Source organism: Tauraco erythrolophus, chromosome 5 (assembly GCF_009769465.1).
Source record: "Tauraco erythrolophus isolate bTauEry1 chromosome 5, bTauEry1.pri, whole genome shotgun sequence".
NCBI lineage: Eukaryota > Metazoa > Chordata > Aves > Musophagiformes > Musophagidae > Tauraco > Tauraco erythrolophus.
This window is the reverse complement of record NC_141469.1, coordinates 28,788,909-28,933,087: the sequence shown is the minus strand read 5'-3', so window position 1 is coordinate 28,933,087 and position 144,179 is coordinate 28,788,909.

Sequence of the window (144,179 nt, the reverse complement as noted above, 5' to 3'; positions counted from 1 at the left end):
CTGTGCCAGTTTCCCCTGTCAGGATGGGCTTGGGTGCTGGCCGACTTTCCTGTTACACTCATGTCTGCAAAGCTTTGTGGGGTTGAGTTTTGGTTTCTGAAACCCATTAGGCACAACTGAAACTCAGAAGTGTCATCGCTTGGTTTTGCAGGACTCTATACCGGTCCTTTACTATTCTGTAAAATGCTGAAGTCAAAGTACTACTGCCAAGAAGCTCCAACCTGTGACTTACATGTTGGTTGTTCCAGGAGGAGAAGTCCAAATCCGTTTGGATGATGCTCATCATACCAAGAGCTCAAAGGTCTCTACATAGTGTCTGCAAATCTGGGCTTGAGTATGGGTGGGCTACTAACTTGACTATTTTGGCATCCTAACTTTTAATGTTCTACATCATAAATCTCACACCGTATTTAGCACTTTGTACGAAAGTCTTTCTAGAAAGGACCGTCCACCAAATATGAATTTGTTCAGCTGTCACTAAAGTGTCTAGCAGTTCAGGTCCCTGCCTCTTACAGCAACGTGTGGCTGACACCTGCAGAAAGCTCTTTTTGACCCAAGGGGCAGATTGCTTTTCTCTCACCGGACTCGTTTCCTGGGAACTGTAACAGGCGAGTCAGATTTTGTGCACCAGCCCCAATTTGGCACATGCAATATAGTGACCTGTCCACAGCTCTTGGTGCCCAGACCTTGTCCTCCAGGATGTTGAACCTATTATGTTCCCTGACACTGATTTTTCTGAGGAAAGCAGAGACTCCTAAAATGATTTTTTCCCTTACAATACTCAGAATAGGAGTTTCCACTCACTGATACCATTTATAAGTAAATAGTAATGGCATTAAACTGGAATCTTGCTGTTCCTGACACCACTCAAAGACTACATGGTTGTTACAGTCTCATCATGGAACCTGCGGATGTGAAAGATGCAGCTTGTTTTGAACCATTTCTCATTTATCCTTATCACACCCCAGCACCTGTGAGTCAGAGGTCTGCCTCCTGCTTTCTTTCCTTCTCTCTGTCTACCTCTGCAGACTGAAATGGAGAATTTCTGGTAGACCTTGTCACATATATGTAATTTGACCATCTCAGAAGGAAACACCTACAGGACCTCAGACTGCTAATTTCCCCGTCCTCTACACGTTACAGGTGGCATCTAAGTGCACTGGTATAAATTGTGAATAGTCATGATTTTTGCGAGGAACCTATGTCAGGGCTGAGGGAAATTCAGCCTACAGATGGAGCAGCCTGTCTCTGGTGCCATTGCATCTGGGGATCCATCCCTTCATCAGCTCTTTTCAAGCTGAAGAGTTGATGCAATCACTTGGTGTATAGATGCCACTCCAGGTCTCTGATCAGCGTTGCCCTCCACGTTACATTTTGTAGTTTTGCTATTGGGAAATATTGACCAAGGTTGTCTAAAATTTCCAAAATTTGAGGTTGTGTAATGGAGTTTTTATTTTGTTCTCTGCCCTTTTCTGATAATTCCTATCACTTTCTTTTTCAAAGCTACTGAGATGGAATTTTCAGACAGTTATTCACAGTTAATTCAGTCCTTTTCCTGTGTATGGCTAGAATGATTTCTCCAACATACATTAGTCTGAGCTTATTGTCACTGAATTTTAACTGTGGTTTCATTGCCTGGTTACTCAGTGTCATGTGATCCTCCCACAATTACTCACATTCAGGCTTAGATCTGAAAATCCTGGATAAATTTTCGCACTTGATCATTGGTCCTTTCATCACTCGTCCCTTTTCCAGATCACTATGATCGCACTAAGCAGCTGAAATTCCAGCACAAGTTACAAGGTATTGGGGGACTTTCCAGAAACTGTTCTTCTATTACATGTGTCAGAATGTGCATATGTGCAAAAATATACACACATATGTGAGCACAAATATGTATATGTGCATGCATATGATTATTTTACACCTACTTTTAGCTTCCTATGTTTTATTCTGATAGGATTTTATGATAATCCATGACAATAGTTTCTTTAGAGCCTTTACCAGCTGTCAATGCTTTTCTAAACCTGAGTGCAGTCAACAAACCAAACTGCTCTGGCCCTCGTGTCTGGCAATCCTTCAAAAATATCTAATAGATTTTTAGATTTTTGGGGTATGACTTACCTTTACAAAAGCTATGTTGACTTCTGTTGATTGATTGATCCATTGATCTATCTATTTACAGAATCATAGACACTGGTTGAAAGGGACCTCTGGAAGTTTCTAGTCCAACCTCCCACGCAAAGAAGGGCTGTTGATAACAGCAAGTCAGGCCAGCTCAGCCTTTGTCTGGCCAAGCCTCGAAAACCTCCAAGGGTGGAGTTTCTACTCCCTCTCCAGTCACAGGTCTCAGAGCTGCCTGTTTGAGCCTCTTGAGCTGCAACTTGGCAACCTTTTCTGCTACCCTTCATTATTGTCCCTTCCTCTACCCTCTTCCACTGCTAAAAAGAGTTTGGTACCATTACTTATTGCTCTTCTTCCAGTAGTCTGAGTTTGGATACTCAAAGATACTCAAAACTGGAACAGACAGCTCTGAAACTGACCCTCTTTTGAGCAGAGGTTGGAGTAGGGGTCTCCAGAGGTCCCTTCCAAGCTAAATTATGCCAAGACTTTGCAATCAGGCTGGACTCTAATAGTAGGTTTATCCTCAAGGGACATCAGTCCAAGGTGACATATTAAGGAGATGTCATCTACTAAAGCACAATTCTGGCATCCCAGATATTGTTTGGAAATTTTCCAGGCAGGTGTACTTGAGAATCCTTGACATACTGGAGCAATGTGAACAAAAACAGCACAGGAAGTGTTTTTCAAGCATTTCCTCCATGTGTTCGTTTGGTGATTCTGGCGTATGCCTGTCTTGAGAAAGAGGCTGTAAACTGATATTCTGCCACTCTCTTATCTTGGGTTGTCAGTCCATTTTTTGGATCCAGTGCTTGTTAAAATAAAATGGTGACTGGAAGACAAATGTCATGTCAGCTCTTACCAGCAGGACCTTCTCTTGAAGATAAAGAGCTGGAAGGCAGTGTGGTAGGAGCAGTGAAACCTATCAGAGCCAGCAGAAAAAACGCTTAAATGCTGAAATAATTCAGCATCTGCTCAGAGCGAGAACTATCCATATGAAGGACACTAATCGGTCATAGTCTTTAAGGTTGGAAGGGTTTATGATGATCTTTCAGCCTGACCTCCTACATGATTCAGATGGTAAGATATCATTTTGCATCAAGCTCATAGCTTCCAATTGAGCTTGAAAAAGGCATCCACTCTTGATTGAAGGACCCCATTTTGGGGAGATCATGGTAAGGTTATCTTCACAGCTGGGAAAAATACTGTCTATTACAGTGCTTTGTTTCAGCTTTCACCCACCGGAATTTGTGATGGTGGGTTTGTTTTTTTTTTCTGGATCAAGCATTCTTCCGCTCAGGGGCAGTTTAGGTTCCAAGAGCAATTTTGATCACCTCTCTTACCTTTTTCAGTACCTGCAGTAGGACTCAGAAGAACTATTTCTGGCTGGGTTGTAGACATTTCAGATAACCTTGACCTCAGCTTGTTTCTGCTAACAGTGATCCTCTGTGAAACAGAGATAATAGTACTTCCCTCCCTCTCACAGGTGTTGGCTGAAAAAAAAAAGTCCATTAACATTTCTCAAATGGACAGTGGGAGGCAAATAGTAAGTCAGTCAGAGATCAGAGGCATTCCAAAATATGGTTTAGTGCAGCAATCTTATCTACTGGAAACCAAGTCCTCTGATATTGCTAGATGATATGGGATGTGTTTTCCTATATGGATATTGGTGTTCTGAATCAAAAGACATCATCTGAAACATTTGTTTACAGTGATAATTGGATACACATGAAAGAGAGAAGGTATTTGGGAACAGCAGGTTAATTGTTTTCCTTGTAAGGGACCTTGAGATAAGGCAATGTAGACCTTGTTAAGAGTAGGAAAAAACTTATAAAGATGTGAAAACAGAAGCTGGTCTATTTGAGTGAGTTCATCTATTTACTCTAGATGGGGCTTTTACTTGTAATGGAGCCAGTGGTCTCAGCTATCAGCCACACCATTTACAGTCAAAGGCTAGACCAAAATAGCTCCCAGGTCCTTCTGATTTTCTATTTTTGCCAATGATCTACTTAAATGCTGACTACATCCCATTTAGGACACTCAGATCAATCTAATTGGCTAAGCATCAGTTAGCTGCACAGTGATGGAGGAGTGGATCATCTCTCTATATTTAAAATGAACGTATACGTGATGTCCTTGTGGTGGACAGCTACGGGCAGGCCTGGCACGGCCAACTGCAGAGTCATGACTGAGGACTGAGGAAGATGCTCCACCTCAGTACGAGGCTGATGTGTCCCAAACTGTTGCTCTGTGGTGCTCAAGATGCAAATTGCTACATAAGGATGAGTAAAGAAAGTGGACGAACTCCCCCAGGTGCCTCTCATGCTGAGGTCAGCTTGTCTGTTGAGAGGTCACCAGAGATGAATTCAGCTTTCCTGGTGATGGAGAATGACTCAGTGATGTGGGAGTGCTCTCAGCCATGTGTCAGGGAACAGATCTCTGCTTTTAACTCAGTTATGACCCTCTCCTGAAGGCCTGAGGAGATTCTCCCTGTTCTCCAGCATTTTCTGTCATTCATAAGTGATGTAGTTGGCTTTATTTGTCCAGTGCCTCAAACACATGTGGTACTGAGCTGGTATTTGGGCTTGAGCAACTGCCTAGAAATCCATCTACATTTTCATACACGGAGACTAAAAGGCTAATGCGTTTTCCTCTCTCTGTTACCATGTTGACAAGTTATCAGAAGCAGAACTGCCTCCAAGTCTGTATGACAAATAATTTCCCTTCCATGACAAAACCAGATTATTTTGGAGTGCAGGTTTCAGTCTTGTGCCTTGTGTAGCTGCTCTAGATAATTAGCAGGTTCACAAAGAGTGGTTCAGCATTAACCTGCTAAGCAGAAATGCAGAAGAGGTTGGGTCCAGCTATCAGAGCGATTACTCTGCACACTTGCCTGTGTAGTGCCAAAGAGTCTCACCTTCTGATTTTCCAATCGTGGACATCATGCAGGAGGAGATTTTTGAAAATTTCCTTCACTGTTGTTTATGAGGCTACCTAGACTCTAAAGAAAACAGGTGAAAAAGCAAATTTCCTCTGTATCTATTTTTAAATCTGAGCAGCTAAAAGAGACATGTCCTGAGATGGCGTCATCAGTGGGGAAAAGATTGGGCCAGATGCGTGTTTGGGAGCTGTTGGGCACATCAGGAGGATTGTGCTCAGTGGCATTGGGTGCTCAGAGCCTCGGCTTTATTTAAAGAGCATGTGCAGTCCATACAGAGCTGCTAAAAAAACCACCCAAAAAACCCCAACATCACAGGACCAGACACAAGAAAGTCCTGGTAATTTGGCCACAACTTCCAGATCAGGCCATAACTGACCAGGGCAAAACCAAGAAATTCTTTAATGTTGTTATGTAGTACTTTAATTAATTAAACACCAGGAAACTCAAGTCATAGCCCAGGTCTCTCCTGGGGTAGTAATTATAAAAACTACTTTGGCAGGGTCACATGTAACTAGAATTGCTGGTGGTTTTTCTTTTTCTTGTTTTCTTTTTTATCTTTTTTTTTCCCAGTGAGAAAGGTTTTGTAAATTATTATTTCCTTTCAGAAGTTTTTGAAGAAAAAGTAAAAGGGCCTGGCATTTTCCCACCCACTCATCTTGGATTTCATTCAGAAATGCTGTGATCATTACAATCTTTTGGCTTTAACAAATGGGAAACTTTTGGATGCCAGTGTGGAATATAGGTGTGTTTTGTCTCTTCCTTCTGCTGAGGATATGTTCTATGGTTTTTTGCTAATGATGGTATTCCTGTTTTGGACTTTTCTGATATCCTATTAGCAATATACCACAGAATGTTTCAACTAATGGTGTTAGTTACAGTCAGTATGCAAACATATTGTTTCTCAGACTCCTAAAAGCTCTGCTTCTAATACATGACAAAAGAAATGTATTAAATGCTTAATAACCCCCAGTTCATGCAGTGTGCAAACTAAACCCCAGGTGCTCACTTTACAGCAGTAACTTTCCCGGTGTTACTGTATGTGTCATTCCAATGGCATTAGTGCAGTTGAAAAGGAATGGAAATTTCAATTTTATTTGATTATATGATACAGGGAAAACTCATGTGGCATTGCCGGTTTGAATTTAATAGCACGGGCTCAACTGATGGGATGTTTGACTGCTCGTTACTGACCTGTTGTGCAGCTGAGGACACAGGAGCTCTGGGCAGGCGTTTCCTCCATCTCTCCTCTTTCAGAGAAAAAAAGAGTGTTTGCCAAAGTGACCTGCTCTCAGAAAAAAAATTGCTTTAGCCTCTCTTTGGGAACAGCTCTGGTTCAAATGCAACCCTTATTTTCAGTGGAGAAGGTACGTTGTTGCCTCATGTTGCATGAGAACTGGACAACACGCACATCCTTACGCTTCCCGGGGACTCTGGGTGCACCGCATCAGAAACTCTATTGCATTTTTCCATCCTTTCCCATGCAGTGGTGGCTGGGTGCCCCTGGCACCCCAGCTGCCCCTGAGGTCATGGGATGTTCTGGAGAGATGGATGGTCACTGGGCGAACAGGCTTCAAATAAATAAATAAATAAATGCCTGGAGTGTGTATCAGGTTCAGGTCGCCTCGTGTGACAGGGAAGAGCACGGCATGCAAAATGGACGGGAACAGATTTTGTTTAAATTTAGCAGCAGTGTTGTGGTTGGAAAAGGCTGATGAGAACTTGGCACCTAACTCCTCGCCTCGTACTGCTCCCCCAGCAGGGTTGTTGGCCTCCAAACAGAGCATTGCTGGCACGTAGCTTGGGCAAGCACCCTTTAAATAACCCATTCCCTTCTGTGGACTATTTTGCTGAGCCACTCCGGTTTCTTAGCTTCCACAACAGCCTTTATGTGCCCATGCTCCAGTGCGTGGAGGAGTCTCAGTCCCACACCAGAAGCAAGTAGACATGAACTGGTGTGAACCTCCCCATCAGGCTACCATCACCTGCATTTTTGGGTCTGAGCTGTGACCCCTCTCCCACCATGTGGTGCTGGTAGCAAATGCATCTAGTCAGGCTGATTTGCCACCTCTTGAAACCAATACCTCCAGGTACCACGAGGTTGCTCTGCAAATCACAGGAGCCCGGTCCCACCTTCCTCTACTCCTCGCTCACTCCCAGCCCTCTACCTGCACGGGGCGGATGGGATCTGGGCTTGTTGTCTGCAGCTGTTCATCATCTCAACACCACTTCTAGGTTCATCCCTCCCATGCCAAGACCCACCGTTCGTCTTCTGGGTTATGATGCCTCCAGGCTGCCCTAGAGCAACCATAGATCAGAGCTGCTGGAGCATCCTCATGCTGTGTGTCTGGAGAGGAGCAGCAACACGGTGCAGTGCCTTGGCACAGCAGGGAACGGCACTGAGAACTGTTGGCCACCGGGAAGGGACAAAAAAAAGGTGACCGTCTTTCTGAAACGGAGTGTGTTGCAGCTGCCCACAGAGATGCCTTGAAAAGTGATGGGGTATGTGTATGCGGGGGCAAAAAGAAAAATATTGAAAATAATAGCATAATTGGCTGTCTGCCAGGCTAAAACTTTAGCAGAGGCTGCGATTATACTTGTCACTATCCGTTAACCTTCAAAACAGGTGTTGTGCGTTCAAAGTGCCAAAGTGGTGCTCAGGCTGCGATGTGTGTGTGTGCAGCCCCCGGTGGCAGGAGCGCGGGCTGGGGGGCTGGCCAAGTGGGCACAGGTGCAGAAGAGGGACGGTCCCGGGCAGGCAGTGCGTGTGACGCCAACGGACTTGGCTGGCTTTGAAAGAGCCGGGGTTACCTCCCAATGTTGCTGGGACCGAGCAGGACATGTCCTCGGCTGATGGCAGACGGTGCTCCAGTGAGGAGCCCAGGGAAGGGCTCCTCTTTTGTAGGCTGATTTAACTGTTAAAGGGTTTGGCCAGGTTTATTAAAGTTCTCAGGTTACTGAAATTCAGCTGGTGGAACCTTGACTCCTGCCAAGATCCTGAATTTTCACTTGGTTTTAGGAATTAGGACTATAATGCTTTGTTGCACTCTTGGTCCAGCTCAATGCTTTCTTTAATATATTTGGGTTTTGTTTCCTTTTTATAAAAGCCATAAAAACTGTTGAGCTTTTGGTTTTGATATTTTTTTGGGGAAAAAATCAGAATGCAATATTTCAGTGAAAAAAAAAATAAAAGCAGTATTTTCTTTTTTCTTCCAGGGGGTATTTACATTATCAAACTTTGTGACGACAAGCCAAGCGTCTTGGGATCTTGCAAGGCTGTATTGTTAAGTCAACAAGCAATGTACCTCTTGGCATGTGTGGAAGGTGAGTGGATGACATTCAAATGGGAAGATTAGGTAGGGCTCTGAAGAATACCTAAAGAATCTGAAATCAAAGGCTTTGAAGAAAAATACCAAGGGTGAAGATCAGAAGATTGTCAGGTGCTAATAATTGGCAATTGGCATGGCTTGTAAAGCAAAAAGATTGTCAATGCACTGAAAAATCTCCTCATCTTGACTAACTAAATGTAATTAGTTTTAAAATCCAAACTCAGACTGGGATGAAAACATGCTTATATCATATGCATGAACAAGATAATCTTTTGTCTGAGTTCCACCATGAGATCCCTTTCAATGCAATCTGTAAGTCAGGCTATCTGATTGCATTTTAAAATTAGTATATACCTGTATCGTACCCTTGCCTCAGATAAGAACAGATGAGAAACTCATCTGTTCTGGACGTGCGTGGCAATCATCAAGCAGAAATAGCTGATTGTTAACACACTAACAGGTTTTCTCTAATTGTTGTTGAAACTCCAGAGTAGGTATTTTTTTCTTCCCCTAATGTTTATTAAACAGACCTTGGTTTGGGTGTGAAGCCCACAGGTGTGGAAAGTATGTTTTTATCATCAGAGGTGGTGCTGCAGGGTATTGTCTTGGTTTAGGGTCTCTTTTTTTACATATATTCTGGAATATTGCAAATCATGCTGTGATAACCGTGTACCTATAAACAGTCTCTTGGCAACACATCTTGATTATCAGAAATGGGATGCAAATGTGTCTTCATACCTTAGGCGTTCTCATACTGTGCACCTCCCACCCTGTTCCTGCAAGCGGGGGAGTTCACACCAAAGGGTAAGGCTTGCGGTGACCTGAGCAAAATCACTGGTCATTTCTCAGCTCTCTGCTGCAAGACAGAGATGGCTCTAGTTCGTCCGACTGGGGAGGCCAGTCTTGGTACAAGGGATTTGCATCCCCTCCAAGCCTGGCTGGGATGCGGTGTTATTTCCCAGCTGGAGCTGGAAGGGCACACAGAGCATTTGGGAGAATGCTGTCATTTTCCTTCCTTTGAAAGAGTCAAGAGACGCATCCAAATCGAGGAAGAATAAATTCTCAAAGAGAACAAAAAGCAGAGAGAAACCAATGCAAAGCCTTGGTGTGTACTTATTCTTGGAAACAGGCATGGTGTCTGCAAATATCTGGGAGTAGATGCACCCTTCAGACGTCATGCATTAAGTGGACAGAGCTGAGAAGCAGAGAAGTTTCCATAAAGTTGAGGAACAATGAGGTCTTTGAAAGAACATTCGCTTTAAAGCAGTAAGCAATGCCTTCCCTGTGGTCCTGAGGATAAATTTTTTTTACAGAGAGAAACGTATACTGAAAAACTTCCTTGGAAAAGAGCACTCTGTTTTCCTGCTGCAAAGCATTGGATCATTTTCTCTGAAAAATCAGATGTTAAAGGGGTTTGTGTGGGATTTAACCTGCTGATCCAAGTGAGTGTCTTCTTCAGGCAAATAGATCTCCAGATCTCACTGACCATGCTGGCGTTTCCACTGACCGCAGCAGGAATTTGGACATCTTGCTATCTTCCTATGTCCTAATCTGTGATTTCAATCCCGACCCTCCAGTCATGGACAATTTTAAAGCAGGTGTGATGGTTTGGAGATTGAAAGTGAGTATCATCTCCATATGGTAAAAGGGCTGTTGGAAAGCGCAGAAATAATTGCGCAAAGCAACCGGCAACGTGAACCCCAGTCGTTCCTTGAACTCGGTAACCTGCCGTTGCATGCTCCATCTGGAACTGGTGAGCATGTGCTGGGATTATTTCAGAAAGTTCAGGACAAAAAGGGAATTTGTCTCTTCATCCCAAGGAATTTGATGTGCCTTATTTCAGCAAAAAATTGGCAGATTATTTTTTTTTAAAAAAAGTTTCAGTTGTTTACAGAGACCTGTTTCTAACTTGGGTAGAAATCGAATGACGTTGGCTGTTTCTCTTCTACTTCTTTCACAAAAACTTTATTTCTTATATTGGAGGTTAATTACTGAAGTGTGTGTAAAAATAGAGGGGAGAAGAGTATCTCGTATCAGCTATGGTTTTCTGCAGCTGTTCTGGATCGCACTGCTTCAACGCTTTGTCACATTGCTAAAATATGATACTAACAAAAAACTATTACTGCATCACCGCAAGTAACCAAAAATTTACAGATTACAGCTGGTAATTTTCAATTAAAAATTATATCAAATGGTGCTAATCCTGATTAGGACCTCCTCTGTCCTTCTAAGTTTGATAACAAGTGTTTTTTCAAGGAACATAAGTCTGAATTTTGTCTCACGTTTTCCTAACCCTCAGATATTTCTTACCTGGGAGATAAAGTGAATATTTTGCATCTTTTCTGGAGATGAGAACAAGTGAGAGAAATGGGTCTTATCTGTCTCCATCTTTGCAGTGATAATATTAGCAACTTTTGAAAGCTCTGTTTTCCATAAATTCTTGCAAAATGTTGTTATTTAGAGTACCTGCTTGAACACTTTAACAGTTAAATCTTGTATCAAATTTTCTGTTATTACTACCCTTAGTAAGTGTCAGGCTGACAGATTTATACTTATTTGATCATTTCCTTTACTATGTCCAAACTCTACTATAATATTTGCTTTCTCTCAAGTTTCTGTCACTTCTGGACTTGAGTTACTAAAATCAACATCCAGAGGAGCTTCCTAACCTGCTTTTTTTAGTAACCCTGGTACAAGGTACCTGGTTGTACCGATACTAAAAATTTACTATAATAGTGACTGGTTTACATCAGTGTTGATTATGGCTAGAGTGGAAAATATTCGTCCTTTCCTTATGACATGAACACAACACCTGGTTTTCTCCTGGGAAAGGAATGGATGTATCTGTTAAACACTTCTGACTTTCTGCATTGTCACTGACTATCCTGATGCTCTTACTGTTCATGGGCTTATGGTATCGGTAGGGTTACTCTTGGTCCCAATGGACTCAAACATCTGCTTCTTACTGCCTTTTTCTTTGGTCCTGTGTATTTCCTTGTGTCCCTTTGCTTCCTTATTAATTTTTTACAGCTTCAGGATATATTCTCAGTGTTTACAACATCTATCTTCTAAACATCCGTCCACTCATCTTTATTGTTGCTCATTTTACATATTTCCATTCTAGATTATTTTTGGAACCATGCTTTTTTAACTACAGTTTTAGTTCATTTTTGTTGTTGTTATTTGGTTCTTTTTAGATCTAGGCAAAGAATTTTAAACTATTCATTACAGGCATCACATCTAGTCTTCCTTGTACTTTATTCAGCTTCGTGAAACTGTCTTGAAATAACATGTGTTTTTAACTGGCACAGACAGGCATCAAACATAATCACTTCCACCTTAGTTACTGTTAACTTTTACTTCTTGTTTAGAAAATTGTCATACATGATTTGCAGACATTCCAGAGAAGATAGCACTGCCAGCAGATTTTGATATATATCATCCAGAGTGAAGTTTCCTGTGACATTACGGCACCCATGGTAGATAAATGGCTTTGGAGCTGCCCTGCTTAATTTTGAGGGTGGCAGGCAGCTATTATAGCCTCATTTTGTACTTTATCCATCTGGACATGATCCATACGCAGTCAAAATCATTCGCTCCTGAGGCATCACTGCTACAGAAGAAATTAATGCCAGGCTTGGTCTCCTTTGCACACCTGATCCTTCTCTGGAAGGTTACGGTCTCTGCCCTCACCCCATTCATGGAAGTAAATGTTCTCTCTTTTCTCTTTCATTAGCACAAATCAATGAAAAATAGATATTTGACAATGAATTTTGAGAAATATTTCACAAATGTTGAGCTTTTTAAATTGTTCTTCGAAGGTTATAGTTTTGAACCTAAACCTTGTGTTTCTCCGTTCCAAAATATAATTTTGCTCTCTCAACAGCTTTATTTATAACACCTATAAAATGCCTTATCTTTTAATTTAAGTTTTCTTTTAAAAGTTGTGAATGAGGGAAATAAAAGTCCATTGCTTTCAGAAGGCTACTTTCGAAACTGTGCTCTTGTAGACCTCAAAGAAAACACATGGTAAAGAGGGAAGCAGTGACAAGAACTTCAGAGGCTAAGTCATAGTTGATGTGCCTTCTGTGCTCATCAGCAAAGGCAAGAAAAAACTCTCTCTTTAATCAGAAAAATTGCATTAAGAAATTCAAGTGATTCAGAACACAACACATCCTTTTGCATTCTGCTTCTAGTTATTCATAAACCCAGGCTCTCACCATCTTTTTGCACCCAGCAGACCTCACATGGAAGAATTCCCAGTATTTCAGTGTCAGTTTTCAGCATTCAAAACTGCTGGTCCAGAAGGGGCAGAGATATCCTTGGGGGTAGGAGGCCCCATGGAGACATTGATGTCCTCAAGGTAGTATGTCCCAAGCAGCATGTCCAACACAGGGGCTAAATGTGCCTGAAAGACAAATATTGACCTCTGACAGAGTTTGAAGAGATTCATGTGGGTTTTTCCAAGAGTTTATGAAATAACCAGAAATGGAGATAAGTCCTAGGCTATCTGTTTCATCAGCTAAAGAACTGTTGACTGAAGCCTAGCGTGAGCCAAGTACCTACATGCACAGTGTTTCAAGAATTAATCATGTCTTCAGATGTGGAGCCTGCTAGTTAGTTTAATTACTGTCCTTTTTCTTTTTCTTTCAGGGGCTAAATGGATCCAGTGACAATGAATCTTATTTCATTTTTTAATAGATGAAAGAGAAAGCAGGCTTCAAAACAGATAATGAATTTCTTCTAACTTGTCTGGAGACTGAAGAGCCATAATTCTGATTGATCAGATATGGTTTGCTTCAGAGAGGCACCAGATGTGATCCAGATTTTAAATAGATGCTGCTACTGTCAAAATGCATTCGCTCCCTCCTGATATAACAAAGTGAAGTCCATCTGTCTGGAGTTGTGCACTTTTTTTAGTGGTAATAACAGTTAACATCAACAATAAGCTTTGTCTCATTAGTATCACATAATCCCTACTACCAAGTCCCCAGTTTCTGGTCCCCATATTATCTGCCATTGAAAAAATAAAGACCACAGCAGGAGCTAAGAAGGTCAGTGCATTCTCAGGGTAATCAGCTGTAGTAAATTCAATTCTGACAAGACAAGGCTTGCAAATGTCTGGGGAATTAAGGGATCATCTATAATTTCATATGTTGAGTGGGAAAGTGTCGTTCCAAACATTTATTAATTACAGATGAGGATGCGTATGGTGGTCATCCTTGGAGAGATTTCTTCTGAGCAAAGTAGGAAAAAATAGATTTAACTGTTTGCTGCTTCCTCTGAAGAAAAACTACTGACCTTAGCAACTGGCCTTGCAATAGTTTCAGTCAGTATTCTTTCTATCCTACTTTTTATTGCTTTGTCTTAGCAACTGATGCCTGTTACCCTTTATGAAATTTCTTGCATGAAAGTTTCCCACTGTAATCAATGGGGAAGCCTTTCCTTGGCTTTAGTCTGGCTCACACCATCTCTCCAGGGTTTGCAGTCCTTAAGAAGTACCAAGTAAAGAACAACAGACAAAAGAGCTTGGAATTTAGGGTTGAACCTTTCACTTGAAGATCTCCAGCACTTTGGGAACCTTAATTACTCCCCTGTGAGGTCTGTATTGTCCTTTCTCTTTTACAGATGAAGGAATTAAAGCACAGGAAGTTTAGAAGCTAATGTTTTCCAACTTGAGCAACTGAAGGTAAGTGCTTACATCCACACTTTTCTTCTTCAAGAGGAAATCCTCAACAATTTCAAACTCATTTTTGCACCCGTTTTTTTAAAGTATGGGCTATAAGCTTACCTAAAAGCTCACCAAAAGTACTAGAATTGCTGACAATGCCATTAAATTTTCTTAAAAAGAAGAGATTCAAAGTGTGTGGCTTACTTATTTCCCTTAGCGAAACCAAGGCTGAGGAGGAGAAAAGAACACTAAATCCATCAAGGAGCTAAATTTCCAGGGAGGAAAAGAGTTATTTAAGTAAAAGGATAAACCTGCCATGAGAACAGATTGATCTCAATTGGTCACAAATAAGCATGGACTGGAAATTAAGCAGAGGTTTGTAACCTTCAGAGGAGGGAGATCTGAAGAGAAATGGGGAACTTGAGAGCAAATAATGTCACTTGGGTTGAGATGAGTTGGATCAGAGTACAGGAGGGATGAAGGGATGCTGTATCGGTACCTCCAAGGGATTTGGTTTGGTGCTCCTCCGTGTCCTTCCCTATGTTGTGTTGACAGGATTGCAAACCAGTTTCCTAACCCCTGAACACACAAAAATGCAGAGACAAACTGGTCTTCCTCCCTGCAGGGACTCCTGGGTAGTTCTTCTTTAGGATTTATATCATTTGGGTAGGAAAATGCTATTGCTGCCACAGGAAGAAAATGAATACCTGGTGATATCAAATACCACTCTCCTTTTCAGACCTGCAGTGCCTCGTATGCCAGATTGCAGCTATTGTATGAAGAAGTTTCAGTTCCTTTTTGTGCTTGGCGGCTGATTGAAAGTTCATATTATTTATGGCAGAAAACAGCAGTGTACTTTTGAGCCTGAGGAAGCTGGGAAAGTGCAGTGGGTGTCAATCAATTAAGCCATTCAACTTATTTATGAAACAAGACAAAACAATGTCTACGATATGAATTCCCATCTCAATAGGATCCTCCCTGATATAAAATGTCAGAGCTGAAAAAGGGTCAGCCCATGACCCTTGAATATTCTTTTAAACTATTTGCAAATCAATACCTCTTCTCTGGGTTTGTTCAGGGACCATCGTTCCCTTTTATTATAAGTCACGGGGCATAGACTGCTTATCAGCGAGGATGGAGACAGATCACTGCACTAAAGGAGCAGCTGGCTTTGAAGACTGGGCCTGACTCTCATCTATAGGGGGGCTCAGTTCACGCTACTCTGGCAGCGCAAAGCGTTTTAGAGTTAGTGTAATTATGGTTTTTGCTGACTCTTGGGCACCTTTGTACCTCTGAAAGCGCAAAGAAGTCCTTCGACGTGCGTGCAATTGGGATTGTCTTCCTCTTACTAACGTCTATGTCAGCTATGAACATCATCTCCCATTTTCTCTTCCACGTGTTTAGTGTCAGGAGGTCCTTCTGCGTCCCTGTGTAGCTGTGTTTTGAATTTGTAGTCCTGAATTGTTTCCCTCTCTCTCTTAACAGTTCTGCTAGCAATAACCTGTTTGGTACAGGTAGGGCTTGAGTGGACAGATGGCCTGATCCTCAGCTGAGCATCTTGCCTATTAAGCTGTCTAAAAAGGCATCATCTTTACAAATCCTGGTCTTAATCTCATTGCCCACTGTGTGACCCATAGGGGTTTCAGATCAGTGCCAAAGAGGGGAAGAAGAGGAGGGCAGCTGGAGGATCCACAAACTCAGGGGGAGGGAAGTGCCTGCAGGGCAAGTCAGCTGGGCTGAGCACTGGGGATGTGCCTGTTTCTCACAACGAGGAGTTGGAGAAGGTCAATAGTCCTGGCTAGCTCTCCTGCAAGGAGAACGTACACAAAATAAATCCTTGAAATAGTTGGTCCAGGCCTTTGGGCAGGTTTGTCTAAGGGACTTCCCATTGCGTGCCCTTGTGATATCTTCTTTCTCCATGTGAAAACGTGGCATCATCTTAATGCCTTTCAGCAGCTCTTGGGCAAGCTCAAGTCCAGGCAAGTGAACAAACAAGAAGAAATGCCCAGTTGTCTACTGAGTTTCATCAATCAGAAGAGATCTTTTTGCAAAAGGGGGACAAGGAAGACAATGGTTTACAAGGGAGTGAGTCAATCATGTCAGTGATCCCAGCTACTAGCAGCATGTCATTCCTCATAGGAAATCATATACACTATTTTTTTGCTGGGAGACCAACAACGTGATATATCTGTAAGACCCCTGTGAAAAAGGAACTCTTCCTCTTATTTTCCCTCTTATAGAATGAACCTTGAGGTAGATATCTGATAGTGGTAAAAACCTGACAAAAAGTGAAGAATTTCCAAAAAGGTGAACTTGCATAGTGCTGAGTGACCTGGAAATGGCATTGAATTCAGCCCTGATCCCTCCAACTATGGACTGGTTTTGAGGTAGATCTGAATTTTACAGATTTGTAGTGGACTAACCCAAAACCTCAGGTCCAAATATAAAATAATTTGGAGCAGGCTTGGATCAGATTCTTTTAGAATTAAAAATAATAAATTGACTACTTGTGTTCCCTGAGATTCTCCCTTGCAAAATTCAGAGAAATTCTTTAAAAATTAATAAACACAGCTACACTAAGTTCTGTATGGTAACTAAGTATAGAGATGATTCCCTTCTGTTTTTCAAATCTAAAATATTTTTTTTAAATGTATTTTTAAAAGGTCAAGATGGTAATCTTTTTTACTTCGACCCACTTTAATACCTGAAAAAGTGAATAGTTCTGATATGTAGAATTTGTGCTGCTGGAAAAAAAATTAATCAGTGAAAGTCTCTCCCATGCCTGTAAAAGAAAACTTGGACACTGCTTCATGTGCAAGTTTGTTTGCACTCAGTAATTCCGGTGCAGGCCTGTGCTGATGTCTGCTCAGGAAGAAAACATGAAATAGAAGCCCTCAAAGAGTCTCTCAGTGTTGCTTGGGCTTTTTTATAAGGCTTTCCTTATAATTAGGGGATCTTGGAGAAATTGCTGTTTGCTCGGATCTAAGATGTGCAATGAATTCCTACATCAACCCAAAAGGGTCAAAAGGAAAATGAACCCCTATCCATGAGCTGGACTGTAACACAAGCTTTCTGTGTTTATTTTAGAGAGCCACTTTTCAACTTCAGGGCAAACGTTCCAAATTTTTGGTTCAGGCTTCCATCTAGCAAAGTTATGTAGAGGTATTCTTAACTTCAAGTGCATTTAGAGTTTTGTAACATACTGTTCAAAAGGACTATTCACAGATACAGCTTAACTGGTATGCATAGGGAGGTGCTACAAGTGTAATGTTTGCCCCAAAATAATCAATCAAAAATGTTTAAGATAAAAGTAAAAACCAAGCAGCTTGTCAGCTATCAATTTGCAATTAAGGTGTAAAGAAAGAAAGTCCAAAAATAAGAAAGAAATATCTCAATTCTAATTATAGGCATAAAAGCAATATATTTAATATGCTATTAACCAGAAAACTTTTGAGACAGCTCCGTCATTGATAAGTGAAACAAAATTGGGTGAAAACATATCAAAGAAGGCAATATGAATGTTGAAAAAGGAAATTTCCAGTCAGGCCAAGGTTTGTTTTTAATAGACATTTGCCACACAATACTTCTTAGAAATAGATTTGGAGTTGAGAGTTCACCATGATGTAGCTAGCAAAAAAAAAAAAAAAAAAGAAAAAGCTGACGAATCGCAGTTGCTTCCCTCTAAATAAAGAGTAACTAACCAAGGAACCATCTGTCGGTGTATGATTACCAACTTTCTTTTTTGTCTTTCAAAACAGCCTGAGAAATGGAGGGCACTGGGAGTAAAGCGTAGAGCACACACACACTGCGGACTCGCCAGCAGCCAGCCCCAGAGGATCGGATCCGATCCTTGCCTTTTTATCTTAGTGCACTATTTTCATACCGCTGGTTTTCATCTGGCTTGCCTGTGTATTTCAAATACATGCTAAGCACTAAAGGGGTTATTCTGAAGCAAATGTGGATAATTTTGGTACAGTTGAGACCTGCAAAGTAAAACTTTCTAAGAGAGGAAAATCCTTAAGTCCTCTCTCTCAGTTTGTGAAATCAACAGGATAATATTAATTCATTTTTTTCCCCTGCTATTGAATAGTAAAAAGCCTGAGATACCCTGAGAAAACATGTTCTTAATGGTTTTCTTAAGGCTGAATGCCCTACTAGCAGTAAGAAGGACAAAGCAGTAAGATCTAAGGCCTCTTAGTCTCTAGAAAACTGCATAGGTTTTTATGCTGGAAAAATGAGGGATTGATTCCTTTTTTCAGTCAGATGAGTTCAGGGTCAATGTACAATTTCTCTTTTTGTTTCTATTCCAATGACCACCTATTTTGGGGTGTTTCATTCCCTCAAACTCCTTCTGACTCTGATCAGATGCACTGCATCTGGCTCTTTGTTGCCGAAGGCACTTTGCAGTGTCTGGAGCCACGTAGCCACAGCTCACACGAAACCCAGCATCCCACAAACCCCTTTCTGAAGGAAGAGCCATGGACACCAATAGATTTGCTAGCGCAATCCTGCTCACATCTTAGTCAACATTATATTTTCTATGTTCTATTTTCACAAATCCCCCACCTCTGTCCATGACTCCATCCCTTGCCCTCCCACATCTCCTCCAGCCGTTCTCATGCCTCAGGTACCCTTACCCCAGGCTCCCCTCTCCACTTCTTTCCCTGCTGCATTTCCCCTTGTCCCCAGCCCTTAATCCATGCTTCCCACCTCTGGCCCACTGGCTGAGAGCAGGTGGAAAGGCAAGTGGTAGTATAAATATTTATGTTAGGAAGACTGTGTCTGGAAGTGTTTCCTGATGGAGTTGTCACTCTAAAAAATCAAAAAAATCCAATCCCAAAATGCATGTGCAAATCCACAAAGAGACATCTTTCCTTTGCATGGCCACCAAAACAGAGCCTCCCTCTATATAATCGATAGTAAACCCCAGGTGCATGAAATTAAACAGACATGAAGTTGCCAGGATGAGATCCTTGATGTATTTCTAAAGGAGGTTTAGAATAGGAAGCCAGACAGCAAAAGCTATCCTACAGCTACACAAGTAAAGTAACTGCTTATATGTACACCTTACCAGTTTGATACGTTGGTTTCTGACTTTCGTCAAGTGTAAACGGAAATACTCCCACTGAAGTTTCTATTTTTTTACCTAATATACTGATTTACATGTTAGTGTTGGACCAGCCAGTGCAGCGTCTAGGTGCCAGTGGGCACAGAATTAAGCAAATAAAACAATTTGCAAGCAGCACTAACAAGCACCATCCCACTGCATGCCTGGAAATTCTTTAAGACTCATTAAGCAGTCGGCAAATGAGACACGTTTGTCTCCTGTTAAAGAGTAAATTGGAAATACTGAAATGAAACCTCTGCATGGCTGTGATTTGTCAGAGAGCGTATTAGCAGGAACAGCCACAGTCTGTTTAGCAGTTGGGTATGAGTTAAAGCAGGAACCGGAGTGAGAGCAACTATTTTAAGTCAGCTCTATTAATACTCTGAAAGTACATTTAAAAGCATCAGCAGTTACAGCCATCTTTGACTCTTCCAGGAGGAAGTTGCCATTTGTCGCAGAGCTGCTGTTGCTTTAATTTGACACTTAATATGTGTTTTCCCCACAGTATTAGATATCTTGGGCTCTGTCCAGGACACATTTGGAAATGAACTGATCCCTGAAGTTCCTATGCAACGCTGAGATTTACTACTTAGGTCAACACGTATCTTCGGTGAGTCAGATAAACATAAGGCGCATTAATTAGGGCTACTTGCTGAATTTAGATTGCATTCACACAACCTGATACGGTAGCTGGTGGGACCAGGCTGGTTCACCAGAGGTCGTGCGGGGTGAGATAGGCAGCAACGAGGGCTGAAAAATAAACCAGCCCTGCTCATCTCCTACCCAGGCTCTGGGCTGACTTTGGGAATCTCCTTGGATGTTTACCTGGATTTAAGGAATTAAGACATTAAAAAAACGACCAGACAACCTTTCCTGGATAAAGAGAGGTTTGAGATCACTTAGGGACATGTCAGCAGGAGAGCACTTCTGTGATATTATAAATCATGCTTTGGCACATCAAGTAGTCAGACATATATGTGAGTAAGTGAGTGTTACAGATGTTAAAAATGCATCTTTAAAATATTTTAAAAACAGGTTTTCATCTAGGAAGCTTGGAAAAGGAGTCCACCAGTGTTGTTGATTTCTGTTCTCAGCCCGTCATTAACAGTGACCTCTAACAACAGAGACAACATTCTCTGGAGCTGTTTGCCTCCAGGTCCACTGAAATAAAACACCCTGGGCTGCTGGTTCAGCAATCACAATAGCTTTCCCTTCCCTTGGCTTCTGAGTGCCAAGTCCTTGCAATCTCAGAGAAGAAAGATTTTGAGAAGGCACATGCTGGGATTAGGGTACTTCCCAAAAAACACACTTGGCCAGTAAAGCCAGCCTGTATCAATCCAATTGCAAGCATTTTGCAAATTATTCAACATCTTTGCTGAGGAAGAAAGCTACCTGGTGAGACTGAGTCGAGTTTTAGCAGAACCAGTCTATTTTTCACCAAGCCCAAACAGGACAGAGGAAGTCTTTGGTGTCCCATCTGGAGGGTTGCGATCAGCTCTCTTGGGTGTCCTACCTGGACTGGGGCTGTCATCAGTTCTTTGTCTGCATTTTTTAAATTTTTTTAATGGTTTCCTTACCACTTGTTTCCAGTGAGGTCTGGTGAGGTCACATGAAGCAGGGCCGGAGGCTACTGTCACTCAGGAGGCATTTCAGCCCGTTGCTGGGTACAGCAGAGTGCTGCAGGGACTTCTGCATGGGAGCGATGTTGTTGAGCATCGTGGAGGGAACAGGTAAGGCTGCAACCCCCTCGTATTTTTGGGAAGTCAAACACGGGTGAACCTCTCTTGCTCAGACACCCTACCTCTGCAGCATGCACAGGGATAGTAGGACAGACTGAACACAGACAAAGCTCCCAGTACTTCTGTTTGAGTTATCCTTGCTGTGGGGCAGGGATTGCTTTTGGTTTTTACGTCAGATGTTTTTGCCAAAGGAGATCTGCGTTTCAAAGATATAAAAATTTTTTAAGAGCTTTACTTTTGCCAGCATCACATTAATTCACTGCTGCTTACAGAGATGGCTTTGGGAGGTGTTGGTTCCTGTGTGCAGCAGGGAGGAGGAGTGGAGCAAGGCAGGACCTGCATCCTTCTAACTTTGCCACAGTGGATCTGCACAGGCAAATGCTCATCCCTAATGCAGAAGAAAACCAAATAAGTCTCTAGATGACACAGAGGTCTCCAGCAGACTTGAAAACTGGAGGCAGATTACTGTGTCTTTCCCTTGCTAATGGAGGGCAGAGACATTTTTGTAGGGCCCTGTTCCCCTCTCTCTGGATGCTCCCTTGTCCCTTGTTGGTGGAAATGGGGCATGAGATCGAGGCCCACCATTTCCCACCCACTGCTGTCACAGCATGTCAGTGACAGGGGATGTAGATAAGAGGATTTCATCTGGTGCATCCCTGATATTGGGCACACCCCCTGTCTGCGGGTGCTGGAAGGACTGGCAGTAACTTAAATGCTGTGTGGTTGACAAAGACTTGCCCGAATGGGGTCCTGCATCTTGGTAGGTTTGCTCAGCATGGCCAGAGGTGAGGAGGAGCTGCAGATCCCATCGTGGGCAGTGAGTACCTGAGCTGGACTGCATCACTCACGGTAGAAGATCTACCTCTACTCACTGAGGACAGCCAGAGGGTAGGATAAGGATAGGAGAGTCCCAGAAGAATCATTTTAAAAACGAGAATGAGGTCACATTACTGAGGATGAGATCAAGGAATAAAATAAGCGTGTAGGGCAGAAAGGTTGCTGTGCTAAATGAATTACAACCACTGAGGAGTGTTAGGAAACAAGGAGAAAGGTGCTATAAATACAGTAAAGTAAGAGAAAGACAGCAGCAGGCAGGAGCCCATTACCTAATGAGGAACAGGAGTGGTACAGATGACCTAGAGAAGGCCAACGTATTTAATGCCTTTTTGCTTCATTTTTTTCCAACATCAAAAAAAAAAAAGCTTCACTGTGATATAAAGATGGCAAGTCACAAGGCAGAGGAGAAAAAGAACAGACAAGAGAGAACACGGTAAACTGAATATGTTCACCAGAGGGTGCAAAGGAAATCAGGCAGCTTTGGGGTGCAGATACAATCTCTGTCCTCAAAGAAGAGAGAAATGTGGGCCTGGGGTAATATACAGCAGTCAGCCCCAACACTTACCAGGAAAGCCATTGGAAGAGAAAACAACCAAACTGTACGTACTTACAGATCAATGTGATGGTAAGAAACAGCCAGTTGGATTTGCTGAGGAGCAAATATTGTCCAACTGGTCTTGCGTTTTTCTGTAAGAGAGTGGGTGGCTCAGAGAGGCAGGCAACGCAGCCGCACATCTCAGCGTGTGTGGGTCTGGGTGTAGTAAGGCTTTAGGTGCAATGCCATCCCTGAGAAATGTTTGTCTGAAGTAAGTCTGGATGGGAACTGATGGCACCTGAACTTATCCGGTGGCTCTGTCACAGCTTCTCACATGGCTTTGGGTAAATACCACAACCGTACTGCTCTTTGTTGAAAGAGCGGAATAATTAGCATCCGATATTACACCAGGGAACAGTGAGATTTTTGTCTGCTTTGACTGTAAACTGTTTGGGTCTGTTATGTCTCTGCAAACAGGATCATCACTGGATTTTTAAATGCCCCCAGTGCAATTAATAGGGACGGATGTCTCCATGTGCAAGTTGCTGAATGCACTCACATGAAGGACCTTCTTATGGGGCGCTTCCAGTCTGCTGCTGTGAGCTGTATGAGGGAGCAGAGGAGGATGAGTCGGTTGCATTTATCTTGCTTTTATGCATGGTAGGTGTTTCAAAACACTGAAAAGGTGAAAGGAGGCTGAAAGATATGGGTGACTTGATGGGAGGATTTTTGCTGGTAAGTTTGGGTGAGAAGAAGCAAGGGAGAGAGAGACCTGCCAGGGCCCTTGAAGACAAAGGAAAAGGAGATGTTTTTTTAGGATTCCCACTTCCTAGTACTTCTTCCATCAGTACCTACTAATCCTACCACCAGCCTTCTATTTGCAGGTTATAAAGAGTTCAAAACATTCTCAGATTTTCATTCCAAGGGCAGAGTGTTGTTTGGGGATTATGCAACAGGAGATACACACCACAGAAAGACAAGAATCTGCACATTCAATCCTGGATAGGATTAACATGCACATGACACACTGTGCACATGACCTCATATATGAGTTTCATGTGTTGCAAAAGCTTTGGTGTACTGATCAGAACCTGATGTATTCAGCTTATGAGCTGGTGTTACTCTTCTATTTATGTGGTCTCAGAAAAGGAAAAGAGAGAGGCAAGCCTTCAGGGGCAGTGACCCTTTCTTTATTCAAACCTCAACAGAAAGAGGGTCTTTACTTCCAAGAACTCGTTTTTTCTTTCTTCTGGCCACACAATGAGGGCTCCGAAAGAATAGATCCTTGGAGCTAACAAGGTTGATCGTCAAGGAAAACCTCTGTGCCTTCTGAATCCTAGGGCTGTGGAAAAGATTTTGTGCTTTACGGAACCAACTTTTGGAAAGACAAGTTATGAAAACCCAGTTTAAAGGCTGATTTTAAAACTAGCTCTGCACAGACACTTTCTACTCTTTCCCAAAACAGCACAACACAGCATGGATGTCTCTATGCATTCATCTCCTGAAGAGCCAAATAATACCCAATATTTCCGATAAGATTGCAGCACATGCCTTCAACAGTTGCTAGTGGGCCCAGGGTTAATATTTAACATTGAGGCGAGGGAAGAAATACAATGGCACTAAATTATGGTCATTATAATGGTAGGTTAAAACCATTGTTGCTGCAGAGAGGTCCTGATGGGAATTCTCCTTTTGAGGGGTGTTAAGTAGAATAGCCTCCCGGAAAGGACAACATAAAGAAATATATATAACAGCACACAGGAGGACAGGATGTGCTTCAGAGGAAAAAGCAGTGCAAGGGTAGGGCTGAGCTTTGAATAATGTTAATGTGATGGTTTTATGCCCACATTTTTACACATGTAACATGGTGGCAAGAGCAAGGAAAAAGTCTATTGGGAGATCTGCTGGTCCCTGCTTTCAAATCTCTGAGTCAAGGTAGCTATGCTATGGTACTTAGTTCATCCTGTCCTGAAAAATACATAAAGGTGCTCAAAAATAGATAAGAGTCTCACATGACACTATGTTTTAGCCATCAGATTCAAGTCTTCCTGTAGGCCTTTCTTAACACGGTGACTGCCTTCATGATGCTCTTGAACGTGTCTACCAAAAGGGTGGCTCCAGCATTGCAGAGTTATCTGCTTGAACAGTGGTGGAAATGTTACCTACCAGGAGCCAAAATAAACTAGCTTAAGAAGAGTGTAGTCAAGAATGGGTTTATATAAGTTTTCTAGATTCTTATGTTTCTGTTCCCAGCTTAATATCTTGCTGCCCAGGTGTACACTGCTGTTTGAACTGCATAGCTGGGCACTTTGTGCATCTGAAAATAGCAACTGGATAATCTACTGCCTTGTGCTTAGCTATGGGTGTGGAAATCACAAAGGAAACAGGCCCATGGCCTCTGTCTCGAGCAACAGTGCTGGCAAATGAAAGACAGTGAGTGCAAAATGCATCATGTAGTTGCTGATGTTGTTGCAAACCCAGGAAATACGTCACTGACATCCCTGGAGAGTCAACAGCATAGAATTGGTATGTAAAGAGAGTAAAATCTGTCAGGCTTGCGTGTTGTATTTATTTATTTATTTTAATTTTTGAGTTTGCCCTCTGCTAAGACCGTGACTCCTGTTGGTCCCACTGGAAGAAACAACGTGAAGTTGGTTGACATCAGACTACTGCAGCGTGCGTCCTCACTGGCAATGAGCAATACACAGCCACCACCACAGCTACACTGGGATGCCAAGTATGTGCCAAGCATGTGCCAAGCTGTACTAAAATGATGTAGTATTGGGATTAGCACATCAGGGAGGTGTCCAGGACACTAGGCACTCTCTGGTGTGAGCCATGCTTGGTGGTGGTCCACTGTCCCAGGGTTGGTGTAACCCAGATACTCTCTTCCTCTTCTGCTGGGCCTTATTTCACAAGCCTCATCTTTCTCCTTCCAGGCAGCGTCTCTAACTCTGTCCTACAGAGAGAAAGGATGGAGCTGACCTCAGGTAGGAGCCATCTTCACACTGATGGCCAGTGACCATCGACCTCAAAAGCCAAGAGCAGGAGCTGAGTTTCACGTCCTTTTGAGTGAAAAGCTCCTCCACTGCTGCTCCTCCACTGCTGCTCACATAGAGATGGAGAACAGCAGGGGGTCTGCAGGGGTCGTCAGTGCTGTGTGTAGATAGATACTAATGACATTAGATGAGCACTGAGCGGCAGCTTTGGTGAAGGCTGCAATAACACACACTTCCACAGAAAGATCAGTGGTACATGGGGCTTGACCTCACATTCCTTGTGTTTCCCCGACCCCTACTGAAGCTGATCAGACCTATTCTGTGGCACTATTGACTTAGAAGATTTATGTGCTTCAGGCAGTGGGAGGAGAACCTGATTTCATTTCCAGCATAGTTTTTTTGCTTTCCTACCCTCACTCATGTTAATGATAACAGACCTGAATTCAGCTCAAGTAGCCAAGGGAACAGCTCAAGCTTGACTCTGTTCCCGAGTAGATGTGAACTGCTGGCTTATTATTTAACCAAGTTGTTGACAACTAGTGGTCTAATTGGGAGAGCAATTGATTATGGATGACATTTTAAAACTGCAAACTCAGCTCAACAATTTATAACCCCAGCAGTGGTTTATTGCTTTGGCACAGTTAAGTGGATTGATTGGTCATAAACTTCCATTGGCTTTTTGTTACCATGAACCATGTTTAATGCTTTGTATTGATCTATCATTTTCTGAAAATACAAGTTTTCTTTAAAAAAGAAAGGCCCTACAGCCCTGGATGTTATAAAGAAAGGTGTTCTGTAGCATGGGAATGCAGTTTAGCTTCAGGAAATGCTGGTTCTCATCACACCTGGACTATTTTTGGATAATGCTATGTTATGTGGTTTATTGAGCTGATCACGCTTCATTCCTCCTGCGGCAGTAACAGGAGGTGTTTAGCACTGGATGAGCGTGAGCTTGCACTTTTAATGCAGGAATTGTTTGGAGACATTTGAATCTGCCTGAGAGACATGAAACAAGGGTGTGTGCGTGAGAACTGCCTGTCATGCAAGAGGTGCAGTGAGAGGCATCCCAGGGCAGCCTGCAGTCTAAATTCCCCCTTCCTGAACCTAGTCTGATCCAAAGGCAACCTGTCTTTCAGTTGACTTCCCATTAAGCCTGTTATTTTAGAAAAAGTGGGATCTTTGGCACCACTAAGAAGAGCTAAAAGAGAAATCTTCTCTCTGGCGAAAGACAAGTCACCCAACTTTGCTGCCTGAGCTCTTCCTTTCCGTAGAATAAGGACAATAAAACCTGGCTGCTTCAACATGTTGTGAGGATTAATGGATTAAGCAGGTCTGATCCTGCATGAAATGAAGGTTACCAGTTGCCAACTTTGTTGAACATGTCAACTCTATGTGTTGGTAAATATCCATTCATTAATTCTTCATTATTATTCTGAATAGTGAGGTCCCTCTAAGTATCTCCCAGGGTTCACCCTACAGTCTCTGGCACTGGACACATAAAAGGAACCAGGACAAATGTAGTCAATCCTTTTTGTCATGCAAAAACACTTAGCACTTCAAACTTTTGGTTGTGTGAATCATCTTCACCACTTTATACCAGCTTTAAGGTCTCTGGCAAAGGACTTTGTTGTGCCCACTGTTTGGGAACATATCCTGGTGAAGTGACTGAGTCCTTCCTCAAGGCCTCCCAACACAACTGCAAAATAGATGTCTACCCAGAATGAGCTGCGTGACTCCCAGCGGGATGCAGGCAGGGAGGAAAGGTAGGTGGATTGGTATGAGGCAACAAGGGTGTGGGTCACACACACACCATGAGACTGTACACCCTGAAAACCAAAGAAACAATATGAGGAGAAACAAGGTGGATTATGAATAAACTAACTCAGAACCAACATGATCTTTTTTTTGTTGTGAATGAAGTGGAATAAATGCTGTGAAATCTGTGCAATATATTTCCTGGCTAATCCTGCTCCAGCAGTGACTCCAGAAAGCTGATTTCCTAGGAGCTTTAGCTTGTGTTGCAATCAGCTCTAGTGCCTGGTGAAGAGCCCAAGATAAGACCATGCACACCTACCAGAACAAGGGATCATTCAGAGACACGTCAAATTTCACTGCAACACTAAATTGTATCTGGCAGAAAATGGCAGGCCAACAATTTTTGGGGTGACATATAACTTTTCCAAGCTTTAGTGAATTTTAATTTTAAAGTGCTTGGCATCATTGAGGCAAGATGTTTTGGATTAACAATTATACAACTCAAGTGCAAAAGTAAAAGTGCTAAAGTAAGTGAGGGTTTTGCTTTGAAGTTTATTGGAAAAAGGGCTCAGTCTATAGGATCTAAGGATATAGCCCTGCAAAACTGGTTTAGTGTGGACAGCTCATGAGAAGAACCAATAAAATCAATGAGGCTTTACAGAGATCTTGGCAAATCTTGTATTATCTTGTTATTAAATGTACTTTTCTGGGGAAAAGAAAGAACACACGCATAATGCTGAGTCCTTCTTCTATTTTGGATGTGAAGTGTCATTCTTATGTTCAGAAAGATATAGGACAACTGGCACAAAGAAAGGTAAAAAGGACAGAGAAGAATGGAGCAACTTTCCTGCACACTCTGAGACCCTTCAGCTTAGAAATGAGGTGGCTGAAGGCAGTGCACTGAAGACAGGTAAAATGCTGAGCAGTGTGGAGAAGGTGAATACAACCCAAAAAGTCAAGGTTGCCCAGTCAAACTATCAGAATTAGAAATAAATTATACCAAAGTACTAATTTCTCACCCAGTAGAATTGTGGAAATCATTGCTAGGGATGACATGAAGGCCAAAATTATAAATGAGTTCAAAAAGTAATTTTCAAAGTGGAAGAGTCCATGAACTGTTATTAAATGCAATGTTCCTCCAGCTTGGTAAATCCCTGGATGACTGCACTTTGGGAGGGTATATCATGGTGCATACTTGACCTGTATGTGCCATGTTTCCTTTCCCTAAGGCACAGATACTGGTAAGGATAGGACTAGGTGAGGCATTGAACTGACTTGGGGTGGTCTCTTTTGGTCTTATTCCACATTTTTGCCCAGAAATATCTGTGTCGAATGAGAAAATAATGATTGTATGTATTTTAATCTAGAAATATAATGTCCCGATACTAAGCTTCAACTACCTTAGACCAACTTCTACTTCACCCAGACATTCAGCACTGATTTCACACCTTAAGCAGAAGCAGGGCTCCTGTATCTCATTAGCAGTTGCTGCCTTTACCTCCTGAAATGTGAAATTAAGATCCCTTTTCCAGTATACCCTCTGGAAATATAAGCAATTCCTTCTTTGAAAGAACTAAATGTGACTGTCAGTGCATCTCTGAGCTATGACCTATAGTTATCTGGGGAATTTTCAGATGTGCTGCTCCCTTCCGCCACTCTCTCCTTGGGTTTTTAGGTTGGGGAGCCCAACTCTGAACACATGCCTACCTCTTTTCCCAAAGATCTGAAATGTTTAATGAGTGAGCCAGATCTTCATCTTGTGCAACTGGCAGAGATCCACTGCCTGCAGGAAAGCTATAGTGCTTCATAAAGTATTTTGAAGTACCTACATTCACAAATCTTTGCATCCACCTCAACCATTTCCTGGAGATCCTGTGTGCAAATGTAGCCAACATCTGTTGCAAAAGTGATATTAAACAGCTTCGGGTTAGCATATTTACCAATGAAAACCTGCTTTTGCACAGCAGAAGCAAGTATCCTTCAAAATTATTTTCTTCTTCTGCCAGTTATCTTAAAACTCTGGGGTGAGAGATGGCTTTTCTTCAGCTGTTCCATACATTTGCTCTCTGACCTCTTGAAGTTATACTTCTTTATCTTTCTCAGTGTTATATTCTCCTGGAGCTGGTTCTGATATCTGAGGCACTTTGCAAAGCTTTTTATTTCTCCTTACCTTTGCTGAAGAAGTCTAGAGAGACTGTTGAAACCAAGCCTCTTTGAAGCTAAGGATTTAGCAGGGTTCAAGTAGGAATTGGACATTTTATATTGATAGCAAGTGCAGAGAGAGCTATAACTCTAAAGCTAACAAAACCAGAGACTTGGAAATATTATCAGACCTCATTCTTCAGGGTTTAAGTGTTTAAGTATAAAGATTTAGGATGAAATTGTCCTGGCAGGCAGATTATCCCACAGCTGCATGAATTTTCTCTAAAGCATCTGATGCTGGCTTACATGTTAAAAAATGTCTTCCATGGATGTACACCAGGTCTGATCCAGGGTGTCGCTGTTGACTACTGCCCCATTCACTATTTTAAGCCTCTCTACAGGAGCTTGTGGCAAATCACAGTGGGACTTTCTTATAATCTGAGACAGACCTCGCTTTTTAAGGAATTGCTTCAAGATTTTGTAGTTGGGATTTTATCTTTTTTTCATCTTTTAAGGTTTCTAAAACCCTGCTAGAACAGACACTGGGCAATTTATTATGGCGTGATCTCAGGAAAAACCCTTTCCTACCTGGAGCCAAAATAGACCTTGCTCATCTTTTGTAAAAGCTACAATGAACTAGTCTGAAATAGTTAAAACTGAGATCCGAACATTAGATACTGCTAGTCTGAATGTATAGAATAAGTGACAATGTGAAAGAAAGATCAAACAATATTTTTTCAAGTTAGGAAACCTCCTTTGTATACAGTTCTGCCTTAAAGAGGCTTACCCTTATTTTCTCACATTTCAGATGATATTAAGATTAATGAGGAGTATTGCAGAGTCTTCATCACTGCAGATTTGGCAGAACAGCTCAGACAGACGGACAGCCATCAGGAATGGTCTAGGCAGACAGATTATCTAATTTCTGCCCGTAAGACTTTCAGTCCTTGGAAAAACCAAGACCATTGCTTCCATGGAAAACCAATGTCAAATAGAGATGCGGTCCTTAAAGATCTTTATTTATACATATCATAAAAAGTTTAATAAAGAAAGAGGTGTCATGGTGAAGGCAATGGGTGTGGATGACTTATATTTCTGATATTTTCATAAATTGGCTCTGTAATCCTCAGGGAGATCAGTCTAAATTTCTGTGCTGTACCTCCCCATTTGTCAAGTGAGTGACCCCATTGAAGTTTCAGTCTTTCTGGCTCTGTAATGGAGATATTTGTTGTGTTAAGGACTCACTGCGAAGGCATCTAGCACAGCCTAAAACAGTTGTCTGGGACTTTTATCATAGTAATATATTCCCTGGTTCTTTGCTAAAGGAGTGAAATTGCTAAGAGTAATACCATCCCAGTATAAGCAGAATTTACTGGGCAGGAAAGGAAAGGGAGGAAGATAGAGACAAACACACATCTAAAAGCTCATAAAATAAACTATATCTTTACTGGGTTTTGCTTGAAAATCCCATTTCACTGTACTGTGCCTACTTTCCTGCTGTAGGAGCATTAAGGTTTTGTTTCCCATTTGAAAAAGTCTCCCTAATGGCTTGATTTCACAACAAGCTTCTCTCAGTTTTCACTTGTCCTTTTCCTCCACTAGTAATAGAAGTTGCTGTAAGTTTTATCTGATTGTAGTTACTTGTTTAAGGGCAGATCCTAAACTGCCAAAACCTTGGTACCCATCAGGCAGCTCCAGCAATGCCCGCGATTGGCCTCTGAGCACCATTGTGACTCCATCCCATGCCGGGAGTGTGCCGGTGAGGCAGCAGCTCTACCTTGTACAGGTGCAGCAGTGGTCATTTGATGTTGACATGAAATGGCAGTGAAAAAGTGTACCTACAGCAACAGGTTTCAGCAGGTCGTGGGTGTCCCAGGTGAAAACACGTTTCTGCCACCATGGAGCAGCCCACAAGCTTCGTCCTGAATGCAGAGGTGTCTTTTCTGATACTCTTCAGCTTCCACAAAGAGCTTCCTTTTCCAGGAATGTGCGTTTTGCTAATGAAAAGGATTTCTGAGAAATTTCTAAAGGGCAAACGTTTCTCCCACTACTTTCTTTAAAAATTTGGGGAGATTTATTTTTTTTCTTTAAACGGAGGTAAGATTTCGTATTTATATGGCTGTCATCACCAGGTCATTTGCATTTTGGGCTATGTAAAGGTCTCATTCATCTTCAACTTGAAAAGTTGCTCTGCTTTCATTAACTGAATTTTGCCCGGGAAGAGATTTTTGGTCCTGCAAGACTTGACCTACCAGCTCATATACTCTTCACTAGTCTTTACCTTTATAACAATTGTACATTTTTGCCGCAGGGTCTTTGCACGGAATTCTTGCCAGGCCTCTCTCCTCAGCATTAACAGCTTCCTTCTGCAGACTGCTAAAAATTTTCCTGCTCAGGGCTGATGTAAAGTAAAGCCACTACAAACTTGTGCCCAAGGCCACTGCTCCGGCTCTTATGCGACTGCATAGTTTTTCAGCTCTCGTTGATTAGGAAAAACAAGTGTCTAGTTCTTATGTTTGTAAAGAAAGGCTTAAAATTTATTCTGAATGAATTTACTGTCATTATATCTTGATCTGTTCTTTCATTGTTAGGGATCTACTTCGTCAGAGATTGTCTCTTCTGGGACATTGCAGGGTACGAGGACCAAAGCCGTCTCACTCCTTGTCAAGTCTGACCGCTGCCTCCCTTCTCCTGTGCCACTCTCTCCCCTTCAGGCATAACCCCCTCTTTCCTGAGCTTTATTTTTAAATCTCCACCCACTTGCTTTTATCTGAAATGTGGACCCTTATGAGGCTTCTTAGGACAGTTTCCATGGGAAATATTTATCTCACAATAGAGTCTTTTCCCATAGTTTTGGGAGCAGAGGGGCATTTTTTTCTCATAAACTGGACTATGCACCATTGTGCATACTGTAAACCTCTGTCAGAGGCATGAAGAAGGACCGGTTGCCTCCAGCTAACAATACCACTGGGCTAATTGGTAGAAATAATTATCCCAAACGCTGGAAAAACTCAATTAGAAGCAAAACACATTAAAATATTGTTCCCAGATACTCTATCTTCATTATAAGAGACCACCCATGTGAGTCCAGTACTCCCACTGTTATGTAGAGGTGTTATTATTTTTAAAAAGTAGGAAATTTCAGACTGGGTAGGGAAGAAGGCTGGGGGAGTCTTTGGGAGAGACACAAATCACTCTGTCATTCTGCACTGAGGAGACAGTGTCAGAGGAGTAACAAGCCATTAGTGAAAGCCAAGTGCCCAGACTTCATTTTGTTTAATAATGTGTGGTCCAAAGCCATTGTATTAAATGTAAATGGAGAGGGAAATTATATTCCATATACTCCACACTGTATTGTAGTCGCACAGACAGTCGGTTGCAGCACACACAGCCTGAACCACCTCTCTGGCGGTACATGCCATCCTCGCTGAGGTCAGTATTATTTCTTGTCCTGACAAGGATTCTCTGCTCAAAAGACTTCAATTTTTTTTTTTTTTTGTCTGCTTCGAGCAGCAACGGGGGGTATGAGCAGGGCATTTTTCTCAAGTGATGAAGTCTGTTCCCACGGCTGCGGGAAGGAAGATGGAGGGAGCGGGAGCAGGAGGCAGGAGCGGGCAGAGGAGTGGGATATGCAGAGAGATCTGAACTTCGACCGGAAGATTTGGGCAAAGGCACTGAAAGTAGGTTTAAACCAGATATGTTTTTTGAGAGCCAGGAAGTAACTTCCTCTGCAGTCAGCAGAGAGTTCGCTCTGGCCTGTGCTTGAGATGCAGCCAAGGAATTATTTCTCCAATATTTCTAAACTTTCATGCCCACGTGGAAGCAAGAAGGCACGATGAAAACCCGCCTCATCTTCCTTTTGTTGAGTCAGCAGCATCCAGGGCTCTACCTGCTCAGTAAATATCAGCAGGAGAGATATTTAGGAGCCCTGATGTACATGGTGTGAGCCGGGCAAGGGGCAGAGCTACCGCCTGCCCTGACCGCTCACTGCTGCTGATCATTCGTATTATTGTTGTGGCTGGAGGCCCCGGCTGGGATCAGGGCTCCTGCTGTGAGCTCTTATCTGCAAAGCTGCAGCCAGATGAAATCCCCATCCAAACGGTTAACTAGCCCGGACAGTCCAGGCATGGGATAAAGGAAATGTTATTCCCTGTTTATAGAGGGAGTGTTTGTTGCACAGAGGTTTTCCTGATGTCGGGAGGGACGTTGTGGCACAGCTCGGAGGAACATCCAGGTCACCGAGTGCTCATTTTTGGTCAGTAAGGCACCCTGGCTTTGTACGCTGGGCTGGACTCAGGGGGATGGCTGCACCTCTTCATCACATGTAGTTATGCTAAGCAGGAGAAACACCTGGAGACCTTACCGGTTCTCCCGTTGCAGGGGCTGTGGGGATGCTCGGCTCCCAGGAGCTCGCTTGCTGCAATGAAACGGATTCTGGCCTCCAGAAGCAGCAGCCATGTGTGGTTGTGTCCTCTGCTCTGATCAAACTGAGCCAGGAATAGGCAAAAGGATTTTCCTGATCAATGCCTCTTCTCCTGATCTCAGACTCCAGGTTAACTTTCAATTGCCATCTTTGAGTGCAGTTTCCCCTTCCTTTCCCGTACCTCCCTCAATTTGACAACCAAGGCTGCAAACAGCACTGTCCTTGGGTACTGGATAACATGATTGCTCCTTCTTACTCTCAAGGGTTGGTAAAGTTCTTTGTTAGTGAAACTCTCCTCTTTTTCTTCTCTCCATGCAACTTGCAGCCTCAAAAGGCATCTTGCCTGTGGGAGCACCAGTCAAACCCTTGGTCAAAAACCCCATAAGATAAGGTTGTGGTCGTATATTCAGGAATTTGCACATAGCCGGAAGTAAAAGAGGCAGCAAAAGAAGGGCTTTTTTGACATACAAGTGGGAATTTAAGAAGAAAACATTAATTCCTTCTACTTAAATTTGAGCTGGATCCACATTTTGGATCTCCATGTTTGCAGATAGAGTGGCTGTAGTCGTGTAATTGTTTCGCTCTGTGAACAATAATGATATATTGCTATTGCAGTAAAGAACAGAGGTGTTGAAAGACATTTTACAGCTTAGAAATGGGGAAATTCTTCTCCTCTTCCTCTGCACATATATGCCATAATGTGAGCAAATATGGCAAAGTGCAACTATGTGGCACATCCTGAAACTGAAATCTGCCTGGTCTTCTCTCCTGAGACCGAATTTAACAAGGCCTTACTATTTCAGGAGTGCTAAAATGAAACAGTAATTTACGACTGAGTTTCATCCAAACCCAGTTTTATTATATGAACTACTTTCATCTACTGCCTATGCCTCTTCCCATCCAAATATGGACAGAACAAACAAAGCAAACCCACAAACTTCATGGTTCTGCTCAGAGCACGCAGCAGCTCTCCAGTACACTCAGGAGAAAAATAAGATATTTTACCTCTGTATAGGAATTTTTATCTATAGTTCTCAGCCTGCTTTATAAAGGAGAGAAGAGCTTCGTGTCTGTTTTACTGATGAGGAAGTAGAATGAATGATAAATAAACCCAAAGTCTTTGGAAATTTGAATCTTGAGACCAAGATGGGAAGATGTAAGTGTCTGTAGGGAGAATATAAAGACATTCACGTATATTCAAGTATGCTCAGTGCTGGGAATCTTTAGTAGATATGGCCCAGCCTCTCACTGTGTGGAGACACTGCGATTTCACCTTTCCCAGCCCTGGGGACAAAAGTGCCTGTTCATCCAGAAACTGAGAATTTTGTTTTAGTAAGGCTGGTAGGAATGCCAATGGGGTTCAACAATGTCCCCAACCCTGCTGAATTCAGTGAGAGTCCTTCTAATGGTTCAGGCCTTACTGTAAAACAATTTCTAGGTTACTTCGAAGAGAATCATCAAAAAGCTCTCAGTTTAGGGATTTCTAGATCTCCTCCTTCTTTCATGACCCTTCTGTAGGACAGCCTCTTGAGACCCGGGTGGAGAGCAGCCAGCTGAGCTGATGGCTTGACAGCAAAGGACAAATATGCTCACAAACAAGTTCTGATAGTGGCTGAGGAGTAGTATAAATAAATAGGATGCAACTAACAGCAATATTATGCAGACATGCATTGTAGTCGTTTTAGCTGTATGAGCTCATTCAGTACCATGAAACAAAGTTCTATAATTGCCTGGGGGACATAGTGGGTGCCTTTAAGGGGAAAACGATATTAACGATGTTATTCAAAAAGATTAATGCCATCATATCACAGAGTCCCCTGTGACTCCAAAGAGCACATCTATTAATGAACTTACTTATGATTAAAACATGCTGAGCGAAACAATAGTTAATTGAGAAATAGAAAAAAAAACCACAAGGGAAGATTTTATCTTTTATGAAAGCAGATTTATACAATTTAGTCTGTGACTAAAATTGTCTTTGAGGTGCGTAGGTTCGTGTTTGCAATCAGAGAATGTCATCGCCTGTTGGACAGGACACAGGAACTGGACAGTGTGGGCTTCTTGCCATCCCAGGTTAACCACTGCACATCTGATGTGGAAGAGCTTCACCACTTTCCTCCGTTTTACTGTTGCAATATATACACCATCCCATCTGCTTGGACAGGTCCACGGAGGGCTACTGAAGCAAAAAGTTTGAGACAAAGCATACGAATATCGAATGTCTGTGGTTTTGGATAACGCCCACAGTGAGAAATCCAGGGAGTGGTTAACTGGAGGCAAGTCAGGGTGTTGCAGGGCATTTGCTGAGCATGGTAATTGCTTGTGCGCCTGCTCCTGCTCCGTGGGGGGAGGCAGGGAGCATCAGCCATGCCAAAGAGGGTCTCTGCAGACTCCAGAAGGAGAGACTGGTCCCAGGAGGAGCTCAGGGCGGTGGACCTTGGTCTTGCAGAGAGACCTGCTGCAGAGTTGCTAGGAGGTATCTGAGGTGAGGAGAGGCACCTTGCAGACAAGGTCCTTGCCAGCGGCCCCTTGCCAGCAGACAGAGGAGGAGCCCATCATAAGGGGGACACATTTCCATCTGCACTTGCAATCTTGAATCAAAGGGCTTGAGAAGTCCCAGGGCCTATTTGGGTCTGGGTCCATTATGCATCTTTCTTGCACACATATGGTGTTATTGGTGTAAAGGGTACTACTGGGAGTTAGTCATAGACTCCCCCTCCATCAGGCAGTTGAAGCTGTGAAAATGTTGGACAATCTGAGTTTATGGAACTGCTTTTCTGGGCAAGACCCTTTTCTGAGATCTTTCAACTCTTTTTATGAGTAACAGCCTGGCAAGATCTCCACTTCAACAAGCCACCTCAAGAAGCAGTTGAAGATTTTACTGAAACCTTCTGAAATCTCCAGACCTGTCCTAACCTGCAGCTTCTCAAGTGGTTTCTATTATTTCAAGAATCATGTGGCTGTACTGAAAGTTTTCTTTCACCTCCTCAGGCTTAATTCCCAAAAGTCATCAGAGACACCGTGATCAAAGCATGACTCTGGCCCTCTGGTCTCTGGGAATCTGCTGCCAGAGTACGCTGCCCTCTGCCTTGCCCAGCCCCAGGGCCAGAGGTGTGATGTCCGTATCTTGGGGTGTCTGTCCCTGCAAGAGGAACAGGGTTTCTTGGGAGTGGAGCAGGCTTGCTGGTCCCTAAGCCTCTTGCTGACTGTCCCCAGCCATCTGCCGTTTTCTCAGCTGGAGGTCACCCTTCTCCATGCCCTCAGCAGGGTGAAACCTCTGCCCACATCTCAGCTGCTTTGGTGCAAACTCCTTCGTCTTCACTTGAGCACTCGGGGCTCCTGGGTCAGCAGAATGCACCCTGTTCTCCCTTATAAGCAAACAGCTGCAGTTCATTTTCTATCTCACGTCCTCTTTTCCCTTACGGGCCACACTGTACATGGGTTTTCCTTTAAAAAACTCCCCCCACAGGCACATATCTCCCCCTCTGTCCTCTGTGTGTGCCAAACTCCGCATGCGCTCCATGTGCTTGCCGAGCCCTGCCTTGGCACCACAGCGGGGCTCCTCGTTCTGGGGCAGCCGGTGTGATCTCACCCTGGACACAGACATTTTCCTCCTGCTGGAAAAAGAACATTTGGGCTATTAGCAGAGAGGAAGCCCACAGTGTCATGCAAGTTTATATCAAACAATTGTTGTACCAAAGGAGCTGGAAAAAAACAATTTTTTTAAGCACCGCTGTATCATTTCCCATTTTTTTAAAACAAAAACTCAAGTATTTCAGCTACAAAAAAGTGGACAGTGTATTAACTCTTTATGTTGCTTACATACAAACAAAAAATAACTGGAAGTTTAAGCCCAGAATGCTGTATCTCTAATCTTTCATGCTGGATCCTTATCTTAAAGCTGTGATTCAAAATAAACTCTAATAAAAATTAAGCACCAGCCAAGGCAGGAAGTAGAATACTTGCCCTACCCTTTCCATCTTGTTCCCCATGATTACAGACCTATTGAGTGTGCCATAAGGAAACACACAATAGAATGAGATCAAATAATAAATGGAAGCAATACATCAGCCATATACTCCTTTAGCCCAAAACAACTTTCACCTCCAATTTCAGCCCATAAGGCCATGAACAGAACAGCACGTATTACCCTTTATGGGTAATAGGTGAATTACAAGTAAAGGAAAAAACGTCGGTTGGTTTTGCTGGTGATCATGTAACAGAGTTTCCCAAAGGAAACCTTAAGCTGAAAAGAAGTGTGGATTCACATTACGTATCACAATGTTGACTTTTATTTAGGAATTTATTTCAAAATATTGGCATTCTATCGATCTCTGTGAACTTTTTTTCATTCTTTTTAATTTTAATGGAGATATGAAAAGTGGTGGCACCCTGAACTGAGTGTGTTTTCTCATCTCTGGAGATGCTTAAGTCTCTACCAAGTATTTGCCCAGAATTCCCTCAGAATTGGAGAGAAGCAAAACATCCTCCCATATTTTTCATCTTTGATGAACATAGTTTGCAGAAGCCTGTGCTGTGTACCAGTCCCCAAACTACAAGAATTGTTCTACCTTACTACACAAAGCCTGGGCTAACCCAAAATTATGAAATGAAAGACCAGCGATTTTATCATTCATTTATTTGCTGTAATATAGCGACATGTTACCTGTTCATAAAACTTAACAGAGAACTGAATTATCTGGTGTAAGCAAAATTACCCTAAATGCTGATGCTAAACAAGTTATATCTAACACTGAAATTCTATGACAAACAACTCAAAACCAAAAGTTACAGAAGGCTGTCTCTATGAAGTTATTTATCTATTTGTAAAACTGCAGTATAGTAATGCAACTTTAGCATTCATAACATAGTTTTACTGCTAATACCTTATTAGATTTTTCAATCTAAAAGTTGATATTATAGACAGAGTGAAACACCACTTTGTCTGTAAAAGGTTTAGCAAAGGCTAAACATTCTTAAATTACACTCATGGCAGTATAAATGTTTTGAGTTCTTTTGCAATCACAGTTTTGTTAAGCAGCAGAATTACTTTTGTTGAACTTGTAAACTTTCCAGTACAAACTTGCTTTTGTTGACAGTGTGTTTTTTTGTAGCGTTTTCAAGATAAAAAACTATTTTGATGATCAGAAGAACCTGGCACTTATAAGAAAAATAGGAACAAATGTTGACATTACTTTTTGTTCTATTGCAGAAGCAGACACTTGCAGAGGACAAAATCCATTAATGCATGGGAGCTGATGAGACATAGTGTTAATAAGAATGATGTAAATACCTAAGTAGATCATTATCTGGACAGTTGCATGGAGTTAAGAGTTTTAAGCTATTATCTGTTTATTGACTGGTTCATAAGCATCTGGGTCTACTCCATGATGAGTGTTACCAGCTAGGAGAGATGAAATGCTGCTGAGAAACTGTGATGCTGGGGACTGCTGAAAGCTGTGAACTGGGCTGAAAAAGGGGTGTTTCAGTGAGCTCTGACTTTAAACTAGAGCTGGGTTAACCCTGCCAGGTTGCAGGGGGAGGACCTGGTTGACCTGATTTCCAGTTATGTCCTTACTCTGAAACTTCACGAACCAAAACTATTGCTGTCACCCTCCTTAGCAAAAGCCATCTCAGTATGGATTCTTGTTTGCAAAGGGGATGCGGAGGCAGTTGCTGGGGCACATAACTCTTGGTAGCCCTTTTGTTGGAGAGGATGAACTAAATGCTCGCAGCCTGTGTGCAGGAGGAGAAAAACGACACTAAGGCATGTGGAAAAACAAAAGGAAGCAAGCAGGAAATAAATGAAGAATTCCATGAGAAAATGGATTTTGTGGTGTATCTAAACACGGCTGGGAGGGAGGTGCCTATGAAATGAGAAAGTTTGCTTGCTTGCCTGTAAGGTTTATTTGTTTTCTAAAGTTTCCTTTAAAATAGCAGGAAAAATGAAGCAAAAAGTCAAGTTTCTCATCAGTTGGTGACTCAGACATCTCAAGCTGCGAGCAGCTCTGCAATTTCTCACTAAGCAGCATGTGGTTCTCTCAGCCTTGGTGCAGAGACCCCCTCAAAAGACCCGTTTGGAGGAGCTACAATTTATGTTGGTGTCTGCTAGGCAAGCAGATGCATTTTTATTGGAAGAAGAATGCCCTGAATGAAAGCAGGATTAGCTTTGTGGAAAATCACCTGTGCTAAATACTAGTTTGGGCCAGTGACTGATTTAGTAGCGGATGGAAGAAGCCAAACATCTGTTTCCCTCAATCCTTTTTAAATATTTCCCTCATCTTTTCATAGCGCCAAGCCTACAAGTATTTCAAGATCAAAGGGTTCAGCTTCCTGAGTGTTTCCTATATTTAGCGAATACCTGAATGAAGCAATGACCTTTCTCAATAAGAGATGAGCTGGCAACTGAGCTGTGATTCCTGCATGTGTGCACAGTTTTCTTCCCTGTACCCAGCCTGGTCATGAGTGACACAGCTACACGTCCCTGTAGTGTTGAGCTCATCTGGCATGAAGCTTTGCATCAGTCGATCGATGATGGGCAGCACTAGGATCTGCTTTACCAAAGGTGCCATTGATCTGGGATGTGTAAGATTACAGCAGGGCAAGACCTGGATTTCCATTCCGTGTAAATTGCCAAAATTTTGACATTTTTGAACTTGCATCCCTCCTTTAGCATTTAATGCACACTACTTGAAATCTTTCACTTTGATAATTTCTAAGCATTTTATTTATAAGGCAAGTTACTATGTGTTTGCTGTACATTTTATAGATACATATTGTAGAATACATATGCATGTATCACTATGTGCTGATTTTTTTCTTTCATTGAAAAGGTTTAAATGGGGCATTTGGACAATCCTGAATCTGAAATACTTTCCAAAACATATTTTTTCCAGTCTTTTGGAGAATTTCCCACCAGTTCTATAATGAAGCCATTCAAAATAGACTAAACAGGCAAAATATTTAAATGACAATATTCCAAATGGCAGACACTTCAGAGAGAGGCATTGGTACATGCTCTGTGTTTTTCAACACATCTTGGTTCTTCGGTACAGTATGTATTAAAAAACATTTCTCTTTTTTCCACCATACTCTTTGAGGAACATGCGCTCCTTAGAACAAACTTGTTATCCAAATGCACACAGAATGAGGGCTATTACAGTTGAACAAGCTATATAATTGACCTTTTGTTAATTAATGGCAGTATACCATGTGTTTGTTAATAATTATGTTATGGGTTGTGGATGTTTTTGTCTAACTTTTTTTGTTTGTTTGTTTTTATCAAAGCTAAGGCTTTGATAATTTTTTAAAGAACAAGAAAGTTGAAGGTGTCTGTACCCATGTGCAGCTTCTAGGAGAGCTTAGATAGATGGAAAAAGCATCACCAATAGCTGACTGAATTGGATAATTTTTGGTTTCCAGATTTTTTTCTCTTTTCCCTGTCTCATCTATACTGGTATGACTGTAATTTTAATTACATAATATTGCACTTGTTCGAATTGCATTTCCCTGTTGCTGATGGAATAGCAGTTCTCCCATTAAGATTCATGAAAGTCTATACAGTAGTGGGCGTGGAAGGAATTTAATACATTTTTATGCAGAACTCATCTATACTCCAAAAAAGAGCCAATTTCCATGTTGAAACAGATTTGGCCTCCTTTAAAAACTGGCTGACTTCCCTGGAAAATGTATCCATTTTGGCCAACAACTCTCTAAACTAACAGAACCTTCTTTGCGAACATTTTGAACCCAAAATGCAGTACAGAAAACTTTTCAGGATGAGTTTATTTGCTGTTTTTTACTTCTTCAGTTGTCACCTGGCTATAAAATTGGCTTGGCCTCATGGTGAGCAGCCTCAGTCTTTCCAGAAGTGCAAAACAGCAACTACAGCCACAAGCAATAGAAAACCTGAGCTTATCCTCTCATCTGGAGCGTGGTATTGGCCACAGCATAGAGCTCTCTGGTGCCATGCTGGGATGTTCATTCTGCATTTATGGAGAGCAAAGGCCAGACCAAACCAATCTCAAAAAACAACCTAGATCCAATGCTACCTCAAGGTCTGAAACATCATGATAAACTATCCAGGCACACTAAAAATAGAGAAAAATGTATCCTTTTGCTGTTGTCGTGAAGCTGTGTGAGTAAATTCCTGGACATCACACTAATTCTTTGCTGCAGAGTTTGACTTGTGTCAAAGGTGGATTTTGATGTGTGACTGTAGGCTTGCCAAGCACCTTGCCTTTGCCTCTAGAAATGCCCGGACTGTTGGGGGACAAATACAGCTTTGTACAATGTCCTCAGGGCTCATACAAACAAATGAGGTAGGAGCGGCAGTAAGAAAAAGGGCATTTTTTCACTTTGAAAAAAGCTGTTCTGTTAGTGGGGGAATGTGCAACCTAATAGCCTGATGTTTGTCTTATTTTTTAAGTAATGAGCTATCCTTCTTGCCTCTCTATCATCTGAGTCCTGGTAAATTTCCCTCTCTGAGGAATTGGCTTTTGGTGGCTGGCATCTATTTTGCACATCTCGACTGACACAAACTAGGCTCTGCTGTCAGAGTATGATGGGATGTCTACAAGGTATCAAGCTGGAGGATTCTCTCTTAGGAGCCCCATGCTCTAGTTCCAGTGTCCCGGCCCTGTCAGCTGGCCTACCACAGCCATCCCTGGTGTGAGCCACTGCTCCAAGTGTGTCACCTGCCACCAAACAGGACACAATGAGGTCCCCTGGCTCCCAGACCAAGCTGAAGTCTGCACCTTTCCTCCCCGTTGAGCTGCTCTTGGATTGATGGTGAAAGCAATGAGGTTAGAGTGGTTTGCTGTGGGTCACACAGCAATTGAATGGGAGAACCTGTTTTACAACAGGTTCCTCTAAGCTTCAAATCACACAGTTCAAAGCCCACTCACTAGCTGCTTAAACAGATAAAGAAAATGTTCTTTGAGGATTTCTACGTCTGTAGTGGGGTTTAACTAACCTGCGATCTTATCTTTCCCTTCTGAAAATGTATATTAAAAACTCCAACACTATTTCTTTTCTTGCCAATGTCAATGTAATAAGAGGAAGAATATTGTCATTCGGGTTGCTAATGTGCTATTCTGAGTTGTCATAGCAATAACATATGATTATTCTGTTCAATTTTTGTTTAGGAACTGCCTTTAAGCTTCTGATTTAAACTGAATTAAGCAATTCTCTCAAGTGATTGGTGTCTTACTTTCTACAAGAAGATACTTAAATGGAAAAGAATGGCCAGTTCAGGTTACTCTTTCATCTTTCTGAAAATTTCATGTCTCTTTTTGACTTTGGTGTCCTTAATAGAGACATCCTGAAGCCAGTTCAGCTAATCAATATATTTATGCAACAGTGAGGAGCTGCCATATGGTGACATTCTCCTGTGAGCCTGTTCCCGACTCCTGGCTACGTCTATTCCTGGATTTACTGAGAATCCTCTGAGAATAACAGCTGGGTGTAAAACGATAGCCCGAGGGTGCTGTCCAACACACACTTCAGATTTTGGATTATTTATATATTTAGGCAGAGAGTGATAAAGTAGAGCTCGCTTTCCTTATGGCTTCTGATTATAGGGAGCAGGTTTCTGCACAGGCCCACCAAATGCTCTGTGACTGAGGGAATGCGACAGCTTCCTAGAGGAACGTGGTCTTGGTATAGGCATGTCTACAAAATGAACCCACTGAAACATTCAGTTGTGGAATAAGCAGATGCTTGTCTTTGGTGCTGGTCGCTATTGTAAATACTGAGGCTGCTGGATAGCCTTTGAAGTCTTTCATGGTGGATTAAACTTTTTGACTTATCCAAGGCGAGTTCCTGGAGGAGGTGGTGGAAGTGAGCTCCCTGACCTCAGTGACACCTACTTGGACTTCTCAGGGTTATTGATACCTACTTTTGGTCTATTGTATGGGTTCTATAGCCATTTCTGCATGTGCACAGAGCCATAAAGTATAAACTAATTCACTCTGTGTTTGGCTGCACCTGGAAACCACTTATTTCCAGACCTTCTCAGAGATGCTTGTGTCACTTCCCTTCAGCACACACTGTTCAGGACTATGGCTGAAGGCAGTTGAAGTCTTCCTCAGCACAGATTTTCAACTCTCAGTCTAAGTTTCATGGGAAGTGAACTGATTTGCAGTTCCTTCTAGATGCAATTCAGGCTGTGGAATTTGTTCCCAAACTGTGCATTTCCTCAGCATGTCCAGCCTCAGCGCTGAAGGTCCACAGCACATATGAACTCATAGTTCCAAATGTTTGTCTTTGGTCTGAGAAAGAGTTATCTGAGTGGGAGGAACTGCCCGCAACTTAATCTACAAAAGGCTTCAAATAACCCCAAATTGCTCACTTTTGAAAAACTTATAAAGGACCCTTGATTTTAGGACAAACTTTTTTAAGTGGATGGGCAGTATGGGGTGTGAGGGTACGAAGTGATGAGGAAGAGGAGGAATCAGGTTTCACAAATTAAGCAGTTTAGCTGATAGGTCACCACAAATTGCCTATTGCTCAACAGTTGAACAGCTCACACCTCTTCTGTGAAGATGCAAACTGCTATGGGGCACTTGCGATGAACAAGGTGGTGCTGGCAAGGCTGGGTTTGTGGCCCCTGATGAATGTGTGCCTGGCATGGTGACCGTCACTCAATGTGCTTCATTTTAGTTATACACTAGCCCCATTTCAGTCTAGGACCTTCTCACACTTGTAATTGTTTTCAAGACTGAAGCTGTAGCCACCACCCATAAATGATTCACGTTTCTAGAGGTAATTGTTCCCATAAAAGAATGAGTTTTATTTTGTACATAGGAGTGAATGACCCTATGGAGAGTAAAATATTTTCCTAGCCAACTTATTTCTATGCCGGAAAATACTACCCTAAGATTAACTCATCCAAGGATTTCCAGATACAACTTCCAATTTACTTTAAAAGTAAGATGCATTTTCCAGGCAGACAGAGGCCAAAGGACATTTTTACCTGACTTGTCATTAGTAACAGAGAGATGTGCATGAACTGATTAGAAAATAGCCTTTGGTATGTCACGATAGGACCTCATAGTTGAGTTTTGTGCTCTATCGTTAGTGGAAATAAATTCCTGAAGTAACTACTGCTATTTCCTTTTCTTAGTGCAGAAGGCAAAAAGAGAGAAGAGCCAGTTTTAAACACAGTTTCATGCAGACCTTTGAAGATTTATGCTGGAAAGTGTTTTGACATTTATAAGGCACATTTAATCACCACAGGTGGTGTTGGGTAGATAGATACTTTACTGCTGACGCTGAGAAATTTCAGGAAGTATTTCAATGTGGTCATGGTATAATGGGAGGTGTTGGTATCTCTTGAGGCTACGCAGTGCAGTTAGAAGTTCATGGGTGTATTCCTGGTATTCATAGAACGGAGACACAGGATTTGAGCTGTGTATTTGATTTTAGCCATCTGTCCCCATCGCCTCCTGGAATCCATTTACTGCCTTGACTTGGATGTTGTTTCCTGTCCCTGAAAATAACACAGCCATAAAGGACCAGACTGAGCACCTGAATGATATGGGGATCACTGTTCCCAGAGAATGTTACACTCTATACCTTATTCCCCTATATGATCCAGAAATGACGCTTCCTACACGTGTAAATGAGCTAAAAGAACAAAATCCAGCAGCATGAAGCTGGTTCAGATAAAATTAATGGGATTGGTCATAAGGTCAACCCAATTCCTAACTTTCAGAAAAGGACTGAGCACAGCTCCTGTCTGTCTTCCCGCCAGCCACTGAATTATCCCTCTTCAAGGTGATTTCTGAATAGAGATTCCTTGCTGTTCTGTCCTTCAGTAACAGTGGCCAGAGAACAGAAACAACTCAAAATGTAGTTTAAAAAATTTGTTTCGTATTTTGGGTAGCCTGATATAAACCCAGAAAATGTTTAACATCTTGATCGGCCAGTGCCTGCCCATGCTTGGAATGAAATAGACACCTTCTCCATAGGGGTAGAGGGGGCCCAAGGGGTCAAAGTCCAAGGTCTACCCAAGGGCCCAGTCAGGAGCAAAAGGGGACAAGGCTGGAGACAGAACTACCTACTGCATAACTGAGGCTTGTACTGATAGCCCGAGGCTGACCTGAAACGGGGCCCTGGGCCATGGGCAAGGGTGTTTGTGGGGTACTCAGGGGAAGCTGGTCAGGGACATTAACACCTACTGATGTCCTCAGGGCCTGGACGCTCTCTGCTATTTCCTTTACATTTCTTGAATTATCTTCACAGGAGCAAAGGTAGGGAGCAGTAGCTTGGCAGGATAAGCAGGAATGTGCATTCAGAGGTGTCAGCTTGTTAAAGCCGTCTTTGAGCTTAGCAACCCTTGGGGGAGGTGAACCAAGGAAGAGAAATTACTGAACCGAGACAGTGTCCGAGGACCTCTGCTATGCACGGAAGTTTATGGGCCTCTAGTAGCTTCGAAGAAAGTAACCTGTAAGTTGTGTAATTGATTTCAGAAAGAGTAAGGTTCAGGCTGTATGTTTAGAGACTTCTGTTAGGAAAAAGGTTTTGCAATTCCCTTTGAAAACAGCAACTTGGTGTGATGAGGACTTTCATCATCACTGGATGTTTATTCAGAATAAGAACAACAGTTACATACTATATGAGCATGGCTGACCACATAAGAGGGTCTGTCCCTAGCTGTTTTATGGCTAAAATCCAAATATAGCTTCATCCTGTATATATGCCCATATAAACACAGGCATCTTGCTAACATGTGTGATTTAGGAATGAATTTGCCTTTTTATAATAAAAATGGAGGTAGAGATGAATCAATGATCCAGATTCGGTGAGCTGAACTAATATCTGGAAGGAGAAGAAGGCTTTGCTTTCCTCGGACTGCTGCTTTTTATGGGGACAGGCAGACTAACGTCTGTGTATTCCCTACACCTAAACCAAGGTCAGATGAAACCAGGCTAGAGGGTTGGCTTTTCTTGTCCTTCTCCTTCACCTATTAACCTATACATACTGTGATCTTCTCCATGCAACCAGCTCCTATCCTGGGAGGGAGGTTTGGTTAATGCCCAAATACCTGTACTGTTCCTCTGTTCTGCCTTTGGGCCAGCACGTGGCACCTATGGTTTTAAGTTAGTTTGCTGTCTTAAAATGGAATCCTAAACCCATATTTCTCTAGCCTGGGTGGTGAGGAAAGTGTGTCTTAAGTGTAACTAAACCAGTTCATCCCCTTCCTAGGACACTTACTGGGGCAGCCACTCTTTGCAGAGAGACACTCTTTGCAGAGTAACATGTGCCTTGGAAATATTAACTGGATATATTAAAAGACATCATGTGACAGAGGCTTTTTAAAAGCTGGTTTAACTTCCCATTAGTGCATACTAGTTCTTAATATACCAAACAAAAGGTGATCTTAAAGCCAGGAGAATCAACATAGCATTAATTGCTTTTCTGTTTGCTCATTCACAGCACATTTCCAAGAAATCCCTTAAGGTCTAACTATTTTATTGCCTAAGGGCTTTAATTTGGGGATGGTTAAGGGCCCTCCAGGCCACAAAGCAGAACTGCAGCGACTGGGTCTCCTGATGCGACTGCATTAATAGCGCTGATGAGAGAACACTAATTTGGGAGAAATGTGAGCCGTGGGTGGGAGATACAAGCCAGAGCCCTACAGCTGGTATAAGTGTAGGTGTGCAGCCTGGACAAAAATGTACAAGTGTGTCTGTGCTGCCTTTGGATATAGGGCCCTCGTGGGGAGTCCTAAGTGGAACACCACGTACCTTTGCTCTGTGCCCAACTAGGTCCGTTACTGCACTTCGACAGTAATGAGACGAAAATATTCTTCCCCTTCCAAAGGCGTGTTTTGTTTTCTGACAGTTAACGTAGTGAAACAAATTTCCCAATTGGCAACAAAATGAGATGCTGTAATTTCCGAACTGTTCGGGCAGTTTAAAGGGCTTGGCAGACAGCGGAAACTTTTTTAAGAGCTGGAGGCCAGAAAGTTGCTTGGCTGCACAAAAATCTTCCCCTGCATCCCCATGTACCTCTTAAAACTGACCTTGCGCCCAGGGAAGCTGGTGGAGGTCTGGCCCTTGTCCTCTTGGGGAAAAATAGCAGCCAGAAGTGGAAAAACACCTGCACTGAGCCCAGCCAGCCAGAGCTGCCAGTCTGAATGAGTCCAGTCAGAAATGAAAAGCCCCAGCTGACACCCTGTGCTGCCAGTAATGTCTCTTTTTAGTCAGACTCTTCATACAAACTGCATTGGGTCTACGAATTTTCATCAACATGCTGTGTGGGTAGTTACTTTGTTATGCATTTCTGTGAATGAAAAAAACTGCATTGGGTCTACCAATTTCCATCAGTGTGCTGTTTGGGTACTTACTTTGATACACACTTCTGTGAATGAGATCCCAGCAGAACGCTGATTCTCGCATCCCTGAACATTGGCACTGCTTACAACTTGTATCTGAATTTAGTCCCAGTCTAGACCTGAGACGTCACCTTTGCCTTGAACAAACACACAGATCCAAGCACTTTTTGTTCTCGCAGTGTTGGATTTCTTGACCCAGGTTTCTCAGCTCAAGAGTTTCTTTTTCTTTTACTCTTTCTCTTCTTCCTTTCTTTTTCCTTCTCTCTCTGAGTTACATGGGGTTTATTTCTCACTTATTAACTTACACATGAGAGGCGAAGGCAATCTCTGCGGATTAATCACATGCCCTCCTCACTATGTACTTGATTTTCGATCTCTTCAGCTTTGCCATAGTATCCTTGATATTGTTCAGAAAAGATAATTAAATAAATCAAGTCACATAGCTGAAGACGTCCTAATACATTTACTAACACATATTTTCCCACTGTTATGACTGGTACGAGTAATGTTAGTATTACTGGTTTTTCTTGGTTGTCTGAGATCAGCGCTGATTTTACAAAGGGTGTTACCGACAGATTATCTGTGAACCCGAAAGCAGCCTTCATATGTCTGATCTTCTTCACCACCAATAGGTTGTTTAGGCTATCTCTGGGCTGATGTGTAGTTGGAAAGTGAATAATTATTTAATCACTGTTGGTCCATCTTTGGTCAGAGAAGCATCTTGTGCTGTAGACAAAGCCAGACTTGAAAGTGGACGAATTTGTGGTCTACTGAACTGCCACTGAGAAACAGTTACGTGCAAAACCTAGAAGCAAAAATGGGTCTCAGTGGCCTATATTTCACTAGGAAGGGGTCTGCTGGGTCATTTCTGCCACTGTTGTCTTCTGAGTGCCACTGGGAGCTATGGTGCGCTTCACCACACAGTAGTTGCTGGCAAAGGTTTGGCATGGGGTGGCATGCAGATGTGTGATCAGTTTTTACTTCTCATTGTAAGAGATCACATCACCTGGATCAACATAGTTCATTGGAAGTCAACTGGTTGGAAGTCCATGAAGCTGCACAGATTTCTGTCAATTGAAGATATGGCAAGTAGTTTCTTTTGCCAGTTGGAAGCAAATGCAATTCTCACACTCATGCTGGGCTTCCCAGTGTGGAAGTTGTTGAGAACCTCACTGCTCCCTCCAGTTCAGCATGATATTTCTGTTCCCTTGTGCATAGTGTGCTACAAGACTATCTGCTGCCTGAGCAAATGTGAGTAACTCAGGTTTCATGTAGAAGCCTTGGGGAGATTCAGACTAGATTATGGCTTGCAAATGTAAAAAAAAAAAAAAAATAAAAAAATCACTAAATAGCCCAGCCTTTATTTGCTAATTCATCAGCAGATGAAGTGCCTCAAGGGAAAAAATCAACCAGACTATGTGTGTACATGTATATACATATATCTTTCTCTCTCTCTCATTATACATATGTGCAGTTATTTCAGTCACATAAGCCACATATACAGCTAAATTTATTCTTCATAGGTCTGATTTGCTCCCTGAGCAGACAGAGGGACTCAGATTGTGGAGGACTGTGGAACATCTGCAACCTCCTTTCCTCAGTGCTTTGCCAGGTGGCCTAGGGTAAATAGACGCAGCCCAGAGGCTGCTTTTGGTGCCCAAGGAAAAGTGGGTCCCAGACACTTAAAATCTGCAGTGAAGCAGAACATTTCCAGAACTGCTTCTTCAGTAAGGCTTTTTTGGAACTCTGTAAGAGGATGACAGCATTGGTGCTAATGTTGTCAGCCTCACCCAGAGGAGAACCCCCATACAGTGAGTGAAACAGCAACTGTGGGCTGTCCAAAGGAACACAGTGGTGCAGCAAACCTTGGGTTACTTTAATATAACCCAGTTAATGTAATGTTTACAGAAAAGAAGGACTCTATGGAACATATTTGTTAGTGCAATGGCACTGGTCCCACTGTTAAGGCATGCACCATGACATTTTGCAAGGATTTTAAAAATATATGAAATGGGTATTGATAAAGAAACAAAAATTACTAGGAAAAGGACATCAAAAATCCTGACAGCCTTAATTCATGCTTAGCCAATCAGTCTTTACGATCAGATCACAGAGTTGGGCAATGTGTTTTTAATATCTAACAGAATTGTTAATGTATTTCTTTGACATTGTCCTGAGGACCAGGCTGAGGATCTCAGTTTCCACTGGGATCAGTAAGACTTCTGGGCACGCAGTAGACAGTGCACTTTATAGAGTATAAGAACCGTCTCATGGTGACAGCTCCCCAAAAGCTGTTGTCCATGGAGGATTATTGAACAGGGGCGTTTCTGGAAGTGAGACCTAGCAATAGGAACCATGTGAATATCTGTCGACATTTTTATTTTCATGGGCAAAATACTGGGGACTTAAAGTGTTCTCTGTGTTCAGCCACCCCAAACAAAGTGAAATAGTTAGAAACGAAGTGAAATAGATGGTTACTACATCTACATACCTACACATGGAGAAAGTACCAGCTTTTAAAGTGTTCTTTCAGCTTTTGGAGAACATTGTAAGGAGGATCTAAGTGCTGAAGCCAGACAGTTTCAAGCTGATAATGAAACATGAGTTTTAACAGTGATGATCGTTAACCTTTGAAACAAAAACTGGCAAGAGAAACAGACATTTCTCCATCTCATATTGTCTTCAGACCAAGATTGGTGGCCTTTCTAGAGAGAATAATATACTTCAGTATTGCACAAGTGAAAATTCTTATCCCAGTATCAGATAATTGGGAGAAATGTAGTGCCCTGTGAGAAAATAAAAGTTACGCAAATTGATTCAAAAGCCCTTTTTTTTTCTCCCCTTAAAAACCTATGAGCAAAATTGCACATTGGACTATTTCAGGATGAACTATTTAAACTCTCTGAATATTTTGGGCTAACAAGTTTTCCCAAATTGCATCAACTAGGTAGCAACAAAGACTCTGAAGGAATCCAAGGGCACATTTACATCTTTGGGTACGAACAGATGTCTATGAAATGTTGATTTGGTGTCTGGCTTTCCAGAGCACACCAAGTGAAATGGAACTAGAAACTCTGTATCCACCTATCGGATGCATTATTGGTATCCCAGTTCCACACATTCCTGGAGTAACTACTAGCAATACCCAGTGTAAACTGTGAATCAAGCCACTATTAATCAAATGTAATTAGGGTAACCCATTAATGAAGCTCTGGGTTTCACAGAACTTGGAAGAGATGTGAGAGGTTAGAGAGCAGCCTTCATGGGGGCTGTGGAGAGGAGTACAATGGAAAATTAATGCACATTTATCCATTTTCTATCTATCTGGTTTCTAATTGGACTATATCAGTCTAGTTTTCCATTTTGGTTTCAAAAGAGATTATTTGAATGTGATGTTTTAGGCGCTGTATTTTACAAACTTATAAGAAGACAGCCTCCCTATTGAGAAGAGCATTCTGTGTCGTCAGTGAAGAGTTCAGACAACTTATTTATTTTAGATGTCTGGTTCGAGTCAAAGGTGACCTCTCACTGCTTTCAAGCAGGATCCATCTTCTGGCCCACCAGTTGTCCTGGGATGGCCAGCAAAGCAGCATGTGCTTCTCCTGGCTCAACAACAAGTAAAACAGTACTGGGATGTGGCAGAAGGTGAATGGATACAGGAGATCAGAGATGGGGTGGTGGTGCCAGAGGCATCCTGGGGTAGGGAGTGTGTGGTCTACAGTGAGAGGAGGTGGGAGTGAGATAAGGGACATGGTGGAGCTGCTGGTTTTGGAGTGGCACAGTCGTAAGGGACCAGGTAGACATGACCGTAATATCTACCGTTCAGCTGAGGCTGCAAGATAACGCTTCAAACGAGGGCAGGGGGTATTTAGCACCTTCCCTTGCCGAGGTCCTCACTGCTGATCCTTGAATATCTTTTCTACCCAGCCAAGTCAGCTTGTGCTTGGGAGAGATTTAATATCAAAAGCAGCCTGAAATTCAATCTCTCTTGTTACACGAGCTCTGACAATGGAGCTGCCATGTGCTTGGTGGGTCATGTCAGCGTTGATTTACTGCTCCTGGGTGCTGTGGAAATGTCTCAAGACTGTCACACTCTCACAGTGCTGAGCTCTTGGCTTGTACACGGTGACCAGGCAGAAGGTAATCACAGAGATGGGGCCTTTTAGAGGGGGAAAAAAGCATTCAAAAGCAGCCACAGACACCCTCCAATAATATTAGACCTATTTAAATTTATGTGAACTGGAACATTACTGACAACACAGAAAGCCATCAAATAACAAAAATCAGAGTTGATGAAAGAGGAATGCATGGGACATTCAAGGAAAAGAGGGGAGAGAAAAGAAGCATGATCTTTAATTTATAATCAGAGAAGATTGAGAGTTAAAAATGTGTCAGATGACCCCTCGCCAAGTGTCAAATCCACTTAGATTGCAACAGAGGAGGTTAACTGATTTTGCTGTACATAAAGCATACACAAAACTCCAATGTTTTGGGGTGAGAATAATAACAAAAAAGGGAAATAATCAATAACTTCTTAGAGCTAAGCCAGCTTCAATGTCTTTCTCAGGCCCTAACCCAGGCATTATTGCTGCTGTTTGATTCCGGCTGCTCTTCCCACAGTGTACAAAGTTGCAGTATATATGAGGTTAATTCTGCAATTTTAGTTCCATTTCCCACTGAACATTTTTTCATGTATTTCAAAAGGTGCCAGCAAAGATGTTGTTTTACTTACAGAAACTGAGCATAAAGAACAGACATAGCAGGACACCCTCATTAAAGATGAAATATAGATACTGCATGGTGCAGTTCAGTAGGCAGACTGTGCAGACTTAAACTCTCTTAGACTGTGTCAGCTCAAAGGCCCAAGTGACTTTGCCTGTCCCCACACTGCCCCTCTTTCCAATTCAGAGATACCTTACTTTGTGCTCAGTTCTCTGGCATTGCCTGAAAGTCCGTGTACTCCTTTATCTCAGGTTAGTGGTCTGAATGGGAAGTCAGGTTTAAACAGTTTAAAGACAGAGGAAATATTTTTTTCTAAATAAATACCACAGAGGCCAAATACTCATTAAAATACTGTTTGTGTAGGAAAGTAGCCAGCAAAATCCTGCATAAACGTGATGAGCCACACTGTAAGCTCATTCAGTTGTCTGACCTAGACCCCCCTGACATAGCTTGTGGAGGCTTCCTCAGGTACAGCCAGCAGGACCTTCTTTGGCAACATTCGTTTGGGGAACCAAACTATGTTTTTTGTGATGGATGTCCCAGATAGGTCTGCCAGAAATCCAGCTTTCGTACTCTGCTGTTAATCAAGATAGTGAGGTTTAGCTCGAAGGGGATCTGGTTGGTGCACTGTGAGGATCCTTCTCACCCTTGCTCTCAGGACTTGAATGCAAAATATGTAGGTGGCCCCTTGGACATGGGTTCTTCGTCTTCTCCCCCAGAGCAATTCCACTGCTACAGGATCTCTCTGGTCACATGAATTTTGTGGTCCCTTGCTAGACATTAGCATAAGGTCAGTGGAAGACATAGTGGGTCTGAAAAGCAGCCATGCCTATGACTCTCCAACAATGTGAGATCTGAATCACCTCAAGCAGAGGTGGGAATTGATCCCAGGACTCCCACAATATGTTTCTCTGCTGTTTTCCAAGTAAAAACATAATGTCACTCCCTCTGGAAATGACAGAGGCGGGTCCTGTAAAGAATGGAGGAGTCACTACACCCTGAAGGAGCATGTGCTGCTGTGTCTCGGAGGAGTAGCAGTACTCTTCAACTCACTGATGGTAACTCTGCACTGTAAGGTGGCTGAAGTTGAGCCTATCTGATTGTAAGCCTATCTGATGCCTTCCTAAAAATCACAATAAAGTGACTTTCCCAAGGTATGAGGAAAACCTGTGCCCCTATGGGCTCTGTTTTGGGGTGGAGTCTTACGTCAGCATCTAGTTTGCTTGAAACCTCATAAAAAATCATGCAGTGCCCTGATCGGTCCTGACATGAAGTTATACTGGTACAACCTCAGGTTGCGAATTATCTCACTGGCCTTTATCCATCACGTTTGTCCTTCAACCTAATCTAGTCATGAACAGTCCTGGTACGGCCACTAAAGACAGACACCTCCAGAAACGTCTAAGCCACTATTGGCCTTTCCCCATGGACTACAGACAGACTGGATGACTGGTTCAGGCTAGATGGCTAAGGATGAATGAATTGACTCCGAGTTTAAGCCACAGAGTCTTAGTCTTCATAGAAAAGCTGCTTTATCTGGGTGAAAACAGCATTTTCTCTAATGCATGCACTCACCATGCTCTCTGGGTAGACCTGAGACATGCTTCTGGTTTCTTTGAGCTGGAGCAACCTTTAGATGTAAAGGTTATATACAGAGCTGCATTCAGACTTTCCATTTCTGCCACGAACAGGGCTGTAGAGTGGTGAGAGGCTGTACTTCTTGTTACGAGATGGAATTATTCTTTTTTTATGGGCTCTATTACTGGGGCAAAGGTTTATGGAAGAGGTGTGCCCATTGCTCATTTGGCACCTGATGCTGTCAGACTTGGGAACAGTTTGATCTTTATTATCAAAGTGTTCTCTGGCCTCACAAATTACCAGGTAAAATCCTACAGCTCATGAAGAAAGTCATACTAAACAGTCATAATGGTCCCTCTGGCTGTTCAAGAACTTTGTGCTCCTTACATTAGCTTTACACCTGTTTGATCCCTCTAACTTCATGTAGTTTTGAAGGAGAATTGGACCTTCTGAAATCATGCCTTTAAAGCTGTCTCTGTGCAGAAACTAGAAGTCACTTCTGCTGCAGGTTTACTCAGAGGATCAAGGTGCAATGCATACAGGTTCTTCCTGTTATAGCAAAAAAAGTTATAGAAAAATTGACGTAAATCCTAAATCTATCAGGGATTGTCATGCATTGTGTATAAAACCACTTCCTCATGCAAGTGCCACAGCCCTCTAGTTTTCTAACAATCTTATACAGGCAGTATTTTTCCCCTATTTTTGTTGTTACTGCCATTCAAATTCCACCACCCCTATGTGGCACTTTCTAAATGTGCAATTCACAGTTAAATGAGAGGTGAAGTTGCAAACCAGACCGTGGCGAGCTGACTGACAAACGTCTCTGCATCTCTCCAAACACCTTCTCCCTCTTCCTCTCCCCTCCTGGCTTGCAGCGCATGGAAAGGTTTTGTCATGGAGGACATTCATGGGCAGGAAGGAAGCGAGGACCGTGGGTCAGGAGTCATTGCAGCCATCTGCTTGGACGTTCCCCTCAAAGGGCAACTAACCAACAACCCCAACACACAGCTAACCAAGCTGAGCATATCTGCACGCAGAGTTCGTCCACTCTTTGGGGTTGAGGGGTACAAGACCTTTGCCTGGGCTGCATCTGACCCAGAGCCTCAAACAAGAGCAGCAGTAGGATGGTGCCAGCAAGAGCTGAGCCAACATTGTGCTGAATGTACTCTGTGCCGCATTACGTCTGAGGCATGCCATTCTTCCCACATACATTGCCATATCCACCCAATTATGAAAGAGGCCTTGGCTGCCTGCCTTGCTGCTCCAACATTTACATCTTTATCCTGAATTAAACTTCAGTCCAAACTCTGCTAATATTCCTTTCCATTATTGCTGTTTGGAAGAAGAGGGCTCTGATGGTTTAACACCCTAGAAAGACTCCTAGGAAAGTGTCAGCACAGCAAGAGGGAGGTGGTCTTGTTGTTCCTGGTTTAGTTAGTAGCAATGAAAAGTCTACTAGAGAGACACAAACTGATGATAACGATCACATTATTAAGCCAGGCTCTCTTGAAGAATTTTTCTGGCTATGTCCACATGCTGATGTCTAGGCAATCCATTTCATGGTGCAAAATCATATTTTCTGAAGAGAAGAATCACTCACAAGGGGAGGGAGGAAAGGCTGCTTGTGGGTGAGTGCAATAGCAAAGATAGAGGATCCTGGGTCCTCCCAGGGAAACAGTAAAGGCATCCTGGTCTCTTCTGGGGAAAGTCAGGATGACTTGACCTCCTAAGGCAGGTGCTTGCGTGTGCTGGTCACATCTTCCTTTTACCATGCAGGTATTTTTCCTTCACAGCTGATTTCTTTGCAGTTACCCTTATTGTCTTTGCATGCAGAGCGTAACCAAACTCTGGGACCTGCCTCAACATCCTTTCTGTCTGGTGGTCTTTACCATATGAGAATACCAGAAAAATGGCCGAAGTGAATGGACCATTGTACCCAGTGCCTTTATGGACTTGACTTCACATGGATCTGCACTGGATCGGTATTATTAGATGAAAGCAGTAAGGAAATGAGAAATGGAAAACAAAAAACTCTCTGTAAATGTTAACTCCTGCGCATGCTCAAAAAACAAGAGAAAGATGGCTGTTATCAGCTCTCTGTATGCATTTATTCTAAACAAGGCCAAAAATCGCTGAAAATGTCAGTTCTTTGTGTTTTTAACCAGAGGGACTTGTTCTAACACCAAAGTTAGATAGTACATTTCTGGGACACTCTCTCCTGGGATGTGCTGAATTATGTTATTCATTACAGTAACTGTTGCTCATGATGGTCTAGAGTGCCAGAAGCAGGTGACAGAGATATGTAAAGCAGACATGACCTTTTCTCAATATATTTGGAAACAAAATTTATTTAAAACTGAAGTAAGGGGTTGAGGAGGACCCGTATGCTACACCAAAGGCTGGTGAATGCCACATGAACAGAGGGTGAAGGGCCCTGCATGTCAAATGAGAGCATCAGGAATTTGAGAGAGCTTGTTTGTATTAGCTGGGTGCGTTTGAGTTACAAGATGAAGCATTTGGCTCTGGATCTGAAGGTAATTGTTTATTGTATATTTTATGACTGTTTACAAAAGTGGTTTGAAGAAAATAATGGAATATGTAACACATTGTCTTTCCCCAGGTCTTTAGTCCATTAACTTCGCATTATTTTAAGTGGCTAGACTAGAAATTTATGTTATTGTTATTTATATTAGAGGTGCAAATAAGGATTCAGCTGAGCTCCGGGCTGCATTGTGAAAGTTGCTGTGTCAGGGTTTGAGAATGAGACAGGTGTTGTCTTGATCTGAAAGACAAAAGGATGAGAACAGGTTGTTTAAGCCTGCTATTAGAGCTTCTCAGAAGCCTTGTACCAATGGGCTTCCACTCATGGTCCTTCTGCAAATTCCTTGTGTGGCCACGGTAAGTCTTTTAGGGTTAATGTTTTGAAAGTGTTTATGAAAAAAATAAAAGTAAAGCCATTTAAGGTCTTGGCATCTAGGGAGACGTAGATCTCCTAGGAGATTTAAGTGCCATAATGTTGAGCTCAATTTTTAGATATTTTCTACCATTTATAGTGAACCACTATGAAAAGACACTCAGGAGTTCAGCTAGCTCAGCCTGTGCCTCCATCTCATGTTAGTTCAGGTAGTCCTATACAGCACTGCCTTTTTGGGGTAAACTTCAGCAATTCTCACCTGCTGAGATCTGCAGTCTTCACTTAGTCTTTCTATTTCACTGTGAGAGATTCAGCACTGATCTGTAATGACTGAAGGATGTTGTTTGATTGATGTTCAATGGCTTATTTGATAACCATTGCTACTTAAACATCATTCATGTTAGCAAAAACAGAAAGGAGAGATGTTTGTGTTTAAGAAACAAGTGAGAGAGATAGAAATTGTGGATGTTGCTCCCAGCTGTCCTGCAGACTTGTTGCGTCATTGAGAGAGAGTCTGCTAATCTCTTGGTATGTCAGTTCACCACTTAATAATAATGTTTCCTTCTTCCTACTCTTCGTGTTGTCTATTTAGCTTGTCAAGTCTCCAAAGCAGGAAATATCCTTGTGATGTACCTTGGCTGGTATCACAAGGCCACTGTCAGATGAGGAACTTTTGGGGGTGAGTGTGCTGGAATAGCTCACATATGTGATAACCAGAACCTTTGTGGAGCTGAGAGAAGAGAGGTGCCAAAGCTGGAATGGGCAGGAAGACAAAACTCATCATGTTGAGAAGTGCTGCCCTAGGGCAAGATGGGGGAATTGTAGAGGAGCTTGCCTTGCCAATGCTCACACTCTACCTGTTCATAGAAGATTGTACACCGTGCTCTAGGGCTGGCAAGCCAGGACTTACCTGCTTAAGAACAAATTATGATAGAGACTGGATGCCATTTCTATACCTCAGGCTGCTGTAGCTATTCTCCTTCGGCAGAAATTCTCATAGGATCCAAATCCAAGGTTGGGTTCTAGCTATCCTGAAATGTAGGATCCATTGCAAAATCTGCAGGCAACAGTGCTGGCAACTTAGGGGCTGCCTCTGGGCCTGGCATGTGCTTAAACTACTCGTGAGTAATCTGGGCTCCTCAGCTTGATTTCCATCCTAGTTTGACTCATATTTTATTTCACGGATTGTTTGCATTTTTATGCCTCTGAGACTAGGTCCCGTGGGAATCCTTCCCAAACTCTCTACATTGACCTCCTGTACTTCCAGCACATAACCCCTTCTCAGAAGAGGTCATTTGATCCTCCACCATAAATACATAAATCAACACCTTATGTTTTTATGGGACTTTTCTTGAGTTTTCTAGTTTCCCAGCACCTTTGAAGAGTTTATTTTGACCATGAAAGGCTCCCAAGGCAACCTTACTTTGTTTGCAGGACTATATCACAGCACAAAATGATTTGCCTGTGTCCAGGAGACTGACTGTGACCAAGTTGAGCTCAGTAACCAGTCAATTGGCTTCTCCTGGTACTGCAAGATTCCTCCAGGCTGCCTGGTTAACATTGAGAGATATGTTATGTATCAGATCACTGTGCAATAGTGGGGTTAGAGGGAAGAGATCAGAGCAGCGTTTTAAGAAACCTTAACCAACTCTTCAGATAAATAATCAGGCAGTTAGTTACAGGTGTTAGCTTAGCCTCAGCCAGTTAATTAGCTCAACACCCATTACCTAAAAGACATCTCATCTAACCAAATAGTCTACAGAGATGGATACCTCATAGATAGGTGACAGGGTGGGATGAAGGTAATGCTATAGCTTTCTTCTGACCCTGTGGGTAGGCCGAACATCTCTCTCAGGTGTTTGCACGTGACTGAAAGGAGTTCAGTGCTGCCCTAACTATGGTAGGGCACCCTGTGAAAACTGTGCCTATGTATTAGAAGAGTGCCGATGAATCAAAAAATTCATAAATGCATATGAATTCATAACTAGTACCCACCAAAGCTCGTTTGACTTATCTGAGGTTTCAGAGTAAACAATACATCTGCATGTATGTACTCGCACTAGTAATCAGACCTAATTTTTCAATAGGAACCCATAATGTCACAGACTGTTCAGTGGAAAAGTCAGTGCAAGTTGCTGACAAGTCTTAATTCGTTACGCTTTCCAGGTAGATGTTACTTCCTATGGCTAGAGACCAGGGTAGAGTTAACAACACCCATAGATGCATAACTGATTACAGACATTAAAGACCTTTGTGCTTGTATGTGGTCCACTAGCTGTCTCTGAGATGAAATGTCTGGGCACGTACCTGATATTACCTGGTTAATTATCAAAGAATGTGTGTGCCCCTGAAAATAGTCCAAAGAAATTACACTTCCACTAAAATGCAATGAATGTACTGGCCAAAGTCAGAGCACTCCTCCTATGCCTCTGATCCATGCAACAAGTCCCTTCATCCATGAAATATATAAAAGAATACACACTTACAGTGCTGAGATAATGAGCAGGTAAATTAACAAAAGATATATGCAAAAACCTCCAGGGTAGTGAAAGACGATTTGAGGGGAGGTCTGGAGCCAAATGTCTGTGATGGGCATTCCTGAGCCCTTCCCTCTCCATGAGCGCCTGGGTGTGTACATCTACCTCACACCAGGGAGAAAAAGGAGGCTTGGGAAGGACTCTCGGGCACCAGCCCCAGCATTTCACATATTTCGGTGCTCTGTGGCTTCAGCAGGAGAGTGGCTGTGGTGGGAAAGGATGGCTGCTCTGTGCTTCTTGCTGGAAAATGAATGGACAGGGCAACACCTCTCAGCTCCTTGGCTAAAAATGTGGTGTCTCATGCTCCTCTCTGATGTGGTTTGCATTTTACCAGAAATGTTGCAGCTGCCGGACCCAAAGAACAGAGAGCTCTAGACATTAGGGCAGAAAAACATCACTGAGTCTTGCTCATTTGCAATAATGTTGCTCCATCCTGGGTGTAATCCTGAGAAACCTAAATTCCTCAGTCCCTTAGGGCTTGTGGTGAAGTGAATGGCAAAGCCTCAATCACTTCAAGAGCGGCAAAATTGAGCTTTTATTCAGGTAGGCGTTTTTTTCCCCTTCCAGAAATGCTGTGAGGCTACATCCTCTACTGTAATCAAAGAGTACTTGTACTTGTCAATCACAGTTTCCCTACCCCTGCTCCGGTACGCAAACCAACACACACATACATGCACAGAGCGCAATTAAAAAAAAATACAACAAACTTTCTCTGAAATCATTTTGGCCAGACTCCTTTCATTTAATAGGAAAATTGTGATACAGTGCAACAATCCATCATGCATGCCAGAACAAGAAGAATGCCACTTTTGTGTAGGTAGGGAAATAGTTGTGATGTACAAAAGAGATAATGTTTTTCCATCGCTTTGGCCAAACTTTACACTTAGCTTCTCATGTCAGGAGAGGGTGTGACAGTAGATAGGATGTAGCCTTTGAAACTCCATCTCTGCAGAGAAAAGACAGATGGAATCCAGCTGGCGGATATCGCACACGTTTTCTGTTCTCCTCGATATCACAGATCTGATAAACACGGAAGAATAACAAGCCTTTATAGAATGCAGATGAACAGAGGAGCCTATCTGTATGTAAAAGAGAAGGGCCTCAGTTGGCTGAATACTTATTTCTGCTAAATGAAAGTTAACTCCCACGATCTCATAAAGCGAGAATCTACCTGTTCGAGGCATATATTTGATTACATACCATACGAATTTATTGACCTCCCATGACTGTTGTTACCCTGATCTCATTTAACATCATGTCATGTCAGACTCAAATTGATGGCAAGGAAAAGCAATGCAGGGGGAGGATGTTCAGCAGGAGTTCACCGGGTTGTGTGAATCTTTGTCTCAGAGAGCATGATTGGTAGTCTGCGATCATACAAAGTCTGCGCTCTGGCTTTTAAAACAAAATCTTAGAAACCTGGGAATAATGCACTAAGACAAGTGTTATCTAGTGATGGGAACCAGGAAACGGTAGCTGCAAATACCTGAGTGCGAATGACTCATCCAGTGACCTCCTTTGGCTTCACGGTGTCCTCCTGTAACCTCCTCATCTTTCCTGCTTCAGATGGAGCTGCAAGGCTTTGTTACCCAGAGGATTTTGTGATGCGATTTTGTGCTCCCCAGCAAAACTAATGCAATTAATAAGAGAAGAGGCCTAAATTAGGCTCTTTAGTTACACAGGCTATTACTGTTGGTTTCATCTGTGAAGATACTGGGTCAGATTCTAATATGGTTTTGATTGACACAGGATGAATCTTGATCTCCTTTTACCCAGTAAGGTAGCAGTCATGACAGAGGTGGCATTGTGTTTGTTTAGATTTCCTCCCTATCCAAAGGAGCTGATGCTGACATGAATTCCACAAAGAAGTTTCAAGTGTATATGCATTTTATTCACCCTTGTGCAGGGGTGGTACTCACACACCTTCTTTCTGTTTCTCCTGTATAAGTCACAACAAAGTGTTCGTCTCCCTCCTTGCTATTCCCTTTTAGATGGAGGAATTGGTGTCACATAAAGGAAATCCCAGAGGACAAACCCTCTATCAGTATCAGCAAAAGTCTAAATCGCATCTTAGATGTCAGCTCTGAGCTTGGCCCACTCCTCCTGTTTACATTTATTTATAATATGTGAGGTCATGGCCATAAGTGTTGCTTTTATTTCTCCTCAAAGGGAGCAGTGAAACCTATTTTCAAAAGATTTCTGGACTTTTGAAAGACACACTGAAACACATATGAGATCACGGGTTGTTACATGAATGGAGATTATTGGACTTTAAAGTCTCCAATAGTGGCTACATGACTACATCTCCTGCTCCAGAGAACGTTGCAATCTTCTTTTATCCCTAAATCCTACAGAGCCACTCTGCTTTTGGCTGCTGGATTTCAAATGAGGAAAATAAAGCCACAATAGTGAGGTACCTAAAAACAGAGCCACTTTTAAGAAGATTTACCCAAAGCCAATTGTACTGAGTAGGCAAAATCTACTCAGAACTTTCACTAAATGACTTGACTTGCTTTTTTACCTCAGCTCTTCAAACTGGAATTCTGGTTTTGTACAACCCTGGCTTCCGTGCCTGCAGAGAGGTACTTATATCTATGTCCATTTTGAAGCATGTAAGTGGTCTTACTGAAGTCGAAATTTTGCTTGAAGTTAAGCATACGATGTATCTGGTTGAATCTAAGCCTAAGTCACTGGTGCCTTTGCTTCCTGTGCACGCTGCTGCACACTGGAAACATCTCCTCAGTTCCAGCTCCGGTTTTCCTATTCAAGACATCTGCTGTATTTTCCAGTTGATGTCTGAAAAACTCAGATCAGGGTAGAACTGCTTCCCTCTTGTAGAATAAACATTTTTTTGCAAATGGTACATTTCATCCGTCTGGTAACAAGATAACCACAGAGTAGAAATTGGATTAAAAATGCATTTTTTAGGGGAATTGTTTCCTGTATCCTTTAAATTTTGTTTTGTGTTTCCTGAAGTCACTACAGCGACTTTCCTAACATTATTTCCCTATTTTCAGCCAATAGGAATCACATTGGTTGTAGCATTAATAGATAATACAATATACTAAGGACTTTGGAAACATTCTGGAGCTGTGGACGCTTTCAGAGAATCATAGAATGGTTTAAGTTGGGAGGGACCTTCAAGATGGTCTAGTTCCAAATCCACTGCCACGGACAGGGACACCTTCCACTAGATCAGGTTGCTCAAAGCTTCATCCAATCTTCATTGTTTTCCTATTAAGTTTTCAAGGGTACTTGGTTTATTTACCCTTTTACCTCTTTTGCCAAGGTTTGATGTAGATTTAAAAGGTTCTGGGAAAGAAAAGGGAAAAAAAATCCCCCATTAATAATGTCTCTTAATGGGTGGAATGGCTTTCCAGAAACACATGCTTGATAGGGGATTTTCTTACTTTAAATAGATGTCATGTATCATTTGTAAAGCCTGAATTCTCAATGTCCATTCTGTATTAAGTACACGGTATGTAAAAAAGTAAAACCTAAGCTAAGCCTGTAAGAAAGGAATTTGGCATTTAAGAAGAACAAAAACCAAGTGGTGACAAGTTTTGCGTAGTCATATACAACAGACAAGCTCTTCTTGTGGAATGGAGTATAGATTTATCAGTTCCTAAGCTAGCTGGTTTGGGAATTTTATTAGATCACGTTTCATAAACTAGCAGGTTCAAGTACTGACACTTTCAATTTGAAATCACCAAGGTAATGCCACACTGCTGCAGCCGATAGTCGTGCTGTTTCCTTGAGGAAACAAGGGGTTGAAGTTTTGCTTTCAAGCCTACTTTCTCTGGGATTCACATTTTGCACTTGCAACTGTAACACAGATTAGGTGTCTTCTAAGGAACCTGCCCCACAGTCTGAATTTTGTCCCAGACTCAAAACTGCCATGAACGTGCACCCCTTGGTGCAACCTACAAACAGCAAAGAGATCAGAAAGTGCAGCAGGATGAGAATAAAACACATTGAAGTCCTGGGTAGCTGCAATAAACAGCTTGTCTTGTTCTCGTGCAGCTCACAAGGTTGTAGCCTCACCGTTCATGTCATCTTGACCTATAATGGTTGCTGACAGTGAAAATAACAGGCTCTACCACAAACAGATGAGAAGCAAAATCAAGCAAATGAGTGAAAATGAGGAAACTCCATCTCTTATATTTCATCCCATTCTCTCTGAAGACTTTGTGTCCTTCCATTGCTGGTGGATAGCTGCTACACCGTCCTTCAGTTTGGTCCCAGCTGAGATATACTGGGCTGAATCACACACTCAGCAAAGCCGAGATGATCCATCGGGATAAGTGAGCTGGTGGAGGCTGGAAACAGGTGCATTCATGGGGTGGGATGCAGGCTGGAAATGCAGTTAACAAAGACTAACGATAACTAATATTTCTGCTCCTTAAACAAGGTGGAAAACATGAGCCTTATGAAAAATGGTTCTTAAGGTTTTGCTGAAGAAAACAGGGATATTTACCCTATTCTACTTCCCCAGGGCTGTTAATTAACTCTCAAATCTTTGTGTCACTTTCTTTCTTTGAGTGTCTTTCACCAGGCTTAAAAGCACCACACAACTTACAATCACAAAATCACTATTTTTTGAAAAACACACAGTTTGGGACAGATTGGGACTCACTTGCAGTCCCACAAATTGAGACTAACTTGCTAGCAAGCTAAGCATTAATAACATTTACCATGTGCTGTTGCATTGCATTCTGCCCAGTGAGTCTTTGCTGGATGGGCAGCTGTCAATCAGTTGCCCTCTTGCTCCTTGGGATAAACTAAGCCTCGATCTTTATGAGCTTCTGCTTCTTCCTCCTTTCTGCTCTTTTTCTTAAGGATTTACGTCTTATGATATTTCTGTCTTTTTCTCTGAAGGTTTGATGACATCACAGCCTTCTTTTTAACTGTGGTTAATCAGTATTGACTCATCTCTGAGTGTGTGTTCTGCTTTCACACCTTGCATGTGTTAGCGGTCTATACACTAATACACAGACTAATCAGCTCTGGGTCACAGGTAAAGGAGAGGATTTTCTTGAAAGCTATAGATCTGAGCTATTTTTCTGGACAGAGTCAGAGGCCTTGGATGCTACAGCACAAACTACAGGCTATCATTTCAAGCTAGATAACATCCATGTGGGAAGATGGGTCCTTTTAATGCCCTAGACACTTACACATGTGCTTTATAAACAACTATATAATTTATGATTCAGTTCCTTCATTTTCTTCACGTTCATGGATCTTACCAGGCATTTTCCCAACTATGTGTTTCATATCATTCCAACGGCAGCCATCTGGTGTCCACCAAGCCCACAAGAATACACTGGTCATGTAATATCAATGATATGTTGTCAAGTCTAGGCTTTGACAAATGGGAAAAGGATGAGATCTGTGGTCCTGGGACCTTCTTCTTACCAGAAATAATCCACAAAATATTCTGTGTCCCAGACTGAGAATGCTCATTGTAACACTGGCTTGTCAAACCAGGACTGGAGTCCCACATAGTCGGTATCTGGTAGCTGATATTCTGTTGCTGTTCCCATTTAATGTAAGGTAACTCCCTGTAGCAATACCTGACAGAAGCAAGTGTCAAATGGTATCACTCAATATATGAATGAGAGCAGAATTTGGCATCAGTGCTGTCAATTCTCTTGCTTTGGCTACACGTTCCTCACTGCAGCTGGAAGAAGATTCAAGAATACTGCTTGCTGACTTCATTTATTCTTCACCTCTCAGTTTTCTTTAAAGCTTTCTAATAATTGCATTATGAAAAAGGGAGGAAATACCAAAGACAGGCAGAAGGTGAAAGGAAAACATCCCCAAGATTCAGCAGCAAGTAACTTACAAACCTGACTGCTTTTCCAGACAAATGAAAAAATTGTCTGTGAAGAGGAGAGGAAGAAAACATAGATAGTGAAGGGCCCTTTAATCTAGCAGAAAAGAAGCATCACAGGAACCAAATTAAAGCCAGACTCATTCATGTGAAAAATAAGTGAACAGCAAAGATGATGAACCGTTGGAGCAAAGTACAGGGGGAAGTTGTAAAATTATGCCCTATATCCTGGTGTCTTCAAATCAATACTGCATTCTATTCAGTAAAATAATCTTTGATAAAAGAAATTCTTGGACTTGACACAGAAGAGGTCAGAGTAGATAAGATGATCATTCCTCTGGCCTTAAAAGTCTACAAATATGTACCTTCAGAGAGAAAGGACAGACTGTGGTTGCAGTCTGGCACAGGGACACCAGAAATTTTGGTTCAAGGCCTGGCTCTGTTACAAATTTCCAGAATAACCACAAGCAAGTTATGTAGTTTATCTGTGCCTCTCTTCACCATCTGTAAAGTCTGGAGAATAATCCTTCTCCTGTTTAGCTTGTTAGCTATTTGGGGTATGGAAAGTAACTTCTTAGGCGTGGGTACAGAACCTTCCTAAGGTGTGCAAAGTCTGTAAGCATCATTGCAAAGCACATGTATCCATAAGGAAACCTTGACGATACAGGAGGAAAATATACTGGTACGGAGGTAAGGAAATGCTTTGCTTTCATCAATAGCCTCCTGAGTGCAGTGAAAAGACAACACATCAGAGTGCGAGGAAGGTCATTCAGCCAGAGAATTATGATTTAATCTCAGGATGCTTCTGGATACGAATAGCATCCAAGCCCTCCTCATGAGGGAGCTTCTTACTTCCTCCACTGGCATTTGCAACATTGCACTCATTTATGTTCTCAACAACAATAATCAAATGACCAGTGTCTGTCTCTATCCATGCACAATGAAGACTTGTGCTCTCTTTGCTCAGCTAAGAAACGTTGTGAGCTTCTGCCAAGAAGTAAAAGATCATTTTGAATGGCTGGAACAAATTCAAACCATGTTCCAGAGAGCTGGAAGGCTCACAGGCTTGTCCACTGCCCAGCTGCTTCTCCCTTCCTTACATCTTCATTGTGTCTATCAGTCTATATCACTGCTGGAGCTAAATTAGCTGACTGCTCCACCTCGTAGCTGGACATGCTTCTAGCTTTGCCCTTTGCCTGTCATTAGGGTTGAAATGTGAATAGCCTTTCATGGCATGTAGGAGGTATGTTGTAGGAAATGAGCTGAGCATGAGCTGGGCTTCTACTCAGGGAGAAAAGGACTGCATCTCATCTGGAACCTCAGAGCAACATCTCAATGAGTCCTTATGTGAGCTGCTGTTACTTAAGTCTGCACCAGAGTGAATGAGAGCTTATGTAGCAGTCTGCTACAAAGCTTGCAAGTACACAAGAGATGTTCTTTGCTCCAGAAGCTCCTGGTTCAGTCCCTGATGATGGCCAACATGGACTTACATATATAACAACATATATATGTATGTATCTATATAAAAAACCATATAATATATATAACATAAGTAACAACAGCACTTCACACATATGAGGGAAAGCACTGATTTATTTGTCTGTAAAGATGACTACTTCAGCAGTGAGTCACAGTCCTACTAAGGCATCTTCTTTAGATAGAGAACAGCTAACAAGAGAAGGAAGTAGTCACTAACACACAGTTTTATAGGACTACTCTAAGGGTTGCAAGGAGAATAATAAGGACCATTGTTTCTAGTTCCCCACTACTCCTAACAAACCTCATCAAGCTACAAGTGTGACCGGTACTGGAATAAAGCACTGGAAGGTATATGAAGAGTTGGAGAAAGAAGGGAAAAGATAGCTGTTGGGATGAGTGAAGAACCATATCAGAAATACAGAAAGACACAGCTCCACAGAACTAGAAGATGTACTTATGTTATTCTGCCAATCCCCCCTTGGCACAATGTCTCTATATGTGATCCTCTTAGTCTATCACTGGTTCTGTGTGATATGTGTCTATTTGGTTTCTCATGGCCACAATAAACCCTTCTACTGCACTAATCTCATTTAACAGTTCCACTGACTTGAAAAGAACCCGAGTAAAATTGCAGTGCAATTTCTGCTGGCATTATTATGGCTGCATCACTTGTCAGCTTTCATAAACAAGATAACTATAGTTAAAGCATCAGATATGAAGAAATTTGGCATGTCATAGCAGCCCATCAGAAATAATTTTTGACAGGTACCTTATAAAAAGGAAACAAGAGGGTGCCAGAGAGGCTAATAACTGCAAGTTTTTCTTCTGCAAAGTTCTTTTGCCCAACGAGGCTGCAAGAACTTAATGTTTGCTTCTCTACCCTTTCAGCACCATTAGCTCATGCTGCTGTCACGTATAGCAGCCTGTACCTGGACTGACTCCCTGAAAGCAGTGAGTTTGGGTATCAGTCTCAGTATCTTACAGAGCCTCTCATCCTGGAGTACATCAGACCGAGACCACTGGAATTCAGCTACCTGGAGGCTGGAGGGTAAAAGGCAGAAATGCAGGAGGCATGCAAAGCTGGAAGGGAGGAGGGAAATGTTCCTGATAGGGCACAGGGAAAACCCCTACGCACAATTGATTCCGAACGTGTTCGCACAGTGAGAAGACATCCCATCTGAAGGGCCTGTGTGAAAGATCATCCCCCACTCTTCCCCACACAAGTGGTTGGTTTGTGCCTGCAGCTACTCTGAGCTCCAAAGAAGACAAGAATCTCCCCTCTAGCACCTGCATGAAAAGACCGAGCCCAACACAGGTTTCCCCACACCCAGGAAGTACCCACACTCCCTCATCACCTCCCGGAGCAAGTCGCCAGAGAGGAGGGATGGGGGAAGGTAAACTCTCACCCCACACCGCGCTGACCAGGGAGGATGAACGGACACGCCAGCGGCACGGTGCACCCAGGGGTCCTGCAGCAAGAGGCATGGGGAATTGTATGGTCAAGGAGAGTCCATGGGGTAAGTCTGGGTCCCGTCTTGCTGTTGAGACCCGATCCCTCTCAGACTACATGGAGATCAGACCAACAACAGAAAACACGAGATCTGAGCCCATGGCTCCAGGGAAAGTAGGCGCTTCCTAACCTGAGGCCAGGACATATTCTGGAAGAAATTCAGAGATCACAGGAGACACTGCATTAGCAACTAGCCAGAGAGGAAAAAACAGCCCTAAAAATAACTGAATTGTAAAAGCCAGTGACAGAGGTCAAGACATTGATGCTCAGAAGATAAGTGGCTGGTTTCTACCATTGTCTGGGTGCTATACAGTCAATAAAGAACTCCAATAATGATACACATCTCTTGTCTCCTGTGCAACTGTAAAATATAATGGGACAAATTGTCAGCATTAGGAGAGTTTAGGACATTTATGATGTCACCTCATTTGTTTTTCAGCACACATGGAAGTACTGGACATCACAGTCTTGACAGAGGTGTTTGTGGGGAGAGGTGTTGAGATTTGAGAGTGGCAGAGTGGCACAGAGATCAGGATGCTATGGTCAAATAAAGAGCTCTTTGCCTTATGACATCTTGCTTTTGAGGAAATGAAATTCTCATCTCTCCACACTTCAGGAGAGATAGTGTTTTAGAATTGCCTCTCCTATTGTGGCGAAGAGTGGAAAACATACAATATTTCTGGTTGAAGCTGATGGGAAAATATTTTCCAGCCTTAGATTTGGGTAAAGCAGCTGATTATGTTGTCTTCAAAAATTTCAATTTCTCTCAAAGAAATAAAGATTCCCACGAGAGTTATAAGTATCTGAACTGTTTGACACATATGAATTTGAGCCTCGTTCTGGACTCATGCTGAAGGTCACATCCAGTTGATCCACATGCAAATATGCATCTTCTCCTTCAAGATGGGAAGATACAGGCAGTCAAGGGTGATGCCAGTCTCTTCTGGGCTGCCGGCTATGAAGCCTGTCCACCTTTAGCGCTGCAGATCTTACCATATCAAGTGGTAAGAACATCAAGTTTTGGGCAAAGAAATATCTGCAGGCTCAAATGAATCAGGACACATCCAATTCTGGCACCCAAAATTATCTGATGCCCAGGAGCAATCCAGAAAAGTAGGTGAGAAAGAAACTTCTAGATGAAACCTGCTCACCACTCTTCTTATCACCTTGGTTACAGCAGGCTCTCTACTGACTTCCTACCAGATCTGACCGTAGTTTTGAAGGGTGGCATATGTATGCAGAGAGAGTATTTTCCCACTGATTAGTTACGCTAATTTCTTAAAACATCAATAAATAGTCTAGAAAAAATGTGTGCTAGTACATTAGTGTACGAAGACATCTATGACCTGCTGTATATCAGCCAGCCATTATTGATCAGAATATTAATTTTTTAAGTTTATGTACTTTCTGAACATTTACAACCTTCTTTCAGCTAATTAGAAGTCACTATTGATAACCAACAATAATTTACTTTACAGAAATCTTAGTCTTGAGAACATTGGTGAGTAAATGGCCTCAATCTGTCCATGTTTATATAGAGAGGTTTACAGATTTTAAGGACTATAAAAATGAAACTACTTGAGTATGTGTCTTAGCAGGATAAGAAAACTCTCTCTCATTCATCTTTGGCCATTGTAATGAGTCATATGTCAATCATCTTGTCATTAAAGCAGAAAGGGAAGAAGAACTGCTACAATTCTCCTAGAACAACCTTCACTACTTTTGCATACAACACCTCAGGTCTTAGCAATGATCTTATTACCATGACTGCTACTGTTATTCGGAGTTGTCCTGAGGCCATTGAACTGGAGCCATGGCAAGCAAACTGGATTTAAACTAGTTCTGCTTTCCTTAGCCTCTGACCTCCCATGTGGATCACAGCTGAGCTGGCTCTGGTGGGACAGCTTCAGCTGCTGCTGAAGTTATTGTGATGTCCGTGACAAACCACTTGTGTGCGTGTGAGAGAGAGAGAGAATGCGAGTTGGGGAATGTTGTATCAAAAATATATTTAAAAGTACAAATAGAGACTGGTGCATAAAGAAATGCTGTCACTGCCGTTCCTTTTTAACCCCCAACTACAGCAATAAGCTGTGTCTCCCTTTTTTTCTCATCTCATGGTGTAGGAGCCCTGGTAGTTGTTTCATCCATGGTTATCAGTACAGCTCCCTAGCTGCAAAGGATCTTGCTCATTCTGATTTTCACCACTGGCAGCAAGTGGACGTGAACCCACAACATCCTTAACTGCATTCCAATCCAACCAAAACACAAGTGCTAATCACACGGTTACCAAGTCCTTCGGCTGCCGCAGACGGAAAGATTTATGTTCTCAAATACTTGGCTAGCCCATTATTGCTCATTCATTGTGTTTGCCTATAAGTTACAACTGCTCTTTCCACTTAATTTTTAATGCACCTGTAGCCTTGCCTCACTAAGCTCCAGGAAAACTGTAAAGGCACTGGCTGTTACTGTGAGTTTATAATCTCTTGGCAAAAGCAGTGTTGTGTAAGCAGAGTCACAACACCCTGCTCCAACTTTTATGCAAGAACCATGTTTTTCTTCAAAGCAAGTGCACAGTTTAATTTTGCTTCAGTCAGAGGCTTGAGCCAGAGAACAGTGTAAAATTTCCCAGACGAGGCATATGAATTCGGTGAACATGTCTGAATCACACATTATGGATCTAGATGTGGTTTACAGCTATTCATGAAGCTCATCACTGTTCTTGTCTACTGTTTCTCTTCTGTTTCATTTTTGCTGAGTGCTCATCATCTCGCTATCAGTATTCTTGATCCTGAGGGGAATTTTAGTATTTCTACTCCTTAGATTTTAACCCAAATCAGATTATCTTACTGTGATACTGAATTTAGTGACTCACGATATTTTCCATTCCGGTTGTTTCTATTTAGGTAACATATCTCAAATTGTCTCTTCTTTCTAGCTTTCAAAACACTTAGACTCCCTGTGCAGATGTATCCAAATTGTGAAGCCTAATGCCAAGTATCAGCAAACCACCTGCATAGCGACCACCATCCAACCACAGGTAGAATTTTCATATATAGGCAGGAGATGGTCTGTCTACTGCCGTCAGAATGGTGTGCTGGCATGGCATGTAGACACCTCTACAGATCACCAGAGTTTGTCCCTCAGAGCCTAGGTTATTCACCTAAAATGAGGTGTCATAAAACACAGGAGACTCCTGCGTGTCTCTGAACCACCAATGATTTCTGGAAGGAATTGGAGGTGCTCAACAATGTCTAAGAAAAGGCAAGAATTGAGAGATGCTATTGCAAATCCACACAATCTGGGTTCATTTTCCATCTTTGTCACACAGCTGCTTTAGGCCCAGCAGCTGCAGCATTTCTAGTAAAGTGCAAACCACATCAGAGGGGAGCATCAAACACCCAGTTTTAGCCAAGGAGCTGGGAGGGGGTGTCCCATCATCCATTTATTCCCCAGCATGCAGCCCCGGCAGCCGTGCTTTTCTACTGGGGCCACTGTCTGGTGGCTCTCTCAAGCCAAATGCCAAACCAGGCAACTCTGCTGGCCACAGGTTGAGCCATCAGCACAGTAAGGGAGTCCTCTGATGAGGCACTGGCATCTCATGCCATTTAATATCGCATGGGGACCACAACTTGCTGCTGTCACAGTGGACATTACCCCACAGCAGACCATCCCTTGTTGGCTGCAAGTCACTATGGGGCTCCCAAAAGCCGTCCCAGATACCAGGGGCTGTGTCCTGCCCAAGTGCATGTCTGAAGTAGAATAAATCCCAAGGCAGACCCTCCCCTGGGCTGGAGTCCCCCAGCTACGCCTCGGTTCCCGTGTGAAGGAGCTGCAGAGCAGGTGACTCAGGCACTCAAGGGATCCCAGGCGTGCGTGAGTCATTGCAGGGAGTGGAGCAGCTACGGCGGCTCCTGCCTGTGTCGCCCCGGCAGAGCAGCCGCAGCAGTGGAGGAGAAAGCCCGGGTGCTGCAGGTACTGAATCATTCACGGTGGCTGGGGGACTGGCTGCTCCAGGAACGAGGGAGTGCAAAAGTGGCCCAAATTCATCATTCCTCCTTGGTTGCCTGCCAGTGCTGTGCCAAGTGCATGGTGACAGACTCCATTCTCCTGCTTTATGCACTTGTGGTCAAAGCCTTTGAGGCCAGGAGAGGCTGTTACAGTCACCTAGCCTGGCACTCTGCCTTACAGAGCCCATAAAACTTTAGTCAGTATTTTCTACGTTAAGCCTTAACTTGTGTTTAGTACAGCAACATGCCTTGCGTGACCCACAGGATCCATAGCTGTTGCCTGAGGTTTTATAGATATTCAAAGTTCAGTTGGACCTAACTGGCATCGACATTTCCCTGCTTACTTTCTCTTCTCAGTCTCTCACCATGGGCAGACAATAATTATGACAATTAACTTTCACCAGGTAATAGAAAAAAAGTCAGATAGGGTTTGTGGTTGGTAATCTGGAGGTCATGGAGAAAAATCAGTGTACTCAATAAAAATGAAAGCACCATTCCTGTGCTTATCAAACAAATTAATAAGGGCTTTATGCATCAAAGAGTATGCACTATGACATAAACTAGAAAATTAAGTGAATTTAAATAGCTTGGCTCTGTCCACATAGTGGTGGTGAAGCATGTCTGTCTTTATTACCTCTTACAAATTATTAACTTGGCAGAAAAATCTCCATTGAAATTATTTTCAGAGAGAGAAAGACTTTTTTTAGGGAGATCAAAATTATTTCCTCATGACAACTGTGTACTCTCTGGAGGAAAAAAATCACCTTCGTGTCAAAAATAGAACCATAGGAGATGTAGGTTATAGTTAAGGCTAATATTTTCAAACCTAGATAGAAAAATGGAAAACGGTCTGTATCAAAAGTTTAACAATTTGTCTCAAATTTATATGTTTGTTTATTAAAAGGAGCCTGTGCATTAAATCTGTGAATGAGAAGACGATCTTTAAAAGTGCTGAGCAATCACAGTGTTTGGTTAGATAAACTGAAGCTGCAGGTACTCCAAACCTGTGAGACTAACTCACTTCTACATGACTACTTAACTTCAGGTTTGGAAATTTTTAAGATTACAAGGGCTGAAATGTTTAGCTGAGAGCAAAAAAAAAGAATGACAGGAGAAAAACGGTCCAAGGCTTTGCTATAGCTTAGCAAGTCCAAGTTGCAGGTTAGTTGCTGTGTGTGGCGGACCCTCATCTCATGGTCCCATGCCCATCTGGCATGGCAGTCTTGGAACACAGAGCTTGCAAGTTTTTGGTTAGGTGAGGCTTTGGTGACTTTCAGAGTTTACTTTGTCTGAGCAGTCTCTAGATGAGATTCGCTTGCTGTACTGAGGGTGGATTAGGAATAGTTGCAGGAGGCACAACCCAAGGTGCCAGAGTAAGTCCTGGAGGGCAGCAAACCAGAAGGACTGTCTACTAGCAAGCTGTAAGCTCTCCAGTAGCCATCTGAGAGGAGTCGCATTGGTGAAGGGTGGGAAGGAGGCAGATCACATCATACTTGCAGCTGGTGAAGAGACATATTGATGTCATCAAAGACTTAACACTATTGCTGTCCAAAGAACCTAAAACTTTTTAGTGTTTTTGCAAACTGTTCCTCAATATATGCTGGCTCTTGTCTGTAGCATCATTATCCTTTCTCAGTGAAAAATTATTATGGAACAAATTAAATTCTAAGAGATAATTTTGCCTCTGGGTTGGCTATATCCTGAGCATCAATCCTCTGAAACTGCTGTGAACATACTAATTGACAATGCATTTTTCATGAAAAATAAAGGCCACTACATATTTATATATTTATTTCCATCTTTTAGGTATAACATTGTGACAACGGCTTCAGCAGAGAATGTTTCCTAACTGACAGACAGAGGTTAATGGCTTTGACTTTGCCTCTGGCCATACAAGCTCCTCCCAGCTAGTCATTAAGTCCTAAGAAATATCCTCTGTCTTGAGTGTTATTGGTTTAAGTCTACTTTTAATTCCTTGCCAGCCAGTGGGAGTGGTGCCTCTCGTAATACAAAGACAATCTCTTGAGTAGTAGTTTTAAGCACTCTCAGTTTAATTGGTACTTATATCTTGTCCCAAAAGTCAGAGAGCGGATTTACCGTGACAATAATTTGGTAATGAATATGGCTGTAAGGGAAATAGACAAAAAGTGGGAACCTAAAGCTGCTACACCATGAGAAGGTACTCCCGGGAACTGAAATAGAGGCGGAGATTGCAAACACAGTAAGGAGCACAAACTCTTCGTGCTGTTCCCCAGCCTCTCCTGGAACTCCTTGCACATAGCTGGATTGTCTACATAGAATCATAGAATCATGGAATTATGGATTCATAGAATAGTTTGGGTTGGAAGGGACCTTCAAGATCATCTAGTTCCAACTCCCCTGCTGTGGGCAGGGACACCTTCCACTAGATCAGGTTGCTCAAAGCCTGGCATATATATACACAGCATATATACATACATATATAAAGCATACACAGTGTGTGTATATGTGTATAGATATATAAAGCCTGGCATATATATACACACATAGGACAAGGCAGTGCTGTTGAGTCACCTACGTGTAGACATGCCTGTTTGGCCCAGTGGCTAAGGGACTAGACAGGGAAAAGGTCTCAGCTCTGTTTGCAGTAATTCTGCTAGCTCACTTGGGCCAAGTCGTTTAGGCACATTCCTTGACTTCCTCCAATTTACAGCCTAATGCAAAACCTGATCAGTCAGGCTAAGGCAGAATAACTTCCAGAATGTTGGTGTGTTTGACAGTCAGATGTGCTGATCCAATGACATGAAAGGGAAGGGGATCGCTGTTCAGGCGGTGCATTAGAGCACAAGGCTGAAGAAGCTGAAGTACATGGTGTTTTCAGATACCTGTTGGATACAGGATGGAGTATACTATGTGGAGAACTACAGAAAAGAGCATTTATTTTTACCGATACATCTTTATCTCCTGAGCCATAGGTTTTGTTGTTGTTGACAATGATCATCCATCAAATGGAATTTGTATCCTCATTCAGATTCCCACTTTAAACACCTTTATATGTAGCTTTCTTTCAGGCACTCATTTGCTAAAACAGTAGTTAGTTGTAACAACAACCATTGGGATTTACAAATGCTTGCCTTGCTGTGTAATGCTTATGCACAACTGCATCAGGAGTTGAACAGCACCTGTGCAATGATGGTCAGAACAAGGTGACTTGTAAATCACACACGCTTTGTAACTAGATGTGTCATCGAAACCTAATGGAAAAGTTTGCTTCTCCTTCGATGTCCTCTGACCACAGCCCTCAGAGCCATTTAGTCAGCTGGGACCAGATGGGAAAGGATGCTGCTGTGTTATAAGGAAATGGTCCAGCAAGGAAATGCCTGATGGAATGAAAGACTGCTTTGTTGGGTGAATTAAGAACAGTTATAACTAGGACCATAGTAGAAGACCTTGCCAGATGCAAAGTCCATGCTAATTGAATTTTGGATTTTTAAGTTCAAATTAAGTGTTGAGTCTAGACTTTCTGAATATTAAGTTAAAAAACCAAAACAAACCAAACCAAACAAAAAAAAACACCTCTCAGCAAGAACTGGGAATTGGAGAAGTAACAATGTATTACAAAACCAAAGCCAAATCTTAACATGGATATTTAGGTTGCAGAATCGCTCTAGACAAAGGTTAATCTTTTTATTCATGGGCCCTGATACATGTCTTGGGTACTGTAAGGGGGGGTGAGGGGGTAGGGAAAGAAAGATGGTTTAATTATACTGTATTTGTAGACAGATACATATTTGTCACTTTATTTTGAGGAGTAGGTTGGCTAGAGAAAAATTGCCTTGACAAAAGCTTCCAGGCATACTTACTAAACAGCTAATTTCCACGTTTCCAGCACAAAAACACATGCATGGTTACAGCGTAAGTCAGCAAATGCATATTGTTATCACTTGTACTACAGTAGCAACCAAAGCTCTCAGTCATGATCAAAGACTTGTTCAAGATCTTGTAAAAACCAGCTAGAAAACACCATCCTTTGCCTGCTTCCCCTGAGCCTTTTTCTTCTGCTTTCCCTCTTCCCACCAGAGTGTTTCTAACTTCAACATTAGAAACAAACTCTAGAACTTTTGAGTGGATATCGAATGGCTCCACCGAAAGAGAGGATATTTGGGTGGGGAAGGCAAGGGTAGAGGAAGAGGGATTGCCAACAAACCATGCTGCTAACCTGTATCAGTCTTTCTGTTGCTGGGAGAGCTGTAGCAGCCAATTAACCTCTGCAATGTGAGTGTTTCATCAATTACTGGAAATGGGAATGATGAGACCACTGTCAAAGATGGACCCAGACACTGCCATGAGGTGCTATGCAGGAGGAACAGTTCCATTAGTGGACAAAATAGCTGCAGGGTCATCTGGCCTTAAAGAGGGGGGTGGGAGGCAGGGCAAGAAAACACCTACATTAAATGTTTCTATTAAAAGCAATTGCCAGACAATCTGCTACAAACACTGACATTTAGAGTACCAGCTTTGACATGAACTTTGTTCACCAGGAAGATAGAAGTGTAGGAACTAGGAGAAAGTTAGACAATTTTCTTATTTGGGATTTATATACATAACCCATATTTTCTTATGCTTATCCATATAGGTATAGCTGTGATGTGAGCAGATGGGAAGGTTCAGCTTAGGGGAAAAGGACCTTAAATATTGGCTGCTGAGCCAGTAACATCTTTCTGGAGTAGCTGAGGTAGCTACTGAGACCTTGTAGCGAATAAGTGTTTTGTACCTGAAGTTTGAGAATGCAGAACTGCATTCTCCTTCAAGCCTAGACTCAGACACATTCTGGTTTTATTCCACCCACCTCAACCAAAAATTAAATGGTGTCTGCTGACTTCATGTCAAAGATATTGCCCTTATTTCTGCTGAACCATGAGGTTATTTACACATTGCTCTGTGAGAAATTCCACTGGAACCAATGAAGCTTGCTACACCCAGCGAAGTTGGCCCATTGTGATTCCCTAAAACAAATACAAGTTTTCTAGAGAATGTCAGTGACAGCCAGACATGAAGATTGCTGTCCTCTCCTGGCTACACTGCTATCAGCATTGACCATGACCAGTCATCGCTTTTGCTTATGACCATTACCATCCATCAGCACCAACCCTCTGTTCATCCAGTCTCGTCTCGTTGACCATGGTCTCAGCAGAGTTCACATGCATTATGCAGGAAAGCATCAGTCCTCTCACTCTGAAAATAACAAGATAACGTTTTATAGTTCCTACATAATGCAAGAGAATCATCACCTCCCATTACGACCCTAAAGATTTCTAAATCTATTTGAATTCAGTGACTAAACTACATCCTTATGCAAGTCCATAAAAGCAAATTAATTTACCCAGTATGAATCTAGTGGCTAGTAAAATATGAGTGTACTGCCTCATAGTAACACTGTCGTGTAGATATATGGAGCAGGGAGTATTTATTCATTGAATAACTTTACTTCTGTGGGATTTTCTTACAGATACTTAACCATTTACTGAGTTTTCTCAGTGGAAATGTCCCTTTTGGTATACTTACATTAGATGACATGTCTATATCTCTTGACATATTTACATCATTTAATACCTTTAGCATTAATTTGTTTTGAAACATTGTTTCCAGCTGTCTTTAGAGTGATTACCTCAAATGACATGAGCAGCGTTAATTCATGAAAGTTTTTCATTTCAGCTTGTAGAAATTTCTGTTGAAAGGTTGTGTGAAATATTGAATAGATTCATGGCACTGATCTGTGGCAAGTTCATGGCTAATTTTTCTCCTTTTTCCATTAGACCCTTAGAAGATCTATGTAGTGGGATCTGGTTCTTCCCATAAAAGTCTTGAAGCCTCTGTCAGTCCACGTCTGGGTGGGATTAGAGCACTGTTTCCTCCTATGCTTTGTGTCCCCCTCCACCTTACCTCATCAGTAGGACAAACCCGGTACATATTGTAGGAGTTATGACTAATACAATAAAGACAGCTGAGTTTGTCTCTGAGGCTTTTGAACTTTACCCAGTAATGCTTGCTGTGAAAGGAGTTATTGTGCACTATGTACAAGCCACAAGTTTTTGGTGCTTGTAGATATCGCACAGAAGAAACTGTGACTATTTTATCTTGTGAAACACTCAGAAAGAGTAGATTGCCAAGATTCAGGGTAACAACATTAAGACTTTGTACAGAATGCCAGAAAAACCTTTACGCCATAGAAGATGATCGTAGACCAAACACACAAATCTAAGAACAGCCTTTCCTTTAGCATTTCATTACTTACTTTTCCAGATACAAACGAAACCAAGAACCAGAGAGTGTACAATTGTCACAAACTCCTTGTACCTTCAGCTGGAGTTTTGCTTTGACTTTCTGAGAGAGAGAAGCCCCAGAAGAGGCTTCCAGACTAGGACTGAGTTGAGTCTTCAGCTCATGCTGGGTCACTTTACGCTTAGGGAATCCTTCCTCTGATCCTTACATACAAAGAACTTGCTCCTGGACCACCAAAGTCATTGTGCAAGAGCAGAGTCACAGACCTGGCTATGGCACTGGAAGGTGACAGTATCTCCTGGATATCGGCAGAAAGAGTTTCCCCTCAACTGTACTGATCCAAGGGCCTCAATTCAGATTCTGCAGTAGGTTTTACCAGCTTGTTTCACCCATGAATACCTATGGATATATCTGCATTGTTTCTGCTGCATCTCCAAACACTGACAATCATGGCTTTTGGTCACATGTAGATCACAGGAGGTATCTCTATGGCACCTGATAATGTAGTCATGGATTTATTGAGTGAATGATTCCAGTTTACGTCACTTAAGGTTTCTGTGCTTACAGATGTGAAATTAGAAGTATATATTAATTACAATAATAATCATTGTTTTGCCTGCTTTAGTGCATGAAACCAGAATTTTGAACAAGTTTTATTTTGTGCCTTACCTCAGTTATCTGCATACTTAGGTCCTAACAATGTCCTGACTCCTGCTGGGAAAATACTAAAAATGTTTAAGCCCCATTTTTGTGTATAAATAGTAATATCAAGAACACAAAATCTACTTATGGGCCAATTCAGCAGCCAGAGCTCTTGTTCTTTCTGGTTGTCACTTTGATAATGCAATACAATCACAATGACTTGCAGCTCTGTCTGCTTGGTGTGCCATCATTTATAACACATTATCAGAGTGACAGCTGGCAGTAACAAGAGGCCAAGTGCCAGATATGCACAGTGTATCTTACTGAAAAATATTTCCCTTTTAAAACACAGATAGGTTGATTAAGAAGTGAGGGAATTCCTCCCCCTTTCCCCAGATGGCTGTGATGATTCATTGGAAACTAACCCAGACGAAGCTTCTCAGTACACTGGCAAAACTCCGTGCTCCACCTTCCCTCTTCTATTCAGGTTGTATCCCATGGGGTTCATCAGGAGAATTTTCCCTGACAAGGACTGAAAAGAGTGATCTATAAGCAATGAGCAACATGACCATTTGCTTTAATCAGGTAGGATAAAAAGCTACCACAAGTATGCATTTTATGCAGTGCAAGAGTATACCCTGAAGAGTATGCTGTTTGCACTCCACTGCTTCGTGTTTGACCAGCCTGCCTTCTCTGTGGCCCCCTTGAACTCAGACCCAAACAATGTGCTCTCAGAGCTTTCCAGTCACCATAAATGCCTGCCTCCTTCTTCACTGAGACTCCTTCTCAGGCACCATGTCAAGGCATCCTAACTACCCTTCCCTGATCCAGCCTGACCTGTTAATCAGTATTATTGAGGAGTTATCCCTTTGAACTGTAGGAAGTAATCTGGTGTATTAAGTCTTCCTTTTAGTTTCACTAAATAGTCCTGTGACCTCCCTAAAAACCCCTCAAAAGACAACACAGGATTTGTGTCCCCTCGCACAGGGTGCTAATTGGGAAACCATAATGAATTAAAGGAAGACCAGCATGAGAGAAGACGACTTTATGAAGAAGGGATAGAGTTAACTGTTTGCTATTTCGTTATTACGCCGGCTGACTGTACAGAACTTCACAATGTTCTCAGGGATGTGGGGAGCGGTGTGTGTTCCCTGGCAGAGACCCAAGATCTAGATTAAAATCTCCCAGAGTTAATTTAGGAAAACAATAATATTTAAAGTTGGAAGGGGTTTTTTTTTAGGCTATATCCCACCATGAAACATGTGATCCCTGGGCTTGTTTCTTGTCCATAAAGAACTCTCCTTGTGAATACTTGTGAATACCTAGCCCCACATTTTCAAATGAGAGAACCTGACAGGAAGTACATAAATGAATATTTTTATATTCAAAAAAACATTATGAGTTTTCAAGAAATGTTGAACAACTGTGGTCCCAATGAAATAATTGCCACAACTTCCAATGCTTAATAAACTGATTATCACTAGTTACTCAGTTTGTACTGTAAATCCAGTATTGACACTGTACTGAAGTTTTGTAGCTTATTGTTTTTTCCTTACAGCTATTCTCCTGAGGTAGTTTTCCTCACACTTCCAGTATCTGCTCCCAGGACAGAGGATGGCAAGACAACTTGCAAAGCTCTACAGGACCTGAACATTTGTGAAGTGTTGCTCAGATCTCAAAAGCACACTGCTGCCATCCTCTTCCAAACCACCATGGCAGGATGGTGTTAGCCACACTCCCCGCTGAATATCTGTGGTTCATAGCCAGACTGATCATCCACGCAGAGGCTGGGGAAAACACCACTACAGGTCCAGCTCTGCCCCAGAGAATACCATCTTGGTGCAACATGACCACAGAGGCACAAGATAATTAGACTGTTTTCCCCAGATGGTCAGGGCTATCACAAAGTCCTAAGCTGTAGGATTTTCCATGGTATGCCATGGTTCCCTTTTGCATCTTTGCTGCTCCATGTGTTGTTCAATAACTACTTGAAACTTTTCTCTCTTCTCTTGTCATTTGAACTTTTTTCATACTTTGGCATGTTGCCGTGTGCTAAGAAAAGTTTCCTTGATCAAAGGTTACTTGTAGCTTTGTTTCCGGTGCCTGGTCTTCATAGATCTTAGCTTTTCCACCGCTGTGAGGAGGTAGAAGAAGTAAGGGGATAAACCAGTTGGGGAAGGCAGAGAGGAGGACTATCAGGAACCTCAGTTTCAATGTGTGTACCTCCTTGTTTGAACCAGGAATGTGGTATGTGAAAGATAAGAAGCCACCCTTCCTAACCTCTTACAATGCAGCTTTGTTTGAATGTCACCGCTGCTGCCGACCAGGTGATTTTCTCACCTCGACTCTGTCATATACACTCTGGCTAGCTGAGAGCATGATAAGCACGTTTCAGGGATAAAAATGGAGCAGCTTTATCCACTGTGACAGAGAGAGCTATTCAAATCCCCTTTTTTTGTGAACACTGTTTCTTTTCAGGTGCTTTCCTTAGGATTGCAATCTTCATTTTGGAGTGCACCCTCTGTACTGAAAGATATTTAGTGGGTCACTACTGGATACATACTAAAGCACCTCTGGGAATTCCATCTGGCCATGTGTGTCTTTAGTCACCTAAAACCTGCCTCTGATCTCCATTTCCAAAATCCATTTTCAGTAGGGTAGATGTCTGCTCTACACAAAGGTTTGCTACAGTGATATCAATTGTAGGAAACATTAATTTTGTTCTCTAGTCAGCATAGTCCGTCCTACAGAGCAAGTAAATTTATACTAGTCTAAAAATGCCGACTGCAGCTACTTTTCCTTCCTAAAGTAAAAACGAGCTGGCAGCATTGTAACTGCATGCAAAATTGGGTGTACAGTTGTTTATCTATTTGCACAATGTTGATGCGTAAATAAGGCCTTAACAGACACATAAGTGTCCCAATCATCTCTGACAGTGAGACTTCAGAGGTACCTCAAGAAATTCACTTGAAAAGCTTAATCAGCAAAAAACTCTGGAAAAAGAAGTCAAAAGGTTTCTCGTCACTGGAAGTTTCACTTTGAAAAGTAGCTTTTCACAAGAATACTGTCATATTAAGATAGCTGGAGCTGCCTCTCTCTGAGCTGTATAAAAGGCATTTTTGTGATGCCATCACTCTTAAACCTTCCCTTTCAGCAGCTACTAAAGCATTTAACAAATCCATTTTGGCTTTGCAGTAAAAGTATCAAAGTGATTTGAAACACTTTCTCCTTCTCTCTCTAATTAAATCAGCACGATTAAAATTAACTCAAGGAGGACATTCATGACTACTCTGAGCACTGTGGCCAATAGATGTTGATCAGAAAGCATGAAGATACATATTATCTGCAGAATGCAAAACCTGCCATAGAGTTCCTACTTTTTAACATGAAAATATTGTTTCAGCATAGGAAACTACCTGAAGATATTAGAAGAATAATATAATTTTAAAATATTTTCTTCTATTGTATTCGTACTTCAAAAATGAGTGTTGTTTTGAAAGTCCACTGATTTGATTTATTTTAGGTCCAGATTGCTAATATTGTAGTGGGTTAAAATCAGCTTCTTTTTTTTTTCACTTTATAAATGCCTATCTCTTGCTGTTAACAACAACTAGCCAAATTTTGTGGGTTTTGCTGGTTGCTTCCAAGGCAAATTCACCAGATCCTTCTGTTGAGTATGGCTACGTAAATCAGGAATAGCTCCAATGAAGTCCATTAAAAATACATCAATGAAATATTGGTATAAGAAGACATTCAAGATGATTGATTTCAACTGGAGTTTGCACGAATGAAGAAAGAATAAAGAAATAAACCAATTTTTTTTTGCCTTAGATTTTCTGTCAGAAACCTTAATTCCAAAGAAATGTGGCCAATTAATACTTAGGTAGGTTATTGGACTAATTAAAACGAAAATGAAAAGAGCTAGAGACATGAATTGGGGAAAACCAGCTAGATTTTGAGTTGGGAACTTGTAATAAAAACTAAAGTCTGCTGAACATTTGAACCAGTGTATAAGAACATACTTTCAGCTGGTAAAAATGGTGCATTACCACAGACTGCAAGCAGTGATGTGCTCTGACAGTGCAGTCCATGCCACTTAACTGACGCAAGGACTTAATGGTCAGAGGGAAGTATTAGAAGAAGAATAGGAGAGGATGGAATAGGGTAGGATAGGATAGGATAGGATAGGATAGGATAGGATAGGATAGGATAGGATAGGATAGGATAGGATAGGATAGGATAGGATAGGATAGGATAGGATAGGAATGAAAGATGAAAATTGAATGAAATAGAAAAGATGATCAGACAGAAGAGGAAGAACTGTTAGACACTATTCATAATAGCATGAAAAGGTATAATTAGGAGCAATGAACTCAAAAGAAAACAAATGTAAGATGGAGACTTGAAAGCAGTCCTAGGACAGCCTTGTGGCAGAGGCAGAGAAACTCTGTGACATCTTTTGTCCCAAGATTCCTCTCCTTCATAATGTTTTGCTTCTCCCTGCCATAGTTGGAACGGGTTGTGGTTGGGGAATAGGTCAATAACCATGGCAGTTGGTGAATCAGACCTAGAATGGTGAAGGTGTTTCTGTGTCTAATTCTTACTGAAGTCAGGGGAAGTTAAATTCCAAAATTAACTTTAAATTTTGGGCCTTGGCCCCTGTCCGGCTTTATTTAGGTCGGTGTGGATCAGTTAGCTTCCAGCTTGTGCCCATTTTGAACAATTGCTATTGTTGTATATTTTTTCCTTACTATGTCAATATTTATTCTAGCTTATGGTCTTTTGAAACAGTGCTCCAATAGACATGGGCTTCTTTGTAGTGTCTTCTCTAGTCCTAACATGCTTTTCTTTCCAGTCCTTGAGTCCAAACTGCAAGGATGGGTTCAGCTGTTATTGTCTTCCATGGAGAAAAATACCACTTAGTCTGTTTGCCATGTATGCACTGAACAGAAATGTTATACATTAGTCCCTTTAATAATACCATTATTTGCTTGGCAATCTGTGTCCTGTGGATTTATCAGCTGTTCATTTGTTTGGTGTTAAATTGCAATCTCCCATTTTTTATTATTATATTCTGTTGTTTCAACTTTGGAAAAAATCCAACATTAACAACTCTCAAACATGTAGTAGGTGCTTACTTAGAGGCATTTAGGAGTAACTGTCTGTCGATCGATCACTGAAGAAGGAAAAAATGACCCTGTAAGAAGGATTTATTAGCAGAGTGAATAAATAATTTCTCTCTCTCATTGTCATGACATTTTCTTTACCATTTGGCATTCACTGCACTTGGAAATTCCTCCAAGTCTTTGTGTTCCTGAGCTCTGAGATTTCAGAAAACAGTCCCTTGGCTTCCCCTCCCTGCCAAGGTTGCTACTTTCATACTCCTTTTCCTGTGGATTACAAAACAGGATATTATTGTAAAAACAAACAGAAATTGCTATTCACTGCTGCTAATCTTAAAGAGAACCATAGGGGAATGAAAGTTCTGCAATTCTTCCTTTTTTAAGTGGCTCAGACTGAGGATGGCTTCTGTTCTGCTACTGTCAGGTGAAGATCAAACACTTTTCACTGCTCATCACCAAAGGTCGCAGTAGATAACTCTGCAATTTTCTGTCTCTCCTTTGACATTCTAGTGATTGAGAGGTGAATTTAAATTTTAAACTTTCCCAGTATGTTTCATGGTAAAGACAGGATCATTTATAAAACAAAGGCGGTTTATAATAGAAACTTAAGTAAAGATATTTTTCTGTTCTGTACATTGCCGCAGGCTGTTTCAGCACTGGGCAGAAGGGTTGCTGTATGTTGTTTTCTTGCCTTTTTCCTGTGGGTGATGTAGAAGGTGTTGAAAGACATGTATTTACCCTTCTGCAACTGTGAACCAGGAATATTCTATCTCCTTGCTTTAAAGTAAGAAAAATATAATGCCACAAACCAGAAGTCATGTGTTGATCATGTAACTCAGGAACGGAAGTCCGAGGTGATGTATCTGGAAGAGACACAGAGCTGAGAATAAGTAATTTATTTTTTTTTCCCCCAAGTTATTTAGTCTCTTCCCCACAGTATCTGATCCCATTATGATCCCACTCCATTATGAAAGGATTTTTTCTCCACAGCACTCTCGCAGGACTGGGAAGTGTGAGCTACACTTTTGACAGATGGAAAGTGGAATAAATGCAGTTACTTTTGCTGCAGCTCTTGCAGGAAGAGTCTAGCTGAGCTGGGAATAGAGGTTGGGACTTTTGTTTCATAGCTGTAACATCTGGCTCCAAATTTAACATTTCTTTCGACCCTCTTGTCTTTGGGCATTAGAATGATGTGCTAAGACTATTAATAGGGTGGGAAGCCCATAATAATGCTCGCTAGGCTTCCACTGTGTGCCAAAGCAGGTCCTTCAGCTTTGATGCGGCCACACCTGCAGGTTGCCATGACATGGAGTCAGAGGGGGTGCTTTTGAGGAAAACATCAGATCAGTTCCCAAACAACATCATGGACTGTGTTTGAGGCCTGTTGACTGCTGGCTGCTTGTTTCCAAACCTGAATTAGTCCCATTTATCATTTCCATCCAGTGGTCACAGCCAGCCTGTGCTGTTTTCACTTGCAAGATGCATTCAGCTCCTCTAGGCAGTGCCCTGGGGCCATGTGAGATGCCCTGGGGTTTCTCAGGAGGGCACAAGTCTCCTACTAGTCCTGTTCTAGGCACATGGCCATCTCAAGGAGCTCAAGGTGTCTCCGATTGTGTTTAGGCTGAATGGAGCTAAACATACATCTGCATTCCTCCATGCGGGCACTCCCTCCATTGAAAGACTAGAAAGCAAACCGGGCTTGGAAAAAGCAAACAAAGCAAGACCCAAGTGTAGCGAGCTCTGGGGTGTGCGTTCTTGGGAGAGGCGCTCAGGGTGTGGGTAATGAGTGGTGTGCTTGAGGGCTTTCAGGAATAGGATCAGCTTTCTGATAACACAGCAGCAGTTCCCAGGCTCGGGCTGTAGATGCACGCCGGTGGATGTTTAAATGGCAGATATGCATAGAAGTTGGATCAATCAATAGGTTAGGACTGCTTTGCTCTCAAACTACATGGTCTATGGTGGTTTGTGAGGTGGCTCTGCAGATCAGTTTGCCTGTCTTTGGAGAGGTACATGCTTTATTACTTATATTAAACTCTGTGCTCCTTTAGACTCTGAGCAAAAACAGTAATAGAAAATGAGGAAACATTCCCAATGTTCTGTTGCCACCTCCAATAGAGAAAATAAAGCCTTAATGAACAGAAAACTCAAAGATAGGTTTCTAAATACTGCAAAATGTGTTGAACAAATCAATATTTCAACTTCTAATATTATTTCTTCTCTGTGGGCAAACAGAGGACTTCAGGACTGTCTGTTCATCATCTTAGGCATGCCTGGAAATTGCCATGCTCTGACAAAACCAGAAAAACTATGGAAATAAGGGCTCTGAAACTAGATGTAAATCAAGTGTTACTTGGCAGCAAAACTTACCTGGGAGAAGTAGGGACCTCATAGGACACAAATAGATATAAGTCTAAGACCAGGTCAAATTAAGACTTGGACATGTCACGTCACTAAAATCATATGAGAACTGAAGTTACTGGGGAAAAAAAGCAGTTTGTGTTGGTAGAATATATGATATTTTATATTATTGACAAACAGTTAGAAATTTGTTATGATAATTATATTTTCTCATGCTTTAAGATCACAGTAATATTTTAGCCAAAAATGCTTGAAACTGCTGTTAGAGTTTTTCATCAGCTTAACATACCATAGACATTGTTAAAATGTCATTCTAAGCCCATTTTCTGACTTTTCCCTTTAAAAGGATTAACTTGTCTTTAGAATGTTAAAAATGCTTAAATTACCTGATACTAGATAAGAAGGTTTAGCTCAAGCTCAAGAAAAGTTGGAGTATTTATTAAGAAAATATGTATACTTTGTCTTTTGTTTAGTTGCCATAAGTCAACTTCTATATGGAAAGGATTATGCTGATGCAGGGTAATTGGAGTGCGGGTCATTTGCAGTCCACTTGCCAGGTACCTGACACTGCAAGCAGACGAAAACTGATTCAAATCCCAGAGTGGAGACCCCTAATACAAATGCAAGCCCCAGTGTCCACTTTAGTTTGAGTCCATGTGAATGGGACCCATGTGAGATTCATGCATGTGAATGATGCGAAATTACAATTTACTTCCTCTGTGTCCAAGATCTATTCTGCCTGTTAGTTGATGTATGGCCCAAATTGATGCTTAGAGCAATCTGCATTTCAGTTTTGGGAGTTCCAAGACCAATGATAAACCCCAAGGATCTGGGTGTGTTTACCAGAGCATCCTGTACAAACATTTTCATTATTTCACACCAACTCATGTTGTTTCATGGTTCTCCTTCACCTTGGAATGTCATTGCCTTCCTAAATGTAATCTGGATTTTGGTTTTTTTTCCTTTGAGACACAACCGAAGAAATCTTTCATCATCTACTACTTGTCTCCTGGCAGAAAGCTGGCCCTTGAAGTAGACTGGTGAGCAATGACAACCTGGTTTTACCTTTGTTGACTCTCATTTAATGATTGGGAAATCAGCTGTGGTCATGATGTGCCTTTCACCCCAGAATATCGTCCAACCAGTGGTGCAGGACACATGCACATCTAGTCTGTTCCTTTCCATGCAGAGGAGACGTTTGGGTTGCACTGACTGCTCAAACAGCTGTAAGCCTCCTACTGGCCCCATGTCCGGTCAAGCCTTCAGAATCATCATCCACAAAACAGACGAAGTAGTGTGGAAGACACAATTCATCCTGCATGTGCAAGTGACCCAACCCAAGTGGCTCACCTTGAGAAGCATCATATTGCAGGAGCAGAATTGTAATGTAGGATGGAGGAATAGCAAGCTAAGCATTATGCATGAAGAGCAGGAATCATGAAATCAAGGAGAGCAAAATAAGAAAGAAAAGAACCTATTGTCTTCTGAAGGGTGATAGTCATAAGCCGACCCAGCAGCATCCACTTCTCAGCTGTGCATCTGTCTTAATGTCTACAGACAATGAGAATCCAGGAAAAAGAAAGAGAGGAGAGTTATATCTGGGCAGTCTGCATTATGGGTGGTTTGAGATAGCGATTGCTTTTGGTGTCTATTGCCTAGTAGATTTAATTGCTTTGTCCAGGAAACTCTCAAACTTATTCAGAAAACTTCCCAATGGAAACTGCATTTCAGAATTTTAGAGTACCGGTTTGCTTAACAACACATAGAAAATCCACTGGAAGGGTGTAACCAGAGCTCAGCTCTCCTGGCTCCCTTCTGAAGCCCTCTTTCTCTAGCCCTACTGTTACTCAAAGCACATTAATCTCCCAACTATGTTCGGGTTTAGCAATGATCCAAGCAAGCAAGCCAGCATGCAATTAACACACTGCATTTCAGACCTCCTTTTGCTGTTGTACTAACAGGGTGGTGATGACCATGTCTGGTTGCCACTATCTGTAACAGACTGTTAATAAGGACAGATCAATTTAAACTCACCCTATGTTTACCCAGAAATGTCTAAGGGAGATGAGCTACAGGCTTCTTGCCATAAATAGAATGGGCAGATACAGTTTGTCTGCAGCTTGCTGGATTTTTGACCATTTTTTTTATTAGTGGCATTAGCAGTGAAAAAGTTTGCAAATGCAGCTTTTGACTCACCTCCCACAGGGCTGTTGGGAAGCATGTCCTGCTGGGCTTACATAGCATGCTCACCACCTCAAAACGGAAGGGGCATTTTATACACTTGCTCTACCCACCCCCAAGGCTGGCACAAATTATATACGGGGCTCAATCCTCCATCCTGGCTTTGTGACAGAGCAGAAACATCACCTCTCCATCACCTACCTTTCCCTTGCTCCCCACACCTCATTTCAAGTAGGAGGGCTCTGTTCTAGTGCAAAGAAACTAAAACTAGCAAGTGGATTGAGCACGAGGTCTTGCACACTTCCCAGCTCCTTCATGACACGAGGCACAAACTGGCTCTTGCTAAGGAAATCATTGCTAGCAAAGGCAAGAGCAGTCTCTTAGCTGATGTCTGCAGGCTTTGCACATGTAGTTTCAACCTCACTCACAAGCTAGGCGTTAGGTGTGACCAGGTAATCACTCTTTAAACCCAAGGCCTTAACTGTGCCCAGAAGCAATCAGTCCTGTGTGTTATTTACCTCTTCCTCCTGGACTGCCCTTTCATTTCAAGCTTGCTTTGCAACAGCCTGATTGATTTACCCAGTTCATGCCATTCTCTCAACACAGGTCCCAGATTAAAAATAAACCTTGTGAATTGCCGCTGTGTATTTACTGACCATTGTGCTACAGGGCACCTCCTGCTTGCTCAGGAAAAAAATGCTTCCGTCTTCTCTCAGTGTTGTTTAGCTGGAAAAGACAGATAACTTCCTGAACTGTAATGTAAACGGTAGGGTTGCCTCTTAAGCTGGACCTTGGTTAACAACACCGACTTGGCAAGAATGAATCAGTAGGTGAATGCAAGACTGCAAAACCCTGAGGATTCTCCCACCCTGCAAGAGTCATTAAAAACATTACAGAGAAAGGAAGGGTATGCCAAGTTTAAGATTAACGGCAGTTATGACTGTGAAAATCATACTGGGAACACTCCTACAGGCAGGCTTCAGTCTGAAAAGACGGCATTATCTCCACTTGGCACCAACGTGCCTTGTCCAAGCGATAATTCTCTGCAGGGCTCACGTCAACAGAGAGAGCGCAGTGCCTTGCTGCAAAAGGGCAAATAAGCCTTTAAAAGGAGAAACAGTTTCTCAGAAGTGGGCAACATGAATCAAAAAAGTCAATAGTATGTAAGGAGAGGACATGACAAAAGATCCTCTTAAGACGGACGAAGGCAACAAGCTTTAAGGAAGGGAATGAGCTTTAAGAAATGCAAAAGCAAGGGTTAAAGTGGCAGTTCCACCAGAGTTTGTTCTGAGGAAAATAGGATCCTGTGGGTGACTCATCTTGCCCATCCTATGGCATTTCTCACACACCCATACAGATAACCAAATTCTCAAAAGCTCTTGGAGCCCATTTTCAAGTGCTAAACATACAAAGATCTCAAAAGACCTTAGTCTCTGACATTCTTTAGAGGCCAGATATCTGGCTAGGACAGGGCTGAGACTTTCTGGGTTTTTTGGTGAGATTTAAACTATTGTTTGGTGCCAGGAGGAGGGGCAGCAGAGGTGGCAGAAGCTCTAAAGCAAGATAACAATCAGTTGGAAATATATTTAAAAAGATAACATTAACCTTTTTCTTAGGAACATCTTGTTAGCTTATTTTTACTCGGGAGAATATACAGTCAAGGAAACGAAGTCTTCTGATTTCTGTTGTTTAAATAATCAGGGTCTATGAATGAAATAGCAGAACAGGCATGATGATAGCAAAATGTGCTCGTGCAAGATCTCGCAGCCATTGGGGAGGTGAGCTGAGGGCAGCAGCCATCCTCCGTCAGCCTAGTTGGCTCCTCTGGGAAAAGCCCTGCAGCTTTCTTCTCTTCCACCTTTCTTCTGTTCCAGCTTTCTTCTTTTCAGATTTTCCCCCGATAGACAGGTGTGACCCACTCTGGGGGCGGGCAAAAGGAAAGATCTCAGCACTCAAAATTTCCCCCTTTTTAACTCAGAAAGAACCCACTGAGTCTATTTGGCGCCTAAATCCAAGTTCTTGTTCTGGTGGCTTCACCTTACAGTAACACCCAGCGCAGCCATGAATAGGAGAGATTCAGCTAGTGTCAGGAAATTTTGAGATGATATAATATTAATCTTCTCATTTATCAACACATACCCACACTACTGGTCTTGAACACAGCCCAGCCTGGGAAAAGGGGTTGTGCACATGTCCCAGGGATTTTTGGCGGCTGTAGAAGCTCCTTGGAGACCAAAAGTACCATTTAGCCTAGAAATAGTTTTGCTGGACTCTCAGTATTGCTGGACTAAATGTCCCTCAGCAAATTTACACCATAACTTTTAAAAGACAACAAAGCATATCCTAAACTTGGAAGAAAGATGTTTTATGCATTCTTGGAACAAGACAGTTTGATAAAGCTCAAGGGAAGTTTTCCATAGCTAATGCAAAACATAAGTAAATCTACGCCTACTAACAAAGGACTTTTTTGTCACAAAGAGACATATCTATTTATATTCAGTAAAAATCTAGAAATTGTTTGTATCTATGTTGATACCTGATTTTTATTTTGCTCTTTAAAGGGGTTACATATCAAAAGCAAAGTCAATGGGGCAACAGAATAACTGCTCTGTTAATGTGAAAGTAAAATGGTTAACTATGTTACTGGATATTTTTAAGCACCCAGATTTCATTAAAGAAACATTCAAAGGCAAAATAAAGCATCAGTCATCAAATGTTTGTGGATAAATGTACCAGCTTATTGCACTGAGCAGTGAAATGGTTTGGGGGGGGGGGGGAATTTGCAAGTGAGTAATGGCTTCTTTAACGCTAATGTAGCTTAATTCTGAATTAAATCCTTGTCCTGCAGACAGAGGCTGTCACAGAGATCAGTATTACTTCATCTCCCCTTTTTCCTTCATTTAATGTCATTACGGAAAGCCCAGTACTCTAGAAACATTTGCTGTTACCCAGCATGTATGTATTAACAATAGCTACTTTATGCTCCTTTGAAAGAATGACCAGTATGCCTAGAAAGTACATTAAAATATAAAATAGGGAAATTTAAAAATATTCCATTGCAATTAACAAAAGAGTAGTACAGTTAACACAGCTCAGAACTGAAGGTTTGGCTTTGGAAATGGCTAAAATCATCTCAGAGAGAAAATGGGCTAACTTTTAATGATCATTTTGAGATATTTAAAAATTTTATGTTACTCTGGAGACTCAAAAAGAAAAAAAACACAAACAACAATTGTACGTTAAAATGTAGGCTACTTTAATGGTACAACAATTGTACAATTGTTAGCCATGACAACCAAAGTAATTTAAATACAAACAGGTTAGCTAAAGTTGTGACAGCTCAGTTTCCATCACAGTATGACTCAGTCTCATGACTCTCCCTATATTGTGGAAATTCCATGAAAAAATGGCACTTGCTGAGCTAGACACTGAAGAGATAGTACATGGATAGTTATCCCCACTTCAGATACTTTAGAAGCTAAGTGAAGTAGTTGGCTGAGATTTCACCAAAAATCTGCGATACAGTCCAGTGCTTGAGCTGCAAACCCTTGGTTCACTGACTGGGCTCCTGGCATCCAGTGCCACTGGCACCCGTGGTGCCTTTGGGACAGCACAAATGATATTGAGCAGCAGTTTCTAAAGTATACTGGGTGCCGGGCACCGAAAGGCTTGCCCCTAGACCAAACTGCCTTTTAACATTACTTAATGGACAGTTACAAACAACTGAAAGTGTATCCTGGCTATTTTGCCTATGAATGTCCTGACTTTATTGTAGGAAAAATGCTGGCGATAAGTAATTTCTGCTCATCAGACAGTGAGTAAAAAATTAACTTTTAATTTTCCCTCTTTCATCTGATTTAAATCTTGCTTGTCAACAAGCGACCTCACTTTCTGGAGAGCATTAGAGACGATTCTCTGTGCAATGCTGAAAGGAAAAGAATGTGGATCGTGAAATAGGATGAAAAAGGCTGCTGTATATATCCCTCACTAGTAAGAGTAATTAGCACCTTTTTGTGGCTGAGAGATCTGTGGGATCCAGTAAAGTAAGAATAAGCATCCAGAGAGCTTGGATTTGCAAAAGGAGCTGAAAGACCACTTCGAAACAGGCTGGAGTAACCTGCTTTAGCTGACCCTCCTCAGAACAGTGGGCTAGGACAAGACACTTTACAGAGGTATCTTCCAATCTCAGCTATGTTTGTCTGTGTATATCAAGGCAATCAACTATCATTAACCCATGGTTTCTTCCCAAGCTTCACAGCAGTTGCATAAGGAAGAAGAAATATTTTTAAAAGAAGTCAGCTGGCCCTTTGTTATCTTTTTAGCTGAAAATTCTAAGTATGAGGTTTTTTTCAGTCCTATCCCAGACTTTTCTTTTCTCTTCTCATCTTACTTCTGAAAAAAAAAAATGCAGAAAAAGAGAAAGGAGTAGGGAAAAAGTAAATCATAAGAATATCAGAGTTCTCAGGTTTTCAATTTAAATCTCTCCCAATTTTAATGAAAGCATATTTTTCAAATAAAAGTTAGACTTCTTTCTTCCATGAAAATTTGGCTCAGATTATCTCAACTGTCTCTGGGAAACAGGTGATATTTAGCTGTATTATGAGCATCGAGAGCACACTCCATGTTCCCTGACCCGATGATTTCTTTGAATACTCTTGCTTTCTAATCAAGGGCTTAAAGAGCAGGGCGTGTGTGGGCTTCATCCCTACGGGAAGTGCTGATAGTCTCCATCCACTCAAAGACCACATCTTCCTCACTCTCTTTCCCCTGGTAAAATGGTCACAAGCCTACATTACTGATGATGACCTAGCATACTCTCAACATAACATTTTGGCCTTTCAGCAGAAAAGTCAAGTAGATTGTTCTCTGCTTACTGTTGCAAATGCCAAAAGTATGGCTGGAATCCACCTTGCTTTCTCCGGGAGGAATTAGAAATTACCTTACGAGGGAGGTTATAATCCACTGCCAAGGGAGCGAGTCAGGATTAACCAGAGTAACCTGATTGATCTCTGTGTGAGGTTTTTTTGAACGAAGTTCTGCTTATTTTCCACTGCAACAAGCTGCAAAGCCAGGTAACTTGTGAAGTGCTCTCAGGGAAAAGTTTGTCTAAGGGTGATTCTGCTCAGGACTGTGTCCTCCCAAATCACAGGCACACTGGCATGCTGAAAGAAAATTCTCTAGGAGAATGCATCAGTCAAACAAATAGCAAAGATATTCAATTTCCAGGCTTTGATTCCAGTCGAAACACAAGATGAAGAGTAGTATGTGCCTGCTTGTATGAGCGCACAAGTCAGTCATAGCCTTGGTGGTGTTGGAAGAACTTCCTATCAGGTCTATCTGAAAAGGATTGTTTGCTGCCCCTTAAAATCCTATGATAACAGGCACAGTAGCTGGGGGGGCCTGGTGGGCATCCACTATGTCCTGGACACATGAAAACTTCCCTCCTTCCCTGGAATTAGATACCTGCCTTCAGTTCTGGTCGTAAACTATTGTATAGCGTGTCTGTGTTCTGATTATCATGAAAATTATACCCTGGAGGTATCTGCACTGTGGTTCTCTGTATGTTTCACTAAAGAGGTGAATGAAGTCATCTCTGGCAGTTCAGTTTGTACAGCGTCTGTTTAGGCAGTACATAAACAGGATCCTTTTTATTTACATCAGTTGCATAAAACCAAAATTCATTTGAAGGATTTGCATGTTCGCAGGTCTAATCGTGTCAGCCCAGTGCACATTTGCAAATTTGCTCTCTGTCAATCGCTGGAATCTGGAAATCTGTCTGATTACTGTTAGAGGCATCACCAAGTGCCAGAGGCAGTGGAGGGAGCAGGTAGGGGTGCAGCAGCTGAGGGGGTGAGCAGACGGATGCTCCCATCCATGCCAAGCGATGGAAATGCCGCCTGAATAGCAAATGATCTATTGTTCCTGGTTAAGTAAATAATGCCAACTTCCTGTGCCTCTGGAAGCCGTACATGTAAACTGATGCTTCATGCACCCCAGCGCTTACTGCTTAATTGTTGTACGTCCATGTTCAGACCTGCACAAAATGTTTAAATCAAGGAACAATAAAGAGGGACGTATTTTCAGAAGGGCTGAGATCTCGTTGAAATATAGGTTAGGACTCAAAATTCTCCGAAGACTCAGATGTCTCCTGTTTTGAAATTACAGGCAGAGTTAAGAACAAAACTGTATTTACCGAAGTCTACTGAAACTTCAGCATGTTTTCATTGCACGCAAGCCGAGGTTCTTACCTGGCATTACTCTTCATGTCCTTCCAGACACGTTCTTCTCACCTGGATCTAGCAGAGCTTTTCTTCTGTGCCTACTGATTTACATGGAGATTTGGGTTAGAGTCCCAGCTCCGCTTCCTTGGCTGCTAACCTTACACAACCTGCACAAGTAATTTAATATTTGAATGCTGATGACTCGCCTAAAATTCTTTCCACACCCCAGGGAAACTATACACATTCCCCCACCATTTGTTAAACAGCAATCACAGAGCTGCTCTCTTTATTAAAGTGCAGCAGTCCGTCGGGCTCGGTACGTGGGCAGGAGGGAGGCAGGAACAGCACCGAGCGTGCGATCTCACGCTGTGGCTGATCACACCTGAGCCAAGCCAGGGTCTCAAGCCAGGGAGCAATGACAGAGCCAGCTCTGCAGTGAAGATACACTTTCACGTGCCTTTCTGAAGGAAAGGTTTAGATCATTGAGATTTCATTCCTTAAGTGCCAAATAAATACTAATATAAAGCAATACATTCAAAAAATAATGTGTCAATAAGCCCCTTTGCTGGAGGTTTTTACATTCACCCTCCTTTCTATGTTTTCGTATGGGTTTTAGGGTTCACTGTGGGCAGTGTCTGGAATACATTTTTTTCTTCTTTTGAGGAGAGATTGTATTGGATAAGAGGCGGGTAAACGACCCAGTTTTATGTAACTGTGGTTTTTACACTCTATATCACAATTAATTCGTTGTTGAACATGAGGCTTTAATTCAGTTGTCTTCATCAACGAGCTGCTTTGTGTCCATATGGCTAATAAGTGTTATTCTGCATTCAAACTAATGGGAAAATAGAAAGTATTTTAACAGTGCAGCTGATCTAACAAAAAACACATCTGAGGAGGATTAACATTTCAAAGGAACTATTTGCTCAAGTGAGCTGTCTTTATTATGATCTAAAGGGGGGAGTTGAAGAAGAAACCTTGAGTAACATTTTCGTTATGGTAGCTTAGATACTGGAAATTAGACCCAACTGAATTATAAAAACTCCTTGTACTTGAGCCTGGAGATAATTAAAACTATTTTACCATGTGTCAATGATAACAAATGAAAACTGGTAGAGATGAAGGATAGTATAGTACTGTAAATTATTTCTGGCGAACAAAAATATGGCTCCCTTTAACTGTGGCCTGTAAAAAAATATAATTTACCAGAAAGTATAAAGAACAGGCTGAACTATATCAGTATGTTTTTATGGAAGACATATGGCTCATTCTCACTGCTCAAAATTGTGTGGCTCTAGTAGTAAGCAATTGTTTTACTACAAAATACTAGCACTACTTTAATTTAGACTAAAACCATGACAGGTTTCCAATGCAAGGCAGGCAAGTTTTTTTTTGTTTTTTTTTTAAAATCTCTATTTCTCCAATTTTTTAAACCTTGTTCCATTTACAGCTGTTCTTTCACTCTCCCCATCTGATGGGGAGGGGAGACAAGCACCTGCTTGCACAGTCAAAGCCAGCATTGCTTCTCCCAAGCCAGCTGGCCAGGGTGCCATGCTGGGTATGTACTCCTTCCTCTCCAGAGATCAAATGCATCAAGCACACTGTGAGAATGGTCTCTGCCAGCCCAGGATCCAGGGCCTGGCTTTCTGCAATTCCACAGCTGTGGAATCTGGCTGCAAAGCAGTCTCTCTGCTGAAGAATTCATCAACTTTGCTCAAAGGAGTGGAAAAAGTAATTCCCAGTGTTGAGATACAGGGTATCCAGCATTAAGGTGGTTTTACAGCCTGAACGTTGTATGTTAGAGTCTTATAATGAAGAAGGATCTCAGGGTTTAGACTTGTCTGTACAAACTGATTATTTCAATTGCTGAAGCTATTATTCCCTTCTGTAGTATACATGTCAAGCCTACGCAGCGGTAGGATACTTACGATGACAATGTCCCTTCCAGCAAGCTACACTTTAAGGGTGAAACTTCATTGTCAGATCCTGCACATTCACCTTAGGTTTCTCTGGTCTGTGGATCTCCCCATGCAAGTGTGTGGATGGTCTTTGAGGGGATACCACATTGTAAAGTCAACAACAGCCAACGGTCGTACGGCTAATACAATCTCATAAGTAACACCAGTTGGTCTTGAGCTACTCAATAGGCCATTTGACAAACATCTGTCAGGAACTGAGCATATTGCTGAATTCCCCATGAGTGGCACTATTGAAGTGAAAAGGCCATTTGCACTACAAGAGTAAAGGAAAGAAATAGAGCCACTGCTGATGTGAGTGGATACATTCATCCCATGGACTCAGATATCACAGCATAAGAATTGGCTCTCCCCTTGGCTGAAGAGTATACAGTGGATTTCTAAGGCTTGTGGCTGTTATACTGACGCTGAAGACCAGACAGGTCCTGGAGTATGAAAGAAGGTACGCTCCTTCCAATTATAGTAATTGTGGATCTCTGCTAATAGACTCTACAGAAATGCACATCTTGTCTGTCACTGGCAGTTCTGGAGGGAGATGTCTGAGATGCTTGTGTTGGCCACCAGCACCAACATACGGACTAGGGCCTTTTCAACCTCAATTACAGCTATGTCCATGGTACACGTGCTGGGTCAGGAGTGATGGATATCAGAGGGTAATGCCCATCTTCTAGATCTGTGTGTGGATCCTCCTCAAACTAGTACCCTATTGATGACTACCTCCTCAAACTAGTACCCTATTGATGACTATCTAACACCCTTTTGAATGGTAAATTTGGTGCATGCCCAGAGCTGTTACAATATGGAGACCTTGCTTTAAAGAGCAGCCCTCCAGCTATTCTACTTTTCTGTCAGTTTATTGGAGAGGGGCTGAGACATATGTGTACTGGGATATGCCTTTGCAGGCTCAGAAAGCTGGAAGATCCAGGGTCCAGCACTGTGGAAACATGTGTTCGACTGCAGGGAGGGTGGAACTCTGCCAACAGACCAAGGTCACCGTAGTTACTGACAGATATTGCCTTATTTTCACAAGAACTTTAGGAATTGAAGTGTTTTGACTGATCAGATTAACACTTAAAAATGAAGATGAGTTTGTCAAAAGAGCACAGTTTCTTGTAAGTTCTGAGAAATGTGAAATCTGGTTGCTGGAGTGAACTAAAGTTGCAGGCATTGAAAAGCAAATCCTGCTGATCCCACACACAAAATGTAACTGTTGGGTTGCAGACTCAGTTTCAAGTCCTCTGGTTTTCTATACATGTGATTGTCTCTTGAATATGAACCATCATTCTCAAGCAACATAAATGCATGTATATGTTTAAATGTATTTTTAAATGACAAAATGCATCGAATATTTGACAATTCCTGGAACAGCTCTACACTCAGGTCACTTTTGGTCTGCCAGAACAGTGTCTCCGTGTAGTCTCCTGGCTTGGTCTCTCTCTTCTGTGCTGCTCCCAAAGTAGAAGCTCTTGTGACCAGGCAGTGCTGTTGTGTTCTATGGGCAAAGTCTAATGCAACCAAGATCCTTCTCTGTAAGCATGTTCCCGTAGCCTGTGACAATAACTGTAGAGCTGAGAACAAAACAGCAAATAGGCACAGGAGCATTTATTAATTTCCTTTTCTCCGTAGGTTTTAACTGTTTTCAAAATGTTATTTATTTATCGTTATTATTTATTATGTGAGCTCCCTCTTGTGTCTTATTTTGCACCTGTGTAGTCCTATTGTTTGGCTGCAGGCCTTGTCTTTCAGGTGAAAATTTTCATTTTAATGCTTTTAATAAATAATTCATTCTTCTAATTTCTTTTTTTTTCCTTTTTAAGACAACATCATTTATGTTCATTCAATTGATGAAAAATCAGAAAAAAAAACCCCACACCAAACAGCTAAAAAATTCAACAATAAACATGAAATTTTTTTTTTTTTTTTGGCATCTAGTGCTATTCTCTGGTTTTCATACAGGCCCTGTTGCAACTGAGGGCAATGACAGATACTGAATTCCATTCAGAGAAGGCTCCATACAGAAAGGAGCTTCACCTATGATCCAGAAAACCCACGCAGAGTATTTATGTGGCTGAATTATACAGAGCGAAGTTACACCATTAACCTTGCAACTGTCGGCATGTGAGCACAAGTGCCTATCCACATGGAAATACTGGCAGGGCTGAGACCTTTCAGATTGTATTGCTCACCCATACTCCCAAGGGTGAATTTTTAAATGCTGGGAAAAAGGAGAAACCTTGGCAGTGGCTAAAGTTTACATATACCTATTGCTCTTTGGAATGACTAACTTTACCCCCAAAATGACTCATACAGTCAGTGTCTTTGATCTGATTGCATTCATTATTATTATTATTAACGATAATAACAGTACTGCACTCATGCCCCAAGGCCCCAGCTGAGATCAAGGCTCTGTTTTGATAGGCATGGAACATGCTGAGAAGAGAAGACAAACCTTGCCCTTAGGAGCTTGCACCTGAGCTGAAGAATACAGACAAAATGCAGGGAGAAGGAAGTAGTGTTATCTTTATTTTGCTTCAAGACAGAGAGGTTAAGTGACTTGCCTGAGGTCAGGCAGGTATTTGAAGGTAGTGGCAGCACAGGGTCTGTGCTCAAAGCCCCCAAGAGATGATGTGGCCAAGTGGGGACACACCTGTCCGCACCTTCAGAAGTGCTTTGGCTGATGCCCAGCAAGGGGGACTGCAAATTGGCAGCAGGGCAGTGCAGGATCCCAACAAGGCTGGAAGGATTACTAGAGGGAAGTGGCCAGTGCTGGATGAAGGTGGGAGTGAGCACCGGGCCACGTGCCTGCACGCACAGCAGCTCCACCATACTTAGTGCTGCAGTGCAACAAACCAAACATGCCCTCTGTCCAGGAATTTGAGCCGTATCCTGCTTCTAGCCTGGGGAAATTAACCTACACCAAGACATGCAATTCTTTGGCTGTTTGCCTTCAAATCAGTTTGTGGGGTATCTCTGCGTCAGCTCAAAGCCTGCACCTCAGGACGGAACCAGGCAGTAGCTGCTAACACCTCATGCTTCGCCTCCCCAAATACCTTCACTTTTGCAAGACCCTAGCAGTCTTGTGACTCCAGCTGGAGAAGCTGGAGACTGGCAGCAGAGGTGAAACTGTTCTCGATTATCATTAGTGTTCTTGGCCTGATCTTCTATTAAAAAAGAAAAAAAAAAAAGCTTGAAATTAGACCCCTCTTGCTACATTTTGGCACCTAAATACATGACCTGCTTTTGCAAGAGTGCTGACAGCCGTTGGTATGGCAACTGTGATTACTGGAAATTTCCAGGGGCTTGGCTTTTGGCAAGCTGGCCAGTTATTTAGGTGCCAACATTCAGGTTTAGAAATCTAAATTTAGACACCTTTTTTTCTTTTTTTCCCCTTCCAATCACAGCTATTTATTTATGAAGCATTGATCATGAGTTTAGACACACATAGGACAAAAGATGTAAATACGGGACATTCCAGCATCCAACAGCTATAAGGGGTCAAGGGTAAAATATGCTACAAAAGAACCATTTGATTTAGCAGTGAGACAAAAAAGGTGCAAACTCAAAAGCTGTCTGGAGTACACTCAAAAAGGACTATGCATGTAAAAGTACTTTAACTCTGAATGTCCAGTGATGCCCCTTTAAGATAGCAATTGTCTATCAGTGAGAGTTTAGGGCACCTCAACTGGGGACTCCAGCCCATTGAGTTTAAGACCACTTCTCTGTATGGCTGTATAATCCTTTTTTGGAGATCATTTGGTTCCTGCTACACCCTGTGGCAATGAGTCTCACAGTTTAATATGTACCATGTGCACAGCAGGTAGTCTGAATATTGAGCATAGACACTAAGCTTCAGAACTTGCAGGAATATCTGGACTATGAGTATCCATTAAGTGATACACTATGAGACTGCTTCTAATGTCTTTTAAAGTGAAATGCTGACAAACTTCTACAAACTCTGTTAATTTAAACATGGTTTGTTTTTTTTTTTCCTGATGCTGAAATCAAATCCATTCCAAAGCTGTCACTTCATAGTTATGCCCTTTTATTAGCTTTCCTTCTGCTTCTGTTCAGAAATATAAGGAATAATTTAGCATTCACAACAATATAACTACAGTCTGGCTTTATACTCTGGTCAGAATTTGTCCTGTTTGCTTTTATTTTTTTCTAATTAGTTTACTCACATTTATTTAATTATGTTTATATATGGCCCATCTCTGTTGTCATCTTTTTAAGAGGTAATATTTTGGAAGAAAGCCATACTGAAGATGTTCACATGCACATGGTACAATGTGTTTAAACTAATTTATCTGTATGCAAAAATATATGAGTAAACACATATGGAAGAAATATGTATAATTTAATGTGTACATGTGAATATATATGGAAAAAAGCCACTTTGAAAAAGCCCTGAGAAAAGTGCTTTTACTCACACCAATAAATCCATATCTAAACCTTTTTAGGTATCTTTGGAAAGAAGTGTATGTCAATAGACTCTAATGACTTGGGACCTTTATCCTCTCCAAGGACATCTCTCTACTGCTGGAAGTGCTACAGTCTCTCTCTCCTAAGGAGCTCTGAGGTAGACAGCATTGATATTTTATGATGACTTTTTGACAATAGCTCACTGGCAGCAAATTTAATTATGACACTGAAGATGCATTTGTCAGTTCCTTTTCCCTTCTCTGATTTGTCATTCTTGGTCTGTCACAGACAAGAGTTTGGGGTTTGTGAGCAGTGAGGTTTGCTTTCGTTTCCTAAATGTTTCAGTAGCACAAACAAAACCTGAATCATCTTCAGTAGAGTGTTAAGTATCCCAACTGGTACCAAACAAGTTCGCCTACCTGCTTGGCTGTCCTTTTGGACATCAAATCAAAGGCCTGATTTTCTCCAACTCCCAAATTCCAGCACTTCCAGCACTTAAAATTAAAGAGAAAGTTAAATGGCAATTCCAGCCTGGAACTGGCTGACAGGAGTCTACCAGGCTCCAGGAACAAATCCAGAGGAAATGGATACTTCTGAGATTGCCTTTATTTTCTTCCAAGATACCCAGGAACTAATATATACTCTTGTCAGCTCCATTCCAAAAAGCTGGAGAATACCGCCCAAAAATGAAGAAACTGAGAGCAGGGATAAGCCCACATGTGCTTGTTTTTGTGCACAAAGTGTCCTTTCATCTCGATTGAGAAAATTTTTTCCCAATGATTTCTCTCATGCCAGTCATGTGGCTCTTGTGGCCAAGGACACAGCTCTATTAGTTAAATTGCTATTATAAAGGGGTAATTAAGTGACTGTGTGGCACAGCAAAGGAGTCTGCAGTTCTACATTCCCTTACCCTTATCATGGGTAGAGGTTTATGCTCTGTAAAGTGGTAAACACCACAGTTAATGCATAGTCTCAAATATTCCCGTTTATACCACCAATTACCTCAGTAAAGAGTACTCCTGAAGTTCAGCATCTTAGGTAACACCAGAGCCTTGGGAGATCTTTTGCCTCTCTGAAACTGAGTTCTTATTTGGAAAATGCTTCAAAATCACAATGTGAGGTTCTGAATACTTTATTTCTTTGTTCTTCCACTTACAATGTCTAAAACCGTTACAATCAGCATGTGAAATTATGCATTGAAAAATCTGTTTTCCTTTCAGTGTCCCTTTTTAGAAACATTGTTTTAATTCTGTCTTCACTAAAATAGTATTTTTCAGGCCTGTCCACATATCACCTGACCAAATACCCTACACACTCTTCTCTCAAATTAAATTAAATTAAATCAATTAAAAATATATTTTAAATAATCTAGAAGAAAGTGAAGCTAAACAGATGGTATCTATGAATCTAAACATCAAGCCAGTGTTCATTTCCTTGCAAAATTCAGTAAGAAATAAATCCTGAAATATTCATATATGTGGAAATGAGCAGAGGATAAATACAGAATGTGGCCTTTACTCTATAGCTTTCCCCTGTTTACTGTCTCTTGCCTTCTGTTTTTTCTCATCTGCTTTGATTCTAAAAGATGAAAATAACTAGACCTGGTTTCCTATTTAAACAGTCTATTTGCAGCCAAGATCTCTGGTGCCATTGAAGAATGACCCTGTGAAGGGGACAGCTTGTATTCATGCTGCTCAGGAACTGCTCTGCAGAATTCCAGTATCATGTTTTCTTCACACGCTTTCCAAGGAGAGAGAAAGTCATGCCAGTCCTTCACTTGATACAGCTCTTGTCCTGATCCTGACTTGCTGTGGGAATGGAGCTGGGGAGATGTGGCTGTTTTCTCACATCTCTGAGTAGCCCATGCAAGGGTACGTGTTTGTGCCTGTGTGCAAGGGCACGGAGAGGGGCAGCTGTTCACTGGGGACGTGCTGGGAGCCCTCTTTTGGGGAGACATAACCTTGCTAAACTTCCTTGCATGAAAGTTCATCAACGCAGGTAAAGGTTGGGCAAGCAGTATGCCTATTTTCTCACGCAGGTAATGTATCTTTAAAACAACATCGACTCGTATTTAAGACTCTTTTTATCTTGACTATCTTTTACCAAATTTCTTAGAATCCTTTCTTCAGGTCTACAAATGACTATTGCACTTGTATGTTTTAAGTTATACTCTGAACTACAACATTGAACATTAAGGATGTTAAAGACTTTAGATACCTACAGAAAGTAAAAATACTTCTTGGTTGATAGCTGGTTTATTTCAGTAGTGTATAGGTATGACAGATTGAAAGTTGAGGTTAGAACAATTCAAAACATAAATGAGTTTCATGTCTTTTGTTTTAATAAAGAGCATAGTTGAGGGTGTGAAAGTTTGCCTATTTCAAATGAGGACTGACCAACTTTTACGAAAGGCATAAGATGCTGTGTCAGCTGAAAGTTACTGGGCTTCCATCACATAGTTAAGTTTTTGCTGTTCCTGAGCACAAGGCCAGACCAAGTAGCTGAAATAAGCCAGCCTGGCTCACAATCCAAACTAGTGAAAAGACAGAAAAGTGTCTGGTACACAATGGAGATTTATGCTGTTAACTACTCTTTATGAAAAAAAAACCACAAAAAAATTTATGGCCATGTCCAATATCCACCTATTGTAAAGACAATTCATCTATTACTTAACTGGGGAAAAGACCTACAGCTGTCTATTATTGCCATTGCTTGGGCAGCTGTAAGGTAAGACAGTAAATAATTTATTGCTTTGCTCTATTCATCTTCTGTATTAACAAGAAACATAATTGTGTGACTAAAGGTTTTGCCACTTAAAAGCTAGCATTTAATTTTGCCCTTCTTCCACTTGGAAATTTCCTCCTTTTTCTGCTCCCCATCTCTGCTCTGACTGCTGACAATGCATAATTATAATACTATACCATGCTACAAGCGCTATGAAACAGTACAAATATAATGGAGGAACATGAACATGGTACAACTTCTCGTTTCAAACATCCCTGCTAATTCTCTGTGGCTTGAAATCAGCAATGAAAGCGGACTCACACGCGAAGGAAGGTCTGCCTATTGCTTATAGGACAGCGGTCCAAAAAGCTAAATCCCTCCAGGCATGTAAAAGTGCTCTTATCAAAGGAGCTGTTCATAGGCACTCACGCAGTGCAAGGACGACTTGTTTTTTTCCATGATTAATGATAAGTTTGGAGGAATGCAAGCCACACTATACTTGGGGATTAGCTGTTTATCAAGCAAAATATATTGGGCACTGGGCCAGCTGAGGCTGCTGAGCTACACACATTCATTTGTTAGGTGCTCTTTTCCTCTCCCACTTCGTAAGCAAATGCAAAGGGTGTGTGTATGTGAACCCTAGCAAAGTCTTTTAAAGACTGACTGTGTACAGAAACTCTGTTTTGCCTTGAATGTAGTCTCTTCTGTCTTCCAAAGCGCTTGAGGTCAAGCTTTTATGAAGATATAATGTCTCCCCTTATTTTTTCCACCAGCATAAACTGAGCTTCATAGACTAAACTGGTACATTGTAACTGATATGCTTTCACTTAAGGCCATTTACACTGCTATTATTGCTTATTTCCTCTGCTATCCAGTTTCCTAGAGGTTATGCAAATCAGAGATGTGGGATTATTTGTGTCAACAGTGGCCGTTTTATTAGAAAGCCTGTCTTTGAAAAGGTGGTTTATGTATAAATTGTGTGCGAAGTCCAGACAGCTCCTAGAGCAGTGCCAGAGTCCTACCACGTATTAAAACTCTGGAGTCACACTTGTGGCCACGCTAGGGTCGCTGACTTCAGTGGAACTGTGCTGACTTGGACAGCAATTGAATCTGGACCACCTATAAGAAGAGAAATATGTGATGATAAACAGCTTTTCATTAACCAAGGTTTTCAGATGCGTTATTAGTAAATGTCATTTAATTCCCAACACCCAGGCAAAGGCACAGATTTTGCCATAGAACACTGTTCATTTCAGGGCAGTAACACCACACTGGCTAACATCTGGTCCTGGAGCTGTAAGTAACCTTTTCTTTCTTACAGTCCATAGAGAGGGCAATATTTTGAGACTTACAGGCTCTCTCTCTAGGTCTGAGTTTTCCTTTCAGGAATTTTGCAGCAAATATTCAGTGAATATCTTTTATCAAATGCTAGACAGGTTTTATGTCAGGAAAAACATTTAAATAACTTAGTCATAGAAAATCATAGGTAAAACTGTCCAAGAAGAGTGCTTGGTAGAAGAGTTAAGTTCCATGACCTTTTTGATTGCTACCCAATCAGTTAGTGGTCCCTCTGCTGAACCTACCAACAACAGTGACACCTGTGATGGTGGTTTTTGTGGTCGGGGCACCTGTCTTCTAGAAATTGGGTCAAGGCCTGATGACTCACTTCTCAAAAGCTGCCAAGCAGCTGTCAGATAGTGGGAGTTTTTAATCATCTCCCAGCCTTGCTGTGTGTGCTAATTGCTGACTTTGAGATACGTGGTTGTGAGCCTCTACCAGCTTCTCCGGTCTTTTCCTGTCTCCTGAGTCCTCCTTTAATTTGACCACAGAAAAGTGAATGTATTTGCTATTTATATAGCCAATGTCCATTTTTAATATTGGGGGGGGGGTTAGGGGAAGATGTGTGTGTGTGGGCATGTGAACGATTCTTGACTTGAATTTCATGGTAAAATAAACTCATTCCTGTGCAGAAACCTAAGTATACTCTCTGCACGGCCTTAAATTGGTGGGAGCTCTTAATGATCTTTTGGGAGAGGTTAATGATATCTCATCACAAACAAAAATCACTGGCATCTTTAACAAAGCATCATACTCTGCTCAGTGCTTGGAGACTTCAAGAAAACTCCCAAATAGTATCTCAGAATGGGAACTCATCTTTGGCCATCTAAAACCCAAATGTTTGTTCTACCTCCCTCATAACGAGCGGAGACATACAGATGTCTCCAGATGGCAGCTCACCCAGAGGTGCTTAAAAGAAGCAGAGCTTCTGCAGTAGTCTACCTCTTTCCTTTGACTAAAGAGAATCTGGGAGACCTACTTAAGATGTAGGGTTCATTTTCAGTTGGTTAAAGTTAAGTGAAGTCTACCCAGCCTCAGTGTGACCAGGTTATGGTCATATATTGGAAATAAATAACACTGAAAAGAAAGGGTGACTGAAGAGCTTCCCATACAAGAAAGGCGATTGACACTAGAAGAGTAATCTTTCTCATTATTTCCCAGACCATTATTTCCCTCTTCCCAAGACATTGTGACTTGTTGTCTTCTAACACGCAAGAAAATGGGAGCCCATCATTGCAATACTGAATATGCAATATTCATAATTCAGAGGAGGAAATTAAGGCATAGAAGGTAAATAATTTGTCTGCAGCTACGAAATACATCAGTATTAGAACCAAGCTAATTATTTAAGGGCTGCTAGTTCCCATGGCTCTTTCAGACCATGCTAATACCTTATTAATGTTTATCCCTGCTGTATTTAATACGATAAATCTCCATTTAAGAAGCTGCAACTCGTATAACTTTTAATTACTTCACTTTGCAGCTTTGAGATGTGAGTGGGAATTGAAGGAAAAAAGAGGGGGTGACTTCATTTAGATTTAATTAATTTTCTCTGTGGTTTGCTTAGTAAAAGGCTTCACTTCTAAGGCAAGGCAGCTGCGACATAAGAGAAACCATGAGATGGAGACCAAAAGTTTGAAACCAGGTTACCACCTACATTGAGGACAAACTTCCACCTGCGTTGACTGCACACAAACCCTGTTGAAATCAGAAGGATCTGAAGATGACTGGAAATACACAGCCTGGGGAGGGGAGGAGGAGCACTACATAGAAATACATGTTTATTTATTTGAAAAACTAAGCATTCTTCTTTTGCTCAATCTTTTTTTCGTGGGGATTTCTGGGCTCCCCTGCTGTGTGAGCCACACAAGCTACCATTTCCAACATGTTATCCACAATGGTCACTGTGAAAACACCTTTGCCAAGACATTCAGAGGGTAACTGGCAGCTTCAAACACTCAGATAAATTCAAATAAGCTGAAAAGGTTGAAAGGGCAGTCAGGCTGGGAGGAAGGTGGCACACCAGGAGCAGCAGGAAGGGATAGATTTTGGTGAGGAAGGCGCCATGACTGCAGTCGGCCGCGTCCCTACGCAGTGGTGGTCGGTTTGTCAGCGGCCATGTTCAGCCTACACTGCTGTGGAGTTGGCAGCAGGCTGCAGCCCAGACCCACTACCACCAGCCACCATAAAAGCTGCCGGTTTTGGCCCAGTGGGGACTAGAGGAGGGATGAGGCGTGATCGCAGGGCTGATGGCAGCACCAAAGCACAAAGGGCCACTGCCTGCATTCAGCAGCTGTGGGGAGGTCCGTGCCCAGGGCAGCACAGCCCTCCATGGGGCTGCCCTTGCGTTGGCCCAGCTCAGGGCCCCCAAAACCGAGCACTGCCCCAGTTCCCCACCCCTGGCACAGCCCAGACCCCAGTGGCTGCGCCCTGTGAGCCCCCGGGCGCATGGAGTCATACAATGGCTTGGGTTGGAAAGGACCTCAAAGATCATCTAGTTCCAAACCCCCTGCCATGGGCAGGGACACCCTCCACTACACCAGGTTGCTCAAAGCCTCATCCAACCTGGTTTTGAACACTTCCAGGGATGGGGCATGCCCATACAACTTTGGGCAACCTGTTCCAGTACCTCACCACCCTCACAGTGAAAAATTGCTTCCTTAGATGTAATCTAAATCTGCCCTCTTTCAGTTTAAACCATTGCCCCTTGTCCTATCACTACACACCCTTTTAAAAAGTCCCTCTCCAGCTTTCCTGTAGGCCCCTTTAATTACTGGAAGGCTGCAATAAGATCGCCCCGGAGCCTTCTCTTCTCCAGGCTGAACAGCCCCAACTCTCTCAGCCTGTCTTCATAGCAGAGGTGCTCCAGCCCTCGGATCATCTTCGTGGCCCTCCTCTGAACTCGCTCCAGCAGCTCCATGTCCTTCTTGTGTTGAGGACTCCCATGGCCTCCTCAGCATCAGTCCTGACCCATCTCCCATATGCCACTGCCATGACTGGCTTCACCGGCACTCCGTCGCCTCAAATTCCCCCTTTTTTTTAAAAAAAAAACCCACAACATGAGCCCTGTGAACTTGCAGATAGCTGTCAGATTGCTCCTTTGGCTAGAGTGGTTTCCCACCCTTTCTCTCCTTCCTCTTTGAGGGATAAAGTATGTAGACCTGTTTACAAAAATATCTATATCTAAAAACAGGGCAAAGAATGTGTAAATGCACAAGGAAGTGTCCAGCTGTGGAGCTGCACAAAGGTTTAGTGACCTGGTGCAAAACACCTGCACACACACATAGACACACAGACACACAGACGTATGTGCACACTAACACCCACACATGTGCCTTTTATAAAGGAGGAGCTCAAGAGCTGCATTTCTCTCCTGTATAGTCAAGTCAGGAGGAACAACATGCCCAACTGCGCACAGTCCCCAGTTTTGACATTCAGGTAGACAGAAGGAGGGTAAATACACAGTTGTCCTTCAATAAGCAGAAACAATGGAAAACCAAAGTCTTTCCAGTACGGTGAAGTGTCGTAATCTCTTCTCTCAGCTATGGCTGTGCTCAGAGACATTTAAACTCCGGTTTCCTTTCACAGATACCGAGAAGCTGGTGCAGTTTCACATGTTACAACAACAACTGTTTCAGGGCCAAAAGCCGCTCAGTGCGTCAGGGTGCTTGTTCTCCTATTCAACTAGCTGTTACTTCTGGAGAGGACGAGACAGTTGTTTACACGACTGAGAGGGTCAGGATCTGCTTTTCCTCTGTCCTGCGCCCTAAGTGCCTATTGTAAGAGAACCTGAATGAGTGACAAGGCTTGACATGTCATGGGTCTTTCAAGCCTCAGCTTCTTGAGTCACCTGATTATAAGATACTCAGCTATTATTTTAAAAAGAGAATGTTTCTAGATTTCTTCCCCAAAGAAGAGAATTTGAAAGTGTGGTCACAAATGATCCAGAAACAGAAAGTAATCTAAAGAAACACAAGAATTATTTATTTACTTTTTTAGCAGAACATGGATTATTTAAGGATAATTTCAAGGTTTTGGAGGCTAATTTAAGTCTTCTGAATGCTTGGTATTTACCACTGAGTTCTGTGAACACTGGATGGAGCATTCCTGTTTCAAGATGATTTTATGTATCTGTGGGTTCTGTTTCAAGTCAGAATCACAGGTTTCCAGGCTCACATTTATTTTCACAGGGGAAGCCAACTGAGTTTAGCACTTGCAAGTTTTATAAACTCTACAGGCTCACATGGAGCCAATTCTCCAGCCTTCCAATGTACAAAGAAAACTTTGTGTAACAAAATCTATGAGCTGATAGAAAAGCTTCTATGTTCCAAAGTGCTGTAAAACCACTGATTAAAATCTGCCCCTACATGGAAAGCTGAACAGGAAAGTGAAGAAGATACATTTATAGTGAAAATGTCCGATTGGATTATTTTCACAAATGTAAAGACTCCTGGGAACTTGCTTTTGATTGATCAGGAATAGTTCTGGGTTGTGGTCATCTTGTACCGTGGAAATTAATAGGGTTTACTCGTATCTATATCATCAGCCCTAGATAAATGCTGCAGGCTTCATCTTCTCTTTCATGGTTGTAGACCCTGATGCATGCTTTTTCTCTTTGCACAAAGAAAAAGGCTTTTCATTCATGCCTCTACACAATGATGTTGTTCTTCAGATGGGCTATAACTCATTCATATGAGCCACAGCTTGGTTGCTGGCTTTATAAATGTTGGCTGTCTCATGATGTAAATTTGTTCTTCTTCTCTCTAAGCTGCACACAGACAAACACTTTGGCTTCTCATTCCTAGTCCATGTCACTACCTCTGTGGCCAACCCTGAACTATTTTCTATGAAATTTTGGGAGTTAGCCACAAAAATCTTCAAATATACCAGCCTGGTTCTCATTCTATAGCTCCTGCTTTTGGATAATACTGATTGTGGTTGATGCTAACAGTGCATCTTCCCAGTAAAGATTGGACACTTAAATTCAAAAGACCTGAGCACTCTCTGTGTGATCTCAACGCAGTCGGACGTCCTCAGTCGAGTTCATTGCTTCTCATTTATACCAGTTTAACACTCAGGATCTGCCAGGGAGAACTGAGGGCAATTCAAAAGCAGAAAGAAGGGCCAAGCACATCACACAACTCAGTTAATAAATGCAAAAGCCTGGCAAACACAGCCAGCAGAGCATATATAGCAAATAGTAACTGAAACCCAGTGCAAACATTTTCCCTCAGGCCTTCAGTGATGTAGTCAATCACTTTAGTCCGTTACTAGTAATTACTGCTAGAGGAATGGGAACAAGATTTAGATTATATGAACATCGTGGTAGGCAGCAAGGAATAAAAGCTGATCTCTGTTTTGATGACATCCAAAGAAGCAAGTGGCCTTTGAAAGAAATACTCACTAGAAAGAGGTAAAAAGGGGTTGGCAATAAACTTATTTTTCACGTCTCCACACCTTCTAATAGATACAGAAGCCGACAGGCTGAAGTGACATTCTCAACAAAGATCATCTCCCACTTGTGGTTGGTTCAAGGATTGCATGAAAAAATATTCATAAAATAAATACACCCAGTGTAGTCTTGTAGACACAAGCAGCTCAGATTAATTCAAAGTTTAGAGAATTATCCCACCTGCTGGGCTCTCAGACATCAAAATTCAACCCTCCTCTACCTGCCAGCTGAGCTCATCTTTACCTGCCTTTTGGCTCTTATTAACACTGCTTTCATGGAGGCATTCATTTGATATTTAAATTGACAGCTCAATTATCTTTTCAAATTTAGTGATATGACAAGCCAGGGGTTTTATCCCATTACAATATTTCTAAGTGACAAAATTATTTTATCTCTCCTTGACAGTATTATTGACCTGTAATCAGCAGACGAATGGGAGAAACAGAGGTCATCTCAAAAGTAAAAAGCCAGTTAGAAAACTGTTGGGCCAATTATGTCAGTCATCTTGACTTAATCTTGCAGGAGAACAAGGAAAGATTTGTTGCTATGAACCTTGGCCCAACAAACCCTACATGGAAAGCTTTCCACTCATTTGAAAGGGGGTTTCTCATACGTGTGACTTCTTGCAGTGAGGTCAGTGGGCCCCAGGGGTTGATGAAGGATGAAAAATAGTGAGGGGTCAGGGTTTGTAAAGCAAATCAATTTTCTTAAAGAGAAGATTCTTCTTGGAATCAAGAACCCTGTGGCTATGTTATAGGTCAATTTTCACAAGGTTACAGCTGCTACCGAGCATCTGGGCTAGACAGCTTTTTTGGCTGTTAAATCTCTTAATCAAGTTGGTCGATGTTTTTCTTTGAAACCATGTTTGCTTAAAAAAATGCTCAGCATTTTTTTAATAAAACATAAATAGTTATCACACATGCTTCATTTATAAAGCTGTCTCTTTGACACAGGAACATATAAGCCATCTGTGTTCTGCTTAATCGTTTTAGCAACATTTGTTTTTCAGTGTGTCTGCTTAGTTAGGCTTTTAAGCTTCATGAGGAATAAAACATGCTGTAAATCAGAAAACAAAAATATGTTTAATATCAATAATGCAACGTTTTCTGCCAACAATTTGAAGTTGCTTTAAATAAAGATCTTCCAGATATTAGGTCTTTAAACATAGTATCAAAACCTTAGCAGAATAGACTGTTACCTATTCTTTTGTATTAAATGTAAGCTTTCACTGAGCTGGACAGGCCTATGCTATGGATGAGATAATAAATTGCTTTGATTTCCCTTAGCTTGGCCAAGGCTTTTGGGTGATTCACCAGTCTGCACACAAAGCTGGACAATCCTCTATTTGGTAGCTGGATGAGATCAGTCATGGACTGATCTTCTCTATGGGACTGAACATCACTCATACAACAGCCACCACAAGGTCAAGGTGACAGGGATGTCTCCTTTAATGTCCATGCAAGGCCAACAGAAGAGGTAAACCTACATGAATCCTTAAGGCTGCTGCTGTTGCAGGGTCCAAGCAAAGGAGCTGAAGGTCTGTGCCAGATGGGGCGAGCCAAGCACAGGCACATGGGCAGCTGGAAGGAGCCTGAAGGCAGAAAGACACATAAGACAGGAAAACTAAAGCTCTGACTTGTGCCAATATTATACCTTTGTCTATTTATTTCCATCAGTGTATGCTGGCTGCAACAGGATACTAGGGCCTAGAGAACTGAAGAACTGAGGAAATGAAAAAGAATTGCTCTTTTTTCAACTGCAAGCAAGGCAACGGACAGTGTATTTAGCAGTCACGTCAGTCCTTGGGACTTGCCTGACCCAAAAATAAAAAAGTTAGTAAGGAACAGCAGGAATAAATTATCTATTTAGAATACTGGAATATGAAGATCCATGCTGTTATTCCGACTATTCACTTCTAAATGTAAGTTAGGGCCAGTTTTTTTCTGTGGGAACTCATGGTACTTTGTGGAAAAGTTGTTACAAAATACAATAATTATTGTTATTTTGCACACTACCAAGTATTTGTATAAAAAGACACGGAAAAAACAGAGTGTGACCCAAAGAGACAGTCATACTGAAAATAAAGGAGTAGAAAAAAGAGCAGGAGCAAAAATAGTAGGATTTTGGAACATCTGGGCTCTTATCTTTGAATTTTGCAATTAACTTTGATGTAGAAAATGCTTAATTCTTAGGAAAAAAAACATGATTCTCAACAGGGATTTGGTAGCATGTCTATATTTTTGAAGCTGATGGTTTTTTTTGTGTTGATTATAGTGACAAAGACTTCATATCACCAGATATCCTGTCAAAATCAGGAAAGAAGTGCATACAACTTCTGCGGAAGGGCCTAAGAGCTTGTTGGACAGGCACAGAAAGCCGTAATGCACAGTATGAACTTGATGTCATAACAAGAAACATATTTTCAAAGTAATTCCTTCAGAAAAAGAAATAATACCAGGCAAGCATTTGGTAGTTTTTTACCCTATTTCTTCTTCATAGAAATTTTTTTTGAATAGTAATACTGAGCACACAGAAATATAAACACTTCATTTAGACATACTGCTAACATGTGTTTAAACATGTCTGCTTGCTATACCTTATTAAACTTTATTATGTCCCTTATTAAAAATTCTTTGGACAGCAACACTTGTTCAAACAAAGTGCACCAAGGTTATGGATATTCACTGGAGCTGAGAGACGTTGCAATAAAATGAGCCCAAATCCTTTGGTTATCTCTGTCCGGAGTAAATCATCCAGGCAAACCTTCAGCTTGATGGACAGCCAAAGCATGGACCATATCCAAAGGGCATCTGGGACACTCATGTCATGACATTTTGCCATGTGTGTGTCTGAATGCCTTCTGTTTGGTAGAGTTGAATAATGAATTTTTTGAATGTGGGGTAAGAGTTTGCAGTTGAATTAAAGATGGATTTGACCCTCAAATTCCACCTCAGAAGAAAGTGCTCAGTGTTTTCTGGGATGACACAAAACCTCACATTTTTCCCATTTGACTGACCCTAGGTTACTCAAAACTGGTTTGCCTCAACAAAACAGTTGCTTACTCTCCCAGTACTTCAGAAAGAGTAATCTGAGTTTCATGTTTGTAGCATTACCTGCAACAAAACAAGTTTGGCAGTTCAACACATTTCCCCACTCTAACTGTGAGAGAGGCAATGCTTAGCTTTAGACAAGGCTTCTTGTCCATCAGTCTGGCCAGGCTGAAGAAATTACTCTTGCAAAAATCACAAAGCAAATGTACAGGATTTCCCTCACCAGCAGAGACTTCAAAGGAATTATCGAGAAGAAATGAAGTCTGTACCAAAAAAAAGCTTTTTAGACAGAAGGTTGGTTGCTTTCTTGCAAGGGTACCCTATTATTGCCAAGAGGCCATGGATATAGAAAGTTGCCTTATATGTAGCTAAATTAGAAAAAGAATAACTTGGGGAACAGGTGATCAGCTCCAGTCTAATTCATGCCCTCTAGAAACTTGAGTTCAGATAAAAGCCAGCAAACAGAAATGTTTTGCTTTTCTATTAGGTAACATGCAACCACCATGCAATCTGGCATAATTAACAGACTAGGATCAACTAAGATCTGAGCCTCAGCTACATATAAAGATAGAGAGCATAAGAAAATTGCATAGTCTGAGAGGTTCAGAAAAACATCTGAGCTGTTCAAATTTTATTTGCTGCCAGATATTAAGATAATGGAGCAATCAGGCATTAGATAGGGAGCTACAGTTTACTAATTTGTGGTGACACATGACAATTCTTCCTTGGGCTTACAGGTTTATTCATGCTTTTTAAAGAATTTTACCACATTGACAGACTCTGATTTTTTTCCTCACAAAAATATAGGTCACTCCTTCAGTAAAAAAATTAGCAACAGCTGAAAATGGAATAGCTAAACCTAAATACATATTAAACAAGAGCAGCCAATGAATAAATTGCCATGAGGTATTTCCTGCTATGTGACATTAGGTAATAGGGATCAAGACTTCTAGAATTAGAAAGAAAAAAAAATAAAAAGAAAAGAAGAGAAGAGAAAAGAAAAGAAGAGAAAAGAAAAGAAAAGAAAAGAAAAGAAAAGAAAAGAAAAGAAAAGAAAAGAAAAGAAAAGAAAAGAAAAGAAAAGAAAAGAAAAGAAAAGAAAAGAAAAGAAAAGAAAAGAAAAGAAAAGAAAAGAAAAGAAAAGAAAAGAAAAGAAAAGAAAAGAGAAGAAAAGGAAAGGAAAGGAAAGAAAAGGAAAGGAAAGAAAAGAAAAGAAAAAAAGAAAAAAAGAAAAAAGTTAACTTTAGCAGAAAGAAACACCACCTTGTCTTTTTATCACACGGTGGAAAAAATGGGAAAACTGAACAGCAGCAACAAGTTTACGAACAGCTGTCAGAGGTGTTCCCATCTCATCACGCTGTTCTATGGGGAAGGAATTGCTACGCTCAGTACAATGCCAACAAGTATGATGCTTTTAGCTCTGGATTTGGTTCTGCATTTTTTTTTAGGAAGGAATGCAGTTCCCTGCAAGCTGTGGGTTGTTCACCATGAAGGTCCCTGCAGACCTGCCCTGGTACCAGGGCTGCGGTGACATGTGTGAGTGGCTGTAGGTCCTTTGGGGAAGACAGGCGAGAACTAGAAGAATGCAAGGGCTTTCTCCATCCTTCTTGATATCTTGGCCAGCAGCCACGCAGAGGACACCAAGCTGGATGGATGCCTGCCATAGGGAGAACATGGGGACCAGGTGGCATGGTGGAAGGCATCACCACCTCATGCTGGCAGACAACTGTCTCCATCCCCCTTAGTTGACCAGTTATGAACAGATTTTACCCTTTATACTGCCAGTGAGGCTGGGCACCGGGGCTATGTGTTTTCCCTCTTTTTTTGTGGTAACAGTCCAGAACATACATTATTTCCTTCAGTGTGCAGGAAACAGTTAATGTTCATCAAACTATAACATCTGTCATTCTAATTTGAACAAGACACTATCTTTTGAAAATGGACCAAGAACAACAGAAACACTCATGAAATGTAGCAGCTCTTTCCTAAGAGCCATAATCACCTCCTGGATCCTGAATCAAAATCTATTTATCAGGGATGGCTCTGTAGGATGCCTTTTTTTAAGAGGAATTCCCATGTTTGCTCCACCAGGACCTAGCAAGATTCCTCCTGCTAGTGAGGTGAGGTGATGTGGGAATGGAATAGCATTAGCTTGCTTGATGTGCATTTGGCCATGGGTGAGGGAATAGATGGGGGTGGAGGAGACACACCATCTCCTCCCACAACAACTTCTGTCACTCATTTATAGGCATTTATGGGATAAGGACTTGGCTATGTTTCATCCTGGAGCCTCAGCCCTCAGTGAGATAAGTCCTCCATTGTAGTGGTTACATCAACTAGGATTACAGACAGACCTAAATGTGTACCAGCCCAAGATCAATGTTGCTCTCATACAATTATTTTCCCATGCAGGTACCGCAGCATTTTTGAAAGCGTACGTTGATTCTGATGGCAAATCATGTGACACATTGTGTTAAATAGACCTGATTACGGCCTATAAATACTTGAGAAAAGATGGTGGGGAGGTGGGGGAAGGGCTCTTTACATTAGTGATGGGTGATAGAACAAGAGGAAATGGGCATAAGCTTAGTCAGGGGAGATTCAGGTTGGATGTTAGGAAGTATTTCTTCTCTGAAAGGGTTGTCAGCCACTGGAATAGGCTGCCCAGGGAGGTGGTTGAGTCCCCATCCCTGGATGTGTTTAAGAATAGGGTGGATGATCTACTTGAGGATATGGTTTAATGGGGATTAGGGATGGTTGGACTCGATGATCTCTAAGGTCTTTTCCAACCTAGAAATCTATGAAATCTAAATCTATGAAATTGTTAGCTGGGCACCTGGCTAATCTCAGTTTGTGTGCGTGTGGAGAGGAGAGGAGCCACTGCAAATACTGTGCTTAGAAAGTAAAGTTAGCAGTAGGCCAAAAAAATACAACATCGCATCTGAAAGATTTGATCCTTGAAATGTAGAACAGCCAACTTTAAAGTGCTACAGAGAGTGATCAGGCATGGAGAATTCTGCACTGATTTACTTCAGTTTGGCTCTCTTTTATAGGCTGTTTCGGAGGGAGCTGGAGAGCCAAAGGTCACTGTTTTTAAGACACGCTATGTTTCCATGACTGCAAGAATAGGACAATCACACCATGTATACTTTGGCTTTAGAAAATATCCCCAGACACTGAACAGACAATCAACTTGCCTTTTCGTACTTCGGAGAAGGCTTGTTTTTCCTTCTTGAAGAGAGTCGTGACCTGTCATTAGTTCCTTCCCCTGAAACACATCACATTGCTGACAGTAAAATGATGTTTTCATTCTAAGAATTCTACAGGGAAAAAAGGGAGCAGCCGTTTTCTCAAGGAAATAACCTAACAAGACCATGGTGATTACAACAATTGGCTGGAACACATCAGAGAAATAACTGCTACGGTTGCTCCAAAGCAAAAATTTCCAAGAAAGGAAATTTCAATTGCCTGTTTTAGAAACAGTTTATGTAGAGAGATATTTTGAAATGTTTTCCTTCAGTCACCAAATGAAATCTTTCTGTATATTGTTAACAGTGAAAATTATTTTTATATTGCCCAATAAAATACGTGGCATATTCATGTCAAAGATCCATATGTCATTTGTAAAGATAATAAAAATTGACAATCCAGAGTTTTATTGCAAAAATAATATCACATCACATAAAACGTACATAACGCAACATTACATTACCTTACACCTCAACCATCCAAAGCCCAAAACTTAGCTTCTGAAGCACAAAAATCCAATTAATATCAGTTAAGTCCCATTGATACTAGCATATAGGAAGAGGAAAATGCTTCCTTTGAGTAGAGTTGGGAAAACCTGCAGAGGAACTTTGTTTTACTTGGAGAAGTTGCAAATTAGCTATGCAAGGCTGGTTCTGAATACATAAACCAAACCTTTATAGCCCACTTTTGAAATATTTAAGGGACATATTCAGAAAGTTACTTGGACCAAGAACTAAGAATGAGCCAGAAAGTTTCCAAAGGAGGCAAACTGTATTAGCTCAATGAACGTCCTCTGTGCTACAGTGATCTGTGTTAGCTGAAGTTCTCCATTGTGTTATAAGACAGGTTATGTGTCAGCAAAGTATCTGGGAAAAAATATTCTAATCGTTCAAGTAAATTATCTGTGCAAGCTTTGAATTTTTCACTTCATGTGCAAATAGAGAATTGGTGGGGTATTTTTCAAAAATGAGAAAAATCAGATCGCTTTTTATGTTCATCTCTTATTTGTGTCAAGCCATGAAAACAAAAATTCAGAAGGGTCCAGAAAGCATCTCAGGTTTTGCCATGAAAAGCCTGAAAACATTCATATTTAGGGCTTTGAAGGCTAGACAACAATAACAAAGGTGAGTGAATAAGCAATTTCTCGGTTTTCTTACTGAACTTAAACATTGGAAAAACAACAGCTAAGGAAAAAGGCAATCTGAAATTAAGCATTTCATCTTGTTTGGAAAGCATTTTTAACCTTAAAAAAGTAAATACAGGTAGATTTCAAAATGAAAGGTTCTTTTAAAGGGACATTTAAGTTTCACTTGCAACATGTCAAAAGCAAACATTTGAGAATTTTTTGATTGCTTTCAGGCTTTTCTGGTATGTTGTAAGTCAGGAAAGTTCAACATAAATTCCTAGATTGTTTCAGTTGCCTCAGCTGTTTCACTTGAAGATTTTCACCTGATCTCTGTGCTGTCAGATTACACCATTCACAGGTTTTGCTCAGCAAATAGTGCTTATGTATAAACGGCAAGTGTGTAAATAGTCTGTAAGACTAAATGCCAGCCTTTGTGAGTAAAATAGCAAAAGCTACAGGATTTTCTTTTGTACAAAGCCAGTGTTTCTGGGACAACCAAAAAACAAAACCAAGCAATTAGCACTCCCATCTTCATTCTGTAACACACACCTGCTATGCCCTTGTAGCTTCTAAGCAGAGGTGGATTCTTACAGAGATGGAGAGACTCGAAACAGCATCACATCTAAAGATTTTGCTTTGATAAATCTTTGCTGGGCCTCAACAGTAATTATGGCCAATCAGCAGCCTAATTCTTTAAAAAATATTTTCCAAGTTGAAATAATACAACATTTTGGCTAAACAAAAAGCATCCTAGGAAGCCAATGCTCAAACTGTAGAGCACCAAAGTGAGACCCCAGGCATTGATAGCACATTAGTCTCCCTTGCTTCTTTTTTAAAATTTTTCCTAACTTGTGGGTTTTTAGCCCAAAGATTAGGGTTAGTAAAAGGTCATATAAACATAAGGAACTTAGAACCATTTAAGAAGTCCTAAAGATCCCATCTGATCTCCAAGTGCCCCTCTACACACATGCTTGTACCAGAGGTCCTGAGTCAATCTTAAATGATAGTCTTGGATGCACTTGGGGATTTCAGATGGCACAAGACATATATGTTTAGGCAAATGGGTTGAGCCCACAGTATCTGTGGCACGGATAAAATCAGAGTAGATATTCACACAGTTACCCTACCCTGAAATGCTCTTGGATTATGACACTGGAGTCCAGTTTTGTATGTCTAGTTTTGACCAGGCACATACAAAGCTCTCGCACACTTGTGGGACAGTTACTTGCTTGAGTATTCCTCATGATGTGATGTATTGACAAGGGCTCAAAAATTAGGAAAGGGGTTATGTTTGTTTTCCTATCTCAAGTCTAAGAGAAAGAATGCAGGAGGCAAAGGCTCAACTCCAAATCCCTCACTGGGATGGCAAAGGCGGTTCTCCAGAAACCATCTGGAGGGAAAATAGCAAGGCCTGGGACTTTGTCTCTGCAAGAGGCACACAGAAGGACTTGGCCATGGAAAGCATGTGAAGTTTCAGTGGCAGCCCCTACAATAAACAGAGTTGTTCTGATAAACACAGGTGGGGCACAAATCCCTGACAGAATATGGTCTTCAGAGGAACCGATCTACTCCTTCAGTGAGTATCACCCCTATAATTCAGTCAGTGTTATGCCCACAGTAACATCAACAGAGCTTCTAATTTCCTATGAAGCAGTTGTATTATCTTCTTCCTAACCCAAATCCAGTTGCTTTTTTTATATAATTACAAACAAGGACTTGTCCATGAAGCCAGCTCCTGATGGACACAGTTCATAGATTTCATAGATTTCATAGATTTCTAGGTTGGAAAAGACCTTAGAGATCATCAAGTCCAACCATCCCTAATCCCCATTAAACCATATCCTCAAGTAGCTCATCCACCCTATTCTTAAACACATCCAGGGATGGGGACTCAACCACCTCCCTGGGCAGCTTATTCCAGTGGCTGACAACCCTTTCAGAGAAGAAATACTTCCTAACATCCAACCTGAATCTCCCCTGACTAAGCTTATGCCCATTTCCTCTTGTTCTATCACCCATCACTAATGTAAAGAGCCCTTCCCCTACCTCCCCACCATCTTTTCTCAAGTATTTATACTTCTCAGTTGTTGCAACTGCTGAAGGTTCTTCTATCACCTGGCTTTGCTCATGCACAGAATTGCTCTCTTTTCTTCTCATTTTGACGGAAAGGACATTTCAGCTCTTCCTCTGTATAAGAGCAGAACGGAGGTCAGCAGAGTCCTCATTCACTGTTACTGTTCTTCTGACTGCTCTTCCTCCATTTCAGGTCAGCTTCGCACAGAAGCTGAGCTGTCATGGCCAAGGACCTGACCTTTATCTTTTTCTTCCACTTATTTGCATCTCCCAGGCTGTAGCTCACAGGCAAGCTGAATCAATACATCAGAATGACACAGGTGAGATACTATTATAATGTTAAGTATTAAAAACTATCTCTGCACTGATTATGGAGGAAAAAGCTGCTGCCTTATAATGGTGACTGTTGATTCAATGGCTGTGGAAGTGCAAGGTGTAGAGGGCAAAACCTTCTTTATTCAAAGGGAAATCGTGTTTCAAAATTGGCTCTATTCTAGCACTGTCGATAGACTAGTTCTCTCTCCTTCCCCCTCCTTCTATATAATCTCAGTTACTTACAACATTAAAGGTCTTTAGAAGCTTATTTCTGCTACAGAGCTCTGTTTCTGCCCCTCATCACCCCAGTGAATGACAATTTGAAAGAAAACCAGAAGCTTTGCCGCGGATTTAGAAGTTTCTCAAAGCAAATCACTGGATGCCAAAGAAGCTGCCAGGCTGCTGCAACGCGCAAGCAGCTATAATCAGCGAACAAAGGCGTCGAAGGCAGCACCGAGGGGGAAGCTTTTGTGAAAAATATTGACCAGAGAATTGCACTGTAGACAGTGCTTTGGCACTTGGCTGTCTAAAGGTGATTCAGACGATCCGTTTAGCTCAGCAAGCTGGTTTCTAATTACACCGAGTGCCTGACTGTTGTCAGTGGGCCCAGTATTTTCTAAGTGGGTGCTCTTCACATGTGTCATTCATTACCTCACCCTGCACCGAGAGCCATCTCTATAGGGAGAATGGTTGACAGTGTCTTTGGCTTAGATAATTTCCTCAAATAGGGGTTTAAAACAGAAACCTCGAAACAATCTCCTTCTACTCTTAAAAAAAAAAAAAAGCGCCTACACAAAAACCAGCAAAGCCTCCAACCACCACATGCTAATTTTAACAAATGCCCTGCAATGAAATGACGGCAAGCTGTTGTCTAGGGTTTACAAGTAGAACATAGTATACCCTTCCTGGGTTTTAACTGGACTCTTGCTTTGGTGCCAGAGTAACAGCTGTAGCAGCTGCAGTTGCGTTTTACCACCCAGTACAGACACCTGCTGTGGCCAAGGAAGTGAAAACCCACAGAGACGCAATTTTCTTTTAATTACATTAGTCTGGTTTTGGCAGCCAGCCATGCAACACAGTGTTGGTGGGGATGTGGACTCTACTCACAATTAGAGCCTGTCTGTGGGTTACTTTTGACACGTGACAGGTTACTCCAAAGAGGAGCTGTGAAGGATAATAATCAAGACTGGTGTGTTTTTCTTTACACAGTGAACTGTATAGAACTCTTAGATCAGCTTTATGTACTTTTCAGGCTAGCTGGGTCACAGCAGCTATATACGTACCACTGAACTATACAGAGTCAAGTCATGGGCCCGAGGAGTGTCTTAAAATCACCCATGCTGTTTAATTGCTGTTTGACCCAAATGATGCTGCCCCAGACATGCCTCAGTGCAGTCTGGGGGACAGCATGGTGAGGCTGCTCTGGAACAGCCTGTTCCAAATAAGCTCTATAGATGAGGACATTGTATTTTGGATTCTAGGCATGCAGAGATGAGCTGTGTGGTGCCAGTTCTCCTGCGGGCCAGAGCAGGCTCTAGCCTGTTTCATTTATTCCTACAGAGACAGGCAGCTCCACCTGACTATCCCTGGGTGCCGTGGAGAGTGAGGTGAACTCTGGGTGTTTTCCTCAAGAGGAGGAAGCTGTTCTTTGCTCCCAAAATGTTCTGTGGCTAAAAATACCTTTTGCTGTATCAGGTGCCTTCAAGTAAGCCCAGGCCTCTGTGCTAGGATGGTCGCATTGGGAATAACATGCTTTTTCTTGCAGCTTACATTAGCTTCCTTTTGCCAACTTGCAGAATGTATTGACAAAACTACCATGACCCTACAATACTACTGAAGCAATGCTTGTTCACTCTCCATTTAGCCTCAGATGCTGTCAGTATCTGAATTAAGGTCCGTTTTCATGTTAGGCAAGCTCTTACTGCTTTTAACCTTCTGGGCACCATCTCAGGAGATGAACCATGATGCAAAGTAGGGCTTTGTATCTCCATCTCATATTTTGCCCATCTAAATCAGGAAAGGTGCCTTAGAAACTGACAAATAGCTCACACTTGTAAGACTCTCACTGTGCTCACCCTGGCACAGGGGGTGTAAGTGACGAGACCCTTGGCACTTTCCTCTGCCCTAGCAAAGCCCCTGCAAGAGCCAAACAATGTGTCCCTTGCTGCATCACCCAGACCTGATCCCTGGGCCACCACCAAGGGTAACAAGCAATGCTCTTGGCATGCAGGAGCTGTCAGAAAGAACCTGCACAGGCACCTGACTGATTCGATTTCCAGGGTGACAGGGCATAAGACAAATGAGTCTCAGCACATTCTCTCTGTTCAGAGACCTGACAAGTCCTTGCATCCTGTAGGAGACAAGACAAAGAGCACACTGTGGACTCATGCATGCCAAATAAGAGCCATCAGTTTCTCTGCCCCTGCACTATTAGAAAGGAGCTGGCCCCAAACCCAGAGGAAATTATATACTGTGGGTCATTCTCTCCATAGCAGGGCTGTATTGCAGACTGGAGGCGACGCAGGACATTGACACGCACTTTTGCAGGACACCCAAATGCTCAGTCATCAGAAGAGTTTGAGATACGGGCTGCACTGTCAACAGCAACTGCGCTTCATTGTGGGTAACAAAGGCAGTAAAAAAAGACACAGCAATGGCTTCCCTGTCCTGTCTGATCAACGGGGTGAATTATTTGCTGAAAAACAGGACTTATGGTTTCCTCAATAAGGCTGCAATCACGTGTCCTGGTTTCAGCACCACAGGGAGGCAAGAGTAAAATGCAGGCTAGAAAGTCATATACAGATAGCCTTATTCTGGCAAAATACCCTTTTATTCCATTGTTTCAAAATAATGCCTTGACAACACTCCTTCAGGAAAGTTGCATTACCAGGTGGAGTCTTGCAGTGCACTCACGGGACTGTAGCAATGAGAAGGATTTCTTTTATTTCATGTTTTCTTCTTTGAAATAAAAACTGAATTTATGGCCAGTACCTGCTCCCACCTGTGGAAGAAACAACAATCTTGGGGAAAAAAAAAATCTTCAAAGTCTCTGAGGGTTGTGGATGATGGGCAACTTGCGCTGACGGCCACAATAGATAATTGTCTCCTTGAGACAACCTCTGGGGTAGGAAACCCTCTAAGGAATAAAAGCTAACTGCCGTAAAATCCATATACCCAAACATTTTTTTTTTTCATCAGCTAGAACAGGCTCCTTTTTCTATTGCACCTGAGAGGCCAGAAAGGCAACCCATAACACAAGTGCTGGAGATACTTCAGCTTTGCATCTTGTCTCACCTATGGCAAGGATGCCTTGGCAAAGTTATGGGCATGTATCGAGCAACAAGGACACAAGGAAATCGAGTAAAAGGAGTTTTCATGACTTCTGGGCATTTTGCTTCACACCCTTGATGCTACTTCGAGTGCAGTTTTCTCTACAGTCCTCAGCAGTAGAGAATTAAAGACCTAATTTTAAGGCATTGCCCACTCTACTGATAGTTCACAGCAACACCAGCCAACCTCTGAGTTACTCCTTTACAGTATTCTGTGCTTAGTTAGCCACAGGGGAAGGCTGAGTTTGCTCAGTATTTTCCAGTCATTCTCTAAGAATCAAATCTTAATTATGACTCAGTCCTGAGATTATGAAGACACACATCTATGGATGTATGGGAAAACAAAAGGGAGGGACTCTATTCTCCACTTTGCAAAATTGTAATTTTAAGATGCAATAGCCTGTGATCTTTTACATTCAGTATTGCAGCAAGCAAGATGAGCTGATGGAAAGAAATCATCATTAGACATATACAAAGCCTGAGCTAACATGTTGAGAAGCTTTTGGATTTTTCCTGCTATTATGGGATAGCTTTGATTTAATTTCCCATGTTAATCTTAACCCTGCTTTCTTTTATTCATCCTCTCACAGTGCTTATGGCTTCATTGCCCCAAATCCGAAACATTACTGTATCCCCATAGACATCAGTCCACCACTCTTGCTCCCCATCCTTTGCACCATGCCCTCTCCCAAGCCTCCCAGTGAAGCAAATAATTTATTCAGATTGTGTGAAGACGAAAACCCACCTCCACCATGCAGAGTGTCCTCCTTTCCCCATCAGCCAGAGTCTTTGCTCTTCAAAAAGGGGAAGGAGAGTTTGAAATGTCTTATTTGATAAAGGCATTCATTGCCAACACTTTATCTTTGATATCAGAATTAGAGAATCTGAAAATAAGAGTATTCTTTTGCAGAAGCTCAGTTGCAGGCTAGGTTACATGTCTAGGCAGTAGTGTAGTTCTCACGAAAAAGTCATCCAAAAATCTTTGTAAGAAAAAATAACAAAATATACAGTTACATATACAATTCATTTGCATCTGAATGTCCAGTATTATCCTGGCATTGTCTTATCTACATACAGCTGCACATGAAAGACCTTTACAGTTGTCAAAACAAAGCAACCCATTACAGCTCCCTACTAACCCAGACCGGGTGCCACTCGGTTCTCATTGCCACCCCTTGCTTGTCTAAAAGTAACAAGCCGCTTTCCCAGACAGCTCCTATTGATCAGCTCCTGTTGGCAATGCAAATTCCTTCCATGTGCAGTCAGGCATAGCCATGAGCCTGAAGCACAAAGAGGTGGAGCTGCTCTTTGCCTTGCACAACTGGAGAATTTCCTGCTGTTTTCCCAGTCATCCACAGACCAGGTCTATCTACTCCACATCAATCCGAAACATCCTATTCATTTCAGGACTAGTTGCCACAGGACTCTCTGCAGGCGGCTTCCCAGGCAGGGCTTGGCTAACTTCTAGCTTTGTTTTTCTTCATGTCAGGAGACATTTTGAGATAAAAGCAGCTCTGAATGTGTATAGAAGATAATAGGAAGACTCTCAAATCATAGGCAATGTCCCTGACCATGAACATTTATTATTGTTGTTCTATTGGTTTTGCTGCTGTGGTATCTCCTGAGCATCTACCAGTGTCAAAGCTCACCACATATGATACTATGTAAGCAAACAAAGGGACAGAAAAGACACTGAGAACTGACCACATAAAAAGACAAAATAAATAGACAGTGGAGGAAGGAAAGACCCTCCAGAAATGAGCAAAGGATGGACAATTTCACACTGTTTTCGAAAGATATCTTTTTTTTTTTTTTTCTAAATTCTACTCTCACTGATGTAAATGGAAAAAATCCTCTGGGCTTCAGAGGGAATAACGTTAGGTCATTGCTGAGCACTTCGGAAATACTATTACAAATATTTGATCAAGCATAGCAAGAAACGTATTGCAAGGAGAAGGATTTGGACTTAGATCTATTTAGTTTCAAACCAAGATCTTAATTATAGGGCTAAGAACACCTTTAAAATCTTGATCAGTTTGATAGTGAAAGTAATTTCTCATCCTAGAAGTCTGATATGCACCTGGGTTAGGTTTTTTTCTTTTTTTTTTTTCTTTCCCTTTTTAGATAGCTAGATAGGAAGAAGCCCAAGGCATGAGACATTATAGCACTATAACACTATAGCGTATGCTATTTCCTGAAGGTATTTCCAAAGGTGAGAAACGTTGTCCAGACAGCTTCAGGCTGAGGGAAAGTAATTTTTTTCTTTCTTATACAGATTGAAACATTTCTGAGAATGGCCTATTTGTACAGTACTATTAAACACCAGCACTTTCCTGAGTGAGGTTAAAGGTTCTGCACTAGAGGATTCATGGTACAGAGACAGTGTTGGAGTGGTTGAAATGTTTATCACTGCTGAGTAAACCTGAAGTTCAAATTTATGTTTAACAGACATGGCCATTAAGCTCACTCCACATTTTGTTGGCAGCTACCAGGAGAGCTCTTTACATCCAATTGCAGCTTGAGGAGCTGAAAATCCCCCTGCTTTAGTGGTAGTGAGCACTTTTCCTTCTCTCAGCTACAGCCGCTGCCCAGAGTTGCATTGGCCGCAGCTCCTTCTTTATGGGATTTGCACCCAGAATTTCCCCCCCAAGGATAATACATCAATTTTGACTTCACATTCACTAGCTGTGACAGCAAAAATCTGCCCTTTACTCCTCTGTGACTGCAGCAAGAGCAGTGGAACCTCCCTGAAGTTTTGGTACCAAATATACCCACCGGCACGTGGGTTTTCTGTAGCAAACACAGATTACAGAACACAGTTGCTGCTCATAAGGCATAAAAAGGCACTGCAGAAAACGTAAGACTTTCACAGTGCTGGAAAGCAGAGGCAGAGCTGATCCTTCTGAGCTCTCCATGTGAACTCTACAAGAAACTGTCACCTAGGCAGAAATATAACAGACTTAGGCAGTGTTTTGTGTTTGTTTTAGAAGGGAAATGAGTGCGGCCAACTCTTCTGAATGATGTTAAACGGTTCCTGCAGAGAGTCAGGTCTCCAACAAACTGGACAGATGCTATATGGGTAATAAAAAGACACTATCTTTTGTCATGTTGAAAGACTCTGGTTGAAGGGCCTTTTGTACCTCATGAAAGAAAGGCATGTTTATGCAGAGACTATGCTGCAAATGGGGAAAATAGGCAAAAAATAAAATAAAAATAAAATAAAATAAAATAAAATAAAATAAAATAAAATAAAATAAAATAAAATAAAATAATACACCATTGCATTTTGCAGCTGGGGAATGGAGACCTAGTCCTACAGAATACACGAAGATGTAATGTGCTATTAAGGATTATTAAGGATACAAGCCAGAGACATGCAGGTTAAGAAAAATTTGGGCCACAGCTGAGTTGTAGTTCAGAGCCATAACCAAAGGCTGTTGCCCAGTTCTGTCCTTGTTATGGCTGTGCTTCTCCCTTGTGAGCCCTCCATCACACAAGTATAAGGGGAATTTTAGCTGCATTCAATCTTCGGGACTCACCATTTAGTTTCTAATATTACAAAAATTATGGTCCATCCCAAGGTTTGGGCCTGGCTGGAGGAAGAACCACACCAGCTGTGTGGAGATTGCAAACTATGGAAAGCCCATAAATCCTCTGGAAAACATTAAGGGAATTTTAATATTCCTCATCATTAGACAAGGTTTAAATGGTCCCTCTCAAATAATCCACATTCAATGGTTTTGAGAGAGAATCAAGCATCTGCTCTGACCTCCTGTGCACTTTCATACTGCTGCCCCTTGCCTTGAACCTAATAATGTCTCTGACACTGACGTATCATCCCAGAGTGCCCTAGGCCTGGGGACAGGCGGAGACAAGCCATCCTTTACTTCCCCTGCAGACTTTGACCAACAATCATTGCTGAAAGCCTGTGGCAGTGTGAAAAGAGCAGAAAATAATAAGGACGGCAGGTCCATGACACAGACACCTGCTAAGGAAGCTTAGCTTCATCGAAGCAGATCATTCCATGCAACCTGGAAGATGACCTCTAAGTTGTCACAACCGCTTGGCAACCTTCTTTCTCCTTTTGTCTTTGAGCTGCTGTTGCTTTGGCAATAATGTTTGCCCAATTGTTGATGGTTATGGGATTCTGCTCGGGCTTTATTTTTGATAATGCCATTGCTGTTGCACATTGTTTAAAATTCTAAGTGCGCATATGTGCACACACAGAGGATTGGAACTCTGCTTTTTTCTTTTCCTTTTACATGCACATCTATACGTAAGCTTAGAGATAAGTCTAACGCACTGTGGATGCAGTCATCCTACCTAACATGAGACATCTAACTAAGTGACCCAATTTAGATGTCTACTTGCTGTTGGTGCATGCTCTGTATGGATATAAACACACACCTCTCTAGAAGAGCCTGCAGGTCTCCAGTGCGCTGAATTGCCCTTTAAACAAGCCCGCATCCCTTCATTGGCAGAGATTAGGATGCTACACAGCCTGAATTAGAGATCTCCTTTATTTTTCAAAGCTTAAAGACTCAACAAGCTGAAATGAAGGCCCTGACAAACTATGTGCTTCTAGAAAGTTTATTCGAGGTTCTTTCTTCTTCTACAAATAACTTCAATGTAATTACTTTTACTGGAGAGAAATGGAAGCAGGAAAAGTCACAGTGTTCTTTGGGCATGCTGGCTGCAGTGCCTTGGTTTGTCATCTCAGGAAGGTGACTTGAGACTTGACTGCGGAACAACGACAGGTAAAGGCGTCTCTCACATCTGGAGCAGGGATGTGCAGTTCCACCTCATGCCACCAAGTGTCAGTGATGCTCTTAGAAACGGTCTGGGCTGCAGGGATTGAAAATGCTGCTCAGGTAAATGGGCCTTTAGTTTTTTCATTTCTGCTTTTTACACTACATTTGGGAAGGAGCTGTGATGCCAGATGAAGAGATTCAAGGGGTGATATGCCTGGTTGTTGTGTGCCTGCTGCTCCCAAAGCCATCTTTGCAAAAACTGTAGCCTTTGTTGTGTTTCTGGTGATTCTCCAAATCACAGCAATGCAAATATCCAGCTTGTAGGGAGGGGAGGCAAACACTGAGGGACATCTTAAACAGATTTGCCTTTGATGAGAAAATCGTGAAGGTCTAAGGGGCTTTTGTTATTTCAGCAGTTGATAATTGAGGTAGTCAGCTTGCCAGCTCAATTTTACAAAAGCTGTCGTCTGACAAAAATCCCCTGTTAACTTTTAACAGCTTCACTGGTAGAATATTAAAGATGAAGTAATCTTTTAACAAGCAAAAATATGGAGAGACAGGATTTGAAAGGTAACATGGTAGCACACAAGCCAAAATGCCTAAAGGCAACAGGGCAGGGTAAGAAAGCAGCACTTTTGGCCCTGGAAAGTCATTGAATATACCCTCTGCTACACCACAAAGATGTGACTGTAACATGTAATAGCATAATACAGCAGCACTGAAGTGAAAGCAAGGAGCAGACGCTAGCACACATGAGGAGCCAGAATAGAAAGTCTCTAGGACCCCAGGTAGTCTGTTTTTTACAGCTTGGGCTCTGCTGTCCTGTCTGTACCTCTAGAGACTTCAAGGCAGCAGAAGATGTCATCGTTCTGGGCAGCTGACAGCCTCACAGAGCTACAGCATGGTGGCAAAAACGTAACACAATACCAGCATGGGGGGGGTGTTTGTTCTGACACACAATCCTTGGCAGGGATGCCTAGAACTCAGGGGTAAAACATCCAAAAGTGGCAAAATATCTGGGAGTAAACATCTCATGAAATCACTGTTGACATAAACCCACTCAGGACAGGGGTCTTGCCGCTCAATCATAGCCAAAATCTAGTTAATTTGCACTTTGGTTAGAATAATTTGGCTGCCTGTGATCAGCTCTGGTAAACATCAACTTCTAAGACATGCTGTGAAAGAGTGGACAACCACTAATTGTAGAGCAAAAGAATACCTATCAGTACTGCCTGTTGCTCAGGGAGGAGGATGCTGAACCCAGAATGGGAGCAGGGAGAGAAGCTGAGCGCTTCCCTAAGAGGAAGGCTGGACAACAGCTTGGGATCCAGATGTGTAACAATCACAGCTGTGATGCAGAAAGTGTCTGCGATAAGTGAGACTTCTTTCTCCATAACACTAGAGGGGTATTTTTATGTATTACTTCTCTCATAAAGCTGCCCGGGTGAGGTCTGATTTCCCACTGCCATGTGGCCAACAAAAAACTCACAGAAATGCAAAAAAGGTGATTAATGTATCTACATGAGCTTGGGAGACTTACGGGTACACAGAAGAACATGCTGTGTGAGGGCAGAATGGGTCAGCTCTTCCTCCTGAAACCTGTGCTGCTTAACCCCAAATAAATCCAGGTCAAAACATTTGGTATCCTATGGTATTGTAGACTTCCCTGTACAGAGACCTTTGCATCTACACGAGCAGGATAATAGCCTTGTTTCATTCCCTTTATCATTGGAAAGATCATTGCTTTTCTATTCCTTTGTAGGTCTAAAGAGAATTCCTGGGATTGATGTAAATTCTTATTTTTAGTGTTCCTCAGCTACAAACACAAAGCAAACAGATGTTACGGTGAACAAGAGAAGAGATAGCACCAGGGAGCAGAAGTACCAGAGGCCTGTGGGAAAAGTTGTAACAAAATTCACTGTCTCAGGGATTAGACAGGGAAATTTGAATTAGGAAGAAATTCCCTATCTCTAACAGTTCAAATGATTGCCAATGGGAACAATTCAAAGAAGAAAAGCTCCTCATTTCCTTAAAATTTTAGCTGGACACATGCTGGGAGATGTGTTTTAGCAAAGGCCATGCTATTCTTGAGTCAAGCAATCTATTGCTCTCAGTACAGAGAATTTGATGCTCTTGATGTGGACAACATGAATCCTGTGAGTCCCTTTTGCTGTTAATTCAGCAAAGCTGTGCTGAAATACACACACACACAAAAAAACATGATGAAAGCAAAATTCATCAAATTCTAAGCCCTTTATAGTTCAGATTAGGCTAGAATTTGTAGGATGAGCCTAATCGCTCATAGAATCAATCTGGCTCCACTGACTTTGTGTCTCAGTAGTTTTCCAAGCTGAAGACTGCGCTATTTTATTCGGTTCAAGTTCCAGAACACTTGAAATTCCAGAGAATATTGATGTGATTTTCAGCCACACTCGATGCCAGCTGCATGAATCATTTCTCAAAGCCAACTTCTCCCTCTTTTCAAAAAAATAAAAAGTTGACTTTTCTCCCCGGTTCAACATCAGTAAAAGTTCCTCTTTGGCCACTGCCTTGCACTGTCTCACACTCAGGAAAAAAAAAAAAAAAAATCTTGTTTGCGTGCTCCTCTTGTGTGCCCAGGGACCGCCCAAGGACTAGGGTGTGCTTCCAGCCTTTTAGCGTTGCTGCCACTTGATGGCACCAAAGCCCACGGAAAGGTCTTGGGCTGTAAGGTGGGGCTGGGGAAGAAGAGCATCACTTCAGGGTGCTGGGATCCTGCCCCCATGGCCAGGCACCTCCAGCATCCTTCCTGCACCCGAGGACACCGGAGACCTCTTTGAACATCTCAGCAGCAGGTTCGGGGCAGAGCGATCTAAGTGGCCTGTGTCAGCTCTTCTCCAGAACTCAACTTGTGCTGAATCAGTGTTGAACAATTCACAAAGCATCTCTCTGAAGCAGGCAATGGGATTTCTGACCTGTCAGAAAGCTTCCAATTTTCCATAGAGTCCTCTGTGGAAAGGACTAGGTTTACATTTCTCAAGTATCACTTATCTATGCAGAAGTGAAACACAGATCCAGTTTAGTCCTGAAACACAATTACAAATCAGATTTGCAGTATCTACCACTCACCTCTTAACTGTGGGGTGGACCAGGTAGCTGGAGATATTATAAGATGATTTGAAACTATGATACATTTTTTGGGGGAGGGAAAAAAGGAGCCATTCTGCTTTTGAGCATCATGTGACACAGATCTAGCCATCCAGGGTCTAAAGCCCAGACGATAGTTTAGTTATATGGGGGAGCACAGATAAAAAGGTGAGCTGAAAGTGGGAAAAGTAGTTTCATTATCTTCCTTGAAAGGGCCTGAGTGGTTGCGTGACCTCAGCGACAGCACCAGACTTCTGAAAAGCCAGCTTGATCAGCATTTCTGTCCATTGACATTGTGCTTCAGCTCCTTACGCTGGCAAGAACCCTTCTATGGGGCATAGATGGCTCCATGCATCTCCTGGAGTTGTGGTGTTCTGTTTGCCTGCAGTGACATGGTGACACACCAACAACTTTGCTCTTAAGCAAGAGGGAAGGGACCGTAAAGTCTACAGTGCAGAGGTGCTTCCTTCTTGCCCTCCCCCTGGACAGTACAGATTCCCACTGTCCCATACACAGGGCTTGTGACAGGAGTCACACAGCATAGCATTGGACAAATAGATTTTAAAGAATAACTAACCTGAGGAATTTGTTCTTCCTCCACATCTTGAGTGATCGGGGTAGGCTCTCAGTTATCCCATGGCACCTGATGAACTTTTGCCTTGCCTTGCCTTCCCTTTCTGCCCAAGTTTTCTGCAATGTATTGAGCAGGAGAAACTCACTGCAAATACCAGCTCTTGTTGTCCCAGACTTAAAAGGCAGATTTCTTGGCATGGTCGGGGTCCGAGTCAGTGCTGAAGCAGATCCAGGGCCAAGAAAAAGGAGTACACCTAAAGGCTAATGCTATTTCCAGGAGCTCTCTGTCTTCTACTGTTGTGTCTTTATCACCCCAAGAGGATGTTGCGAATTTTTGTTTCCCATAACAAAGGCACGTTCATTCAATAATGCTCCTTCTACGCTCTTGTTCATACAAAGTGAAGTCTCTGCTTCCTTATGAAGGTGTTGCTGAGTATTGCAGACACACCCACACAGCACTGTTCATGTGCACATGCTGATGCACACCTGTACATGTCTGTTCATTCACATACATGCTTATACGCATACACACGCATGTACAGAATTGTACATTCTACTATATATAAAATACACTCATGTACATGAATGCATGGATGTGTATAAAATACAACGCTGGCCTTGTCTCTGGTGGCAGAAGTGCCCTGCACATCAGCCTGGCTGCTTGTCGAGGAGGTGTGAAGTTTTTTCACATTTTCTGAGAAGGGAACGTGAGCAGCAGCTGCATCTGCCAAGTCTCAGTTTTGACACGCTCTTGACTGCCACAGGTTTGGGTCTCAGCAACTGCATCTCTCTCTGTTGCTGCTATTGTCATTGGGATTATCTGAAGACTTTACCAGAGTCCCTGAACAAAGACAACAGAGTGTTATTTCTAAAGTATGAAGTTTAAAGAAATATCAGCTTGCCTCGGTTTTCACTCAGGAGAGAGAATTAATTAACAAAAATAACATATAAATAATTTTAAAATTAATACCTAGTTAAGAGTATGGAACTAAAACAGATTTCAGTCGTACCACAGTGACTTCAAGGTAAAAGCACGTCAGATGTAGAGGTCTGAGATCAACCCCTGGCTCACAGTGACACCTTCAAGAAAGGCATCTCAGAGGAGTAACCATGCAAAGAGGGCAGGGCAGGACCTACAGCGTGTAATGTCTGGTTTTTGTCTTGTCTTTGCCAGTCCCCAGCTCCCACCTCTCCCAAGGAAAGTTTTCTCTGGCATTTATTTTCAGGAAAGAAGGACATGCTAACCCTCATTTGGGGAGTAGCAAGTTCACCACCCTTTTGACACTATCTCAGCGCTGAAAGCCGACTGCTCTCCAGCCAACACATTTCGCAGCATCAGGGTTTTATTCTCTACCGCTTACAAGTGCATCTGACACAGACACAGGCCAGCTAAGCTGCTGCTCCCAGAGCTTAGCTCAGGCTGTTACAAAACTGGTAGTGCTCAAGCTATGGGACTTGGTGGCCTCGGCTTAAACCTTCAAATCCCAGGACTTGTCCTTCCCTGTGGTCAGAGTCTCCAGGTTGGGTAGTGGGGAGGGGGGACCTGATTGAAACTGCAGCCCTTGAAATCACTCGGCTTATCAATTCCAGTCTCCTGTAAAATCAAAAGATCAAAAATTCCTTCAAACCAGAGTGCAAAAGCTTTTGGCCAGTAAGTAATAATAGCAAGCCAATCCTCTTTAGACCTCCCTGTGCATGAGGGCATTTTAAGGCGGAATCCATGCCACAGCTAGACATCCCAGAAGTGATAACTGTGGCTGTGATTCTGGGGATCTGGGCTCTAGTCACAGAAGCAGAGCCTCCCTGCCTCTTTTTAAGGTCCCAACTTGAACTCAGGCCGCTCAGTTCCTGCTTGCCATGGCACAAAGGGATGAAAAACAAGGTTTCTTAAACTACTCAACAGCTCTGATCCTTAGAGTTTTCCTCTTGCATTCCTGCAGTCTTTACTCCCTCTCTTAAGGAATAAGTTGTGTAGTGTAGTAATTGTTCCACAAAGCTTATGTCTCTCGGTGCCAAGGTCCCTGCTGGACTTTGCACTGTGCAGCCCAAGTCCCATGGAAATCATTCACATCTAATGGTCTCTGTAGCCCTCCAGAATGAATCGTGTGTTTCCAAGTAAGCACAACTGGGTAAGTCTTCACAGGATGAAAGCCCAGCCTCCTTCCTACCTGTAGGAAACTCTAGGTCACCAGGTAGTCAATGCACTCTTATTCTTTCTGAGAACTGGGCACGTGATTGACATAGACGATCTGCCAGGGTCAGGACCTTGGGAAATAAAACATCCACTATTTAAACTCAGGCAAACAATAGACTCTCCTGTCCACACCGAGGAGTGCAACATTGACAGCCACTCCTTGAATGTCTGTAACGCTTGTATTAGGAGCCAAACATAATATGCGATGGATGGCCTGATATCTGGGGCTTGGGGGACATTGGGGTATTAATATCTGTCACTAGAAACAGTCAATACCAAGGTTATTTCCTTGACTTCCCAGAGGAGTTGTGATGCCAATTCTGCTGGTTTCAGGGGAATATGAGCACTGATGTGCCCTGCTGGAGACCTGGCATTGCCCTCCTGCACAAGATCTAGGAGTGCTTCAACCCAAGAGCAACAGGAGCCCTACAGGACTTGCTAGACAGGAAGGATTTTCTGATTCAGTTTGGATTTTTATCTGAGTATAAGTGAGCAATGTTATGCCTTCTGATCATGTAATGACATCAGCCAGAGAAAGCTGTCAGAGAAACAGGCTTCTTCCCTTTCAGTCATCAGTAGATGTTTGTTACTACTGTAGAGATGATAGTCTTAGTGCTGAAAAAGTACTTTGTCTGGAAGACAAGTATGATCAGTGGCAACCTCCTCTGAGAGTGCCTCAAGACACTCTCTGCACAGTATTTCTAATTTTTTATACTGTTATTTGCGACAAAAAATACCTAAGCAATCATCTTAAACAAGCTAGCCAGGTTCAGTCTTTACCTGAGAGCTGTCAGAGGTTGATCTATAAGATCCTCTTGTAGGAACAATATTAGTGAAATGTAATACAGAACTAACACAAATTAAACATCTTAGACACAGATGGAAACTGTGAAATCTTTAAATCTCAAAGAAGTCCTTCAACTTGAATTTTTTTTCAAATCGATTATATGATTATTGGATAAATAAACTATGTGATTGTTCAGCACATAAACACCCTTTGTTAAATGTGTCCGTCAATAGACAATTCATATAAATGATACTAACTATCATCAAAGGAGTAATAACACCTTTATTGATGAATAAATCTCTAAAAGACAGATCAAATGGAGGTTAACTAGCCATGCATGACATTAGCAGGAATTAGTCTGAAAAGAGCCTTGCAGGCATGCTAGCTACTGTACGTGGGGTGGGAAACGATGTGGCCACACTCATGGAAGGACCTGCAAGGTCAAACCCCTAACCTCTGCAAAGGCCACGCTGGTTACTTTACGTTATACAGTCTGGCAGCATTATTTCTGTTTCATATTTCTCCATTGTTTTCTGTGGAGGCTCAAAGATATTTTTTACATGGAGCCGCTTTTAGCATTTTGGAAGAGCAGTAAGATGTGGATGCTGAGGCACCGAGGTTCTACACACATGCATGTGGACTTACTTTTCTATCCAGCAAGCATCCCTGTGGAAGTTGCCCGGTCTTAAGCAGCCTGGCTGAGCAAGTGGGAGGTGGATGGAGGTGACCTGCTCACAGTCACACATACTGTCTTTGAATGTGGCAGAAAAGTTTACAGGACCCTCAGTCCTTCGTTTTCTCCACACTCTCATCAAAACTCAGTGAGCTCCCAAATTCCGCGTAAGGTGTCAGATAGGAATATGTATTACCTCTTTAAAAAAATGGGGATCTGGGATAGGATTAAGTTCCTCAGAGAGGGGCTTAGAAAAATTTCTCAACAGCAACAGCTGATATGAAGTAAAAAAAAAAAAAAAAAAGGTTTCACAAGAAAGCTAATGGTGGGACTGTAAAGGGCTGGAAATCACAATATTCATGAGCCACAAAATGGTGTTCTACTGTTGTCTTTGCGTACATGACTTTCTTAGTCTGTATCTCAGAGGTGTTTTCCAGCTGCAGTATGATTTTGTTTAGCAGTCGTAGCAAAGTAGTGGGAGGGTTTCTGCCTCTAGTGACATCCCAACAAAGCCTTTCCAGCACCTGTACCCATCACTGGGCAGTGAAAAAGTATTGCCAACATGTGGAGGGAGGTCATCCTTCCCCTTTGTCCAGCATTGGTGAAGCCACACCTGCACTATTGTCTCCAGTTCTGGGCTCCTCAATACAAGAGAGACATGGAGATACTGGAGAGAGCCCAATGAAGGTCTATGAAGATGATTAAGGGACTGCAGCATCTTTCCCCTTAGCAGGGGAGACTCTGGCATCCTGGTGCTCTGCTGGAAGATATTCAGTCACAGTGCTCTGTTTCCAGCAAGCACTGCTAACTCTAACAGTCATTTGTGTGAGGCCAGCGGCTAGCTTTTACCTTTTCCATGGAGATATATTACAACCAATAATAAGCAAAGAGCTCTTTTTCCCACATAAGATGAAATCAATGCACATTAGAATAGTTAGGTTGGAATTATACAGCATATTAATGACCCACTCGGTAACTGCCAGTGATGAAAACTGGCTGGGTAAACTATTTCTCTGTTCACAGAGCGTTCCCAAATAGGACGCTGAGGTGCCTTTTGGGATGCAATCAGCTACTCTGTCTGAGTTGGGACTCTGTGGCTGAGCTGGTACACTGGGGTACTCCAGGGTTCCCAGGTTTCTAGTCAATGGACAGGAAAGTCCGTTTTAGGTTGTGCAAATGTCAGCTGTCATTGCATCTCTTTCTCCGCTGACTACAGAGGGACTCTAGAGTGACTAGTTCAGCTCCAGCTATCCACACCATGAATTAGGTCTGCTGACTCTCACCCCAGACACCAAGGAAGGTTTGTCATAGTTTTGCCTTTGGTGTTTAGGTGTTCTCCAGTATCTTGCATGGACTTTTTGGTCAGACTTCTGTTGCCTGGATCTTGCATTCATTGCTCTTCGCTTACACATGGTGTCAGATATGTATTAACTGAAGCCACTGGCTTGACAGTAAGCAATACGATATGGGTGCAACAGCACCCTGACCACTCTTCCAGTAGATACTGCAGAGTAACAGATAATCAGAGAAATGATGACACAGGAACATAACATCAAAGACAGACAAGGTGGAGCAAGCCGTATTGGGAAGAAATGTAGGTAATGACTGACTCAGGGAGAAAAGAAGGAAGGTCAGCTCTTCCTCCTTCTGACAATGATAACTTATACAAAAAAAAAAAAAAAAAACCCAAACCTAATTTGGAAAAAATTTGCTAGGGAATTGGTATCTGCTTCAGTGGTCTTTGAGCATATAATGCCAGAGTGCGTTACACGCTGGCCGTGCCTGCTCTCTTCCACAGTATGCAAAGTGACACACGAATGATCAAGCATCTATGGCACCAATATACGGTACGAAAAGCTAAAGTACAAAATTTTTCTTGTACTTTGGCTTTTCTCTGCAGTCTTAGCATGAATGCAGGCAGGCAGCTTCAAAGGAGCGTCACAAAATGACATTCCCAAATCACAGTGAAATTCAAATATTCCCGTCCTTTAGAAAAGAATCCCTTGAAGGGCCTGAGCGATCAGGAGAGGTGGCAGTTTAATAGCCCTAGAGACTCGTGTCCTGAAATTATCTACAAACTAAGCAGAGCAGGCAAAATTATCCATACTTTTCTTTAGTCTTAGCAGCTCAGGAACAGGTTTATGCAGTTGTTGTATACGTCTCGTGGGTAGAGACCACAGGTTTTAGGCAACAACACTGCACTGGCATTTGGCAAGATTAGACCTACAGAAGTCTCTGTTGGTGATCTGTGGAGCCGTCCTGAACATGTTTGGGTTGTTTTTTTGCAGGGCTTTGCAGCTATGTCGTGTCTGTGCAACCCTGCATGTCCTCATCACACTGCTTCATCATTGGTTAGGCAATTCCCACCGCAATGCCAGAGAATTTCGTAATTACCAATGCCTCCCTCTATTTTTCTTGCCTGTAATTATGTAATTAATAAAAACAAGCCTTGTGGTGCCCTGACACTACTTTGCATCACTGAGTGAGAAGGGACAACCATGCAAAGTGAACTGAAGCACTGGCCTTTTTCTAAAATAGATAAAACAACCTTTGCAGAGCCAGTGGTCCTGGAGCAATCTTTCCAGCTATGCTACTGTCTTCCTCCAACTGAAAACAAACACTGAGCAGGAAGAGGGAATGACCCAGCCTTTGCTCCTATCTTGGTCTCTCCATGTCAAAGTTCATACAGGGCAGTGTGTTTCTCAATTTATGGTGAAAAAATGAAGCGCTGAGGGCTGGACTCATGCCACTTATGTTTAAATAAACACCACAGGGACATCTGCACCTCAGTCTGTGAGGAGCTTCTAGAGCACAACTCATCAGAACCATTTTAGGTATTTGTTCTCACATGTTTCAACAACATGTTGTAGGTATTACTATTAGTAGTAATAATCTAATTAATATTACTGCTAAAAAGAATAGATATTACTGGCCTCTAGAGAAGTCCCTGAAAAGCATCTGTCAGTGTAATATCTCACATGAACAACTGCATCGGGCTTTAGTCTGGAAAACAGATCCCTCACACTTCAGGATCTCACCCAGAGCAAAATCTGAAGCTAAATTTCTGAGATCCGTATATCAAACTGCATTTTTCTAGAAATTCAACAGTAGTTACATATCTGGGTTTTGGACTCGGTTCAGATACCAGCTTTTATGATGGTACTTACCCTGCAGAGAGTGATAATGATTTTATGTAAATTGTCCTCCTGCCAGCTGGTAAACAATACGATACTAAAGCACGTGATGCCATGCTTTTGCTGATCCTGACTGATCCCTTTTTGAGGCACTATTAACATAGACAACATTTTGTTTTCCCAGAGGAGCTGCTTGGAGGACAATTAGTTAAATCCACTACCCTAATCATGTGGATTTGTTTTGGAGCAAGGCAGGCTCATAATACAAAATGCCTATTTCAGTTTGAACAAGCAGATTTATTAAAGCTTTTACGTGCACACTGTGTAGCTACCATACGCAAAATTAAAATCCATCTGGAGTCAAGAGAAAATACAAGCAAACTAAATACTACAAGAGCAATAATATTACTAGCTCTCACATCAAGCTTGCAGTCAGTGTAATATTTTATTGTTATTCATAAGAAAATAAAATAGTAGTAATACTTTCTGCTCATGGCCAGGTCCTGATACACTTACATAGCAAAGGCCATCTCTTTTTAACAACTTTGGTGTCTACTTTGCCTTCTGTGCTGGGTAATGTTAAGATTGCATAAGGCTCTGCAAAACTGGGGCTGAAGATTTTATGGAGCCTATGGAGAGGCTCCCAGCGCAGTGCACTGAGGCACGGGCTAGGACCAGCCCAGCTGTGGCTCATCTTAGAGCTACGGGGCTGAGTCTTTGCTGGGGTGAGACCCTCAGCATCTCCAGTAGTGCCAAAGGCCCTTTCCTGACTCGCTCCAACCACGACACCATTTTGCCCTTCATAAGTACTCCTCACAGAATCTGTTACCCTGAGCCAGAGGAATAATAAAATGGTCCGTGTAATTATACTCCAAGATGACTTAATTCAGTCTGATTAATTACATAGGCGTAGTATCTAATCCCCAAATTTAGAATGGTGACTGTGTTCTAATTATATTCTCCGGTAACTTAATTCTCTCTTTATAGCCCAGCTAAAAATAGTTCATACACAATCTTGCATTACCATTATACCAAAGGGGAAATCTGACACCTAATACTAGATCCCATAGACAATCCTAATTTCTTCAGCGTTAAGGCTCTTGGGACATGCTGGGGAATACATTCCCCCAAGCAAGGGACTACTCAAGCAATGCAGGGGCAGATTCTCCAATCTTCATACTGCGTACAGGAAAGCGAGTGCTGGGAAACAAGTCTGGACATCCATGAACAGTGGGTGCATTGGATGTTGCCATTTCCCTTCTGGAGATGGTCAAATGATACGGTCAAAGTAGCTTGTCCAAATCCACAGAAAGAATCAGTGTTGGGATTAAAAGTGAAAACTTTGTGGTGTCTGGTTATTATCTTCATCTCCTAAATGAGAAAACTGAGACAGAGCTCGGATGAAGGCACCAGTAGCCATGTATTTGTACGTACTTTCTGCCCTGCTCTTCATTCATGTTCTCCAACAAGGGGTTTCATCCCCAAATAAATGTGCTTCTCCAAGTACACCAGTATAACAGAATAGTGTACGCAGGGGTAGACTTAGTTGCAACCACATAAAGGCCCTGATATACCTCTAGATAAAGATCTTGTGTAGGTGTTATAATCCCATAGGGATATAACCACAGCTGCATGGAGGGGCTGTATTGGTTGAACGTCAGGGTGGAAGAACCATGTCCAGAGGGGTTCAGCTGCTGTCAGGGTGGTGAGTAGTCAAGGCTACGCTGAATTACTTCAGTGGGAGATTAGATCTGAAAGCAAAGCTAGGGCATTTGCAAACAGCAAACACCATTTACTGAGATTACATTTTAGCTGTACAGCCATTATATTAACACAGTCCAGCAAGAAAGAAGTCTATTCAACCAGGCACATCTTTAAACTGCAGAATCATCAGGTCTGGGCTATGCTGAGCTGCTACGCTGGAAAAGCTGTGCCACCATGGGCTTCGCTTGTGGGCTGCTTGCCCTTCCAGTGTCAGAGTTGTTTTCACCTCCTTTCTCTTGGGACCTGGGTGAAATGTTCTACAAGATAGGTTTGAAAAGGCGAGTGTTAGCTGCCAGATAGAACTAAAAATGTGCCTTAGTGCTTCCGAAGATAAACAAGATTTACGTTGTGACAGTGGGGAGATTTTGGGAGACTGTGATTGTCTTAACACCGTCATAGTTTGTTCGGACTTTTTGAGCCTTGGTAATTTTTCTTTGCAGCATATTCAGCAGCAGTGCAGCCTTGATCTACTGTGTATACATTATTCTAAGCATTTTCTAGAAGTCAGGTATGAAATCTGTTTGGAGATCTGTCCCTGAAGTCTACTGACGATCAAGTTATGCTTAGTTGAGAACATCTTTATTTGAGTCCCTTATTATCATTTTACTGCCTCTTTGTGGAAAACATATGTGAGAAGCAAAAGAAGGAAAGTCAGTCCTGCGTCTTTATTTCCCTTATAACGTGTCAAGTACTGCTCCACTTGTTGTCATTTACTTAAACATATAATACCCGTATTGTGTTTAGTAGCTAATTGTTTTATTTTGGTTCCTTTCTGTCTCATTAGGCCAATTTACTGTTCCCATCCTTTTTGTAATAATAACAACATCAGAACCATTCCCAGTGTTGCCTGTCAGACTCTTTCCACAGAAAAGCTGCTGTATCTGCATTTCATTTTACGTCTCGCATTTATTTCCCACTGCATTATTCTGAGATTTGATGTCTATATTCTGCTCTAATGCAAATGACTATGTGTGATTTAGAAACAGCAGAATTAAGAAACAAATTAAAACCAAAACAAAATAGTTCGCTGAAGACAAGACAGAGTGTTTGGATAAAAATGTTTTGGAGTAACGGTTCAGGATTTCCCAGGATCTCAAAATACATTTTGGATCCTCGGATCTTAGATTGCACCCACATCGCAATCCAATGTGGGAAATAGGGAGTTTGGATTGTGCTTTAGACAGCTAAAATCTCAGTAATTTACTAAATCTTGCTGTATTTCCTTAGCACCAAGCTCAAAACCAATGTTGAGGTTTGGGTACAAAACGCAGGAATCTGATACGAGATCTCGATTTGATCTCAAGCCTTAGCCTGTTCCCACACCAAATTACTATAGCCTTTGCTTATGCAATGAACAAAATGTATTTTAAAATAGCTGGACTTTTATTTCTCGTAAAATTTTGCTGATATTTAATTATATCTATAAGTATAACATAAGTATAGGAAGTACTTTTACCTAAAGTATTTATTTTCAAAACAGACAATAAAACTATAGTTTTAATACTATATTCATCCCAAAGACATTATATCAGTTTGACAAAAAAATCAGATCCTTTTCCTTCCACATTAATAAGAAGATTCTTATAAATACTTCCAGGCATTAAACATTTTCTTGAAACATGTGAGGAACCCCGTTGCAGATGCAGGCTGAAATTCTCACTCCCCTAAATCAATAGGAGTCCTCCACTCACCTCCAGAGAGTCAGTCATTTAGGTACAACTACCAAACATGTTCTGAGCTACCAATTACAAGCTGTGAGGATAAAAAAAAATAATCCATGAATGAAAGAGTTTCTACATGTGACTGCAAAGGGTGGGTTGAATCCTCAGCTGCTGCATCCTGACCCATTTCTATCTCTCCTGTAGATTTCCTTCCCAAGGCTGGTGTTATACCATTAAGTTCAGCGCTCTGTCCCCAAATCCAGTGAACCATGATTCGAAGTATCAGAGTGTTCAAATTACAGCGTCCTACTACTTTTTCCCATCTTTTCAGACTTAAGATTTTACACACAGCATCAGCTAACGTAGGAAATGTTGTCTTATTTGGGCAACCTCGTTCTCCTAGCCTGCCAACTGCTTTGAGTTAAACAATCAATGCTGTCCTTCTCAACTTTTTCCTTTCCAATTAATTAATTTAAATTGACCATTAAGTCAGCAGAGTTTTTGATTGATATTTTCATTAACAACCCTCTCATGCAGACCTGTCCAACACCTAAGAAATGTATGATAATGTCCAATCTGCATGAAGAGGTCTGAACATCTCCCTTCACCTCTCAGTGCTAGTGAGTTATTACTCGAATTGTGCTTGCTGTTTCATTGAGTGTAATTTGAATACAGATTAGCTGCCCCAGTGTTCCAGAGCTTTGGCATTATCATTACTGGGGACAGTAATTTGACTGATGAACACACGGGTTATCACAAGGTCATCACCTTCACAGTATTGGAATGGTCCATCGTCCCAATTTTGGAGGGAAGGAGGCTAAACCTTTCAATAACAAAATTAAGTCCTGTAAATTAACTTGTCCAATAACTTATTGAATAAATCCTTTACTAATTAAAGAACCAATAGGCCCCTTTGTTCCCAGATCTTCAAAGGCTTTATTAAAATCAATGAAGTAATATCAATTTAACAGTTTTTTTTTTTTTTTGTAACAGGAATTAAGATCCTTCATCCAATTAGACACAAATGTTCTGTATATGCAAAATGACTGGAAATGTTAAACGGCAAAAAGAAATATACTAGGTTTATCCTGTGAAAGAAATTATCTGTCAGCTGCACCTTATCAAAAGACATATTCTTTCTTCATTAGCACTCAGGGAA